Below are 144,179 nucleotides of genomic sequence, written 5' to 3'. Positions count from 1 at the left end.
GTTGGATCAATCAACATAAAATAGTATGGAGTATATGTGGTCGGGAATTCCCCCTTCTTTGAACACTCACACTGTCGGGTAAGTATTCCAGTATATCACAATATCATCAGATATGTTCTCTTAAATCTGTACAGGTATTCCAATAAATACGGGGATTCCCCCCTTTTAACGTACTCACTCTTAGATGGTGTAAATTCAGCGTGTCAGATATGGTCTTTCTCCTGTATATCAAAGCCGAAGGAAAAACTCCACAAATAAAATGAAAAGGGTCCTTTATTCACAATCAATATGGTTAAAAAGCAGGCTGTGTAACCCTTCCAGGGCTGACTGGCATCTCAGGGTTCCAGATGGTATCGATCACGGGGCCCCGTAAAAAGTCCCTCTGAGTGCTGTCAGGTTACCAAAAAGAGCTGGCGGAGCTCTCTTTCTGTTTTCTGTCTTTCATATCTTCCCAATGGTGTAAAAGGGGCCAACCTGGGAATGCATTTTCTGGTGTGAAAGGGGTATTATTTCAAATAGCCGGGACCTGCAGTGCTCTAAATACAGCCAGGCTCTGACACTGTCAGTGGCTATCACTTCTGCCTGGCGGCGGCTGTCCCCCATTTACCACGAGCATGTATTCCCCCTTGGCAATGAGCATGTAATCCCACAGGGCAACGAGCATGGAACCTCTGGCAATGAGCATGGAACCCTTGGCAATGAGCATGTAGAGAAGCAGCACTTATGTAGCAGAATTTTTAATAGGCATTATGGTGTTTGGCATAACACATAATGGACATAATGGCGTGTAACTTAACGTGTAATGGACATTATGGTGTAAAGGTTTAATGCGCCTTTGGTGGACAATGTCCCTGTTTATGAAGTGTATTGTGAATTTTGGCTTAATCTGTGTGGCATTATGTGAATTCTGGCTCCATCCATGTGGCATTATGTGAATTTTGTCTCAATCCGTGTGGCATTATGTGAATTTTGGCTCAATCCATGTGGCATTATGGGAATTTTGGCTCAATCCGTGTGGCATTATGTGAATTTTTTCCCAATCCGTGTGGCATTATGTGAATTTTGGCTCAATCCGTGTGGCATTATGTGAATTTTGGCTCAATCAGTATGGCATTTTATGCATTTGGCTCAATCCGTGTGGCATTATGTGAATTTTGACACAATCCATTTGGCATTATGTGAATTTTGGCTCAATCCGTGTGTGTTATTATGTAAATTTTGACACAATCCATGTTTCATTATTTGAATTTTGGCTCAATCCATGTGGCATTATGTCAATTTTGGCCCATTCCATTTGGCATCATGTGTAAGGGGAAAGTATAATGGGTTCTAGGATTTTGTTGCATAATGTGTAGAAGTTGTATATGGTGTTGACACGCCCCCTGTTGAGTGGCCACACACCCTTTTCTGGAGCGCGCCTTTGGCGCGCGCACAACTACATCCTTCACTTTTGTCGCCATGGTGGGACTGCGTACTTTAAATGCCAGGGCCTATTTTTAATTCCATTCCCACCCACTCCTGCCGCTCTCTTAGCATGTACACTGGCACCACTAACACCGCCCCTCCCCCACCCAAACTCTTTTTTATCATGGTGCCCCCCCTATCATTTTATCCTGGATCCACACCTGCATGCATAATTCACTGTACCCTCCTTATCTCCGCCCTCCCCCTGCCCACCCGAGCCCATCGACTCTATGATCCCTTCTCTCGAACTGAAGGCCTTACTGAGAGGACTCTCCCGGACCCGGGGAAACATTCCCACCCCCCCCCCCCTGTTTTACGGCGTCTCAAACGTTACTTAAGTTTAACGGGCAAGTTGCCTTAGGAGCTTGCTTCGTTCTGTTATGATGCACCAAGGTGTATACCTATGTTTACACTTCTTCGGAAGTCTACATGTTATTAGAATGAATCTAATGTTTTGTAAGTTTCACTACTTCTTCTTTCTCTCCCCCCCCCTACTATTATCTCCTCCCCACCTCCTCCCCCAACACGCGAATCTGAAAATGTATTACATCAAACTGCAATATGTGAGTATGCCACCTTGATTTTTCCTCATAGAATTCTGTTATGTCTGTTAAGATAGCATTCCCCTTGCAAGCACAAGAAGATCCTTATGTACCTACATAAACTTCATATAGACATAGTGTTTCTCCAGGAAACACACCTGACGGCTGCTGAAACCCTTAAGTTGTCTATCCTAGGGTGGAAAGTGCAGGCCTCAGCCCCCTATACTTCTAAGGCGAGAGGCCTGGTGATAATGTCTAGAAGCTCACTACCAGTCAAAATTGATAATGTGGCACCAGATGCAGAAGGACAATATTTATTATGTCAGTTAAGGATCTCAGACAAAGCATACATGTGTGTTAATGTATATGCACCAAATGTTTACTCAAAAGATTTTCTATGTAATCTTATCTCCATGATCTCCCCGCACTTACACTTGCCAATAATACTGTGTGGTGATCTCAATATGTTAGCACATCCATTACTAGATAGACAATGCCAACCCACCAGGAAGAGACGCCAGCCCAAATTCGGGGTGATGGCAATAGCATCCAAACTTAACCTATTGGATACATGGCGCACTCTACATCCCACAGACTCCGAATTTACCTGCCTGTCAGCCTCTACGGGAGGACTATCCCGAATAGACTACATTCTCACCTCCTCCGCCTTATTACCAAAAATAGCAGAAGCCACGATAGAGCCCATTACACTATCTGATCATGCTGTCACATGCTGTCACATGGTTTAAACTGTCCCTAACCACTGAACCCTCTACGTTCATATCGTGGAGATGTCCCGCTTCCCTATCATCCTCGGCTGCTCTAAGGAGCGAGGTGGTGAAGGCCTGGGAAAACTATCACACGGACAATGCTGAAACACTTCTCACTAACCCTACCTTATACTGGCAAACCTCTAAGGCTGTCCTTAGAGGTACCATTATATCCTTCTCATCCCACCAAAAACGCAAGCTCACTTCTGACTATGTCAAGGCCCAAACTAATCTTACCAACTCCTTCCAGCAGTATAAATCCTGCCCATCCTCACAAAACCGCATTCAATATAACACTGATAGAGCTCTCTTTGATAAACTACTAGCAAAACTTGAAGCACGATACACTTTTAAACAGGAATACAGATTCCACAAATTTGGCAACAAGTCAAGCAGACTCTTGACCAATCTATTACAGGGCCAGAGATCCCCTTCCTCGATACACCCCCTAGCTAAACCAGATGGCACCCGCACCTCCACGAACAGCCAAATAGCGGAAGTCCTCAATCAATTTTACACCAATCTATACTCACTCCCAGTCTATGACTGAACCCAAAGGAACCAATTCTGGGATGGTGTCACCCTGCCACTACTAGACAATGCCGCTTCCTCTTCCCTTACGGCAGACATCACACTAGAAGAGGTCACTTCAGCAATTTCCCATCTAAAACTAGGTAAAGCCCCAGGACCAGACGGCCTCACGGCCGACTACTACAAACTACTTATGCCCCATATTGCCCCATGTATGACCACTATGTACAACACCCTTCTTCAATCCAAGACGGCCCCGGAATTCTTTAATGCCGCAAACATTCGAATATTGCCCAAACCAGGCAGGGACCCCGGCTTCGTACAGACCTATATCCCTACTGAACATAGACTATAAGATATTAACGAAAATTCTTTCAGATAGGCTCAAACTAGTTGTACCCAGTCTAGTCCACCCTGACCAAACAGGCTTTGTCGTGGGCCGCCACCCTGTTACAAATATTAGAAAAGTACTAACAGTGATTTGTGAATCCCAGGGACCACTGTCAGGGGCCTCAAGGGCTATTTTATCTTTGGACACGGAGAAGGCCTTCGACATGGTCCACTGGGATCATTTATACTTCACCTTAAAGCGATTTGGCTTTCCAGACGTATTTGTGACATGGTTGCGGACCTTATATGAGGCCTCATCATCCAGAATCATTTGTAATGGAACCATCTCTGAACCCTTCAAAGTGCTTAGAGGTACGAGACAGGGATGCCCCCTGTCTCCTCTCTTGTTCGCATTAGCCTTAGAGCCACTGGCAGTTGCCCTGAGGTCATCGCCATTGTACGCGGGCATCATATTAGGCCACACTGATATACATCTATCCCTCTTCGCGGACAACATGTTGCTCTTCATGTCCCATCCCCAACATGCCATCCCTACAGCAATAGACATCATCTCCCAGTTTGGCAGCTTCTCAGGCTACAAGATAAACATAGGTAAATCGGAGCTTTTAACGATTTCAGGACAGCCCCCCAAATTTGAGGAAAACCCAGAAATAAACACCATCCGCTTACAATCCTCCCACAATAAATATTTTCGCATACAAATACCAAATAAAATATCAAACCTCTATAAACTAAATTTCACTCCCTCGCTCCTGAAAATCACCAACTCCCTGGAGGGATGGCAGGACCTACCCTTATCCCTCTTAGGGCGCACAGAACTAGTGAAATCAGTACTCCTCCCCAAACTTACCTACATCATGCAGCTTCTCCCCATAGGAATATCGAAAGCAGATGTTATCCGCATTACAAAAAAATGTAGCTCCTTTATCTGGCACCTGAAAAAACCTAGAATATCAATGCAAAAATTGCAACAACCAAAACAGTCAGGTGGCCTCGGGTTCCCAAATCTGTCACTTTACTCCAAAGCACTGCTAAACAGATATGCCCTTGACTGGATCCTAGGCCTAGACCACTATACCATCCCAGACCTTGACAACACAATTTTCTCCCCCTAATCTCCAGGCGTGCTACTTCACGCACCCAAAAAGCTAATTCCCACACCGATTTATGCACATACTTTCTTTAAAGACACTTACGAAGCATGGCAACACCTTTGTAAAATCCTCAAAAAGAACCCAACCAACTCACCTTGGCTGACAATTTGGGGCAACCCGATGTTCACCCCAGGTGTAAACTCCGCAGCTTTCAAATGTATCAAAACGAAGGGACTATGTCTCACCTCCCAGGTCTATGACCCTGGGGGGGGGGGGGGGAGTTTGCACATTCCCGCAGCTGCAAGAGACCTTCCGATTGCCCCACAGTGCCTTGTTCCCAATCATGCAATTGACACACTATATCAAATCCCTCCCTACCAACACCTTCACCCAATCCCCTCAGAACCCTATGCACAAGATTATCTCAAAATACTGCCAAAAAAAAATTCAAAACCAGACTAATATACATGGAGTTTTTAGCACCCCAAACTGATTCCTTATGGGCCAAGATCACTACTGCATGGTCCAAGGACCTTCCTGACATGCTATCTCAAGACACCCTATTCAAATACCATAAGGACACAATGAGTTCACTTAAGTCTTCTTTATTGCAGGAAACACACATCAGGACACTCAATAGGGCGTATATTTCCCAGGGCCAAAGGAGTCATTATGTCATTGAGGAAACGGGCCAGTGCCCGAAATGCAAAGCCAGCTCTGCAAATATCTTCCATAATTTGTGGACCTGTGGGTACATCAAATAATATTGGAATAAGATCATCAACTTTATTAAAACCCACTTCGACATATTCCCTCCCTTGCACCCTGTACCATTTTTATTTGCCAATTTTGACAACTGGCACCTGACTGGCCCACAATTGCATCATGTGCCCTTCCTCACCATACTAGTTACAGCAGCAAAAAAGCTAATACTTAAGAATTGGCTCTCTTCAAACCCCCCTTCCTTAACACAATTGATTTCGATGCTAACCAAGATGAGGCTTTTCGATAAATATGACTCCTCCCTCCCTTCAAATTCTTTGTCCGGGTATACAAAAAGATGGAAGCATTTCAAGGACATCTCAACGTGATACTCTGCACACCTTGATCGGGGAACGATCTCCCCCCCTCTGTATACATAAGCTAACGAGCTCAAGTTATTGACATTCATGTATTTACCTGTGCAAAGACATACCACAACCTCTGGCGCGTGACTCCAAGTTACCCCCCCCCTCCCCTCCCCCCCCCTTTTACCTACCCCAACCCATCTTTCTATACTTTCTCCCCCCTATATTCTTGCATAGATAAGAATTATTCAATTGTTTTAGTTCTAGAATGTATTGATGTTTAAGTCTTCACAAATGTCCGACCGGATACAACGCCATCCAGGCACTAGCTGAGAGGCCCACTTTCTGGCCTGATGGTCTAGCCCCATTAAAAATATGTGCTGTGATGAACACTCCTGTAAGACTCTGTCTCAACCAATCTGATCCACTAAATATCGTTTGGAGAGACACATCGACCGGTTTATATGCTTAATCTGTTCAATGCGTTCAATTTGTACATTGTGCACAGTATGTGCATTGTGCACATTTCCTACTGTAACCACCTATCGATATGCATTTATATCTGCACAAATGATGTTTTCTTATATTTGTGAAAATTTTAAATATAAAATAAAATTTGTTGAAAAAAAAAATGATTTATAAAGGTACTGAACAGAAAAAGGACTAACATTGATGTTGGAATCTAACCTGCCCGGAGTGCCAGAATAGACTCAGCAAAGGAGAACAGAAAGAAATCCTCAGCCACATCGGGGTTAATGTGTGTCTAATACCTTACAATTATTTTTACTAAATCTCAGGGCAACATCAAACAAGTCTTATTTCTAAAAGTTTAAATATTTATTGAAGTACAGAAAAAAAAAAGATTTGCTGTGCAAGAGGGGGAGAAGGGCCAATCAGCTTAAGGGCCAATCAGCTTAAAAGAAACAGAGTATAACAAGAGGTTATGACTATTGATAACCCCTGTGATCTTACTTCACCTCCACACATCTGTTATTTTCACCACTAGTACGGTACTTCCACATCTCACCTATTCTATCCCCCATGCTTTTCCTACTTTAGTGTTCTCCCCAATCCTTTCCTTTTACTTCCATACCTCTATCCTGTTCCCTCTACTCCACTTCGCTGTCTATATTGTTACCTCTATTGGTAAAATTTACTAAGATGGGAGTTCTATTTCACATAGGATGTTGCTATGGACAACCAATCAGATCCTGTCTATTATCTTCTAGAAGATGCTAAATAAATAAGTAGATTCTGATTGGTTACCCATAGCACCATCCTGTCTTAGTAAATCTGCTATATGGCGTTTTGACCCCAGGAGTCAAAGATTTAAGTGGTCCCTCAGAATGTATTTAATTGGGAAACTGAAGATCCTCCTTTCCCCTCATTGGGCCTTCTGGCTCTTAGGGGATGGGGATTAATGGGTCCCCTCTTTGGAAAGGGTCTAAAGTCACATGCCAGCATGGTTCTTTTACTGTACTGGGTGTTCTGGATCACGCACCTTAAGTTTCACAAAGAAAGATGGATATTAAATATAAATATTAATGAATTCCTGAATGTAAAATTTTATTTACAACACAATGGTAGAAGTTTATTATTTTAAGTTGGGATTATGGAACTGTTTATCACAGTTCCACTTATGCCATAAATGTCCTCAGTGCAGGAGGCCGGCGGCCATTTTCCTGTAGCCGCGGCACTGTGTGGGGCATATGTGTTTCTGGCACTGTGAGGGCATGTGTGTATTTGGCACTGTGGGGGAATATCTGCCACTGTGGGGGCATATGTGTCTCTGGCACTGTGGGGACATATCTGGCACTGTGGGGGCATATGTGTATTTGGCACTGTGGGGACATATCTGGCACTGTGGGGGCATATGTGTATCTGGCACTGTGGGGGCATATCTGGCACTGTGGGGGCATGTGTGTCTCTGGCACTGTGGGGGAATATCTGGCACTGTGGGGGCATATGTGTCTCTGGCACTGTGGGGGCATATGTGTCTTTGGCACTGTGGGGGAATATCTGGCATTGTGGGGGCATATGTGTCTCTGGCACTGTGGGGGCATATGTGTATTTGGCACTGTGGCGGAATATCTGGCACTGTGGGGAAAATCTGGCACTGTGGACATCACATTGTGCGGTGTAATGGGCATCATGGTATGGGGCGTAATGGGCATTACAGTGTGGGGAGCATTGGGTAATTGCCATCACAGTATGGAGTGTAATGGGCATCAAGGTGTGCGGCATAATGTGTAATTAGCATCACAATGTGCAATCTGCAGGTACACAATGCAATCATGGTACAGGCCACGCCCCCTTATGATAGGCCACATGCCTAATTATTCAGCGCGCCTCCGATGCGCACAAGCAATCCGTCTTCCAGAAAGTTGGGGGGGGGGGAATGGGCCAGTGCTCTGGACTTGCCCCCTAGGCTAAAAGTTGCCAGCCAGCCCCTGGGGAGGGGTGTAGTTGAGAGTCCCCCCTGCCTACCGCTGCTCAGCAGAGCAGCAGGGAATAGCTGCAGCATCTATTCAGTAAAACAAAGGGGCTGGGGGAATGGCCAGCAACACTCACAGTGCTGGCCATGGCGCACAGTGATGGAAACAGGGGCATTGCTTGCAGCTGCGGCATCCCCATGAAGCCACGCCCCATTTCAACAAGGCCACACGAGCCTCCTGATCATTACATTACAATGTTGGGAGGTATGAAAAACTGCTAAAATGTATAGTTATAAACAATCAGCCTATCAGCTTCTATCTTACATGTTACAGGTTGGGTTTGTTTATTACTCTCCCCTTCATCACTTTTAGAAGCTTCGAAAGGAGTGCCCAACTGTCCCAATGCCAAGGCATGACACACTCGCCATGTTTCAAAGGGGTAGTACCCCCCAACAAGCACTTATGCTACATGTGACCACTGGCCAGTGGCGCTGTATCGCCTGTAGTAATTGAGAATTATAATCTGGCCCAATATCTGATTATTACTAAATGTGAATTCTTTTAATTAGCTGTTTGGGCTTGCTGCTAGAAGAGGGCTTTTGGTAGCTGTTTATTAACTATTGTTTTTTTAATCCAAACAAGACCACAACTTTCTAGAAGAAGGCGCAAGGCTTACAACACCCGCATCAGCAGTCAGTCAAGCCTGCAAAAGCAGTTAGGAAAGAGCAGCAGTTTGCCAATTGTGCCAATATTGGGGAAATGCCCCAAACTGTCAGGACTTTGCTTCACTCCAGGATGTGTCCCCCTCCTTCATTCCATATTAGCCTCCCTGTGCATATGCATGCATACAAATAATGTGACTGAAGTACTCTCTCCTGGGAGCTAAGGATGTCAGAGTGACAAACTGCTGGTGGTTATTAAACCTTATGATAACATTGCTGCCAGCTCACAGCTTAGCACGCAGTCCAGCACATAGAAATTAGTTCAATATTTCCAGTGCATCAGATTTTAACACATGCTAAACTGTGAACAGACTTGAAAGGAGAAGAGAGTTGTCATATGGTGGTGCACCATTTATAATAATAACACGACATAAAATATACCTTTTAATGTTTATTAGTTTAAAACTCTGCGAGATATGACGAACAACATATAACATAAATACAAGTGAATACAGTGTGGGTTAAAATGGCCTGTGCGGGTTCTACAATCAGTTTGCCTTGTTGATCAGTATTAAATCTGACACAATTATTATTCCCTCTCTGAGGTTATCTCATTTATAGGGGAGGTAAGTGTCTATTGAGGATAAGGTTGTGGACTGTATATAGGGTCCTGCGGCTCCAAATGTGATTCCTTTCAAAACACCAATTTTTCTTAAGGTTTATTACATGAATACCCACTAGGGTTAACGATTGTCTTATGGTGTGGATGGATTAAATATATATGCACAGTTGGATGATTATCTGCAGGGTAAATTAGCACCACAGGTCGTATGTACTATTCATTCAAGTAGCAGTATGGCTAGTGCCTAACTAGTGCTACTGGTGTACTGTACACAAGTGGGCTGATACTATATGTTGTATCCGTGCTACAACGTTGCCATCGCTGTCGCTGCCTGATCAGCGTGCATCCGTTGGTACATTAAGCACCGCTGGTATGACGAATATTGGGTAAATTGGCATCACAGATCGTATGTACTTTTCACTCAGGTAGCAATATGGCTAATGCCTGACTAATGCTACCGGTGTACTGTACACAGATGGGCTGACGATATACGCTGTATCAGCGCTACCACGGTGCCGTCGCTGTCGCTACCCACAGACTCTCCCTATATGGGACGTGTTCTTGTGGTGCCGATCAGCGTGCACCCGTTGATACACTCAGCGCCGCTGGTCTAACACGCAGCGGTTTACTCCCAGTGTTATATGGCTATCTAGTACATTAGAGTCCTGAAAAGGACTAGAAATACAGTCACATACACACAAGCAAGGCAATACTGTGAGAACGTCCGCACGGCCAGGTCAGCCGGTGTACGCTTCGCAGTTCTTCTTCAGGGCAAAAAGAAGAAGAACTTCTTTGCCCTGAAGAAGAACTGAGAAGCGTACGCCGGCTGACCTGGCCGTGCGGACGTTCTCACAGTATTGCCTTGCTTGTGTGTATGTGACTGTATTTCTAGTCCTTTTCAGGACTCTAATGTACTAGATAGCCATATAACACTGGGAGTAAACCGCTGCGTGTTAGACCAGCGGCGCTGAGTGTATCAACGGGTGCACGCTGATCGGCACCACAAGAACACGTCCCATATAGGGAGAGTCTGTGGGTAGCGACAGCGACGGCACCGTGGTAGCGATGATACAGCGTATATCGTCAGCCCATCTGTGTACAGTACACCGGTAGCATTAGTCAGGCATTAGCCATATTGCTACCTGAGTGAAAAGTACATATGATCTGTGATGCCAATTTACCCAATATGTGTCATACCAGCGGCGCTTAATGTACCAACGAATGCACGCTGATCAGGCAGCGACAGCGATGGCAACGTTGTAGCACGGATACAACATATAGTATCAGCCCACTTGTGTACAGTACACCAGTAGCACTAGTTAGGCACTAGCCATACTGCTACTTGAATGAATAGTACATACGACCTGTGGCGCTAATTTACCCTGCAGATAATCATCCAACTGTGCATATATATTTAATCCATCCACACCATAAGACAATCGTTAACCCTAGTGGGTATTCATGTAATAAACCTTAGGAAAAATTGGTGTTTTGAAAGGAATCACATTTGGAGCCGCAGGACCCTATATACAGTCCACAACCTTATCCTCAATAGACACTTACCTCCCCTATAAATGAGATAACCTCAGAGAGGGAACAATAATTGTGTCAGATTTAATACTGATCAACAAGGCAAACTGATTGTAGAACCCGCACAGGCCATTTTAACCCACACTGTATTCACTTGTATTTATGTTATATGTTGTTCGTCATATCTCGCAGAGTTTTAAACTAATAAACATTAAAAGGTATATTTTATGTCGTGTTATTATTATAAATGGTGCACCACCATATGACAACTCTCTTCTCCTTTCAAGTCTGTATTCCTTTGTCCGTGGTAGCACACCCCTACAAATAATATTTAATGTATTAAATACATCATACTATTGACATAATAGGGGGCCTTTCTTTATGAAGTAATACCAAAACTCCTAGTCTTGTGCAACAGATCACCCTCCTTGACCTACTAAACTGTGAACAGACATGTGTGTTACCAAAGGGATCAATGATCAGTAAGACACCTGCATTTACAAGCTGATTTATTATATTTATAAACAGACTTTAATACAGAGCAGGGAGTTGGGGCCAAGAGTACCCTGTTTGCAGTCTTTCACTTCAGCATCAAAGTACTATGTTATTAAATAACAACATTTACAGCGGTGCTACGTTACGGTGTCCATATCAACTGTGCCAACATTCGGGCAAATTTTTTTAAAACCCCCATGTCGACCTAATGATTGTGTCGACCTAATGACCCTGTCGACCTAACCTCACATCAAACTAGACACGTCAACTTTCATGCATGTCAACCTTCAGTGGTCGTCCTAATCCTTGTAGACCTAATACTTGTCTATCCTTTGATCCATACCACCCGTCTATAATATAGCGACGACTTAAACGCCCAACTAAAAACATGATGGCGACCTACACATTCCATCTAGGCATAATCTGCATTGGGAATGTTTCACCACCCATTATCTGGCACAGTGCGGAGACTCCCAGAAAGGAGTGCCCAACTGTCCCACCGCCAAGGCAGGACACACTCGCCATGTTTCAAAGGGGTAGTGCCCCCCAACAAGCACTTATGCTACACGTGAACACTGGCCAGTGGGGCTGTATTGCCTGTAGTAATTGACAATTATAATTGAACCGAATTTGAAAATTGGAGCAAAATCGCAAAAGTGGGTGGGTGGGGCTTCCCTGTGTACACCACCTAAGCCTATGCATCTGAACTCCTTGATAGGCTGAACCCAAAACCCCACAAAGCTCAACCAAACTTGATTGCTGGGCAAATATCTTAAAACTACTGTCCAATCAAAAAAATAAATAATCACTGTCACTTAATCTGACTGACTAGTTACAGTTTTGTATTAGGAGTAGGTTTTGTTTTCTAGATGTAGTGCCTTGCAGTATGGTGCAAGCTAGCAACATAAATAATAATTTGATTTATGCTTTCAAATGCTGATTTTATTGGGAGAATCTGTGTGGATAATCCTGATTTTGCTGTTTTGGAAAGGCAGATTAATACCAAACCTGTGACCACAAAGTGTTTCTTGGTGGAGTTTAGCAAGAAACCAGACACACATCTCTTACTTTACAGTTCACTTTCCTGCTGTTTTAATAGAAAACACTTTTTTTGGCCAGTTTAGAATGTCAGTGTTATACCAAAACTATAGTTATCTTTGGAAATGACAAAGTCTTGTTTGTGGTTATACTGTAAGATGATTTATAAAGGTACTGAACAGAAAAAGGACTAACATTGATTTTGGAATCTAACCTGCCCGGAGTGCCAGAATAGGCGCAGCTAAGGAGAACAGAAAGAAATCCTCAGCAACATCGGGGTTAATGTGTGTCTAATACGTAACTATTTTTTTTCTAAGGGCAACATCAAACAAGTCTTATTTCTGAAAGTTTAAATATTTATTGAAGAACAAAAAAAAATGGGGGGAGGAGGGCCAATCAGCTTAAGGGCCAATCAGTTTAAAGGAAACAGAGTATAACAAGAGGTTATGACTATTGATAACCAACCCCTGTGATCTTACTTCACCTCCACACATCTGTTCTTTTCACTACTACCTTCTACGGTACTTCCACATCTCACCTATTCTATCCCCCATGCTTTTCCTACTTTAGTGTTCTCCCCAATCCTTTCCTTCTACTTCCACACCTCTAGCCTGTTCCCTCCACTTCACCGTCTTTATTGTTACCTCTATGGGTAAAATTTACTAAGATGGGAGTTCTATTTCACATAGGATGTTGCTATGTACAACCAATCAGATCCTGTCTATTATCTTCTAGAAGATGCTAAATAAATAAGTAAATTCTGATTGGTTACCCATAGCAACATCCCATTTTAGTACATTTCCCCCTGGTTCTGATAGCGCTAAAAGGCCTAGCCATTGTATTTTGTTATAATAATCAATAATGTTTCAATATAAGGAAACTAATTCTTAACATATTAGCTTGTAACTGCAAAGAGAAAGTATCTGCACTCTGGTTTTTCAGAAGAATCACATGTCAGCTATCTGCGCTCATCTCAGAGTCAGACTAGACAGCCAGAGACCACAAAGAGAGATGTGCAAAGAGATTGTAGCTCAACAGACGTGCAGATAGGAAACCAGAGCTGTATGAAACTATATGATTAGATTAGGGACGCTAGACATTGCACGTACTCTTATGTTTTATCATATGTACGGGGGGGATATTTTGTAGTCTGTAAGCCCTGTGTTGGGCAGGATATGTGTGGGCGGCCAGCTATGGCTGCATATAAATATGTGTTGTTCACAATTAAAAGCCAGAATACTCTGAAGACATAACTGGATGGTGGTGTCTCTCCTCATTGTGTTCTCACCAATGCATTGGTAAAAGATCTGAGAGGTGACCTGATTAATTGAAGGGATTTCTTAGTGCTTTAAACAGCGTTATCATAATGGGGGCTCGTTGCCGGATGACACGTGGAAGGATCGACATCTAATGGCAAACTTCTAAACTAGACGGCTCTCTGAGACTCTGACTGATACCCGGGTGAGTAGGAAAGATTGATTTCAGTCTATTTTACTCAAGTCAGACTCTTTGAGTTTCATCTGGTATTTTGTAGAAAACTATACATTTCCTGTCTTTCCTTGCTGTCATTATAGTAACCCAATTAACTGGTCACACAGCCTAGGTTATTTGTAGTTGTATTTGTATTGTTTCATTTTTAAGGTATAACACACTACATTGCTGCTATATATGTTTATGTTTTATATGGGTATGCAAGTTTTGGACCAGCCTTTATGGGGTTTGTTAGTTAACTGGACACTGAGGTATTGGTCCGCCTGCCTCCTCAGTCGACAGTTTGTTGTCTCGTGTCTGTGTCAAGTAAACGTTGAAAAAGTGTTTTAAAGTTTAAATCAAATGAGTGTAAAGTGTATAAGGGCTGTTAATTAGTCCATAGGTACTCAAAGACCACCCTTGGCACTTGCTACCATAGGCTTGACCTGTCTCTTGTCAACGGTGGCCCCTGGATGTTCCTAAGGGACCGTACCAGCTCAGCCTTTACAATTGATCGCATTATTGTCATGTCTGTATAAGTCAAACGTGGTTGAATGACTGTTTCAAGTACTTGCCTTTACCCTATAGGCACTTGCAGCCAGTGTACAACCAGCATTGTGTTGTGGTATAAACCAGTATATGGTTTCAGTTATTATGCAACTTTAACCAGTGTTTTACAAATAGAGCACCTTTTAAGATAACCATTTCAGAAAAGGAAAAGGTTTTAACAGAGTTTGTTGTTATTGTGGGATGTCATTTGAATGCAGAATTATTGTCAGGATATATAATTCTATCATATCTTTCATGTTTAGATGATTGGCCCATTAATCATTGCAATATACCAACAATTTGTCCAAAAAGTTTTCAAGAATTAGCAAAAATTAAATACGGTGTTAAGATTTCAAATATCATAGATGTAGGATATCTTCCTAATGTTAAACCCAGACGAATTAAGTGGGTTAACTTTCAAGATAAACAGAAGAGATTGAGAAAGTCAGTGTCTAAACAAAAGCCAGTGATACACAGTTTACTTCCCGCACAACTACACATCCCGCTTCACCGCAATTGGATACGGCCAATACCCATAGAGCTTAATTACCTCTATCGGAGGGAACGGGAGTAAGATATAGGAGTGCTCACCTACAGAAGTTGTTGCGGAACGGGAAGGTAGGAAAAGGTATTTAAATCATCAATACCATTTTTTAAGAAGACTAATTTTCCCAAGTAAGGGACATTAGATCCACAGCAGTCTTGGAAAAGATTCCAAGTCACAGACGGTCATTGGTTACAGAGGAAGAAGGGTTATTTAGACACTGTACAAATATGGCAAATTGTTTCACAAGAAATTGATGTAGGGAAAAAGGTCTGAACAGGAAGATTATATGACTGATATAATGCCACCACCGTATGTTCCAATAATACATAATACTGTTGACAATGTTGAAATTGTTGCGGTGGGGTCGTCACAATTAGTAATGTCCACAAATGTAGAACAAAAGACACCTGAAAAACGTTATTTAAAAACACTAAGCCTTAAAGATGTAATCCAAAAATGCCCTGTTTGTAGGGAATGTGTACCAGAGGGCAGTGAAAATGGTCGATTTTGTAATATTGACTTGATGCAAAGGAGATTATGGGATTACAATACTAGTCCCAATAGAAATGGTAGTCTAAAGTCAAGATTTAACATACCTGGTAATGAATACCAAATAATGCCTGTCAGGATGAATAGCCATCCTAACCCTAGACATACACCTAATGATGTTGGGTATGTAGAACAGGAAAAGTACATACCATGGTTTACCTCAGATATTATGCGCATTGTAAATGATTTACCAGATATCAGAAAGAGTCCAGCAGAATTTGAAAAGAGAATCAAACAAATGTGTACTATTTACACACCATGTTGGGTTGACTTAGAACAGATTCTTAAAGCCTCTATAGGAATAGGTGAATTCAATACTATTCAAGCCATAGGTGCCCAACAAGCACAAGGTGATAGAGGGGCAATTGAGGCAGCCCCCACTCCTCCTAATCGCTACACTACAGCTTCAGGCAAACAGTTGTTATATAGAGTGCAATACAGATGTGATCAGATTAGAGACACTGCAGCAGCCGAGCCTGATTTGGTAAATAGAACCTCACCATAAGACAATACTATAACAGATTGTCAGTCAGACATGAAAATGAAGGATTTTCCCCTTAACAGAGGCAATAATGTCAGACTGTTCCAACTTCTTTCCTTGTAAATGATGAATTTACACCTGTACCTAATGAATTTTTAACCTCACCTATATACCAGTTATATTCCAGCTGCCATGAAGCCCAACATTGAAGCGGCAATCGAAGTTTACCTATTACAAGAAACTGCCACAGGGGTAAAATGCATTTAAGTAGAGTTTTATACAAGGTTCTAGCTGAAAACAACATTCAAGGTTACACCTATTTTGCTATGTTATGTTTTAAGTAAAGGTAGATGTTTATTAAGAAACCATTATTTGGCCAACTGCATTGTTTTCTTCTTCCCAAATGGGGGATGAATATATATATATAGAATGGGAAGAAGAGAGATCAATGAGTTAAGTACACATGATGAGTTCATTAGCAACATTAATTAGAACATGTCTTATTTACAAAAATAAATTTTCTGGGTCAACATTAGCATTAGTGAGTTTGGTGTTGATTGGAAGCATAGAGGTTATTGCATAGCTTCAGGTACACCTAATGCACATTCACAAACTGTAATAACATTGATGAAACATAGGGGGTTTGCAGTTATTAAATGCCAAGATCATATTAGACAAATTGATCTTGTTTCTAGGGGTAACGAATGATTGGTTGGTTGACATTGTTACTAGGGAGGTCCCTCCCATGTCATGACACATATAACAATAATTGTTGTTTGGTTTTGGTTTTATATTAAGATTGATTTACTGAAAGAGTATCAAAAGGAATAGTAACTCTTCAAAAAAAAAAAAAAAAAAAAAAAAAACCTGACATTTATTAGATGTTATAACAGTGTATTTGGATAAAGTCAGAAAACAAAAGAGTAACATCAAAATAATTACCGAGAGTTATAAAAATGAATAAAGCCAAATGGCAAAGTAGTATTATTTGTTTAAGATATAATTAAGAGACAAGGGTGTTTATGAAATAAATTAAGATAAAGCATTTGTCACATTTGTAGAGGTTACAAATCGATATTATTGATTTTATTCAGTTACAGAAAAGTAGGTTTATGTACGTATATGAAAGTGTTTATATGTTAGAGGCAATCCTGAAGTGTCTGAAATTGAGCAGTTTACTGCCAGAAAAAAAGATTTTGCAAGAATTGGTATGTAGATATGGTTTATCAAGTGTCATAGAAAATGACCAAGGAACAAATACAGTATTATAGGGAAAGTTTTTCAAATAATGTGTGAAATGATGGGAATGGAATCAAAAATACATATGTCTTTATATCCAAAGGTGGTTAGGACGGTATCTTACAAGGGAGAAAGGAGTGGCATGACCAGAAGCACTGCACTAGCGCTTCATAGTATTTATACCACACCTGGGCCTCTGCTTAACCTCTCTCCACATAAATTCAGATGGCAGACCAGATACGATACGGTACTGATCCAAAGACTGACTTTGAAATTGCATCATCATTTGACTGTTCAATATGTTATCCACTTATTTAAGCAGTTACAAGACCTTCGTCGAGTTCAACAGGAGATCCAACGTCTTCTTCATTTGGTCCAGAGCACGATACACAGCCTGGAGACCATGTTATGGTGAGAAGTTTCTTGCATTCAGGTTCCCTTGCAGATTGATGGGACAGTCCTTAGCAAGTATTGCTGACAACAGATACAGCTATGAAAGATGCTGAGAAGGACATTTACCTGGATTCGCAGGTCGCATTGCAAAACGGTGAGATGTTCAAGTTTTAAAATCACCAAAGGCTAAGTTGTGTGCATACACAGAGACTTTAATAGAGTTCTTCAATCAAGATGGAAAGCATTGTTTATAACTGACTGTATACTTACGGGACAATGTTAAGGATAATATTCAAGTTGCGTGAGTGGAGTAATCATGGACATTGCAGTATTTGAAAGTATTGAAGATGTGAGTGTCCCCTCTAATGGTGCCAAAGCAATAGATACAGGAAATATAAGGAAGTACACCCCTCACAGATGGGAAACGATCCTCTTCTCCAAAGTACGACCACAAGTTTTAATGTTCACAATTTCTGCCAAAAGGTACCAATGGGGATTGCAGTATTTATAATTATCTACTTTGGAGAGGGGCCCAGTCGAGGTTCATGGTCTGAGTACAGTACCTGTCCATTAGTATGGATAGGGGTTATTTCACTAAGTCCAATTCCTTTGTCCCTTCTAAGCAGGTCAACAAGAACATTTAAGGATATTTATAAGGAACAGGGTACAACACCCTTTGAAAGATGAATTTGTGATTATTGTACTTCCACCAGAGGAGAAAGATATACTCTTTCCATATGATGTACGGATAACATGGTATATTATTCAAAAGAATATCTAAGTCGACGGTATCATTCACTGTATGGACAGGTAACAAATGCAACTGATTGTTAAGTATGCATTAACACATCATTGATGAGTAATCACATGCCAAATGTCACCATATGTCTCATATAAGGAAATACTAAATAGTTACTTTTGGAAATTTGTGGAAAAAAAAAAAAAAAGGATTGTGATTTATATAAGATATCATTATTTTGTTTCAGCAAAATTATAAGTGAGATGAAGCTAGATTTTTGGTAAATAGAGGAATGTACACACTTCCACTACCAGGAAATGCCATACAAGATAAAAGTTTATGTAGGATATTGCGACAAAATTGTTACAATGCATACGCCATATGTTCTGCTGAATCATGTGCAAATATTTTTTAAAGGTTTTCGGTTTATCGTATGCACCTTAGATTGAAATGATAAAGTATTTGAGTTTACACTACATATGAATGTTCCAGAGTTTAAAGTTATAAGTTAGGAATAATGGTTTGCACCATAGTTTTAGAGTTTGATGTTCTTTTTCTTTATGCTAAAACCAAAATTTATAATATTGGTTGAAAATATGGTTTGAAAAGATTACCAATAAAGTTTGAAAGATTTTGCTATTTGGGAATAAAGTCTTATACAATAACCCATGATGAGTTGAATGAAGTCTTTTCACAGGTCAATCAACATCTAAAAAGAGACATTAATCCGGTTATTAGGAAATATATTCCATTTATCGATTCTCCAGTAAAAATCATAAGGATACCACCTTGGAAAATATCTGTACATATATATGGAAATGGTGGTTATTTGGACAATCGACAAGAGATTATTGAGTTTGCACAAGTTATGGACAATGTTACTGGACTTTACAATGACATTTTTAAATATGATGGACATGATCTAAAAGCAAAAAAGCAATGAAATATTACAACAATTATTTCGGACTGCATCTCATTACTCAAAGTTAAGTTTGGATAGGAAAAATGTATAATTTACTAAGCCCCGAGCCAGACAAAGTAATTTACTGATGTTTTCTTTTAAAAAGCTCTTGGAATTGTAATCGTACTATATCTGTGTTTTAAGATACTGCTTTGCTGTTTTTCAGTTTGTCAAAATCGGATAAAGAAAGCTTGTGAATCCTCTAAATATAAATCATTGCAGAAGAGCCTGGTTAAAAAAGTCCAACAGCAGTCTACCTTAATGGAGATGCGCCAACAGTCCGCCAACTGGAAACAGCCAAGGACCAACTCACTTGATAGGGTGTAGCATCCTACTTGTGGAAGCAAAGCCATGTTTCTTTTTTATGCCATTAGAGTAGACTGTTATTGCTTAGACTTGTTGGGCAGAGAGATTGTAATATCAGATAATTCTGTAGTGTTTGATTATTATAAAGACGTGGGGAAATGATAGCGCTAAAAGGCCTAGCCATTGTATTTTGTTATAATAATCAATAATGTTTCAATATAAGGAAACTAATTCTTAACATATTAGCTTGTAACTGCAAAGAGAAAGTATCTGCACTCTGGTTTTTCAGAAGAATCACATGTCAGCTATCTGCGCTCATCTCAGAGTCAGACTAGACAGCCAGAGACCACAAAGAGAGATGTGCAAAGAGATTGTAGCTCAACAGACGTGCAGATAGGAAACCAGAGCTGTATGAAACTATATGATTAGATTAGGGACGCTAGACATTGCACGTACTCTTATGTTTTATCATATGTACGGGGGGGATATTTTGTAGTCTGTAAGCCCTGTGTTGGGCAGGATATGTGTGGGCGGCCAGCTATGGCTGCATATAAATATGTGTTGTTCACAATTAAAAGCCAGAATACTCTGAAGACATAACTGGATGGTGGTGTCTCTCCTCATTGTGTTCTCACCAATGCATTGGTAAAAGATCTGAGAGGTGACCTGATTAATTGAAGGGATTTCTTAGTGCTTTAAACAGCGTTATCAGTTCTCTCCTGCTATATTCTGATTCTCTATATCCCTTGTAGGTGTGCACTTAGAGGGGGGTTTCCAGTTGCTTAGAACCATCCCCTGTGTGTACAGTAGATCACTTTCTGGCTGCAAGGATATTATAGTATTTTTTGCTAAACATGGTCAGTCACTTTATTCTCCCCTTCTGTTATGACTTTGAAGGTGGGGGCTGCTAAGTATGTTCTAGCAGAGATCAGTTAGCAGGTTGCACAATGAGATTATCATTATGATACAGAAGAGCAATTTATTGATGGCGGTATTAGATTTATTTGTGATATTTCTATTACAATTCCTTATGCTGGGCATACAGACTATGATTATCTGGCCTATCTGCCTTATATCTGTGGAGACAGCAATAGAGTTGCAACTGGCATATAGTAATGGTAATGCCTGGTAAACGTGGGAATTTTTATTCATAGAACTGGCAGTGGACAGATATACAGTACACAGTTTACAAGCATGGCGGTAGCTTTTTACAGTACTGTATTCAGACTTGATCGCTGTTGTGTGAATTTGCAATCATTTTAATTGCAAGACGGACACTGTTTAAATGACAGTGGCCGGCGTTTGGGGTGGAAACCGCCCATTATCTGGGAGTGTCGGGGAAAATGTAGGCGCACCCAATCGTTATCAGGGAGGTTGTGTGATGTCTGTTCTGAGCTCAATCAGTCTGTTTCTATTACACAGGTAGAGTAGGTTCTGAGTTACTCACAGACCGCGCAGACTGGGAATATCAATAGATTGTTTCTGAGTTGCATTTGGATTTGCAGGTGGATGCCGACCGGTGATATTTTTGCAAGCCATATACAGGGCGGGATTTCACTCAGGTGGGGCGATGGTTATCAATAGATTATCAATAGAGACCCAATGAGCCGAGGAGCAGCGGTGTAGCTAGGTGCCATGGTGCCCGGAGCAAGGCCATATTTAGCCCCCCCCCCCCCCCCGGGAATGAATTGGGGGCGTGGCTAACATGTGTTGGCATGTTACATTTGAAATCTATAAGACGCTGTAACGGAATCTGCTGCGCTATGTAAAACACTGTAACGGAATCTGCTGCGCTATATAAGACGCTGTATCGGAATCTGCTGCGCTATATAAGACACTGTAACGGAATCTGTTGCATTACATAAGACACTGTAACGGAATCTGCTGCCGCTATATAAGACGCTGTATCGGAATCTGCTGCGCTATATAAGACACTGTAACGGAATCTGCTGCGCTATATAAGACACTGTATCGGAATCTGCTGCGCTATATAAGATACTGTAATGGAATCTGCTGCGCTATATAAGACACTGTAATGGAATCTGCTGCGCTATATAAGACGCTGTAATGGAATCTGCTGCCGCTATATAACACACTGTAACGGAATCTGCTGCGCTATATAAGACGCTGTAATGGAATCTGCTGCCGCTATATAAGACGCTGTATCGGAATCTGCTGCGCTATATAAGACACTGTAACGGAATCTGCTGCGCTATATAAGACACTGTATCGGAATCTGCTGCGCTATATAAGACACTGTAACGGAATCTGCTGCTATGATACATCTGCCCCATTGTTTGAAGCATTAGTAGTTTTGAGGTTGCCTGGCATATACTCAGCGAACAACGCTAAATGGATGAGATAAATTAGGCAAGGTCCGCTCCTGAAAAAGTTCAGTCTCAATTCTGATTTTCTGATAGATTAAATGATAAATAATGAATTCTCATTCCTGTGAGAATGATTATATGTGCTGAAGTGATGTTTTTGAATAAACGTTGGGCACATTAAATTTGCATGATAATTGCTCATCATATCCCCCCAAAATATTGTGCAGCAGGCCGGATCTCATGAGTACATTCCATTGGTGTTTAACTGATAATCAGCCCTGGGTGCTATGGTACAGTACTCACTGAGATTAACCGACTGAGCATCAGAAAATAGCCTGATTATTACATAGTGTGTTTGTACCTTGCTCGTGCGGCACTGTGTGTCACAGCGCTGGAGCCGGCATCTGAGCAGCAGCAGTCAGCAGAGAGAGAAGAGATGAGGAGCGGGGCGTGCTGCTAGTGTAACATCCAGCGCAGCAGACAGACACACGACCCGGCTATAGCTACTACAGTGGTGAGCTTGTTGGATTGGGGCACTGGGCTGGCGGCACATTGAGTCCGTTCCCTAAGCCACCCATCAGCCGGGATGTTCCGTCACTGGCGTCACCGACCAGAACACCTTCTAGCAGACTCAGGCAAGTGACTCTGGGAGGAGTCTGTAGAGCTACTACGCTGCGCTGCCCGGAAGCCGGACCGAGCAGCAGCAGCAAGGAGAGAGGACATAGGAGTGTCAGCCCGCCGCCCGGCCTCACCGTCTGTGACGCTTGGCGGCAGGGACCGGGCGAGCAGGGCAGGAGGCAGGCAGGAGGCAGGCGCCGAGGGCAGCTGCCGGCGCACGCTGCCCGTTAGTAGATACTTTAACTTACTAGTGCAGGGATCATTAGCGGAGGGGGGGCGGGCCAGCGGCGCCATTTGACCAATCTGCGCCCGGAGCATGAGCTCCGGTGGCTCCGCCCTCCCTACGCCTCTGCCGAGGAGTCTCATTAAACCCAGTATTAACCAAGAAAGGTAGGAAATGATGCTGTAAGAGACCAACCTAGAAGTCGGAAAAGCTGTGAAATCATCACGTGGACACTGAGATCTGTTGCTAATTGTCCAATGCTTGTTCAAAAATGCTACTTTTAACATTATTCCCCTGCAATAGTATTCAGCAACCAATCAGCATCTGATGAACTAAACATTGTAATACTATTATTTATGCTGACCCCTTTCTCTACCCCTACCTATATTTTACTGTCTATATCCCATCCTTTATTATTAGCAGGATTGAGAACATAATTACAAAAAAAACTGTAATTTGTGGTGGGCAAGTATGACCCTTTTAACCAAACTCGTTCATGTGTATAAACTTTAATTAAGCATTAAATATTTCGATCAAAAAAAGTACATGGCTTAGTTATCTTATGCTTACTTTAAATTAGGTATTTTTAACTACATATGTCATCTATATATATGTCTAGTGTGCGTGAGTCCACGATACACTGCCATCTGCTGGCAGAGAGTGAAAATACATCTCTTTCTCACACATGCACAAACACAGAAGGTAGCAGACTAGCTCTCAAAGCTTTTGCTTCGAGCGGGCTTACTAGTATATATCAGAATTTATTCCTTAGAATCCTGCCCTGATTATCTTGCAATTTTACACACATGGAAGGACTCCATCATTATAATTGTAAGTAATATTATTGCAGTAATGACATCATAATCTGAGGCCATTTCCATTGAGCATATTTTAGAGAGCGATGTTTGACTTTTAGAAGAAGATCTATTTTGAAATAACTTTGGTGTGTTTATTTTAAATTCAAATGATAAACAAACATCTTTTAATTATGACTTTAAATGAAATGATGTATTAAAATGACAGGTTTAAAACATAGATGCGCTGTTATTTCCATTCCATGCAGTCATTTACAATCTGTGCACAATTGTTCAAATGATTCAATTTGTTTACCAAAAAATGATGGTGCAGTTTTATAAACATACACAATTTTTATTTAAAGTCTTAAAGAAATATACTATAGATTACAGAGTCATATCAATAGACAAACAGGCCACAGTTATTTTATGAATGGTCTATCACATGCTTTATTTAATTACATTTTTTAACATAAAAGCTATATTTTATGCATAGTTGCCTACCCTCCTGCATTCTGCAGGAGACTCACTGAAATAGCAGCAAGCTCCCTCTCTCCCTCATTAGTCTAGCAATCTCCCTCATTTCACCTAGCCCACATTACACTGTTACAGTTTTCGGGGAAAAAGGAATGAGAGACAGATACATTTACATTGAATCATTAGCCCCATTTCCAGCACTTTACCAAGTATAGCAGCTCTTACCAACTGCTTTGGGGCTTATCTACATTTGTATATAAGTCATTTTAAAAGATTCCTCTCAGATGTAGCAGTAGACACCCACGCTTCTAGGTGCCACGTTCACAATCTCTGTTCACAATCTCTCCATATATGGAACTAGACATGCCGTTTGGGTGGAGCATAACACGCCCCCTCAATGGGGCACTGTGCAAAATTATATTTCCAACTATAATCTCCCTGAAACTACTGTAGTTTTCAAAAGTAGGCAAGTATGGTTTTATGTACATTAAACATTTTGTTTTTTGCTTAACTGAGCCTATTACAGTAGTATTAAAAGGGGATATGCTACATCTATTCCTATATACTGAAAAGGAACAAGCTGATTGGGAGGTTACACGCAGTAATAATCTAATATATAAAATTCATTGGTCTTTTTGTCTGTCCAATAATGCATTTGTTTGGTATGAAACCAATGTGAGATAGCCAGGTTTTAGTGGGGCTAGGGTTCTGGTCAGACCTCCTTTTGGTGTATGCTGGCCTGGGTAGAACTTTTCCCAGGGATCCTGTTCTGGGCCTTCCTTAGGATGGATTTAAACTAAAATTCAGAGTGGTAATATTGGATTCCAGAAGACATACTAGAGGGGCTGTGGTCCAGGTTGGACCTTCTGTTAGTGCTCATCAGGCAGAACTTTAACCTGGTGAGCCTGTTCTAGCCCTTCCACTGGATGGTTTTAGATGAAAACATTTGTGATTTCCATAATTTTGTGATATCTGTCAACTTAATTTTGTTAATTTGGAAAATTGGTGATTTAAATGTCAGTTTCTCTAATAGATGCAAAGATTAGGAATAATTGTGTTTTTTTTTGGGTAACAATAAATTTTTTTAGCCGTGATTAATCGCATGAAAGTTTCGCGATTAACCGCGATTAATCCCACTGATAGGCCGCTTGTTGCCAGGGATTCCATGCTCGTTGCCAGGGGGAGAACACATGCTTGTTGCCAGGGGGGATTGCATTCTCGTTGCCATAGTGGGTTTCATGCTTGTTGCCAGGGGAGGTTTATGTGCTCCATGCCAGGGGGGTTTACTTGCTCATTGACAGGGGGTTTATGTGCTCCATGCCATGGGAGTTTACTTGTTCGTTGCCAGGGGGAGTTTAATTGCTCATTGCTAGGGGGGTTTACTTGCTCGTGCCAGGGGGGGTTATGTGCTCCTTGCCAGGGGGGTTACTTGCTTGTTGTCAGGAATTGCAGGGCCACAGCTCTCCCAGAATCCACACTTCCGGGTAGCGCTGGGCACTCTGCACTCCCCTGATAGACGCTAGAGGTGAAGGAGCACCTCTAGCATCTGTCTCCTTCACATCGGCTACCATTTTTGGAGGGGTGCAGGGTCTCCATCTGCATGTGGACGGAGACTCTGCACCCCTACGGTGCGGTTTTCACCACCTCCCAGCTGTTTCCTGGTGCCCACCAGCCCTGTCTCCCATTCCTAGTCATCCACTACACCCACCGCTTGCACGAGTGCGCCCCTGCGTTAACTGCGTAAAAAAACGTAATCGCAGTTAAAATGCTGCCGCGATAACAGCACTAGTTTTTAATCATAACTACAAATCGACCTTTAATACATACATCCTTTAACTTCTTCCTAAATCCCATTTTCTCCACCTCTCAACTGAAGATTATTATATTCATGTCTCCTGAGCCAGCGGATGATGGCTTGAGGTGATGTCACAATCAGTTAGCTTGCACATAACATCAAACTCATGATATACACAGCTGCTGCCTTGGTAACATCAATTCTTTGAGTTGCATCCTGGAGGTAGGTTTTATTTGGGGCTCTAATCCTGCCCATTGCAAGTATGCCCAATATATGCATACTCATAGTACTCTAAGAAGATACTAGAATCCAAGAATAGAAATCAATATTGTGATGTAATGTTTCCCAACATAGGGCATGTGTATTATGGTTATTACATATGCCCCGTGGTCCTTAAAGTACTCCAACAGTACAGATTTTAGGGATATCCCTGCTTGTGCACAGATTGTATAATCAAGCTGACAGAGGTACTAATTAAGTCACTGTGCGTAAGCATGGATATCCTTAAAACTTGAACTGTTGCGGAGCCGCAATGACCACGTGTGGGAACCACTGTTGTGAAGAAAAGAGAATACAAAGATTAAAAGAAAAGCTGGCACTAAAATAAGTGTTATAATGTACTATAACTATGTCGCTAGGCATAATAGGCCAGATGCACTAAAGTGAAAATGCGTTAAGAACCCTGTTTTTTAGGGTTTTTACCACATTTTCATATGCACTAAACCCCCTTCGCCAGGGTACTACAGTTGGGGGTATCGCCAGAAAAAGCTGCCAATACCCTATAGAAGCCTATGGGCTTCTCTCTGCAGTGCTGTGTGAGGGATCCATCACAAATCCCTCTCAGCATGCCCCACACGGCTGGCCCCAACACTCTGTGCATGCTCAGAGGGACTCCCGGGTCTCAGACCCAGAGGTCCAGCACCAGAACCGCATGGCAAAAAATAGCTCTTATCGCAAGAGCTGTGCTGTGATTTACTAATCACATATGTTAGCAGGGCCGCCACTAGTAATGCTGGGGCCCGGGACTGACCCCCCCCCCCCCCTGCGTGCTGGCACCCCCCCCCCCTCACGCACCGGCACCCCCCTCGCACGCCGCCCCCCCCCCATTACTATTACTTACCAGCGGTGGCGGCGGCGCAGCATGTTCTCCCTCCGGGGCTCGGGACTGCACAGTGCAGCCTGCAGAGCGCCGAGCCCCTCTGTATCCTAGGCTCAGCTCTCTGCAGGCTGCACTGTGTATTGTGCGCACCTGGCCGCCGGCTCCGGGTGGGGGGATTTGTGCGGGTGGGGGGTGGGGTTTTGGTGGTGCCGTGTCCAGAGGCAGTGGCCTGGGACAGCTGTACCCCTAGCACCCCCCTGTCGGCGGACCTGTATGTTAGTGCATATGCAGCCGGCGGAGGGGGGCGATGTGGGGCGGCAGAAGAAAGAGTATATGTAATATATTGACCATTCCATGTGTTGGCCATTGCCATACCAACCTTTTGTTTGTGTCAGCTTTTTGTCAGTGTTTATCCTGCGCATGTTGACCTTTTGGCCTCGTCCAACTGACTACCGAGCTATCACCCGGATGGCCAAGCAAAGACATTGTTATGCGAGGTAACATCTAACACATTTAATTATTGGATTTTTTTATTTTTTTATACAGTGAATACGCATTTGCTTGTATACTAGAATGTATTCATTTCCCAAAATCCTTCCATTTAGACTATGCTGCAAGCTCTAGCACCACCTTCTTCAGTGTGTTATATAAGCTGCCCTATATGTATATTCCCTTACTCCATCCTGTGTGCTCATGGTGGGCAGGGTTTGAGCTGAGCTGCAACAAGTGACATCAGGCAGAGCCAGGCAGTCTGTATACATAGGATAGACGAAGAGCTCCTGCCATAGACTGGAGTAGAGTGGAGAACAGCAGCCTAGGCATCTAACATGTGTCAGTGGCTGTAGCTGTGCTCTCTCCATCACAGCACTGTGCCTCTCACACAGGTATGAAGCATAGAGACTCATCTACTCACACAGTGCATGCACAGTAGCAGAGGTAAGTGTTACTATTATATGGTTCTCCCCCTGTAATAACAGCTAAGAAATGACATAACTTCATTTATTCTGCAGTGCTAGCAAATCTAAAGGTGTTGCTTGTAGACTTTATTACTAATGTTTACACTTGTTATTATGCAAGGTAGCTGGAGATATTGGAAACTGGTTTGCTTTTTTTAATGTTTGTTTCTTTATTTGCATTTGTTGTTGCTTTTTTTAATTTAAGAGTTTATGGAGGAAATTTACTAAGATGGGAGTTCTATTTCACATGGGTTGTTGCTATGGGCAACCAATCAGAATCTACTTCATATTTATTTAGCACCCTCTAGAAGATAATAGCATCTGATTGTTTGCCCATAGAAACATCCCATGTGAAATAGAACTCCCAGCTCAGTAAATTTCCCACTTATGTTAGCTTCAGTATGATACAGATGGAGCCACTCTCAGAGCGGCTGCTGGTGATTCTATCGCCATGTGTCGCCCTCCGCACCTCCACCAGATTCCGACAGAATGGGGTGCTTACGCACAAGACGCTCACACGCCTCATTCTGTCAGAAGCCCTGCAGCCCCCTCCCGCTCGCTGCCAATCTCCCCTGATCGCTGCCCGCTCCCTGCCTGTCTCCTGGCACCCGGTCCCCGCTCCCTTGCTGAGTGGGACATGTGAGCGAGCGAGCCACTCGCACATCCCCGTCTGCCAGCCACGTCTGCTGGGGCAGCCTCCACCAGTGTTATGGATATGGCGGGCTGGCTGAGGCTGGCTCCATCTGTATGTGTATCTCTTAAATGACCTCTTTCCAGTGGACAGCAAAGATGGATGGACATGAAAGAGGATTCGGGCTGTTAATATATAGAAAAGTGTCGACATGGCTTAGGTCGACGTGGTTAAGGTTGAACGTGTCGGAAGGTCGACACAAGCATTAGGTCGACAATGGGATGGTCGACAGTCAAAAGGTCGACATGGTGTTTTCACTGTCTTTTTAGGCGAATTGTGCCAACAGGCGGTATTTCCTACCCAACCATCCACTTTGTCATGAAGGGAGAATATAATAGTGTGCCAAGCGCAACGTGGCACCTTGCCCGAAGCATGGCAAGTGCAGCGAGCCATATGAGGGGACGTAGTACTCTGTCCATGTCAATTACGTCTAAATTTGGGACAAAAGAAAACATGAAAAACGCATGTCGACCTTTTGACTTTCGAACTCCCCACCCTGTCAACCTTAGCCGTGTCGACTGTTAGTGGTCGACCTAATGCAGGGTTCACAGTGGTCCAGGAGAGGTGGCGGAACTCATCTGAGTACCAGGAGAGGTGGGATGCAGGTGGAGGAGAAGCAAGGAGCCACCATGGCTGCATTATTGACATGGGTGGTAGTTTTCTGTTGGAATTACTGTGCAGGGCCATGGTGAAGGTGAAACTCATTCCACCTATCCTTACAGGTGGTTCACCCTGTCCCCCCCCCCCCCCCACACACACACACACTTTAACCACTGACCTAATGTATGTTGATTTTCAGAGTGTTGACCCTATAACCCGTACCCCTGCTGGGGGTTGTGTCTTTGTGAATGCATTTTACCTGCTGGGGAATGTAGTACATGAAATAATCCCAGTACAGGTCGAGTATCCCGTATCCGAATATCCGTTATCCGAATTATTCCGAAATACGGACATTCCAGAAAGTGAAAAAAAATTTTTTTTTTGCTAAAAACTCACTGGAGACATATGTAACAGCATCACTGGGGACATGATATGTAACTGGCACTATATATGTGCAAGACAATGATTGCTTGGCATTCAAATTCAGTGCTGAGATAGTACACACATTTTGTTTCACGTTTTGAAACCTTGTTTTTTGAACAATTAAAATATGTTTGTGTGTATTTTATGTGGTAATAAAATATATTTGTGTGTATATTATGTGTTTATACAGCATAAATGCAAGATACTTCAAAATACATCTTTGAAATATTAAAATATTCCGAAATACGGAATAATCCGTTATCCAAAATTCTCCTGGTCCCGAGCATTTTGGATACGGGATACTCAACCTGTAGTACTTGAAAGCTTTTTTTACATTAATGATTGTTGCAATAGGCCATTCTCTAACAGTTTACATAGAATAGCACATACATTCATACATACATACATGCATGCATGCATACATACATACATACATACATACATACATACATACATACATACATACATACATACATACAATAGTTGCAGTGCTCCCATCTCTAAGAAGTTGGTATTTATAAAACCGGACATAATTTCAGGACTTCACATTTGGAGGGTGGATACTGTATCTAAGTCAGCTATATTAATGTAAAGGTACCACAGACTGGATTTGAGAGACAGATAATTAGCAACAAATCAAATGCTACCACCATCAAGGAGTTCCAGTGTATAGAAAGAAATGTATTTTTAGAGAAACAAAATAAATTTTTACCAGTTGAATGTTCTTACAGAAATTAACTGTACCTGTCTCACACAGTTGGAGAGCATGCAATAATGTTTTCCCCAAAAATATATAAGAATACGAAGCTCACCTCTTCTGGAAGTCCTGGGATAATCCAGCTCTCACATGTACTGCATTGATAGTGGGGGAGATGCTATAAATGGTCCTTCTTCAGATGTGGATCCACATCTGAAGAAGGACCATTGTTCCGAAACATGTTATGAGGATGCCAACACGCTGACGGGAGGACATTTGATCACATCTGGGTCTCCAATCTAAGCCTGTACGGTGGTGCGCACCTTTATGCTATATCCCGGGACTTACCATCCATAGCACCACAGCCCACCGTACCACCTTGGAATGGTGAGATTGAGCCTTGATTGTCCCCGTCGATTTTTATGGTTGTATAACATTATATTATTGTAACAACCTATTGCATTTGCACTTTATTGAAAAACTTTTTTTGTCTTTATGTGTCAAATGTTATGTGTCTATATGATTTGAGTGTCAAATAAATTATTTTCTGGTTTACTAAAAAATTCCCTGATTTGGGTCCAGAAAAATGTTTATCCACTGATCCAGTATAAGCGCCATTCAGGGTGACCACCATTTTCTCTTTGGCGATACCCTATAGCATTCCTCCCAACTTTCAGGGAGACGGAGGCAGGACAGAGGAATGCGCGCTGAAAAATGTCGGGAGGGGGTGGCCTAATTAAAGGGTGTGGCCTATACTCGCGGCTCTCCCGCGAGGCCACGCCCCGTTTTGACACTATGTGGCATGACCCAGAGGCTCTGTGAGCCTCTAGCCATACCCCAGCCCCCTGGGGGCATGGCTACTTTATTCACCGCTGCTCAGCAGCCAACAGGGGGGACTCCCAACAGCCCCCCCCTCACCGCAGGACACTGCCGGCCGCGGGAGAGATGCGAGAATGTCCCCGAAAACCGGGACATTCCCGCGGTTTTTGGGACTGTTGGGAGGTATGCTATAGAAACCTATGTGCTTCTCTCCGCAGTGCTGTGTGAGGGATCCGTTACGGATCCCTCCCAGCATGCCCCGCGGCCTGCTGCGTCACTCTGAACATGCGCAGAGGGGCTCCCGGGTCTCAGACCCAGAAGTCTAGGGATGGCGCTTCATCACAAAGTACAACTCTTATTGCAAGAGCTGTCCTTTGCTTTACTAATCACAAATGTTAGAGCCCATGCCACTAGTATTGATGCGTTAGCTGGCGGAGGGGGGGGGGGGGCAGCGGATGATACAACATCCCACCCAGTAACAGGTAGATGACCTGTAACAGATTGTAAACTTGCAAACGGGACCCTCCTACTGTACCTCTGTGTAGGTCTGTTACTACCCAGTTTGTTTTATCACTGTTGTTTCCAGTTGTAAAGCGCAACAGACTGTGCTGCACTATATAAGAAACTGTAAATTAATAAATACATAACAGAGAGAAGTTCTAATCTCTCATCTTCTCCATAAAACAGTCTAAAAACCAGGAAACATGGGCTTTTATATAAATTCCATATGCAATAAAATAATGAAAAGTTGACAGGTCTTCGGTGAACCTGGAAATTAAACTGAATTGATGGTTATATACATTTAATCAAATGTTTCACCTCAGGCAATCCTAGAAATCAGTGACATAGAAGACCATGAATCTTTATTCCTGAACAGTATTTATTAACTGGTAAAATTTGCTTATGAAGTGAAAACATTCCTTGGTAGCAGACAACCAAATGGTCCATGTCTATTTAACAAAAATACAGCAATAATAATGACATTCCTTGCTTTCTTGCACTTACAAGCTAGTCTGTACATGTGAGAGCCGGCAAATGAATGTATAGTACATTGTATAGGCTTCCAGTGATATCTATAAGGCTGGTAGTTTTATGCATGAGCTACAGTACAGTACAGTACAGTATAGAAGGCAAATGTGTATTATATTCTACAGAAACAATGTGAAGTAATATACTTTTTGTAAGCGCTAAGTAGACTGGTCCTGTAATCATAGATTGTACAGGATTTCTAGAGTGTTCCTGTATATGTGGTTCGTAAGGAAAGACAAAATATAACAATATTAACCCCTTCCCGACATTTGACGTATATATACGTCATGGCCGGGATGTACTTCCCGACACATGACGTATATATACGTCATGACTTTAAACTGTCGCCGCGTCTATAGACGCGGTGACAGTTTAAACATGTCTGCTGTCCCTGACAGCAGACATGTCCCTGCATGCCCAGGGGGGGCGGCGATGCCTCCCCCCCCCGTCGGCGATCGCTGTGATTGGCTGTTCAATGTGAACAGCCAATCTCAGCGTTTTCCTGTGTTAGCGGCGAATCAGACGCTCGGTAACACAGGGATCAATCACCGCCGGGTGTGAGGGGGCGTGAGGGGGTCACCGGTGATGACCACACCTCACCCCACCTGCCCCCAAGGCTGTGATTGGTCCGTCGGACCGACGGACCAATCACAGCCATGGCGCGTGATTTAAACTAACGGTGACTGCGCTGCAGACGCCATTCCGGTCTGGAATTGCGTGCAGAGCGGTCACCGTGCCAATCTGTCGTGATATACTGACCCGATCCTTGCCTGATACTTACCTGATCACCGCTGGTAGCGTGCTGCCAGCAGCTGGATGCTTCCTGGATCTTGTGACTTCCTGTGTGCTGCTGCTGCAGTGTCATAGAGTGACAGATAGTGAGAGATAGTGAGAGATAGTGAGAGATAGTGACAGAGAGTGATAGAGAGTGCTATATTTTGTGTCTGCTGCCCCCCCTTTTGTGCTGATCAGTATATCTGTGCTGATCAGCAACTTTTTGGGGGTGCAGGGTTTTTTTTTTTAATATATATACCTGTCAGTTGCACCAAAGGTTGTGCTGCCTGTGCAACTGACTGCTGCCCCCCCCTGCTGCCCCCCCTTTTGTGCTGATCAGTATAAACTAAGTGATCAGCACCTTTTTTGGGGTCCAGGGTTTTGTTTTTTTTATATATACCCTGTCAGGTTGCACCCACAGTTGTGTGCCTGCTGCCCCTCACTGCTAATCAGTGTTGCATCACTGCATCACTGATCTGCAGTTTTTTTTTTTGGAGAGTGCAGTGGGGTTTTGTTTTTACACCCACGTTGCTTTTGTGGGTGTCCTGTGGCCGCTGAGCGCTGATCAGTGACATACATCACTGAACAGCATTTTTGGCACAGGGTTGATATAATTTTATTTGCAGTTTTTTTAAATTGTTTTTTTTTTGGAGAGTGCTGTGGTTTATTTTTTTTAAATTGTTTTTACACCCACGTTGCTTTTGTGGGTGTCCTGTGGCCGCTGAGCGCTGATCAGTGACGTACATCACTGAACAGCATTTTTGGCACAGGGTTGATAGAATTTTTTTTCTGCAGTTTTTTTAAATTGTTTTTTTTTTGGAGAGTGTTGTGGTTTATTTTTTTTAAATTGTTTTTACACCCACGTTGCTTTTGTGGGTGTCCTGTGGCCGCTGAGCGCTGATCAGTGACGTACATCACTGATCAGCATTTTCGGCACAGGGTTGATCTATTTTTTTTTTTTTTTTTGGATCAAATTCCTGTTGCCTTTGAGCGCTGTTCAGTGACGGACGTTACTGACCAACATCTGTGCTCAATTTTTGGCGCAGGACCTTTTTTTTTTTTTTTTAACCCCTTCAAGGTTGTACCAAAAGCTGCCTTGAAGTTGCTGAGTGACGTACATCACAGATCAGCATTTTTGCCACAGGGTTGATCTAATTTTTTTTTTTTTTATTGGGATCAAATTCCTGTATAAAGTATTTTTTTTTCTGCACTACATACACACTACACACTACATACCCCCCGTGTTGAAATAAAGTTTGTACCCCCCCTACACTATAAACGTGTTGAAACATTACACTTACAGAAACACAAAAATAAAAATGGCATCCCAAATGTCATCCCAAATGTCATCCCAGTCATTCAGAAGAATGTATTCAGCGGAGGAGGCATATGCCATGCTTGCCTCTGACTCTGACACAGCCAGTGATGCAAGCGGGGAATTTGAAGGATTCGTCTTAACCTCATCTTCCTCCTCTAGTGATGAGGGACCCCCTCAAAGACGCCCCCGTAGAGCAGCTGAGACCCCCCCCCCAAATGATTGATCCCGTATGGACCCCACCACCAGACAATTTTGAGCCCCAGGTTCCTGAGTTTTTGGCCATCCCAGGAATCCAATTTGATTCAACAGGTCTCAGAGAAATTGACTTTTTCAAATTTTTTTTCTCTGATGATTTTATAAATTTAATGGTGGACCAAAGTAATTTATATGCCCAGCAGTTTATTGCTCAAAACCCCACGTCATAATTTGCTAGGTGGACCCCTGTAGATGCAGTAGAGATGATGACGTTTTGGGGTCTGGTGTTACATATGGGCATAGTAAAAAAGCCAGAAATTAGGCAATATTGGAGTACAGATGTTCTGTACAGCACCCCACTTTACCGTATGGCCATGACTCGGACTCGTTTTGAGACAATCCTTAAATTTTTACATTACACCGATAATGCACAGTGCCCACCCAGAGATGATCCCACCTTTGACCGGCTATTCAAAGTCAGGCCGGTCATTGATCATTTCAGTGCCAAATTTGCAGAGTTGTACATCCCTGAAAAATTTATTTGTATCGACGAGTCCCTTATACATTTTAAAGGAAGGGTTAAATTCCGCCAGTACCTTCCCAGTAAGAGGGCAAGGTATGGCATAAAAATGTATAAACTGTGTGAAAGCACCTCAGGGTATACCCACAGGTTTAGGGTATATGAAGGGAAGGATTCAAGAATTGAACCGCCAGAATGCCCCCCCCTCCCTCGTAGGTGTTAGTGGAAAAATTGTCTGGGATTTAGTGCACCCCTTCCTGGATAAAGGTTATCACCTCTATGTGGATAACTTTTACACTAGCATCCCCCTGTTTAAGGCCCTTGGTTCAAGAGGTACAGCAGCTTGCGGTACTGTGCGCAAGAACCAAAGAGGCCTCCCAAAAACGCACATTGCCCAAGTACTGAGAAGGGGTGAAAGGAGGGCACAATCCACCGAAAATATGTTGTTGGTCAAATATAAGGACAAGAGGGATGTCCTTATACTGACAACAATTCATGGAGACAGTACCACCTCCGTCCCTGTACGAGGTACCAGTACCCACACCTCAAAACCTAATTGTATCCTAGATTACAATAAGTACATGGGGGCGGAGTGGATCTTTCAGATCAGGTACTGAAGCCGTACAGTCCCCTGCGGAAAACAAAAATCTGGTACAAGAAGCTGGCCGTGTATATCATCCAGATGGCACTGTATAACGCTTACGTGCTATTCCGTTCTTCCAGCCAGAGGGGGACATTTATGCACTTTCAAGAGGAAGTCATAAAGGGCCTAATATTTGGGAACCAGCAGGCAGAGGGCCCCAGTACTTCTAGTACTGGCCCCCGTATTGTACCAGGGCAGCATTTTCCTAACGAAATCCCCTCCACTGCAAAAAAGGGCAGGACACAAAAAAGGTGCAAAGTTTGCTATAAAAAGGGAATAAGAAAGGATACTATTTTCCACTGTGAAACTTGCCCCGACAAACCCGGCCTATGTATAAAGGAGTGTTTTAAAATATACCACACATCTATGGATTATTAGGTTCATCATTTCACCGTGCTTCGGGGGTCTTGCTAATGCCACATAGCACCCACCATTCATTCCACCAGAATCTGAGCTGCAAAATCCAAAAATCACTCCTTCCCTTCTGAGTCCTGCCATGCACCCAACTGGTATTTTTTGGTCACATATGAGGCATTGCCATACTCGGGAGAAATTGGGGCACAGATTTTGGGGTGCTTTTTCTCCTTCATACCTTATGAAAATGAAAAATTTTGAGCCAGAACTGCATTTTTGTGTAAAAAAATGTAATTTTTCATTTGCACAGCCCAGTTGTATCAAAATTGGTGAAACCCCTGGGGGTTTGAAATGTACACTATACCCCTATATGAATTCCCTGATGGGGTGTAGTTTGCAAAATGGGGTCACTTGTGGGGGGGTTCCACTGTATTGGTGCTTTGGGGGTCTTGCTAATGCGACATAGCACCCACCAACATTCCACCAGAATCTGTGCTGCAAAATCCAAATATCAATCCTTCCCTTCTGAGTCCTGCCATTTTTTGGTCACACATGAGGCATTGCCGTACTCGGGAGAAATTGGGGCACAGATTTTGGGGTGCTTTGTCTCCTTCATTCCTTGTGAAAATGAAAAATTTTGAGCCAGAACTGCAATTTTGTGTAAAAAAGGTAATTTTTCATTTTCACAGCCCAGTTGTACCACAATTGGTGAAACCCCTGGGGGTTTGAAATGTACACTATACCCCTAGATGAATTCCCTGAGGGGTGTAGTTTGCAAAATGGGGTCACTTGTGGGGGGTTCCACTGTATTGGTGCTTCGGGGGTCTTGCTAATGCGACATAGCACCCACCAACATTCCACCAGAATCTGTGCTGCAAAATCCAAATATCACTCCTTCCCTTCTGAGTCCTGCCATGCACCCAAATGGTATTTTTTGGTCACATGTGAGGCATTGCCGTACTCGGGAGAAATTGGGGCACAGATTTTGGGGTGCTTTGTCTCCTTCATTCCTTGTGAAAATGAAAAATTTTGAGCCAGAACTGCATTTTTGTGTAAAAAATTTAATTTTTCATTTTCACTGCCCAGTTGTACCACAATTGGTGAAACCCCTGGGGGTTTGAAATGTACACTATACCCCTAGTTGAATTCCCTGAGGGGTGTAGTTTGCAAAATGGGGTCACTTGTGGGGGGGTTCCACTGTATTGGTGCTTCGGGGGTCTTGCTAATGCGACATAGCACCCACCAACATTCCACCAGAATCTGTGCTGCAAAATCCAAATATCACTCCTTCCCTTCTGAGTCCTGCCATGCACCCAAATGGTATTTTTTGGTCACATGTGAGGCATTGCCGTACTCGGGAGAAATTGGGGCACAGATTTTGGGGTGCTTTGTCTCCTTCATTCCTTGTGAAAATGAAAAATTTTGAGCCAGAACTGCATTTTTGTGTAAAAAATTTAATTTTTCATTTTCACTGCCCAGTTGTACCACAATTGGTGAAACCCCTGGGGGTTTGAAATGTACACTATACCCCTAGTTGAATTCCCTGAGGGGTGTAGTTTGCAAAATGGGGTCACTTGTGGGGGGGTTCCACTGTATTGGTGCTTCAGGGGTCTTGCTAATGCGACATAGCACCCACCAACATTCCACCAGAATCTGTGCTGCAAAATCCAAATATCACTCCTTCCCTTCTGAGTCCTGCCATGCACCCAAATGGTATTTTTTGGTCACATGTGAGGCATTGCCGTACTCGGGAGAAATTGGGGCACAGATTTTGGGGTGCTTTGTCTCCTTCATTCCTTGTGAAAATGAAAAATTTTGAGCCAGAACTGCATTTTTGTGTAAAAAATGTAATTTTTCATTTTCACAGCCCAGTTGTACCACAATTGGTGAAACCCCTGGGGGTTTGAAATGTACACTATACCCCTAGATAAATTCCCTGAGGGGTGTAGTTTGCAAAATGGGGTCACTTGTGGGGGGGTTCCTAACTTTTAGCATCTTATGGTGCCTAGAAACCTACATGGTGCCTAAAAAATAATCTCATAAAAAGGAGGCTCCAAAATCAAGTAGGTGCTCCTTCTATTATGAAGCCTGTGGTTTGGTCAACGTGCACACTAGGGCCACATATAGGATATTTATGAAAACAAAAGAATTGGGGGAATCAATTTTTAGTCACATTTCTCTAGTAAAATCTACTGTGTTCCTTAGAAAAATGTATTAAAATTGAAAATCTGCAAAAAAAATGAAATTTTGAAATTTCACCTACACTTTGTTTTAATTCCTGTGAAACACCTAAAGGGTTAACAAACTTCCAAAATGCTGTTTTGAATACTGTGAGGGGTGCAGTTTTTGAAATGGCATCATTTATGGGGGTGTCTCACATACAAGTCCCTCAAAGTCACATCAGAACTGAACTGGTCCCTAAAAAAATCAGTGTTTGAAATTTTCTTGAAAATTTGAGAATTTGCTATTCATATTTTAAGCCTCCTAGTGTCCAAAAAAATTAGAAGGAGGTTGAAATAATGATGGAAACATAAAGTAGACATATGGTCTATGTTAGTTATTAACTATTTTGAGTGGTATGATTATTTGTCTCACAAGCAGAAAATTTAACATTTTGAAAATTGCTAAATTTTCCATTTTTTTACGACATTTTGGTATTTTTCACAAAAAAACACAGACTGTATCGACCCAAATTTACCACTAACTTGAAGTACAATGTGTCACGAGAAAACAATCTCAAAATCACTGGGATAAGTAAAAGCAAAAAAAAGTTATCCCCACTTAAGTGATACATGTCAGATTTGAAAAAAAGGGCTCTGTCAGGAAGGCAAAAACAGGCTGCGGCGGGAAGGGGTTAAAGCCTATTCTATCTATCTTTCTATCTATCTATCTATCTATCTATACAGCAAGGATACATTTGCCAGTTTTAGAACTGAAAAATATCATTAATTAAGGCATGTAAGGCGCCTAACGAATTATTTTGCTTGACCTATACCTTTACTTAACTCTTAAGTGCCTATTAATAACTCACACGAGACACCTTAAACTATAATTAACGACTCGGACAACAACTGCATACGTTTAAACTGGTCATAATATTTATTGAAATGGTATGACTCTTATTTGTCTAAGGGATGGCCAAGAAAGCACTTGAGACCAGCACCAGTCAAAAGTGTTCATCAATGGTAGCGACTGACACGCCCCAATCCAACAAACGCCCCCTACGTAAGGTACAGCCCGCGTTGTGACGGACTGACACGCACCTTCTATGGCATGGCGAGGACACCTCCAGGAAGTGTCCAATGTCCCCCCACTGAGTCGGGACTCAACAGCCATCCTGGCAAAGGGGGGCAATACCGCACAGCGACCACCTGACCCCTCACCTGACTGCTGGTCAAGAGCGCTTTCTCACCGATTCGATAATTAAAGTTATTGAAGCCAATTGGGTGATGGCCCGAAGGTCAGGTAGCACAAGATGAAAGGGAAGGGATGGTGGGGATCCAGACTCAAAGAGGAAGTACTTCCTCCCAAGGTTCCCTAATATACCCCTCTCTAAGCTAACGCCCCCATGCTACCTGATTGGCTGATCTATCTGCCACTCACTACCTGAGGTTTTCCCCTGGCACCTGACTTCCTTCAATAGCTTTATTTAAACAACCAACAAATTCACAGGCTCTTAAATATACTTGAGCCTATGCAGCCCTCGTTCTATCTTAGCATTTAATAAATTCTAATGTTTCGTTCCCCAATGGCCCTTTGTAAAGACACACAAAACCACAAAAACCAGTGTAAGCCTAGAGTTTCAGGTATCGAAATTAGAGACTAAATAGCCTGGTTAACTGCCAAAGGCTTGAATAAAGCACTAGGATTACCTTGCTTTTTAATGAATTGCGCCCATGTTTATATGTCTTGTGTTACTGCTGTTTTCCAATTTCAGATATAGTAAAAGATATCGCTCAGGAAGGGCTTTCTGAGAGATATATGTTACTATATCTTCTAGTGCTCCCACGCATCGTTAATGACCCTCTCCCTCATTCACTGACAAAGGAGGGGGAAGTACAGTCTGTATGCACTTGCCAATGCCAGCGGGAATCATAAAGTATGTATGTGACTTTTTTATTGCGAATATACAGTTAGGCTTATGCTGCTTGCTAATACCAGCTATATTGTATAAATATAACACGAGTTAATACATACGATTTTAACAGGGGGTGGATGACTTTCCATAGTAGGACACTATAGAAAGCCATCAACCCCATTGCTCATCTGCCATACCTCCCAACAGTCCTGCTTCCCATGGGAACGTCCCGGTTTTCGGGGATGTTTCCGCATCCCATCCAGGGCTGGCAGTGTCCCGCGGTGGGGAGGGGGGGCATTTGGTAGTCTCCCCTGTCAGCTGATAAGCAGCTCTAAATAGACGCTCTATAGCATCTATTCCCACAGAAAGAGGAACTGGGGGCATGGCTAGAGGCTCTAGTAGGAGCGTCTGCGCCACGCCCGCACAGCATGAAAACGGAGCCGTGGCCTAGCGGGTAGATGCGATTATAGGCCAGTCCCCCTTTTTGGCAAGCCACGCCCCCTAATTTTGGGCACAGAAGCATAGAAGTTGGGAGGTATGCATCTGCTGGTAGTATCAGCAGGTGAACGGAGCTGCTTTCAGCTCACAATCACCCAGTGTGTATAGGCCTGTCTAATGTTTTCCTTTTGGTCCTCATTTAACACTAGAATCTTGCATTTTTGACCTTAATGTTTTATGTCCATGTGTGTTTGTACTTTGCATACAAGCATGTCTATGGTAAGCGGTGTTGCAATATTGTCGTGTTGCTTACTTATGGGCTGCACGTAACTGATGTCACTCCCTGCAGCAGCCCAGTGTGGCATTAAGTCGGGAACATGGTAAGGGATACTGAACCTGTTATACATATAATGATTATTTCATTTTGTTTTACTTTTTTCAGACCACTTGAGATAACAATTCCATCTGAAATGAAATCTTACTGGGCATTAGGAGTTTTTACAATATCAGTATTTTTAGACCTATTAAGAGGACAATATATAATAGAAGAAGATGATGAAGATACTCAAGCAGGTACAGTACAGAATATACCTCCATAAATGTACTGTATACAGTTGCAATAAAAAGTATGTGAACCCTAGAGAATTACCTGGATTTCTACATAAATTGGTCATAAAATCTTTTATATTGTGTACCTTGTACCTTGTATTTTTATATGTTCATTACAGCATGCTATTTGTATAATTAAAAATTATATATTTTTAAATCCTCAGTCTGTCATCAATGAGCGCAGTCTACCACCTTTTCTCTGTATATTTTCCATAGGGATTGACACCCCCTTTTTTTGACAGCCGCTAGCAGAAGCCACTCATACAGGCGCCCCTACAGTTACCTCGGTAACTGATACCCCAATTTTTTCTGGTCATAAAATGTGTTCTGATTTAAGTCAGAACAATAAACAAACACATTCTGCTTAAACTAATACCACACAAACAATTATATGTTCTCATGTTTTTATCGAACACACCATGTAAACATTCCTCCTTTCCTTTACTGATACCGCTAAATACAGTCTCTCTACTTGCTTCTTCATTATGGTTTCTCTACTCTACCAGTCTGCATGTTACATTTCTGCGAGTGTCTCATCTTGCCCAAGTAACCAATGTTACCTATGTATCCCAAGATGGCTGCCTAACCTGATATAGTTGTGTCAAGATGTTGGGGCAGGACTCATACAGCAACGGATCACTTAAAATGGCGCTGTCACCAGGCTCATCTGCTGGGTAGACACTAACTCTGTCTCGCACTTATGCCCCACAGTCTCTTTCCCTGACACTCACTATTTCACCAAATTACTTGTTTGCCCCGGGTGCCGGAAATCCTAGTTTCGGCCCTGTCTATGGTCACATACAGTTTTCCAAGAGCGGTACACAGTTTGCTTCTCCTGATGCCCCCTCCTTTTTTCCCTTTTTTCCCTTTATTGATATTCCCCCTGCGCGTAGAGTTATGCTAGTCCCTAAAGAATGGCTTCAAATTAAATCAGAACAAAAACTTCCATTGCAGTCTGTTTTAAAGAGAATTCCCTAAGCTGTAGTATTTTTCATATGTTCCTACCCAACTGTCCTCCATATTTGACACATCTTCTCACCTTTGTGGATGATCCTGTGGCCAGTGTGACTCCTTGCTGCATATTTGGTGGTCTCGTCTCAAAATTCAGCAAACCAAATAAAAAATTGTTCTCTTTATTGCAAGGCTAATATATTTTTTAAATAATCTATTTATTAACAATTATAAACAAACAATAGGTTACAAAGAATAGGAAAAAAAATAACAAAACTTTCCGTTAAGGCATATTAGCCCTAATGGAAAGATTTTGTTATTTTTTTTCTTCTTAACCTCTTGTTTGTTTATAATTGTTAATAAAAACATTATTTAAAAAAGTAAATATTTCACAATGTGGTAAACCATTTGAAGTTACAATAATATAATTAACTATTTATATGCAATTTATTGGGAAATATAGAAAATATTTTTTGAATATCAGATCTTTCCATATTTTGGAATATCTGCATACCATAATGAGATATCTTCGGAATGGGACCCGGGTATAAACATAAAATACATTTATGTTTCATATAGATCTTCTTGTACACACAGCCTAAAGGTCATTTTATATAATATTGCATGTGAGTTTCCTGCATTTCCTGTGAATGGATGTTTAGGCAAATAAAGTGTTAGTGTTATATTGGTGCACTCGGCACCTATCCCTGGAAAGCAGCAGCAGCATTAGCCCTATAGGTTATTTTGCCCCACTGCGCCTCCTGTTCCCTAGTGTAGGCCCTGGTTCCCCCCCGAATGCTGAGTCAGTTAGCCTGTCAGCGTGCCCTTTCATGTGAGGAGACAGCGCGCCCTAAGTTTCCGCACGCTAGTGTGTGTGACATCCTGCGTTGTGCTGAGGGAGATGGAGAGCCTGTCAATCACTGCCAGGAGATTTCCCTGTATAGCGCCTGCAGCGCTAGTCCAGCTGAGGCCATCACAGACTAGTTTAAATTCTGCATGACTGCGCAGTTTTCTTCATATCAGCCAGAGAGACCTCCATTACCCTTCAGTTCAAGCTACAGGATATGATAAGTACCGGCACTATACACCTGTGCATACTACAAAGTTAATCCTTTGATGACTTTTAACTCTGTGCTCACTGGAAATAAACCTAAACCCCTGGTTAAGCTAACAAGTGTGTTGTGTAACAACACCACAAGCACCGCTATATACTCTGCCAACAATCAGAACTCAGCCATCAGTGTCAGATAAAACACCAACCATAGCATGCAAACCATAGACATTCGCCAAACGTCAATGGTTAATATTCATCCCCTAAGCTTGAAAAGTGATAAAATGTAGAGTGATAAACCACCAGCCAATCAGCTACTACCTGCCATGTCACAGGCTGTGCTTGAAAATGACAGGTTTGAAGCTGATTGGTTGGTGGTTTATCACTCTCCATTTTATCACTTTTCAAGGTTTAGTACATCTGGGCCCCCCCAGTGTAAACATTGATGCTGCATATAGAATTTGTATATATGGTTGTGTATACACAACCATATATACAAACCGTCTTCTTTAAGCAGACAGTATTTAATGCTGCAGCCTATTAGGCAATATCTCAATGACTGTTTACATTTGTTTACAGGTTGTCGAACAGCTGTGAATGATTTAGTTTTCATTGTTGATGGGTCGTGGAGTGTAGGATATGTTGACTTTGACACTGCTAAGAACTGGTTGGTAAACGTAACCAGCAGCTTTGACATTGGACCGACTTACACACAGGTTGCTGTGGTTCAATACAGTGATCTACCAAGGCTGGAATTTCACCTTGGACAACATCGGACAAACCAGCAACTCATTAATGCCCTAAAAAGCATGAAATACTTGGGTGGGAATACCCAGACAGGACGTGCAATTAAATTTGCAACTGAGAATGTTTTTCCATCCTCTCAAAGGACTAACCTGGCCAAAAACAGAATTGCAATCGTAGTTACAGATGGCAAGTCCCAGGACGATGTGGTGGAGATTTCTGCCACAGCCCGGGAACAAAACATCATTATGTTTGCAGTGGGAGTTGGTTCTGAGATAACCAAGTCTGAATTAGTGGCAATTGCCAATACGCCTTCCACAGATTATGTGCTGTATGCTGAGGACTACACCACCATTGACCGGATAAAAGAGACTATGCAACAAAAGATATGTGAAGGTAATTCCTTACTGTTTCATCTTGTTACAGTTCATTATGTAATGTGCTTTTATAAGTTATACAGAAGTAGCATATGTAACTGAATGCAATGGTATAGCCTGGTTGCTAATTGCCTGGAGAGTATGTCCCAAGTGCTGATGTATTGGTTGGTTCCATCCAGTGCTGAAGCAAAGTTCAAAATTCAAATATGGGAGGAGCCACACAAAGTGCCCTCCCAAATGCGACCAAATATTGCTGGCTGGGACTCACTGGCAGTTGGTGTGGCTATCCTACTTGAATGTTGGGTCTTGCTGCAGCCCCATATCTGGCGTCACCACTGGATCCAATAGAATAACGTGACTGTTTTGCTGCTGTGATTGCACAAAAATCCATAAAACGTATATAGCATATGAGATATACTGTGTTTAGCCACAGAGGCACAGCTGCAATTTTATTACTCACTACATCAGACATGTTTATAAATCCACTAGGAGATGGCTATTCAGATGCAAGAAGATGGTCCATTGTATGGGAATGATATTGGAGTGTCGATGAACTAGTTTTAAACTCAGAAGATTAATCATTCACATTGGAGGCCAAACTGTAACAAACTGCATCTAGCATGAGTCTGTCATGTTTTATTGGTGGGACTGATAATAGTATCTAAAGACATATCAGGCCTGATTTAGAGAAGTACAAAAACCCGATGGTTTAGGTCACAGGTTCTCAAGACCCTACATAGTGCATGTTTCACAGGTCTCCTCACAGAATTAAGAGAAATGATTAGCTCCACCTGTGGATTTTTTAAAAAATATGTCAGTCAGTAATGAGTGCACCTGTCGGGTGACCTGGAAAACGTGAACTGTGTGGGGACCTGAGGACCGAGTTTGAGAACCACTGGTTTAGTGTGTCGTGTGGTATATCTCCCAGACAATGTGTAGTTCTACGGCAAAATGTTGATACACAAAAGATTAACACATGCAAAACATTCACATGTAAAAGGATTGACACGTGAAAATGTCAATATGAGTTTTTCACAGGTTTTTTTATGGCAATCTATACATTTTAGCGAGCGGATCATCAACTAGTGTACTGCATTACATTAAATCACTGCCATGCTTCAGAAAGGTGGCTTGCTCAGCTACCGATATACTTGACACACTTTCCGGTTACCAATCATAGTCCACGCAAATGGTAAAGTATGAAACATTTTTTAAAAATATATGGACAAAATCTTCAAAAACTTATGTCAACCTTTCCATGCATCAACCTTTTCCATGTAGGTGACCATTCTGAGTAAGCTCAGGTCTATGGATGATATGTGATCCGATGCTACATCTTTGGACCAGAGATGCTGGCAGCATACGTCTTTTTACTTCTAATGCCTACTGCAGGCATTAACTGTAGAGGGTCAGTCGGTATGTACGTCTAGTATGTCTGTAAGCGCCATTGTTCATAGACATATTGGGTTTTCCCTGCAGCACAGCCAATGCCAATATATCTTGCAGATACATGTCTGTGTGTATTGGCAAACCACGACCACCCTTACACTGGCTTCATTGACCACTGACTATGATGTGGCAGCTGTCTAGACCAACATATCGAGCAGTTTATTGGTATGTATCATATATACAGTATAACAATAGCAAATATAGGAATATATACCTGTAGCCGTCTGACAGTGTCACCTGTGTAAATGTCACCCACACTAAAAAAAAAATATAGAAACAGAAAGAAATCACCAATACTGTAAGTTGGCATATATTATAGGATCATAACATCTTGAACCACTTTTTCTCTCAACAATGAAGATGAAGCAATAATATAAGAAAAAACATTTCATAGTGTAAAACTGGAGTAAATGGAAGATATAATTCTCATTGAAATTCAAATTTATTACTTATTCAGAAGCCTGACAGTTGTGCTTGTTTTCTTTTTTTTTGTTTGTTTGTTTTGTAACAGGTATCTGTTCTGTGCTGATTTTTAAATGGCTTTTTATGTCCTAAAAGCAAACATCAAAGTAATGAAAGTTAGCAATGGTTCACTGGAAAATCTCAGTTTCAATTATCTATTACCAATCCAGTTCTGTTTTGTTTTCATGCACAATGCACCTTCAGCAGGGGTGTAGCCAGAACTTTGTTGGCCCCATAGCAACATTTTAAAGGGTCTCCTGTCCAAATGCTTCAAAAGAGATATCGCTCGGCAGCACTTGTTAATTGTACACCCCCCGGAGTACTATAGTGTGTAATGGGGGAAATTTACTAAGATGGGAGGTCTACTTTATATGGGATGTTGCTATGGGCAACCAATCAGAATCTACTTCTTATTTATTTAGCACCTTCTAGAACATAATAAATAGTATCTGATTGGTTGCCCATAGCAACATCCCATGTGAAGTAGAACTCCCATCTTAGTAAATATCCCCCATTATACACTATAGTACCTCCACTTCATATAGTGCCGCATTACAGAACCCCAATTGATATTACAGTATGTAACATTATACTGCCCTCTAGTTAATTTTATACAACATTGCAATGAGCAGGACCAGTGGCATAACTAGATAGATCGTAGGCCCTATGGCAAAAGATTGTAAGGGCCCTACCATTGCTGGAAATATATATTTAACTCATGAAACTAGGGTGGCCAATCCCAGGATGAGGACCCCGGGATTTGGCCCTATATTGCCAAACTTTGAATCCTGGGATTGGAGATTCAGATCCCATGATTCCGGGCGCTAGAAGGAAATGGCGCTTTGCTGTCCCGATGTTTGCTGTTTCTTTTTTTTTAAATAAGTTTTATTAAGTCAAGTAGAAAAGTGAACAGGATTCACATCGTAAAGTCACAATAATACAATATTCAGTAACAAGTAGTTACATATACATAAGATAGCCGCATCCGATGTCTAGGAAATCCCCAAAAAAACTCTATCGACTTAATTTTGGAGGGAAAAAATAAGAGGGAAAAGGAAAAGGATATGGACCAACAGAACCAGACAGACACACAAGGGTATCTAGACACAAGGACAAGGGGCAAGGAGATGGGGTGCGTTCCAGGTACGCAATACACATAGTAATAATCAGACATGGAAATTTTTTTACAAACGAAGATGGGAATATACAGTACATTTCACGCATTAATTGCTGTGAGCAGGGGAGAGCAATATAGATAGATCAATCTGGCCCTGGTCCCCAAGGGAAAGACTCTGTCTTTCTCTGAACTCACTCCATTTGAGCCATTTGAAATGGCTTGAGTTAGCAGAGGAAACGTGTTTCCAGTGAGCCATCTTAAAAAGTAATGCTTATGGACCTTACTAATAACATGGTGTATATCAGGGACCAAGGATGATTTCAGAGCAACCTTAGTAGAGGCCATGATATGTCCCATAACATAAATGTCATCCTGCGGAAGATTCGTAGTATAGTGGAACAGTGCAATAACACGATCACTAGGTACTTGTATTCCCAGGACATCTCCTATAAGAGAGAATGCTTCAGTCCACAGCGGGCACAACACCAGACATTCCCAGAATATGTGTAGCATCGAGCCAATACACCCGCAACCTCTCCAAAAAAATTTTGAGCCCGAAGGCCATTTCCTATGCTGCCACTAAGGAGTGAAGCAAGCCCTATGACATAACTTATAAAACATCTCGGAGTGATTGAGAAATTTAGAAAGCTTAATGTTTGCTGGTTCTGTTACTGTCAGGTGCCAGCTTCAGGGGCTTGCACAGGAATATATGCACTCTGCAGTGGCAGTGCCAGATTAAGGTCCGCATGTGCCTGGTGCGGAAATTTATTATGAGCCTATTGGTCACTTCCACAGAAGGTGTGACCATCAGGGACGGCAACAGAAACCATATATTGATAGTTTATGTTCCCTACTGGAACATACGTAAACTGGAAGTGCCCTGTACCCATTACTGGAGTGGTGCAGAGCAGGGAGGGTTGAAGTCAGGGGCGGACGGAGATGGAAAACCAGCTATTAAACTGAGTATCCTGTCAACGGTTCTAAAATGTCATGGTCAACCACGCTTAGTCAAATCCGTCTATTTACAGTCCTAAAGATAGTCAACCACATCTAGATCAACAGTAATCGAAGTTAGATACCAGCGTTAGAACGATGGGCGCATGGTCGACGGTCACCTGGTCAACATGAGTTTTTCACATTTTTTTTGTGCTAAATGTCACAAGTCGCTTTGGTTCACACCAAATATCCAATAGACATAGAGTGAAGCATGGTGAGTGTAGTGAGCCATGTGAGGGGACATTGTGAACATATACAGTGCCCACAGGGACCCCTGTGTCATTTGGCATAAAAAAAAACTTGAAAAACTTATGTGGATGATGTGACCATTGGCCATGCTCCCGCCACTCTAACACTGGCATCTAACTTCCGTTACTGTCGATCTAGATGCTATCTTTAGATTTCTAACTAGACGGCCATAACATGGTCGATCTAGACAGAGTCTATGTGCTATTCCATAACCACTAAGCTGACACCCTCCCTTACCCTGCGACATGCGCTCTTTCACACTGACACTCTCCCTCACCCCGCAGCCTGCACTCTTTCACACTGACGCTCTTCCTCACCCTGCAGCCGGCACTCCTTTACACTGATGCAATCCCTTATGCTGCAGCCTGTGCTCTATCACACTGGTGCACTTCCTTCCCCCATGGCCTGCACTCTATCACACTGGTGCACTTCCTTCCCCCATGGCCTGCACTCTATCACACTGGTGCACTTCCTCCCCCCATGGCCTGCTCTCTATCACACTGGTGCACTTCCTCCCCCCATGGCCTGCTCTCTATCACACTGACACAATCTCTCACTGTGCAGAGAGTCAGAGAGAGGGATTGTAGGTCCGGCACTCCTACCGATGGTGCAGATCGCCCTTGTGCCTTCTGTAACATTTAAGTACAGGCAATAAGAAGCAGACAGCGGCACTCATAGGACTTTTCAAACACTGGTTATGTCACTTTAAAAACCAACGTTTCGGGTTTTACCCCCTTTGTCAAGCTGGGTTTGTTTGCGGGGAACCTAAAAACCACTTTGCACCAGGCTCCCAAAATCCTAGTTTTGGCCCTGTCTTGACCTTTAGTTACTGGATTTTATATAACTGAAGTAGTATAGATTCTTGCGTGTCAAAACATTGTATTTATTTTACATATTTTTCTAGCTAAAGTAATGAGAGATCGGTGACATGATAGCAAAGATTCTTCACTTAATCCTTAACCAAGCTGCAACATTCACTCAATCACTGATACAGTTCTTCCACTTTGCAGATCTAGCAGTGCTGTCTATTAACTAAAATATGCTTTCACTATAATAATAATAATAATAATACAATTATTTGTTAAATTTAAAAACACATTGCAGTAATATTCACTATGTCAACTGTTTGGCAAAATATATTGTGTTGCGTTGTTACACCATACGCCATGCACTACTTCTAACATAAGTGCAGACAATGCATACTTAGCTATGGGAGAAAGGCAAGCAAGTCATGTATGTACATGTTACATATGTGTATATCTGTTCTACCTTCAATTGATGAATCTCCATGCCATCAGTTATGGAAGTTGCTTTGTGTATACGGATCGCCAACCACCAGCCCCGCCAGGGGACGCTCGCGGCGCTAACTGTCCTGCAGCAGGCTATTCTCCAGCCTACTCTTATAGGATGAGTGTCTTCCCAGTGAGAAAGATACAACTTAATAAAAGAGAATTGGTGATGAATAAATGTGTTCACCTATTCACCTTAGTTATAGGTTTATAACCTGTACCACACTGGCACCCCACTGATGAAGTGAAATGACGAAACGCGTAGTGGGTGACCTGATTGATGCGATTGGATACAGCTTTTGAAAGGGTGCTGTGAATCTTGCTGCACGCTGAGCCTGCTGTCTGTCAGAGACCCGTTGCACTAAAGGTGACCATACACATGCAGATTTATCTTCAGATCTGGCTGGTTGGAACAAAAACATGGTCATGGATGAGAGCAAATGACAGTTGACCATTTGCTTGGAAATGCTGGAAAACTGACAAACTGTCACTCATCCATAACCATGTTTTTGTTCCAACCAGCCAGATCTGAAGATAAATCTTACTAGTGTATGGGCACCTTTAAGGTTCCGTGAGTGCCCTAAGATGATTCCAGTTTTTGCTTTTGCCAGTGTGGTACATGTTATAAACCTTGTGGTATCCAGCCCACAACAGAGGATAACATACCCTCCAACATCACCCATTCCATTCGGTACACAATGCTCTGTTCCTGGACGTCCCTGGTAATGTATGATTGTCATCACCTGTGTTGAAACACCCTTCTCTTCAATTACCTAGTTCCACACAGGTGATGGTAATCCTACATTACCAGGGATGTCCAGGAACAGAGCATTGTGTACCGAATGCAATGGGTCATGTTGGAGAGTATGGGATAATGTTGGTATGGATGCCGTACAAGCCATATGTTTTTATATGACATTTTATTTTATTAAATTGATGATTCTGCACTATTAGGCACCCCTTTTATTTCTTATAGATTGCTATTATGGAGCCCGTGAAAATTTGGGAATCAGAGAGGGGAGCAGCAGTCCTAATAACCCCAAAGGACAAGTGCTTTACTGTGCTACTGTGGAACAGTGGGCCTTATTCTAGTTCACTCTTTCTGACAAAATCCTTCTTAGATAGACAAAACCATGTTCACTGCAGGGGGGCAGATGTTACTTGTGCAGAGAGAATTAGTTTTGGGTGGGGTTTTACTTCAAAGTGAAATCTATATTGCAGTGTAAAAATAAAGCAGTCAGTATTTACCCTGCACAGAAACAAAATAACTCACCCAAATCTAATTCTCTCTGCACATTTTACATCTGCCCCCCTGCAGTGCAAATGGTTTTGTCCATTTGAGAAGGATTTTGTCAGAAAGAGTGAACTAGAATAACCCCCAGTGTCTCAGATTGTTGATTGTGGTAATCCACACACAGGTGTCAGCGAACCTATAGGATATACAGTATATATATATATATATATAGAGAGAGAGAGAGAGATCTAACTACTCCTGACCTCTATGAGGTGAAGTACCACCAGTGGCCACTAGAGGCCTCTCGACGGACCAATTTAATCCTTTGTATGCTAAAGGATTTCGTTACAGACTGTTACAGCTTAAAGTGAATATACATTACAGAAGCCGTCATTTTGACTTTTAACTAGTAAGGATATAAAAAAAAGGTTAAAAAATGTTTTCTCCCATATCATAAAACACCATACAAATTCATATAATAAAAAGCTATTGTTGCTGGTGGTGAAGGTGTCCCCATAAGAGTTTAGCTTCAGGGCCACAAAAATGTAGGTCTGTCACTGGCCAGCTTTTGGATAGATTTAACGTTTTGTTTTCCTTAACCAATCCTGACCCAAGTAAAACATGTCTCCATTATCAAGCACATACAAATAAAGTTTGCAGTTTATTTATGCTGCTTTCCCACTGCAGACCAGTTTAAAGTACTGGTAATCTTAAATGGTATTTAAAACGGTATTAGCATTCCCACTGCAGCAGATTATCGTTTTAAATACCATTTAAGTACCATTCCCATTGCAGTGAACCGTGTAAAATGTAGAGTGCCTAACCCCCCCCAGTGTAAAGAGTGCCTAATCCCCCCCAGTGTAAAGAGTGGCTAACCCCCCCGTACCTGCCCTGTGCCCCCACCTCCCCTCCCCTTGTACTTACCTGCACGGGGATCCAGGCGAGGATGCAGGGCAGTGGAGAAGCAGCAGGGGTCCATGCGGGGTCCAGGCAGTCCCAGTGCCTGATGAGAACTCGTAGTTCTCACTTTGCGCATATGTAATGAGTGCATATGCATAATAATGAGCCGCTCATTACATATGCGCATATGTAATGAGCGGCTCTTTATTATGCACGTGCACTCATTACACATGCACAAAGTGAGAACTACTAGGTCTTATCAGGCACAGGGACTGCCTGGAGGCTAAATAACGTTTAAGAGGCATTCCCACTGCCTCTTAAATGTTATTTTAACGTGTAGGACTCTGCTTTAAAAACGGGTTGAAATACCATTTAACTTTAAACGGTATTTCAACTCTGGCACTTTCCCACTGCAGCCTTAAATGGTAAATTGCACTGAAAAACCGGCAATTTACCGTTTTTGAGCTGCAGTGGGAAAGGGGCATTAATGTATGCATTTGTATTTAATGTTCTGGTTCAGAACATTTTGAAAATAAACCACATTGGCCTATCCTTGTGTTTGTTGGTCCCACTTCAAGATGGCAATGCTCTCAATTTCCTTATTTCAAGAATTTAGTTTTTTTTTGTATAGATTTACCCTGATACTGGTGGCATCTATAAAACCAATAACTCTCAGAAAATCACTAATGGGTGTGGATTTAGGTGATTATGTAAACTGTTCACAGTTGGGTTAGATTTATTAAAGCTTGGATAGAGAGAGATAAGGTTGAGAATCAAATATCAACCAATCATCAACTACCTGCCTGTTTGTATGAGATTTATTAAACATTAGAGAGTGATAAAGTGGAGAGAGAGACAAATTACCAGCCATTCAGCTCCTAACTGCCATTTTGCATGCAGTGTTTGACAGAAGCTGGTAGGTTGGTACTTTATCTCTATCCACTTTTTCTCCTTAGTGCAGCAGTTGCCAATCTGGGGAACTCTGCAGACTGTTTGGGGGTACTTAAAAATTATATTGTGTGACAAGGAATCACATAGATTGGATAGAAGTAAAGTCTTGTTTTTTAATTGTTGCAGGTAGACAGCATACAAGGTAACAGTATGGCAATTCTTCAGTTATAGCATAGCAGCTTTACCACAGGTTTCACAGTAAGGCTACCCTCCAGAGAACACTTAACGTAATATCCACATTTCTGGCCTATCACCCAGCCTCTTTTAGGTATTGGGACACAATGACCCCCTGCTCTGGAGAAACATATTTGTGGAAGTAACAGGTAATATTAATCAGCAGAGTGATTCACAATACATTTAAAAAACCCTGGACTGGATCTCTCTTGCCCTGCTGCTGCTGTTCTAATTCCTGGACTGGATCTTCCACATGTGGAACTATGCTGTCCCTGCCACTCTCCTTCTCTCTTAGCTTAAACCACCCTGGTGAAGCTAAGAAAATGTGAGGTTGTCCTCTGCCTACCATGTTCCCCAAATAATTAAACGCCACTATACCAATGTCTCACAGTTTGTTGGTAAACCCATGTGCGGACAGAGACTTGAACACGGCTTCTACCTTCGGTAGATGTGAATCCCAGTCAAAGCTAAAGATGATGCTCTCCAGAACATTGTAACCAAATGGCAAAAAGCATCATCACTTGCCTTTTAGGTCAGCTTTTCTAAGCTATAGATAGAATCATGTAGATGTACATTATGTCTTCAAAACAATTTATTTGTGGGCTTATAAGTAGAGATGGGCGCCGGGGCCAGAGATTTGGATTTGGATTCGCCCCTGGGATTTGTATTTGGCTTTGTCAAGCAGCGGTGAAAGGCTTTGGATTTGGAGTTTTTTCAAAAATGGTCAAAAAATGCCCAAATCACGTAATCTTTGCTTTTTTTGTCCCTAGAGTAATATTAACCTCAATAACATTAATTTCCAACCCTTTCCAGACAATTGTTACCACTTTGCAGCTCGCAATGTTGTTTTCATTCAATTTAGGCTAAGGTCAGAACTTCTGACAGTATCAGTATGGTGTATTGGGGTGCAGCACACACAAACAATAAACTTTTTTTTTTTTTTAAAGCTGACTGACAACCGGCCTGTATACTGTACCCCACTACACTGACTGACCGCAAATGCCCTCTGCGCACTAACACAGCCTGCCTAACACACGACCAGTACAATAACCCAGCATAAACCCCTCTTCTGCACAAACCCGTCTGCACTGCACATCATCCCTCTGCACTGCACAACACCCCTCTGCACTGCACAACACCCCCCTGCACTGCACAAACCCTTCTGCACTGCACAACACTCCTCTGCACTGCACAACACCCCTCTGCACAGCACAACACCCCTCTGCACTGCACAACACCCCTCTACACTGCACAACACCCCATTTGCACAACACCCCTCTGCACTGTACAACATCCCTCTGCACAGCACAACACCCCTCTGTACAGCACAAATCCCTCTGCACTGCACAACACCCCTCTGCACTACACAACCCCCCTCTGCACAGCACAACACCCCTCTGCACTGCACAACACCCCTATGCACAGCACAACACCCCTCTGCACTGCACAACACACCTCTGCACTGCACAACACACCTCTGCACAGCACAACACCCCTCTGCACAACACCCCTCTGCTGCACAACACCTTTCTGCACAACACCCCTCAGACCCCTGCCAGTAACACCCCAGACTACACTGCAGGGCTGTGCGCGGCTTCAGAAAGTGTGTGACAAAAAAATGGCGCAGAATTTCCAGGATGGCCAGCTTTTAAAGACTCAGCGTCTCGCGAGAATCCGACGCGAGATTACCGTGTTTGGTCGCACTCGGGTATCCGAGCAAAGCCGGAAACTCGCAAGCGCAACTCGCGGCGGGCTCGGGGGGTGCTGTTCGGATTCCACGGAATCTGGACCACTCATCTCTACTTATAAGTCATATATTGATAATTAAAGCCCCGTACACACTGGGCGACTTTCATGTGAAAGCGCTCAGTTTTGTCGTCTGAGCGGCTTTCAGCATAAAAGCCGCCCAGTGTTTACAGGGCAGCAATGAGCAGTGAGTGCTGCTGCGCGCTCCCCCATCATCGCTGCCGGACGCCGCTCTTCTGCTGGCATTACGAGCAGATGAGTGACGGTGAGGATAGGGTCCTGCTATGGAAAGCCGTCCACCCCCAGGGAAAATGGCTGGGCAGGGGAAACCGCTCAGTGTGTGTGTGTGTATGCACTGAGTGTCTTTCAGCCCAGCTATTTTCCCCATCATCGTGCACCATACACATTGGGCATAATCACCTAGTGTGTATGGACAACTGCTGCATGTATGATCCAATGGCTTTGCTTGCGGTCGTAAGCAGATCGTAAAGCACACACAGTCGCTCATTCCATCGCTCTTAAAACCTGCATACGATCAGGTCGTATGCAGGACGTTCTCGTGTATGGCACAGCAAGATATAAGGCAGATAAAGTCATCTTATCATTCTTGTCAAAACTACCCTTTTCATGGCAGGGAAACATCAAGCATCAGCATAGAATTGGTGAAATCTGACTCCCTATGATGGTAACATTTTTAAATTTATAAGAGGCTCTCAACAAAGCCATCATCATCGTTACATAAACACCTCACAGACTTGGCCATGGCTCATGTTCAACAGCTGAGGTAATACAGTACACCTATTAAACTCATGAATGGTAATGTTAGAATACAGCATATGTTTGCTTTACATTCATAAGTCTCAGGCCTGGTATATGCGCAGTTACAGACCTGTCAAAGCCACACAATGAATATAACTGTGATGTTGCTATATTAATAAGTAAAACACCTTCCAAAGAAAATAAGCAGTGTGACAACATCTGCCCAATACATCAGTGTGTACTATATTAGTGTATTTCATTCTTGCAATTTCAGCTGTACGGTAAAGATAAGATCTGTAGCATAGATTGGGATACATTAGTGTTAAGGATGCCTGCTTAGACTTATATTAGGCCTAATGAAACCAAGTTAATCTGAGATTATGATTTTCTTATTATTGTTAAAAATTAGATCTTTTAACGATCTTTAAGAATTATAGACACCAGGAGAGCGACATCTTGCAAAGCACCTTTAAATGGCTTTCACATTGGAACTTCTGTGGTGGTCCTCCAACTGGGTCCACAAGGCCAACTGTTGATTTTTTCACTGGGTTTCATCTTTAAATCCAGTAGTCATCATGACGTTTTCACCACATGGGCTTCTTCATCTCAAAGGTTTTCACCACATGGGGTGATCAAGCCCATGAGGTGAAAACTCATTCCTAGCCCATGTGGTAAAAACACGTTCCTAGCTTCAGATGCGGTTCCCCGCTGTAGGGGGAACTGACACTCCGTGACAAATGTACAGTGCTCCCTGGCTATCAAGGAACCTTCTTTCAGTGTGCGGCAGCCAACTTGGCAGCACTTCTCGGCATGTGCAGAGAGAGGTAGATTTGAGTGAGTTATTTTGTTTCTGTGCAGGGTAAATACTGGCTGCATTATTTTTACACTGCAATTTTGGTTTCAACACACCCCACCCAAATCTAACTCTCTCTGTTACATCTGCCCCACCTGCAGTGCACATGGTTTTGCCCATTTTGAGAACAAATTTGTACTGCGATCAGATCTGAATAAAGGAGCCCACACACGCACCGATCCCGGCAGTGCGATGCTATACGATGGGGTGCGCGCTCCCGCGACACCTCATCGCACAGTACAAAAAGTATGTGCTGCACATACTTTTTGTACTAGCTTTTTATAGCATAGCATCGCATTGCATGCACATCGCATGCACAAGGCATACGATGCGATGCTATGTGTGCTAGTAAAGCCCACAACGCACGCCGGGATCGACGCGTGTGCAGGCACCTTAAGAGCCACAGTCTCTCCTTTCCATCAGTATGCCCGTATCCTCTCTCATCTTACACTGCTCCAGAAAGACGGGAGACAGTAGAGGGAAATGTGATCTTCCATGCTGTAATGTCTTTCCAGGTCTCTCCAAATAATGGGAGTCATACACTGTTTTTGTGCAGTTGCCTTTTTGGCTAATTAGCATAATTTGGCAGGAACTTTGGATTTGTTTTATTATTATTGTTATTATTATTTTAGTAGATAGCCACTATATTGAAGATGTCTATATGATACATTATTTGTGACATAAACTCTGTGGGTGCACAGATAGTCCTATTGAGGACATACTCATAGGATGATGAGCTATTTATGCTTTATGAATATTTGATATACAGTATGAACATGAGTATTACATTTATTCAGAAAATTCGTTTTATGTAAGCTACCTATATACAGGTTGAGTATCCCTTATCCAAAACGCTCGGGACCAGAAGAATTTTGGATAACGGATTATTCCGTATTTCAGAATATTTTCAATGAGGTATCCTGCATTTATGTTGTACAAACATATGAAACACATGAAATACACACAAATATATTTTCTTTGTGCATAAAACAAGGTTTCAAAACATGAAACAAAGTCTGTGTACTACCTCAGGCACTGAATTTGAATGCCAAGTAATCATTTTCTTGCACATATTAGTGCCAGTTACATATCATGTCCCCAGTAGCGCTGTTACAAATGTCCCCAGTAAGTTTTTAGCAAAAAATAAATAAATGTTAAGTTCTAACTTGGTAATATCACAATTTATAAATGTGTCTCCACAAAAGAAATACCCTTTTTGTACAGCTAATTGCACTTGGCAATTAAGTGTATATATATATTTTTGAGTACCTGATTATTCAATTTCTGGGGGCACCTCCAACGCATTCAGATTTAAATCCACTTAAGAGCATATACAAATCATGATTGCTGGTTTGAGATTCTACTTTTAATAAGTTTTTCTCCTGTGTGGGATACCCTTCTGACTTGTTTGACACTTACACTGGAACCTGCCTTGAGGAAATAGGTGAGGATACCGCAGGACTTCATTATTGAGGCATATTTCCTCATTAAGCCTTCCCCCACTGCAGAATGCCTCCATTCATGGGCCGGTGGGGATGGGGTGGAGCCAATATGACACAATTATATAAGAATAATGTCAAATTAGCTTTGTCCCATTAGCACCGACTTACAAATTGCAGCATTCAGCTGTGAGGGGGAAGGGCTCCAAATGCCAGCTGTAGGTCCACTCCAAGTTTAAAATACAAACAAAGATTTCATCTCTGTTGGTGTCTAGATTCTCAGAAACCCCCCTGCCTGCACTAGTGTAAAAACTTATTGCACACCCCTTGTAAACACCATCTTGTTTTCATCTGTGACCGCAGTTTAAGAGATTGTGCGCCTCTTGGCTCCTCCCTATGGCTAAATGGGACCGCCCATAAACAGAGGCCTTCCCTCCCCCCCTCACACACACACCCACACAGATGGCAGAAGACATCACATTTTAATTTGCATTAATATTAAATAGAAAATCTCATTTTTATTTTTGGTTACAGTTTAGCATAATTGAGATTACCATACATTTTTCAAATGTAATTTATGAGTACAGTAAAAGTGTTATGTGAGTGTGATATATAGTCTGTTAGTTCAATAATTAAAGACATTGAATTTCTTGTAGAATCTGTATGCCCAACGAGAATACCTGTAGCTTCTCGGGATGAGAAGGGTTTTGAGCTACTCGTGGGAATGAACATTCATAAGAAAGGTCAAAAGATAACAGGGTCTTTGGTTTCAGAAAAAGCCTATCTTCTTACCCCTGACGTGGATGTGACAGAAAACACAAGGTGCAATATCTATATATCTTTTCTATATATATAAGTAATCATAATATACTTAGAAAATCAAGTAAAGAATCTATTATACAACTATTATATAATTTGTCTTGATTTTTGGACCTAGAAGATCTGTCTATTTTATTGTGATTCGCTTGATAAAAAAAAAACTTTGGTACTTATGTAATATCTGGGCTCCCGTTTTTCTTATGAGACCACGTCCCCTCGCCACGCTTCGGGCACGGTGGCTCGCCGCGCTCGCCACACTATATAAAATCAACTCCATGCGTAGTTGGATAGTAGGGGTATGAAAAAATGGGGTGCATTTAACATGGGAGCCCAGATAATACATAAGTACCAAAACCTTTTAGCCTAGGGGTGACGTGAAAATTGTTCTAATATATCTATCTATCTATCTATCTATATATCGATCGATCGATAGATAGAGATATATAGAAAGAGAAAGTTGTGTTGCACTTGGCACTCCCAATGTATAATTGTAGACATCTTTTGCCGGGTGCCTTCCAATGGCTAGAATAAAGTATAGAAGAAGAAAGGCGTCACTCTCAGGCTTTTCAGTAAAGTCAGACCTTCACAGGCAACTTGATTTTGGTTTATTTAGAACCTTTGTCCTGATGAAAATTCTAAATAAACCGAAACGTTGCATGATAGCATGTCAATCTCACACAATATGGGGCAGACCACTATGGGTGACCTCTATCTTTAGCCCATAAACAGGATAAACTTGAAAGTTTAAGTACTGAATGGGGCAGCATTTTGGGAGGCCAGCCAAGGTGTCAAGTATTATAAAAAGATGCACCACTCTACACAGTGGGAGAGCTGCAGTGCATAATAATATTTTTAATATTTTTCAACCACCATCCCGAGTGGGACGATGAAGTAATTGTTATCTGACCTACGGGTGTTTTTGGTTCCATATGAAGTGAGAAGTTTGGTGCTGGAGGAATTTAAAACCATAAAAAGGGGTATATATCAGCAGAGTTGTGAATAAATACAAGAGCCGACGAAGATTGCTCATCTTGTTCAAATGTATTCATTAGTGCGATTTGGGCCCTTTTCATCTGATTCCAACCAGCATTAAAAATGCATAGTGATGTTAGCGGAACGCACTTAATGTATGGTACACAAGCACAAGCTGATAGACTGTCAATCTCACACAATATGGGGCCGACCATTCCAAGCAATAGGTATAGCCAATGCTATTTTTCAGCAGGAACGAGCAGGAACTCAATTCCTGAACCTCTAATTAAATATGACATCATCAGGAACTGAAAATTTACTTTTCAGAAGATAAGTGTTATTTTAAAGTCACCTGTGAGTGCCTTTGTTTCTAAATACAATATATACATCTATCTCTCCCTCCCTCTCTCTATTATATATGTTTTTTTTTATTTAATTGATCCATCCCCAGACCTGGAGTTCCTGAACCTATTTTTCCAGAAAAATAGTACTGGGTATAGCTATCACTTTAGCACCTAAAAATAGAGGCATGATTACCTTAGACATCTTTCTGTCCCTATAATATAGTTTCTAATTATTCTATTGGTAATCTTACTCCTCTACATAGTCTTTACATTACAGCATTTGTTTTATAGAGACATTTTTCCTGAAGGCCTTCCACCCTCCTATGTGTTTGTGGCAACCATACGTCTAAATGCTCCTGAGACACAGGAGGTTGTTAACCTGTGGAGAATACTATCAAAGGCTGGAGAGATCCAGGCGGCAGTGACTCTAAATGGTACAGACAATTCAGTCATCTTTACTGTCACACAGATCAATGAAAATCATCAAGTGATTAAGTTTAATGATACAAGATTAAAGGTAAGAAAGAGCGCCTACTTCATGTTTGCACACAATTGTTGATGTTCACACAGGTGAGCAATCACACTGAGCATGTGTCAAGGTGCTTCTACGATCACCCATGCAGATTTTTATTGTTGAGTTATTGAGAGAAAGGGACCGTTGGGTAGGTATGGTAATGAGTAGTGGCAGTAATAACAAATAACAAAGTCATGTCATAGATGTTCCACTTTCTTGATTATGGGCTGTCTATGTGTACGGGGTTGTGAATGGGCCTGCGATGGCTCCGCACATCTTCCAAGGTTCTGGTCTGTCAAATAAATCTCTGCTGGAGAGTAGACGGAGCATCATGATCAGTACAGAATTATAATAGAAAATGATAAAATATAACTCTTGCCCAGGCACTGTATGATGAGAAGTGGCACCAGCTGAAAATCCTAGTGAGAAGTAAAAGTGCAGTTCTGTATCTGGATGACGCTCTCATTCAAAGTCACGCGCTTGGAGAAATTGGACCGATATTCATCAATGGCAAAACTCAAGTTGTAAAAAGAGAAACGTCTGATCAATCTGTAACTGTGAGTAACCTTTCATGTAGAAGAGGAGTATATTGTATTTTTCATTACATCTACAAAATAATAACAATCTTTCTTAAGAAATAATTTGTTTTTAACAAGGCTCTAAAATAAAGACAGAAAATTTGGAGTGAAACACACACATTTTACTAAACTAACCAAGACATATCTGTGCATTACCCATTTACTGTACTATACACGCACCAGGTGTTATAACATATAATATACAACATACATATAATATATTAACTTATACACTGCAGTAAGATACCGCTTTCACATCAATAAAGCTGGATCGGACCCAGGATATTGATCCTGGGACTGACCCGGGACTGACCCTTTCACACAATGGGCCTTATTCTGGTTGGAGCGGCCGGGCCGTATGCGTACGTCCCGGGATTTTTTATGATCTGCGCATGCGTACATTCGCTAATGCGCAGGCGCGAACACTCCACAACGCTTACGGCCGGGTCTCTACGTGCGAAAAAACCTATACGCGAGTGTACGGGCAATGGGGGCGGCATAGGGGCGTGATGAGGGGAGCGGCCGAAATAATGAGGGAAAATGGGCGTAAATATGGGCGTACACGGGGGTGTGCACCAAAAATGAGCGGTGCTACTACCGCACGATCGACTAAAGCACCGTTCATTTCGGACACAAAACAGGCGGCCGCCAACCGACATCTCAAACCACCCCTACAGATACCGCATGCCAGCGTGCGCCTGGGTTAGCTAATTTACGCGGATTACTACCAAACACATACACCTGAATGTAATAACCAATGCTGCAGTCTATTAAGTCCAAACCATGATTTCACTACCTGCAAGCCACACACAGCACTCTAACACATTGGAAGCTTATCTTTCTATACTTCTCTACATTTAAAGGTTTGTTTAATTTAAGGTAAGAATCTTTTTAAGACCTGCTTATATATGCTAAGGTAGGTATTTGTTAAACAGTTATACACATTCACTACGTGCTTTCATAGACTTTACACAGTAGCACACTCAATCTACACAAGTCGACATGTGTCAACGTGTTCACTCTAATACAAACATAGGTTTTGTATTTATGATACAAGAACATAAACCACATCTAACACCTACAAAGGATGTTTCAGCAATGTTTTAAGCCCATGGCCACTATTTTGCACATTAATTAATTCAATCAATTAATTAATTTTCATAATTATAGTTGAAAGGCACGATTTGCAGGTCCATATATATGAAGGGTATGCCAGCGTACACAGACGTACGCTCACTCTCACGAGCGGTGACATAAGCTGACTTTTCTATTGAAAACAATAGGGACCCGTCCGTGCAAGCTGGCGTACGCTCAGATAGCCGTAAGAAGTCGGTGGGAAGACGGCCGAGAGACGTCCGTAAACGGTGGTGTACGCTCATTTGTACGCCAGTTGTCGGAGTGTAAGGGCTGGCCCGTCCGTGTACGTTGGCGTACGCTCAATTGTACGCCACTCCCCTTTGCCGATGTTTCTGGCCTTACGAATGCGGCTGAGTTGTGGGTGGACCTAACCCCAACGGCCGCGTACGGATAGCGTACGTTAATAGCGAACGTAGGCACGTTTGGCTGCTACGATCAGAATAAGCTCCTAAGACCCTGCTTCTGTTTGACTTGATAAGCAGTGGTATTTTGCTGCTTAGAGAGCCACCCACCAGGCGTGCGAAGTCCGAACCTTGCCGCCCTGCAAAAATGATTTGTACAGTGCTCAAAAATCTAAGTCAGTCTTTGCCGACTTAGACTTGCAGCATCCTGCTCCGAGAACTGGGCGAATATGCGCATGCCTTCACAATCAGTCCCTCATGCAAACATACGGTAGACGTTTGCTGAAGAAAATAAAGGCCTAAACCCGGGTCGCCCATTATACACAGGGCAACCCGGGTTTATCCCTTCTGACCCACATTGAAATGCTGGGTTAATCGTCCCGGGTTATTACGTTTGAGGCTTTCACCAGGCAATATCCCAGGTTATACTGTAGGTTGAAAGGGGTAAGAGCTTAAAAAAACATGTGACAGATAAATAGTTCTATCCGTTGTTACTGTAAGTGTGTCTGTACAGTGCTAGCCCCAACACACTGAAATCACACAATTAATGCTTCCTGCATCCAAACTGACATAGGACCTGTATTACATTATATGATAACAATTTTTAAATTCAAAATAGAAAAATAGTCATACAATTTTTTTAAGTATCTTGTATTAAATTTACCATAGAGGATGTATTACCAGCCTTGTATTAACAGTCTGTCAGGAAGTAGTGTATGAACCAGGGGGTTATCAGGAAATTAGAAGCATGGTTATTCATTTTTTACTAATATGGAAGGATGTTGGCAAATGAAATGATTAGTACAGTGAAAATACATATTTTACTGTGTGTTCAGATGGAGATACAGAAACTAAGGTTGTACTGTGACCCGGAGCAGAGTGAAAGAGAGACGGCCTGTGAAATCTATTCTGTGGTGAGTAATGGGATTTCTCCTGTGGACACCTGTTACACAGAAATGCAGCAGAATACATGCATTGCCATACCTCCCAACTGTCACGATTACAGCGGGACAGTCCCGATTTTCGGGTCCTGTCCCGCTGTCCCACCCGTGGCAGGCATTGTCCCGCTGCGGGGGGTGGCAGTTGGGAGACCCCCCAATCTAATAGAATAGACGCTGTGCGCATGCGCACAGCGTCTATTCTCGTATGAAAATGAGGTTGCGGCTAATTAGCAAAAGTCGCGCCCTCATTTGCATACGCCCCGCCCCCTTTTCGGGCGCTTCTCCACGCGAGTGTCCCTATTTCCCCAACACAGAAGTTGGGAGGTATGCATTGCTACTACTGCTCATTGATATTGTGAGGTATCCTTTTCACTAATATTCCATTTTCTTTTATACTTTTAAATTTACCTTACCCTTCTTTTACACATGGTGACCCTATAGTAACATGAGTTTGTTATGGAATTCCTAAACAAACTATAGGTACATTATTTTCTTCAGTGCTGTTTGGCTTTAATATCAATTACCATATATATTCGAGTATAAGCCTACTTTTTCAGAAAAAAATTTATGCTGAAAAAGCCCCCCTCGGCTTATACTCGAGTGAGGGTCCCACTTGAGTCAATAAGTTTTTCCCCAGTTTTTTTTGTTGTAAAATTAGGAGCCTCGGCTTATATTCAGGTCGCCTTATACTCGAGTATATACAGTAATATAAAAGGAGTAGAATGTCAATAATATGGGGGGGGGGGGTATATTTTAGGCATGGTGCTTTACTGTAGCTTATCTCACTTGGTAAATCATAATCCACATAATGAAACCTTTTAGATGTTGTATATTACTGGGTAACAGTTTTTCCAGAATTATAATTATCAGACGAATAACTTTCAAAAATATTTTTTTTTCTCCTAACAGAATGACACCAGGGTAAGTACACTGCATATATATATATATATATATATATATATATATATATATATATATATATATATATATATATAAACATGCATGCAATATCTCTATATATAGTATGCTGGGTGTGGTACATTTTATTGACATTGAGAATGTCGACATGGTTGAGAGGTCAACATGCTAAGCACGTTAAGCATATTAACCCTAACCCTTACTCTAACCCTGACTTTCAGCCCAGCCTAACCCTAAATGGGTACACATTATTTTTTTATTTATTATTATTTATTAGTTATTTATTTATATAGCGCACACATATTCATATTCCACTGCGCTTTGATAGAGAATATTTGAACATTCACATCAGTCCCTGCCCCAGTGGAGCTTACAATCTATGTTCCCTACCACATGTGCAGGCACACACAGACATTCTAGGGTTAATTTTTGTTGGGAGCCAATTAACCTACCAGTATATTTTTGGATTGTGGGAGGAAACCGGAGTACCCGGAGGAAACCCACACAAGCTCAGGGAGAATATACAAACTCTGCACAGTTAGGACCATGGTGGGAATTGAACCCATGATTTCAGTGCTGTGAGGCAGTAATGCTAACCATTACACCAGGCATTCCCAACCACGGTCCTCAAGGCACACCAACAGTGCAGGTTTTGTAGATATCCAGACTTGAGCACAGGTGAGGGGGTTATTCTAGTTCATTCTTTCTGACAAAATCCTTCTTAGATGGACAAAACCATGTGCACTGCAGGGGGGGCAGATGTAACATGTGCAGAGAGAATTAGATTTGGGTGGGGTTTTTCTTCAAAGTGAGATCTATATTGCAGTGTAAAATAAAGCAGTCAGTATTTTCCCTGCACAGAAACAAAATAACTCACCCAAATCTAATTCTATCTGCACATGTTACATCTGCCCCCCCTGCAGTGCACATGGTTTTGTCCATCTAAAGGCCCATACACACTTGAAGATTTTCATTTCAAAAGACTTTGCCAAAGTCTGTGATAGATATAGCTATCACCAAAGTAGTGCGTACACACTGAGCTATTTTCCCCAAAGAGCGAGAGATTTTCAGGAGGCGAAAGACTTTGCTGAAAATCTTTCATTATAAGGCTATTTACATAATGGGCTGGGTTTGAATTCCAAGGGTGGGAGCAGGGGCCATTTTATTCCTGTTCTTGGTGCCTGATTCAGAACTAATTGCTGGGCTGCATATATTCAGAGCCCAGCACAAGTAAACTCCACCCCGCGCCGCCCTGACCAGGCAAAATCCCACCCATGTGCACGGAAAACATTTAATTTCAATGAACAATTGAACAATTCAATGATGCGCCAGCTCACAACTCGCTAGTGAATCGGAACTCGCGTCCTGGCAGCCAATCAGGCATCAGTGGCTCTTGATTGGCTGCTGGGCCCCAAGCTCCGATTGGCTCATGAGTCGCAAACCGGGGCATCATTTGAAATAGTCACGCCACAGACGGATGGACCTGCTCTGAGATAGCCGGTTTTCCCACCGTTCTGCCCGGCTGTCTCCTTTAGCGATGTAGGCAGGGCCAGACAACAGGGCAAAGTGAGCTGACGGAATGCAGTTCCACCCCAGTCCGGCTCACTTTAACCCCAGGTGGTAGTGGTGTAACTAGGGCTCAGCAGCCCTAGCAGTGTCGGGGGGGGGGGGGGGAGCAGGCGCCGCAGGGACACGGCGCTCACAGAGGCTCGCCCTTACACACTGGCCGCCGTTCGCCCTTACACACTGGCTGCTGCTTCCCTGTCCTCACTCCCGGGCCCTGATGGATCAAAGCAGCAGAGGTACTGTTCTGTGTACCTGCGCTGTCAGCGCATTTTGGGGGGGCTGTTTGGTGGAGATGGCTAGGGGGGGGGGCTGTTTGGCGGCAGTGGCGAGGGGTGGCAGAATTTTTATGCCGGGGGGGGAGCTGTAATTGTACTACTGCCTGGTGGGCAGTGGTGTCAATAATATAGACATTGCTGGCCCGTGGCAGCAATGCATATATTACTGGTATATGAGTAACATTGGTGGGCAGTGATGACAATAATATATACATTGTTGGCCTGTTGCCAGCAATGTATATATTACTGGCTAATTAATCATCATTGGTGCCAGTAATATACATTGCTGACCTTTGCCAGCAATGTATATATTACTGGCAAATTAATAATCATTGGTGCATAGTGGTTCCAGTAATATATACATTGCTGACTTGTGCCAGCAATGTACTGTATATATTACTGGCTAATTAATAATCATTGGTGCACAGTGGTGCCAGTAATATATACATTGCTGACCTGTGCCAGCAATGTATATATTACTGACTTAACATTGGTGGCCAGCGGTGTGCTCCGTTTTGAGCAGGGCGGGGCCAGCAGCGCTTTGTATTCTGCCCGGGATGGGAGAGCCGGGTGATCAGCGGGGGAGCAGGGCTGCAGGGCTTTGCAGCAGCAGCAGCCAGCCGGTCCGGAGATGATGAGCGGGGCTGTGCGGTGTGGATTAGGACCATCAACAGGGTGAGTATATATGACACTGGCGAGGGGGCGGGGGGAGGCAGCGGGGCGGGCCGCCGGGCTGAAAGTGGTTAATCTTTCAGCCCGGGGCAGCGTACACACATGGCGATGATGGATGAAAAACCATCCATCATCGCCACATCTGCTGGTAAAACCAGCAGATGAACCACTTAACTAGCGATGATGCGGGAGCGCGCATAATCGCTAGTCGGCAATCTGGGGGGCATACACACTGGGCGATTTTCATCTGAAAATCGATCAAAACTGCTGTTTTGACCGATTTTCAGCTGAAAATCGTTAAGTGTGTATGGGCCTTAAGAAGGATTTTGTCAGAAAGAATGAACTAGAATAAACCCCTTAATTAGTATCTGAGGGATTCTGATTAAACCATCTGTGCTGAAGCCTGGATATCACTAAAACCTGCACTGTTGGTGTGCCTTGAGGACCGTAGTTGGGAATGCCTGCATTAGACCGTCCATGCTGCCCACACTATGCAATGGGCCAACATATCGGAACCTGGGCACACATCAGAAAGCGTAATGAAGGGCAGAGTAATATCCCTCTGCCCTTCATTTACATATACTAGGCTGCTACCGTTATTGCCTGGTTGTCCATGCAGCAGGGCACTTTCTTGTAGGGCATTTACACTGAATAATATGCCCGATTCATCCTTAACCCTTTAAGTGCCAATTGAATTTGTCGAAATAAGTGTGGAAATTGCCAAGCAGACATTTTTATTCATCTTATTCATACTGACCTGTAATGTTTACCATATATTGGAAATATCATATTTTTTTACAGAACATTTTATATTTGAATTTATATAACAAATGTGTGTGACGCTGGCATTTGTACCATATATTTTGCGCATCTCTCATAGAGATGTAGGCACTCAAAAGGTTAAATGACAAACAGCCAATATTTTCTTAGTGTGTGCAACATTCATATCACCAACATTCAATATCAACTTCCTTATGTCAACATTCGACCCATGTTGACATTTTTGTATTGACATTCTGAATGTCGACTTTATAAACATACTGTATAACAGCATGCTTTGTGTATTTGTTTACAGTGAATATGTTATGTCGCACAGAAGTTAAACCCTTTATCATTAGAATGAGACTATTTGATTTGGTCAATATGGACAGAACATCACCACCGTACAAAAAGAGCTGACAGCACCCTCTTATAATTCATTTCATTTACAGTAGTAACTTTTATATGACGTTTAGGATCAGAGTTAAATTTTGCTTTGCAGACAAAATGACACATCATTTACTTTTACTAAATATCCATACAAAGTAATTTTCTCTTCTATTTATATTTACTTTATTCAGATTTGTAATTATTTGCAATTTATAGTGCCCTCTTGTGCGAGTGCCTTCACCTGCTTGCCAGTGTCCTGAAAGCCAGCCGGGGTCTCCAGGAGAACCAGGACTAGAGGTTAGTACTGTATTATTATTAGAGATGAGCGGGTCCGGATCCCCGAGATCCGGCAGATCCGAATATCGGGGATCCGGGTCAGATCCGAGTCGGCTCGGGAGTTCCCGCCTGAATTCCGGACCAATAACGAGGCCGAACGTCATCATCGCGCTGTCGGATTCTCGCGGGAGCGGGATCTTATAAAAGACCCCGCCATCTTCACTCCAATCTTGGAGAGGGAAGAGGGTGGTTGGGAAGCTCCGTGTGCCCTGTGCTGTGCTCTGTGCCATGTGCTCCGTGCTGTGCTGTGCTCCGTGACCTGCCCTGTGCCCTCACTGCCCTGTGCTGTGCTCCGTGCCATGTGCTCCGTGCTGTGCTCTGTGACCTGCCCTGTGCCCTCACTGCCCTGTGCTGTGCTGTGCTCCATGACCTGCCATGTGCCCTCACTGCCCTGTGTTGTAGACTTGTATTGAGAGTCAGTGACTGTTTATAGGCCTGAGCCCTGTAGTGTGATTTAACTAACTAGGTGCTGCAGTGCTCACACGCAGGGGCTGCAGTGTCCACTGTCCAGGGGCTGTCCTGTGGCCCGTGCCCTGTTGTGATTTATTTAGCCCTAAGCCCTGTGTTGTGATTTATTTAGCCCTGAACCCTGTGTTTTTTGTGATTTAACTAACTAACTCAGTGCTGCAGTGCTCACACGCAGGGGCTGCAGTGCTGCTGAGTAGTACACTGTGTACAGGGGCTGCAGTAATACAAGGGGCTGTGTCCACTGTGACAGCCTATATCTTATCCATTGTCCAGTGTCACGAGTCACTCACGACATATATCCTGTGTCCTGTCCTGTGTGACGACATATCCTGTGTCCAGTGTGACGACATATATTCTGTGTCCAGTGTGACGACATCTACCCAGTGTCCAGTGTGACGACAATATATCCTGTGTCCAGTGTCACAAGTCACAACATATATCCTGTGTCCAGTGTGACATGTAATGTGTGCCGGCATATATCCTGTGTCCAGCGTGACATATATCCATTGTCCAGTGTGACGACATATATCCAGTGTCCAGTGTGACGACATATATCCGGTGTCCAGTGTGACGACATATATCCAGTGTCCAGTGTGACGACATATATCCAGTGTCCAGTGTGACGACATATATCCTGTGTCCAGTGTGACGACATATATCCTGTGTTCACTGTGACGACATATATCCAGTGTCCAGTGTGACGACATATATCCTGTGTCCAGTGTGACGACATATATCCTGTGTCCAGTGTGACGACATATATCCAGTGGCCAGTGTGACATCTAACCATTGTGTGACGGCATATATCCAGTGTCCAGCGTGACATATATCCATTGTCCAGTGTACAGGAGCTATGTCCAGGGGCGGTGTCCAGAGGCTGTGTCCAGTGTGATGGCTGTGTCCATTGTCCAGGGGCTGTGTCCAGTGTGACGGCTGTGTCCAGTGTACAGGAGCTGTGTCCAGAGGCTGTGTCCATTGTCCAGGGGCTGTGTCCAGGGTGACGGGCTGTGTCCAGTGTACAAGAGCTGTATCCAGAGGCTGTGTCCATTGTCCAGGGGCTGTGTCCAGGGTGACAGTCTGTGTCCAGTGTCCAGGGGCTGTGTCCAGGGGCAGTGTCCAGTGTCCAAGGGGCTGTGTCCAGTGTGACAGGCTGTGTCCAGTGTAAAGTAAGAAAAAGAAATAAAAGCAATAAATAAAATAAAAACACATTTTTTGGAGGATGATGGAGGAGGAAATAGTGGAAGTGCTGAAGCTGCTACCACCAGTCATGACAAGGCCGATACCTCTTTGTATTTGCTGTTTGGAGCATTTCTCTTTTTTTGGGATAGTTTATTAAACTGCCACCCTGTCTGCCCCTGCAGTGCCGCTCTGCCAGGTTGGAAGTGTAAGGTCCACATGTATGTGATGCCGACTGCTGTCGCTTAGCTTAGTCATCCAGCTACCTCGGTATACCCTTTTGGCCTAACTACAGTAAATAAAAACAATTTTGTAAGCTGTGAAGTGATCAAAATTGACTAGAAATGAGTGGAAACTAATGTTATTGAGGTTAATAATACTTTAGGGGCAAAAACAGGCCCAAATTCTGTTATTTTAGCCATTTTTAGCCAAAACCCACAAGGGTGGTTTTGCCAAAACCAATCCAGATCCAAAACACGAAGGGAGATCCAGATCCAAAACCAAAACCCGAAAGTGGCCGCCGCACATCTCTAATTATTATATATATATATGTTTGTTGTTCTTATTTTTTTTACTATAGATTTTATCCTATTTTAAGGATCCTCTTACTGTCCCTATCTGTCTAAAATCTGTGTGTCCTAATGTATAGGGGCTCTTTGCTGCTTTACCACAAGTTATAGGGTTTTCTGTCTGTCTCTTTGCTATTACCTGGGGGGAGGAGGGGCTGCAGCTGCTCCCTGCAGCCTTACACCCACCGTCAGGTACCCACTGCTGGCCAGTGCCCAAATTCTATGCAATGTACAGTATGTGCCTATGCACATCCTTGCTGGCGGGTCGCCAGAACGTACGCGCTGGCGACCCGCCAGCAGCCTCGCCAGCGAGGAGACTGAGACGCGCGTGCGTCTCACGCGCACGCGCGTCTCAGTCTCCGTCGCTAGCGTGGCGGAAACCCTGTCCGTCTCCGCCTCAGAGAGACGGACGGGGTTAGGGGGGGTTAGGGGGGGTGCGGGCAGGCGACGGGGACCCGGGGTTACCGCCGGCAAGCCGGCGGGGACCCGGGGAAACGTTTGGAAGCGCCGTCGGAAGGGGGCGCGCGCGCCTCTCGTGCGCGCGCGTCCCCTTCTCACGATCGCCATGGCGCTGGCGGGGGATGGGGGCTGGCGACGCCAGCGCCATCCCCTGCAAGGATGGGAACAGACCCATCTGTAATTGACAAGTGCAGTGTCCCCTGCACATGTGCAACCCCCCCAACTGCTATGGATTGCATTTGCTACAGCCCAAAGAAGCCAGTTAGGGCTGACAGTAAGGCAAGGAGTGGCTTCCTCTGATTATCGCAGCCTGGTCTGGTCACCACCTCCCACTGACATGAGCTGAGGTGGGGGATTTTACTTGGAGGACTGCAGGTCATTATCCAGCCTCAACAAAATTAGTTTTTGTTCTCAAGTGTAAAGCTCAATGAAATACACTGAAGCTTTATAAATTACTGTTACTGAATAGAAAAAAGATATATGTGTTATTATTATTATTTATTACCAGTTATTTATATATTTATATTCCCTATGACATGTACACGCACATACAGGCATTCTTTTACAGGAGTCCTTTTTTATTTGGGGGGGGGGGGGCAATTAAACCCACGCAAGAGGAGAATATACAAACTCCGCACAGTTAGAGCAATGGTAAGAATTGAACCCATGACCTCAGTGCTGTGAGGCAGTAATGCTAACCATTAATTAGTCATTCAATTATTCACTGTAATGTACTGTTAGCACTGGGCGTTCTTACAGTGCATTCATTCATTACAGTACATTCATACAGTATAGGTCTGGCAACTTATCCCACATTGTATGACAGAAAAAAAGACCCGGTAATTTCCCTGCTCTTGCCGTGTCGACACGGGTTTTTCTTCTGTCTGAAAGGGTCAACACGGGTCTAAAGTTCCGGGACTTCGACCCAGTAATTTACCTGGGTTTTTCCCGTGTCAGACACGTGTCTGCGGCTGTGTGAAAGGTCCCGACCCGTGTTTTTCTCCCGACTATTGAAAAATCATGTTCATTGGCTGTGCAGCATGGTGCTGCGTGATTGGCTGATCTTTACAGCTTCCCTGATTGGCTGAGCGCACGTGGCAGAGGACATGGCGCACTGGAAAGATGAGGAGATCCGTGAGCTGCTCAGTGTCAGAGGGGAGGAAGAAATCCGTAAACAGATTACTGGCACAGTGAAGGACGCTGTAGTCTACACCAATATTGCCAAGGTCCTCACTTCAAGGGGCATTGTGCGCACCCAGCAGCAGGTGGTCAACAAACTAAAAGCTCTGCGCAGGTATTACAACAAAGTTTGTGACAACAACAGGAGGAAAAGTGGTGCTGGGAGGATGGAATGGGTTTACTTCGACCAATGTAACGAGGTCTTTGGCAATTCTGCCCTGGTGAACCCTGTTGCCATATCATCATCCAGTGCAGCTTCATCACGGAGCATAACTCCAGAATGCAGCCCATCTTGCCCACCTATAATGGAGTTGGAAGACAGCATAGACAACAGCATCCCTGATCCTATTGCTGCCATGGAGGACACAATTGATCCAATAGAGGCTGAGGTTGACGACAGTGGAGCCAGCACCATTACCCCATCTGGGACACCCGCTCCTGCACAGACTGAGACCCCAACGTTGCGTCGTAACAGTAAGTTTTTCAAGTATTGTTTGTGTATCTATTTTAATAGATGTACAGGGGGCTATAGGTATCAGCAGGCCTTTAATGCCCCACATGCTAGTACCTGTGGTTCTCCCAAGTATCAGCATGTGTTGCAGGCTTGCTGGGACCTGTAGTCCCACAGTAACACAGGTAACAACCACGCACCCACTACTACAGCACACATGTGGTGTGCCCTGGAGAGGGGTATTGTGGGAACCAGTAGTAGTAGTGTATATATATATATATATATATATATATATATATATATATATATATATACTGGCATGGCGCTATTGGATTGTAATGATTTTTCCTTTTTTTTAGTATTTGATGTACCTGCAAGGAAGAAAAAACCGTCAAAGATGGAGCTTGCTACGCGCTCAATGTCAAGAATCCTGGTAGATCATCTCCGAGAGTCCGATCTTGAATTTCAAACTCAAGAGGATGCCCGACTACAGCGCTTCTTTGACAACGAGAGACAGTTGCAAGATTCCTTTCTCACACAGTTGGTGGGTCTGCACGAACGCATAGCGCGTGAAAATCGTGATGCACAGATGACCTTCCTTTCCAATATGGTGTCTACATTACAGAATCCGCACCCTTACAAGCTGTGTAGTCCGTACGCTGAGGGTGATTATTGTAATCCACCACACAGAGGCCATACATTTATGCCTTCAAATTCAAGCCAAACTACTGTGCAGGGCCAAGGGCGTAGTTATACTGAAAACATGGGCAATAATTTTTCACATGCCACACAGCCAAGTAGGCCACATGCCAATACCAGTCCACAGGAGACAGTGCATGATACTGTCAATGGCACAGGATGTAGTAGGCAATATGGCAATGTGAAAAATTATGCTGATGATTCAGTGAATGCTAGTAATCATAACACTCCTGTTAGCACTGTAATCAGCACTGCCTACAGGCATTTGTAGTAATGTTGCTATATGGTTGTTCTATTTCTATTTTTTCTGGCCTCGTTCAATTTTTCTTGGTTAAAAAGTGGCACTTACAAGGGCCTTTAAATGCTGTGTTCCATTTTGATGCACACAGTAGAGTATTATGGTTCTTTAGTTTATGAGCCTCAAAAAAGCTCATTTGGTTCTTCAGTTTGGAGCTGAATCAAAGTTCTCAAACTTTTTTTTATTTAAATGTGTACAAATAGAGTATACTCTAGATATGTGGCTGAACATAATCTATAATGTGTACACAGTGTGCCTTCTTCTTTATCTTTAAGGCAATAAAAAAATTCCCTGTTTGGGGCTTATATTTATATATTTATATTTTTTTTGGGTGTACTAAGGGCTATTTCACACACTCCGACTCCTGTCGGATGGCGAAACCCCGCACGGCCAGGAAGCCGTGACACACACCGTAGTTAATAATGGGCACAGATGTGACCATTCACCCAGCCCGCCTGGTTTCAGCCGGATCCCATCATTGTAAACTGCTGTGTGCGGCACAGATTCCTGGCCGTGCGGGTTTTCACTGCCCGGCAGGAGCCAGAGTGTTTAGAATTGCCCTACAGCACAGGTCTTCAACCTGTGGCCCTCCAGATGTTGTGAAACTACATGTCCCACCATGCATTGCCACATTTTTTCCTATAGTTGGATGGCAAAAAAACTCAGGGCATGCGGGGACATGTAGTTCCACAACATCTGAAGGGCCACAGGTTGAAGACCTGTGCCCTACAGGTACCAAAAATTGCAAATACAAGTGTTTATCTATATATACAGTGCCGGATGAAAATGTGTGGCTGCTGGACAGTCGGACTAGGTGTGTTTCTCCCCTATACTATACCAGCTTGGATGGCAGCACAACCTATTCACCCACCACTGATAGTATACCTATGCTAAATACATATTGTACCTCGTGTTGCAATAGTTCAATGTCGTTTCAGTGTTGTAAGGATATTTATGACCACTAAAGATTTATATTTGAAAACATTTTATATTTAAAGTGAACTGCATAAAACACATTTTGTGAAAAATAAAACCAGTTCTTTCAAACATACAACCAATGTGTCCTTGTTTTTCTACTGTGTCATAGTATTTAGGTTAATAGTGAGGGTGTTCTGCAACTTGTCAGCCATGTTTAATGCAATCCAGTGAGCAGACACCTCCCACTTTTGATGACCTCATCTCTGTGTGCCTTTAAAACTGTCCTTTTCTTATGACACACAGAGTTTTGCAGGAAAAATCCGGCTTCTGTGTGAAAGGGGTCGACACGGGAAATACCCGGGTTTTTGCTCCTGTGTGAAAGGGGGTCAGCCCCTTGCTGCCTAGTTGTACCCGGGTTTTTGTATCCGGGAAATACCTGGGTTTTTGGGATTTTTCTGTGTGAAAGGGGTATTAATGTCTGAAAAAACGTTAAGTGGTATTATTTACAAGGGGTGTTTCCAAAGAGGGCGTGGCAGCAAGGAGGGGATGGGGGGACGGACTGTGGTTCTCACTTGTAATGCATTCTATGACCTGCTGTGCTGCCTTATTATAGTAATGTAATATGCAGTACAGAAATGGTGGCAGTCACTGACTTTCCGGCACCAAAAAATGAAGACTCAGCCTACTCCAACATTTTGGTTTATAAATTGAAAAAGATGTTTATAAATTGAAACATTGGATAAGTCATTTGGGGAGGCTTCAGTGACATTTAGTACAAAGCACTTGCTTTCAAAAACACTTTAGGTAATGTATAAATCTTCTACTTTGCCTAACACGTTCAGGCATTGCCTAAGCACAGTGCACAATGCATGTACCATATCCATATATACTTTAGATGTATAGATGGTACACATACAGAAATTGCACACAATTTCGGGTCCTGCTGCTGCCTGCCACCAACGGCTAGCCCAGTGTAAGTAACACTACAGGGTGGCCAGTTTGGGGGCATTACAGTTTATCATTACATTGACCAAATGAAAAAAATGCCCCCGTGATTGGCCACTCTACATAGAGGTAATTCTCCTAGCAACTCCTGCATTTGCCCCTGCCACTGTAGTGCTGCTCTTTGAAATGCAATACGCCCACATAGATCCCGGTGACTCTGAATACAGATGGCAATACACAGGTATTTTACAAGTGTACAATGAACCTTATTCTGAGATGAGGGTAAACCCCAAAAAAGCAGGTACCTGAACAACCCATGGTACAATGCAAGGGGTGCAAACATAATTATTATTTTTGTATGTTGTGTAAATACTGCCTGCTTTTGCATGTAGGCCACAAATAATGGCCAGGTTTATTTTTATACAGGAATTTTAGATTTTAGTAAACCTCTCTGCACATTTAAAATCTCTGTACTGTTAAATGTGCTTAGACCAAATCATCTTGGTTCTAGGTACACTTTGCCCATCTAGTAAAGACTGTCGTAAAGTGCCTTGATGACGATTGATTCTAGCCATAAATTAGGAACTTTGGTGTGATACTACTGACATGTTTGCACAGTGTGCCACTGCCTGTCCCCACACCTAGTTACTGTACATGCCTAGCATCAATGTCTATCTATAGAGCAGGTTGGCATGAAGATTGATGTGTGGACCTGCCAGGAGGACCGATGCCATAATAAAACATTGTGCTTTTGGCATTGAGTGTAAATAAGGTCCTCTATTTCATTCAAAGGGTAACAAGGGGCTTGTAGGAGAGCGTGGAGCCCCGGGAGCTGATGGGAATCCTGTGAGTAATCTTCATGTGTGTCCTGTCCTATAGGTATACTGATATAAATAAATAATCAGATTGGTCAGACCATGGTCTGATGGTATGTACATAGAAAATGTCTTAATATAATTACAGTAGTGGCCAGGTCACTCCCTATAAGACGTGATATACTTGAAGTGAATGTAAACATTACAATGACCTAGTTAGCCACTTCTGAAGGATGGATTATGTAATATGATACAAGGAGATAAAGTTCAAGTACATCCATGGGTGCATGGTGGTACTCCTGGTTAGGTCCCGGAGCTGAGGGCAGTCTGTCCATGTGGTTGCCCCCTCAGCAACAGCAGCACTGATTCCCTTCTGGTTGTGTCCCTAGTAAAAAAAAATGTTTTTCATAAAATTACATTTTTTTTATTAATTTATCTTTAAATGTAGATGTGTTGACATTATTCAGTCAACACTATTTAAAATACTGTTAACACCATGACTTAATATGGGTAATACCATTTACTCTTACACAACAGGCACCATTGTTGCTTCCCTCACATCATATCACTACTCAGACAAACTATTCTAGGATGATAATTTAAACAATTCCATGTCTGCATGCTGTTCTCTGAGTTTAAGAAAAAGTGTTCTAGACTTTCTAAAAGGTATATTTGATTTTCAGGGGCAACCAGGGCTTCAAGGTCCACCTGGAAAAGTTGGTGCCCCTGGAGAAAAGGTATGTCTTATTCAATATCTCCATGACAAAGAATAAGCAGGGTACCCTGGTAATAGAAGGAAAAGAGAACAGAATTATTCAATACATTTTTTGCTTTGGTATTTACAAGGGAAGAATCTTCAGAAGATCTCCCACAGATTAAATGCTCGGCTCTTGATTGCTCCCAAACTGTATGTTTGAGAGGGGAAATAGTCAAAAATAGATTACAGAGCCTAAATAGTAACAAATCTCCTGACCAGGACGAAATACACCCTAGGATACTAAAATACTTGAGTTCTGTCATAGCACTACCATTATATCTGATATTTGAGGAATCAATAAACTCAGGGACAGTACCAAGGAACTGGCACATAGCTAACATAGTACCAATATGGTAGAAAGGTAGCAAAACTAACCCTGAAAATTATAGACCGGTCAGCCTTACATCCATTGTGGGGAAAATATTAAAAGGAATAATAAGAGATAGGATCCAAAAAATTTTAGAACGGGAGAAAGTGATAATTAAGGCTCAGCATGGGTTTGTCAAAAATAGATCATGTCAGACTAATTTAATTAGCTTCTATGAGGAAGTCAGTAGGGGGCTGGACTTCTGTTGATGTAATACTGCTTGATTTCACTAAAGCTTTTGACACGGTGCCTCATAAAAGGTTATTAATGAAACTAGGTAATTTAGGGTTAGAAGATACAATTTGTAATTGGATTAAAAACTGGTTGCACAATGGGGGACAGAGAGTGGTGGTAAATGGCATACATTCCAGCTGGGGTATGGTCCAAAGTGGAGTCCTGCAAGGTTCAATATTGGGACCCACCTTGTTTAATATATTCATTAATGATATTGGAAGTGACATAGTGAGTAAAATTGCAATATTTGCGGATGACACGAAATTGAGTAAGGAAATAATCTCAGGAGAGGATGTGGAAACACTACAAAGTATCTTAAATAAATTGGAAAGGTGGGCGGAAAGGTGGAAAATGCAGTTTAACGTTGAAAAATGTAAAGTAATACATTATGGGAACAAAAATAAACAAGCTACTTATAGGCTAAATGGAGTTATTATAGGGAATTCTGCTGTAGAGAAGGACTTGGGGGTCATCATAGATGAAAAATTGGGTAATAGTGCACACTGCTTAAGTGCAGCAGCAAATGCAAACATGACACTGGCATGCATTAAAGGGGAAATGTATTCAAGGCATGCTAATGTGATAGTGCCTCTTTACAAGGCATTGGTGAGACCACACTTGGAATACTGTGTTCAGTTCTGGGCACCGCACCTTAAAAGGACATAGATGAATTGGAACAGGTACAGAGAAGTGCGACTAAGCTAGTAGAAGGTCTCAAATCACTAGAATACAAAGATAAACCAGGCTGAATATGTTTTCAATGGAGAAAAGGAGGTTGAGAGGTGATATGATTAGCAAATACAGGATTGGGAATCATATGGAACTGAGACATGATTTGTTCACTAACAGGCCTATACTTAGGACACGTGGGCATGTACTGAGGCTTGAGGAAAATAAATTCCGTACTGAATTAAGAAGAGGATTCTTCACCATTATAGCAGTAACATTATGGAACTCATTGCCGGTGGGGGTGGTTACAGCAACTACTGTTAATGAATTTAAATCAAAACTGGATGCATTTTTGATATGACGTACTCAAGTCAGTATTTCAAGTTAGATACAGTAGGTTTACCTCAATGGACTAACGTCTTTTTTCAGCCTTAATGGTACTATGTTACTAAGTAAACAAATGTTTATTGTTGTTTTATATCCACCTCTCTTATTAACATAAATAGCCAATGAATTGGGCCTTCTATTTCTATCTGTATTAAGCCCGGTCTTATCTAAATAAATGTTGTTTATATTATGGACTAATGCATAATAGAATGTTTCAAGGAATTGACAATTTCAGACCCAGACAAATGTTCTCCTTCTCCAGCGTAACCGGTAACCGCTTAATACGGAAAAGATAAAACAGTTCTGTTTTAAAAAGTGAGGGTTTCAGGATGTATCCACAACTGTAAAATTGATTATCGAGCATCATGCCCCAAGTAATGGGCCTTTGGAAAGGGGTCATAGCCTTCATATCACATTTGATAAATACTCTATTCCACATGACACCAAATATATTTTGCTTCCTCTAAACCTTACTTCATTATCCAGACACCAAATGATTTGATAATGCATGTGATTTCAGCCTCTGCTTGCCAAATAGCAGTGGACTGGAAACAAACTGACCCACCTTCACTGCAGTCTATAATATCCCACCATATGTGGCATGTTTACCACATGGAATTTATCACTAGCATTATCAACTAATCCTCTAAAATCCTCCTTTCCTAAAATCTGGGACCAGTGGTTGACCACCCAGCTATTTCCTTCTCCCTTCCATATATAATGGATAATGACAGGAGCCAAGCCCTTCTCCCTCTCTTTTTCTATATTCCTTCTTTCCTTTTTTTTCTGTTTTTGTAGTTCTCTTCCTCTTGCTTTTCTCTGCCTTTACTTTTCTACTGGTTTATTTGTCTGACAGCAAATCAGACCCTCTTGGTTCTTAAACTTTTCTTCATTTCTATATTTATATGTTTAAACCTCGGATACTTCTGTATGTTTAATCACATTAGGATTCCTGTCTACTGATGTCATCATTTTGATATGCTACTATGTTTTGAGTGTATGGATCTCTATTTATGCTACCATATCCAATAAATATATCTTTAAAAAATATGTGATTATCGATCTTCACTAATGCCAATAGCAGTTCTATGCCTCCTTTGGAAATCCTAAGATTTTGTGGGAGAATGCTAGTATTAAGGATGCTGGATATAAAGGCAATTATGGGGCCTAAATACGGGACAGTTCCAGGGCATTTTCTAAATGATCTCACTAGATTGCTTAGAAACTGTTCCTACATTGCTCCGTGTGTAGGGGCTATAGTGATAGCTATATGCGGCCCCGCGCGTCGCTATCACCCGGCGGTTAAGATCCATCATGCTGGATAAATCTAGTTAATTATCACTCACTGGAGAACACTGGCCCTGACAGATCGCTCAGCACACATCACTGACACATTGCTGTGCAGCGCTGTGTGCTGAGCGATTTTGCTGAGCGATCTACAGATGTAGCGCCTCTCAATATTGCCGGCAGCTCGCCATGGCGGAGGTTCTGGCGTTCCGATTTTCTTTTTGCACTGGCGTTCGCCAAGGGGCGTGGGTGCACGCCATGCCATACAATCCGCCACCACCGAGTGGCTAATGCTCCATCAAGCTAGCGTTGGAGTGATATACTGTAATCAGGGCCGGTGCAAGGCACCGGAGCGCCCCAGGCGAGTCGGGGTGGGGGCGCCCCGGTGCCGGGCGGGGGGGGGGGTCTTGGTTGGTACCTGCGTAAAAAAAACTTCTGTCCCCGGCGTCCCTGCTGAGTGCTGGTGTAGGGGTGTCCGTGCCGCCGGGGGAGCCTGCGGCGCTGTTATCGTGTATACGCTTGTCGCGCCCGGCGGGGTCCCTACAGAGCATAGAAAATAACTAGCGCTATGCGCGCGGCGTTATTTTCTATGCTCTGTAGGGACCCCGCCGGGCGCGACAAGCGTATACACGATAACAGCGCCGCAGGCTCCCCCGGCGGCACGGACACCCCTACACCAGCACTCAGCAGGGACGCCGGGGACAGAAGTTTTTTTTACGCAGGTACCACAGTGCAGGGGGTGAGGGGCGAACTGCCGCCCTCCAGGTGCCGGCGCCCTAGGCAAATGCCTAGAGCTGCCTAGTGGTGGCGCCGGCCCTGACTGTAATGTGCCAATGGAATCCCGCCATTCGCTGTACGGAGCGCGGTCACAGTATGAGACCCGCGTGCGAAATGAGACGCGCGTGAACATCGCTGCAAACAAATGGGAGAGTACACTATCTACAGAACAGTACAGCTTGCTGGACACAGTACAATAGTAGCAAAGTACTGTACTGTAGTACCCTACCGTAATAACAACTCAGACGCAGAAAGCGTCTCATTCCTGGAGCGTCTCCGCAACTCAGCCGCAAGAGCGTCTCATTCCCGGAACGTCAGAGACGCTCCTGCCTGTCAAACAAACGGAGTGCCTCTCCGCTCGCGTCAGCATGATCCACTCTCCGCCAAAGAGACGGGATCATGCTCGTGCCGGCGGTGTGAGAGAGGAGCTGACTAGGCTTGCCAGGGACAATAAAGTACTTTACTGTAGTTCCTGCGCTTCAAGCACACACTGCACACACATATTTCACGCATGCGCAATGAGGTTTTCAAAAGTGACATCTGGTGGATGATCACTGGTATTGCACTCATCCGCAGACGCCACAGCGAATCGCCAAGCTTTTAAAATGTATTGCGATGCCGCGCACCGTGGCCCGCCATGGCCAGCTGGCGGTACAATCACCATAGGTAGAAAGGATGAGAGACGCTCCATCTGTACATTGCTCAGATGGCTCAGCAACATCTCACCGTGTGTAGGCCCCTTTAGTTAACTAATTGTTCCTAAAAGTAATTATAAACAAAGTCTGCAAACTAATGGGCAAGGCCATAAACAATGGAGTAGGTCAGATCTGTGCGTGTAGAATATGAGAGTAGTTGACAGGTCTTTTTTTTTAACATTCCCTTCTTTTCCTCCACACTGCCCATATGGGCCCGATTCATACCTGATCACTGCTGTGCGAATTCTGTTCTCAAGGTGATTGACAGCAAGCCGGTGTTTGGGGGTGATAACCAGCAGTTTCATGGGAGTGACTACAGGCATACTGTAACTAATCAAACGCAGGTGTGCCTATGGAAGATGCAGGCATGCCCAAGCATTTTAGGGGAGGGTGTGTGACGTCAGCTCTGGCCTCGCTCAAACTGATTTCATCGCAGCCACCGAGGAAGTCCCTGGCTATGGGGCGCTTGGGATAAGTGGTGACCAGTGGAAAAATCATTAGATGCTGAGAGTCTTATGAATGGTTTTGGACATTTTCGATCGGCTGCGAATTCTTCGATATGTCTGTTGTATAGCAGTGCTGCTACCACTGAGCCGCTCTGTGATCATGTCACCATGACTTATGTTTGTCCTGCTTTTGCTTGTTGGTTTAGGGTTCTCAGGGGCCACGAGGACTGAAAGGTGATCCTGGGCCACCAGGACTACAGGTAGGATGCCATAGTGTATTTTGTACACAGTAAACAGAACTGATTTGTACACCGGACATGTTTTCAAATGTCATACAGTGACAGGCTTACAGCTCACTGTGTTTTCTAAAATTAAATAAAACTGTGGAAAGAGGAAGCGTGAAGTAAATATACTTGGAAGTGCAGTATATTTAATAATACAAATTGTATGCTTATAGACAAAGCCTGACAAACATTCATTAACTGCCTGACATTTCCCAATGACCTATGACATCTACCTGTACTTTAATGAATAGCAACTTTGACCAGACATAGGGGCAGTGGCGTAACTATAAATTTTGCTCCCCCCTGCCAAAAAATATGTGGCGCCCTCCCAGACTCCTCTCCAGCGTGTTTCCCCAGCGTGTGACATGATGACATCACATGGATAACGGAGAGGCTGAAGCAGGATAGAGAAAGAGAGACCAGCAGATACTGCTGCTTCCCTTGTCTCCGACACATCCCAGGCCGCCCTAGCACGTCCATCCGCCAGCCCATCCTGTACACAGTAGCCAATAGCTGGCTCTGTGTACAGTCAATTGAATCAGTGGAGGGATTTGTCATCTCTGCAATGGCCGCACCCGCGCTGCGGCTGACTCGCCTCCGGTGCTCAGCCAGTGGGCAGCGGCAGGCAGCAGCATATCAGTGCGTCGAGCGGGTGCCGGCGCCCGCACAGACCCCACTGTGGCTTGCTCCCCCAAGCAACAGCTGGGGCTGCCTTACAGTAGTTACGCCACTGCAATTGGCCTGTATATGTTTTAGGAGACAATAATGGGCTTAGCTTTTGGCAATGCAATTAATATCTTTTTTTTTTTTTCTCCTGAAAAATGTTACATTTTTGCATGTTTGCAAGGAAAAAAAATATGCCTGATAGGATATGGCTGGCTATAGGGGTTTATTGGGTTGGCTCAGCCTTGCAGAAAACAATCCCTGATGACTACTGGCATTGGGTACAGTTGAATATCCCTGGGGGTGTCAAATATAATACTTCAGCCAATCAGCTCCTGTCATGTACTTGAAAAAGAGCTCAATACACATGCATCACAGAGTCAGGTCAGAGTATGGGCATGCACAGAAATGACTGTGGCTAACGAGGGCCTTGGCCATCACCTATGATAGTGTCCTCTTTGTACCTGTACCCTAAAGTTGCCTAATGGTAGCATTTGCACTGTGTTACTTACTTACTTACTGCATGTAGACAATAGCAGCATATGTGTCTAGAGAGTGAAGTAGTATAGTATATGAGCCAATGCAAGGAGGTGTGATGTAACAGTGCTAGTAGTAAATGCTAATATAAAAATGATTATACAATATTGTACATACTAGGACCATGTTATCAATAACCAATAAAGTCACATTCACCTAATCTAAGTCACATTCACCTCAAAATTATACCAAGATATAAAGACAGAACTAAAGTTTTTATTTAATTCAGTGCGCACATGATTTATTTTCTACTTAAAAGATGAAATAGATTTTTTTTTACTGTGAGCAGATTGTTAGTATCACTGAAATACAGTAATGTGAATAGATTTTGGCATCAACACCTGAGGGATCATTTACCAAATTGACTCCCTCATCCCATTGTTGATGAGCAATGCAAAAGTAGAGTGGCTTCACGGGAGGGCGTGGCTTCATAGGAGGAGGTGTGGCTTTATGTCCGAACACCTGTTTTCATCACTCCGGGGGTCAGGGAGATCTGGGCTGCCCCCGGATAGTGCTGTGGCTGCAGTACAAGTAATGTTACACACAAGTGATGTGCCGCCAAACAAAGGTGTGAACACACCCATACTGTCCTTTGGTTGTACTTATGTGCCCCTGCCAAACCCAGTCCCATCATTCTTAAATAATGAATTTGTAAGCACAAGCTTTATCGGCATTATTATTGGATGCATTCACATTTTTTGTGCACATGCACTGTAAAAAGAAAGTGAAATGTAAATTTAAGGAGCATTTGTGCCCAACTCTAATGAGCCCCATAGTGCTATATTCTGTGCTAGCTGTCAGGTATTTCTTCTGTACACTAGTTCTAGGGACAAATAGAATGGATGTTATGATTTTTAAAATGGTCATTGGTATTTAGTATCACAAAAGACTAAGGGGGGTATTCAATGTCGTACTCAGTTTTTGACAGGGGATTGCTGCCGTTTCCAACAGCATTGAAGGCAGATTTCAACAAAATAGATCCAACTTTAAAACAAGTTGGATCTGTTTTGTCAGAAACGGCAGTGGATTGTCGAATTTGTGTCCATTTCTCAACAATCCGCGGCCGTTTTCACCGACATGCCTACTTTTTGCCACTCGACAGGCAGAACATTGAATTCTTACTGTCAAGTTGCAGATGAACTGACTGAAAACGGGATGTGGGATGTCGACTGTTGGGATGTTCAGACAGTCGGAATCCCACATTAAATACCCCCCCTTAGATGTAAATTTATGAATGGTCATTCTTAATCTGTTTTTAAATATTTTAATTTCGCCTTTATCTTCATTTCTCTAGGGGCCACCTGGAAACCGTGGAGTACCAGGCCCTGTGGGACCTAAGGTATAAACATTATAGGGGAGCAATCCCTCTTGTTACTTATCTGGGGATAAGCTATAACTTTCTGCCATTCTGAGTATTTCTGAGATGCGTATACAATAGCAAACAAAAATAGGTACATGCATAGCATTTATAATTTTTTACTATGTGATACCCCTTTCCCACTGCAGCTCTTAAACGGTAAATTGCCGTTTTTCCCCCACAATTTACCGTTTAAGGCTGCAGTGGGAAAGCGCCAGAGTTGAAATACCGGTTAAAGTTAACCGGTATTTCAACCCTTTTAAAAAGCAGAGTCCTACACGTTTAAATACCCTTTTTAAGGCAGTGGGAATGCCTTTTAAACGGTATTTAAAATACCACACTTCTTCCCCCTCCCCTGGTACCTGCCCTGTGCCCACCCTCCCCTGATACTTACCTGCGTGGGGGATCCGGGCAGCGGGGTTCACGCACTGCTGGAGAGGCATCGGGTCCGGCATGGGCACAGTACTTCGGGTCCCTCTGGATGCTGGGCAGTGGGGACGCTCCGGGGTCCATCCCACATGGGCACTGTGCTGTGGGTGCTGGTGGTGCAGCAGGGTCCATTCAGGGTCCATTCGGGGTCCATACGGCGTCGGGGCAGTCCCTGCAGCTGATGGGAACTAATAGTTCCCACTGTGCGCATATCTAATGAGCGCCGTGCATATCAATGAGCTGCTAATTACATATGCGCATATGTAATGAGCGGCTCATTGATATCGGGATGGACCCCGGAGCGTCCCCACTACATAGCATCCAGAGGCACCCGAAGTACTGTGCTCATGCCGGACCCGATGCCTCCCCAGCAGTGCGTGAACCCCGCTGCCCGGATCCCCCACGCAGGTAAGTATCAGGGGAGGGTGGGCACAGGGCAGGTACCAGGGGAAGGGGGGTATATTACTGGTTAATTACCGTTTTGTAGCTTTCACAAGGGGTTCAATGTGAAAGGTACAAAAACGGTAATTAACCAGTAATATACCGTTTACTACATGCAGTGGGAAAGGGGTTAAAACCTGCTTTGACCCGTTTAAAGAACCGTTTAAAAAAACGGGTCAAAGCAGGTTTGGCAGTGGGAAAGCAGCATAAGGCAGTTTACTGGTATTAGGCAATGTTTATTTTTTATTATTATTATTATTATTATTCCTCCTATCTAAAGCTCTTAAATAATTTATTTAAATACACATGATTTGCAAAAAAACAATATTACCTGATATTTACCAATTTCCTTAAAAAAAAAAGACATGGAGTGACAGAGATAGATTATTAACAGTATTACATTTTAGATATTTTGGCACCTGCCTCTGAGTAATAAATTAATAGATTCTATGTTTCTATAATGGTTTATTTATTTATTATTATTATTAGTAGTAGTAGTATTGATTTGCACATGCAAGCCACCCGACATGCATGCCATTTTGACTATATAGCGCAAATCTGCACTATATAGTAACTGCTGCCCTGTCTATTTGGGTTTTGATTTGGGCTGTCCCGGGAGCGTGTATCGGGATCACAAGGTTAAAAACCTGTGCGATCTACATGCGATCCCGATGCGATTTTGACTATATAGTCAAAATTGTATGCTGGATTGTACTGTGTGTACACACTATTAGCTATACCATATAAAGAACATACTTTACAGCAAACTAGTTTGCAGAACATTACTCAATAGCATCCAGCTAAGAATAGCAGAACAAACTGTAACTAGGAATAGGTGTTGTTGTAGAGCAGTGATGGCTAAACTTGACACTGCATCAGTTTTAGCATGGCCAAATAGTAAAACTGTAGCAGGGCATGTTCGGATGGGTATCCGGACTATTTGTCTACAACAAGAAGATAGACAGCCATTAGGTCGACACCATTAGTTCGACAACTCAATAGGTCGACATGCTTTTAGGTCGACATACCATTAGGTCGACATGTCATTAGGTCGACATGCCATTAGGTCGACACTGCCATTAGGTCGACAGTGTCTAGGTCGGCAGTCAAAAGGTCGACATGGTTTTTTTCACTGTTTTTTTAGCCGACATGTGCCGACAGGCGGTATTTCATGCCCTACCATCCACTAGGGCGTGGAGTTAGATTATAATAGTGTGCTGAGCGCAGCGAGGCACCATGCCCGAAGCATCGTGAGCGAAGCGAGCGATGCGAGGGGCTGCGGTTCACTTCAAACTGTGTCCATGTCGACTGTGTCGACATTTGGGTCAAAAAAACTGTGAAAAACCCATGTCGACCTTTTGACTGTCGACCTAGACACTGTCGACCTAATGGCAGTGTCGACCTAATGGCATGTCGACCTAATGACGTGTCGACCTAATGGCGTGTCGACCTAATGGTATGTCGACCTAAAAGCATGTCGACCTATTGAGTTGTCGAACTAATGGTGTCGACCTAATGGCTGTCTATCTTCTTGTTGTAGACAAATGGTCCCGCATCCGTTGGGATGTGTAGTTCAACAACAGCTGGAGTGTCAAAGTTAGCCATCCCTGTTGTAGAGCATCTTATTCTGGGGAAAATAAACAAACAGCGCATTTATATTTATATAATATAATTTCTACAAATAGTTGTAATTACATTTATCCCCATATATTGAATGGACAGGTAAGTTAGGGTTTAGAACAGACTGGTTTCTGTGCCCAGGAGCTTGAGTGGAGCAAAGACAACAAGAGTATCTGAAGAAGGTAGGACAATGGAGTTATAGAGATAAAGGCCAAGAGCCCAAGGAGGAGAAGCAAGAAATACAGTACTTGTAACATGGATAGAGAGAGGTGGGGGACACGATGAAGGAGGACCCTGCTCGTGAGAGTTTAAAACCTACTGTAGGTCATTACTGGAGTAAAAAAAATATATATATATTTTTTACCATTTTTGGATAAATGTGCGATCAAAGACAAAATGTTATGTTTAAATTTGTGATTTAAATAAAAATAAATGAGGATACCCCTGCAATCATGCATGTATTTATTTATCTTTTCTTTATGAATGTCATTTGTATTGTAAATGCATTTTATGGACATATGTGCAAACATTGGTTAAACCTATTTACTAATCTAGACCTGATCAATCTGCGACTCTCCAGCTGTTGTGAAACTTGTAGTTACACAACAGCTAAAGAGCCACAGTTTAGCAAGGCCTGTACGAATCCATCTTTCTTCATATGGTATCTACTCATCAAATGGAACACATCTATTTATATTAAACTATGCACTCCATTCATAGTCCACCTATTTCTGCTTTATTTATTTGTATGCCTGTATATGAATTATCATCACACATATAATAAGGGCCCAATACGCAGGGCGATATTAAGCCATTTTCTGAGCGATTTTACCTAATTTCAGTAAATCTCTCCGAAAATGGCCGAGAATCACACACAGCGATTCAAAAGCGCGTCTCCGAATCTGGCCGCGATTAAAAATGGCCCCGCTGGTAAATTCAGAGAACTTGCTCAGAACATTGCCCGCATAGCAGGCGGTGAGCAGGGCAGGGCCGGTGCAATGTCCCTAAACACCCTAGGCAATTTTCAGTGTATGTCCTACCTTCCGCCCCCCCCCCCCCATACCTGGCACCTCATGAGAAGAAAATGCTGAAGCCGCCACTGACGCCCATGCTGTGGGGGGAGTGCTGCAGGCGGCCACCAATGACCTGCTCCTGCTGGGGGGGGGGGGGGGGAGGTGCGGGAGCTACCCGAAGTCACTGCTGAGCCGGACAATCATGCGGGGGGAGTGCTGCAAGTGGGGGGGGGGAGGTGCGGGAGCTACCAGCAGGAACCGCGGCGCTGAACCCGACATACATGGAGGGGCGGGGGGAGTGCTGCAGGCGGCCACCGCCGACCTGCTCCAAGTGGGGGGAGGGATGCGGGAGCTACCCGCAGCACCCGCTATGCTGAGCCTGACATCCATGCTGGGTGGGGCGGGGGGAGTGCTGCAGGTGGCCGCCACCGACCTGCTACACACAGGGGCGTAGGCTACTCGTGGCTGGTATCGGGAGACATACCTGGAGATAGTGTGGCATGCCCCGCCCGGCTGAGATGATAAATGGGCTGGCGGTGGCTGTATTAGTGCTCCTTGCATGGAGTGCGGCTTCTTTCCAGCAACTCAGTGCCGCCCTCCAGTGGCCGGCGCCCTAGGCAAATGCCTAAAGCTGCCTAGTGGTGGCGCCGGCCCTGGAGCAGGGCCTTCTGAGCGAGTGCTCTGAATCTGCCCTGCATCTCTGCCCGCCTGCCATCTTCACTTTTTTTTGGGGGGACACTATACCACCAACGCTTAGGATGTGGGGATGGGAAGCGCCCATGGGAATGGGCAGCATTTCATGGGCATCCCCATGAGAACCCTGGGCATTCCCATGGTAATGCAGTCATGCTGCGGGTGCGGGGGGTGGGCAGCTGACGTCACCGGATGCCAGCTGCCTGCCCTCTTCTCATACAGTGGTGCTGCAGATCTAAGACACCAGAGACTGGCTGGTCAGTGACCATCAAATGATTTCTGCCGTGCATGCAAGCTGTGAATTGATGCAAGCTCCATTCGTATACATGCGGGTGAAATCTGTGTGCGGGTGGCGTTTAGATGACCCGCAATGCTGTGAATTTTGCATGGCAAGGCAATTTGGATTAGATCACAGATTTTCATAGTGAACATAATCACCGGCGCATATAGTCAAAATTGCTTAGTCAAAATTGGCCATTAGTCAATATGTCACCGTATGTACATGGCTTAACTCTATCCATTTATAGTCATTTGATGATTGCTGATTATCTTACTCTCCAATATGGTATTGCTACTGTTATTTTTATTGTCTCATTTCTGTATTACACACATTTGTTGTGTTAAAAAAAACGAAAAGATGTAAATGTTGTCTTATCAATCTTTATATTGGAAGAGGGAACAGGATAACGCAGAATTTTTGTAGAACTACCACTTTTTGAATCTGAAAATGTGATATATGGCTTCAGTTTTTTTTATTTGCATCTCTGACTCTCTGTCTGACCCTATCTCTTTTATTTATGTATTTCATTTGCATTTTATTAGGGTTCTATTGGACCAGGCGGTCAGCCTGGAAGCCCTGGGATTCCAGGAAAAAAGGTAATTGTAAAGCAATGGTTATTTTTACAGGGTCAGTACAAATTTCAGTGCTGAAGGTTTGTGCGCCCATCGGAATATATGGGCGGCGTACTATGTTGCAGCTCAGCACACTGTTGCAGCCACACATGTGTCCTCGGGGCCGTCTTGCAAGATGGATAAGTGTGGCTACATCTGTACATACCAGGTTTCTTGTTTTAGAAATGGATTATTTCTTAGAAATTGTTATTGTAAAACAAGAGTAAAGGCCCATACACACTAGTAAATTTTGAGTTGAAAGCAGCTCACTTTGTGCCGTCTGAGCTGCTTCCAGTTCAAAACCAGCAATTGTATACTGCAGATACACGCTCCCGCATCATTGCTGGCTGCCGCTAGCCACCATCCTATTTGACAGGTCAAGTAAATGGATTTCTATACTCTGGAAAGTCCTTCATCCATGTAAAAATCGCTCAGTGTGTATGCACTGATCAATTTTCAGGCCAGTGATAGGATCATCATTGATGGCTGTACACGCTGAGCAAATATGCCCAGTGTGTATGGTCCTTTAGAGTACAGTAAAAAGGAAAGAAAATGGCAACAGGTAAATATAATAGCGTGAAACATTGATGCCACATCTAGTGTTCCAAATAAAACATTACAATGGACAACAAGTACACCCAAAGAAATTAACAGAAAATAAAATACGGGACAACAGAAAATAACTGTGAGGGAGGAACAAATATCCATACCATACAGAACATACAATTTTTCAGTGGCATAGATCTTTATTATACATTAGCTGGAGTACCCGGCGTTGCCCAGCGATTTTAGGAATGTTTGTTTACAAAAATCAATTAACCCCTTCCCGACGAGGCCTTTTTTGTTAATTTTTTTTTTTTCCTCCTCGCGTTCAAATAAGCGTAACTTTTTTAATTTTCCGGCTATATAGACACATGAGGGCTTTTTTTTTGTGGGACAAGTTGTACTTTTTAATGGTACCATTTACTATACCGTATAATATTCTGGGGAATCAGGAAATAATTCAATGTGGGGTAAAAAAGAAAAAAAACGCAATTCCACAATTTTGCGCTGGTTACGGTTTTGTTGGAGTTCATAGTTCGTTTAAAATGATGGGTTATCTTTATTTTATGGGTCGTTACGATTCCGGTGATACCAAACTTATATAGTTTACGTTACGTTTTACCACTAAAAAAAAAAATAGAAAATTTTACGGTTTTTCTAATTTGCGTCGCGTCGCCATGTTCTGCGGCTTATAACTTTTTTATTTTTCCACCTACGGACCTGGGTGAGGGCTCATTTTTTGCGGGCTGAAGTGTACTTTTTAATTAATACCATTATGGGATATGGGCGACTTTCTGATCTCTTTTAGTTATTTTTTTTTTGGGTAGGCGATGCGACCAAAAAACGTAGTTTTGGCGTTGGGAATTATTTTCCGTTTACGCCTTTAACCGTGCGGGATAACTAATGTTATATTTTAATAGATCGGACTTTTAGGAACGCGGCGATACCAAATATGTTTATTTTTTTATTTTTTATTTATTTTTATTTGTGAAATGGGGAAAGGGGGGTGATTTGAACTTTTAATATTTTTTTTTTTTTTTTTTTTTTAAACTTATTTTTTTTTTTTACTTTTACTACAAGGCCCCCTAGTGTACTTGACCACTAGGGGGCGCGATCGCCTGTACTAGGTTCAGCCATAGAGCTCTATGGCTGAACATAGTGATTTTCAGCACTTCCTATTACATCCTGCCTCAGGCAGGATGTAATAGGAATGCTGACACGGCCAGCACAGGGGTCTACATTAGACCCCTGGCTGCCATGGCAACCGATCGGCACCCTCCGATCTCGCCGCGGGGGGCCCCGATCGGCGCCGGAGGGGGGCGCCCCCCCTCCGATCAGCTATTTAAGCACTGCGGGCGCTTTGCCCGCGGTGCTTAAAGGGTTAAACGGCCACGATCGGCGAACTCGCCGCTCGTGGCCGTGAGAGCAGGTACCTGGCTGTAATATACAGCCATTACCTGCTCTCTTTCAAGCCAGCTCACTCCGTGAGCTGGCTTGATTCCCCCGCAACCGACATATGACGTAAATGTACGTCATATGTCGGGAAGGGGTTAAGCACACAGTATAAATAACATTAGTTGTTTCATAAATTTACGTGAAAGAATAGCACACTATGCATCTCCTGAAATACTCTGTGCTGCTGGGGGACCCTGCTACTGGCACTATATAACTCTCAGTGTGTGGGTTTGTGCTATCTCCATTCCCCTCCTTACATCACATCATGTCACTGTCCCTGTCACATGCAGCCCTGTCACCACTGACATACAGTATCATACATGTCCTGATCTAGTCTGTGCTACTTCCCCACCCTTAGGGGTGCTAGGGGTTTTATAGCCACACAGTGTTTGTTCACATATTGTAAGTCATATGTGTACCAGGTTTTGTGTCAATTTCTCCAGTCATTCTGGAGTAATGCTGTATGCTGAAATAATCTGTGCTGCTGCATCACCCCTAGGGGTGTGTTACCCCTACCGTATTTGTTCCCTGATTGCAAGTCATATGTGAACCAAGTTTGGTGTAAATTGCTCCAGTCATTCCGGAGTTATGCTGAAACATACATATGGGCATACAGCAAAAATTGTGGTTTATAGTTAATAAAAAATTAACCGTAATTAATTTTGATTTGGAATTTTTGCTCAGTTCAGAGATTATCAGCAATCAGTGCATCGGTGTGAGTCGCATACATATGATCGCAGTACCAAGCATATGTTGTGATGGGCTTGTATCAGTGGGTGTGATCGACGATCTTGGTAATCAGAATATGCGTAAAACAAAATTTTTAAATAAAAATGAACCGTAATTAATTTAGATTTCAAATTTGTTTAGTTGCTTCGGCCATATTTTAATACGCTCGTATGTGAAATTTCAATATACTGTATAGCAGATTGTCTGTATGGCTTGGACAATACATATAGGGTATGAAGTGATATTTCATTTATTTATCTGAAGATATTCATTATATTTACATTTTTTTAGGGGATGAAAGGGGAAAAGGGCCCAGCAGGCACTCCTGGACTTAAGGGACAAAGAGTAAGTATTTTCTGTTTTATATATCTGCCAAAATATTCAGATGAGGCTTTCCAGAAATGTATGACTTCTATAATTGTTACCCATATTGGAAAATTGAATAAGACTACAGCTGCCACATACAGACACACACACTATATACACAGACATATGCAGTGTATATTGTATGCTGTATGTGATTTATAGATGTGGCCATCTTTAGGCAGCTGACACCTCTCAGGCACTAGAAAGGTGCAGCTGCTGAAGAAAAAAACTTTTGCAGGGGGACTCCGTGACCAAAACATATCCTACCTTCAACACATAGCTGCCCGGGACATCAACATTGCCACCAGCAACCCTCCCATTTCTGAACACTGCCACTACAGACACTACTGATAGCACACACCACGTTCCTACTAAGGCCCCTGCAGACATCCCTACCAGCACACCCTTCCCCCAAACACCGCTCCTACCAATAGCACCCCTGCCTGGACAATTGGACATCACCGCAGACAGCACCGCCGACAGACAGCATAGTACAGCTAACTAATTATTTTGATTCCCCCAGGCAAAAAGTTTCTGTCAAACACCGTTATGCCCATTACAGAATGTTACACACCTTAATGTCCATAGCACAACATGCCACACTCAGTATAATGCACCATTGCACATTATACCACACACCGCAATGCCAATTACACATTATGTTACACATGGTAATGCCCAGTATATAGGGGCTGGTGTTCATTATGCCGACGCTGGCATTCTGACTGCTGTCAGAACACTGTTAATAATACAAGAAGGGAAGGTTGGACCTGTGGATGGAGAAATAACAGGAGAGAGTAACCTGTGTGGGGGAGGGGGGTGAACTGTTGGTGCCACAAATGGGGGAGGGGATGGTTTGGTGTTTGGAGGGGAGAGAGAGCATGAGGGGGTAACCTGCGGCGGGGCTGTGGGAGGTGGGCGTGGGTGCCATGAATGGGGGAGTTTGGAGCTGTAAGGGGAGAAAAGACAGTAGAGGGTAGCCTGTGTGTGTGTGTGGGGGGGGGGGGGTGGTTGCAGGTGCTGCAAATGGGGGAGGGGGTTGGGAGGGGAGTGAGGGCATGAGGGGGGTAGCTTGTGTGGGGAAGGGGGTAAACTGCCACGAATGGGAGGATGTATCTTAGATAGGGGGGGGGGGGCGTCCGCCAGAGATTGACGAGGATTGCTGCCAGGGCCTGGTGGCTGATGACCAGCCAGGGATAGGGGCAGCAAGTTTAACACGGGCAGGCTTGAGGAGGTGGAGGGCACAAATCACTCACCGAATAGCTGAGTAAGTGCTTGAAGTTGGCTCTCCTCTGCTGTAGCTTTCCTGCTGCTGGCCTGCTGCTCCTCCTGCAGCTCACTACTTCCCTCCAGTGGCAAATGCCTAAACCAGCCTAGTGGTGGCGCTGACCCTGCCTGGAGCACGTGAGGGTAAAATGCATAGGGGTAAAATGTTGAGTGTCACAAATCTTTGCCTGGTTGCAACTGGGTGCGTGAGCTAATAAATTATCATTTGGAGAATGTATTGCTAAGTACAGAATTTAAAGAGCATAACATCACCAACGGACAGCAATTTGGGTACTTCCTCATCTTTGCGGCCACCGCTTACACTACAGAACTTACATTGAGCTGCAAGGGTTATTTTCGGGGTCCACACCATCCTCCTGTGTCCACGCCACTATCGATTACCTTTAGTAAAGTTGTGGTGAGCGAAGCAAACCACCAAGCCCGAAGCGTGGCAAGTGAAGCGAGCCCATGAGGGGACAATAGAATTCACTTAGCAGCTAACGTAACTGGCATAAGCGGTGGCCGCAAAGATGAGGTACCGCAATTTGTTATTTTACCTGTAAATTAATATTTCCTGGGAATAAATTCAGTAACTGCTGTATTTCTGTTTTTTTTAGGGTGAACCAGGGTTATCAGGAAGAGATGGAGCCCCTGGGCCTGTGGGCCTAAAGGTAAATCATTTCTTATAGCATATATGTTTTTAATTATTATCCAATACTTAGAAAATATGAACATTCTTGATATGTACTGATATTGAAATGGATTTTAGAAACAGAAAGATATTTCCATTTGAAAATCTCCAGATCGTAGAAAGAGAGTGGAAGAGAAGATTACTTTTAAACAGAGGGAGTTAATTCATCTATCAATATTATTGAACATAAGAGACATCTAATGGATTCTCTAATAAAGCTATTTATATTGTGCCAGGGTCCTTGTCTCTGGAGAAAAGTGCACTATTCCCGTTCCCTGCTTACTAACTCTGTTGTATTAAACATTTACAAATGGCGCTACAGCGATTCACACCAAACTACCATCCAGCTATCAGATGCTACAATGCTACCAACAACTGTATACCAAGGGATCTGTTGCCTCTCACTCTTATTAATGTTGGGTTACTGTCGAACATGAAATCAGATATGATAGAATTACATACTGTAATTTGTGCCTGACTTGTGGCTGGGAAGCAAACACGTTTATTTGCCATATGTTTCTGCTGGCATTAGGAAGAGACATAAAGATGACCACGAGCAGGCTCACATTATAGCTGTGACATTGTAGCACTGAGCATGCCAAAAAGAACACAGCGCAAGCAGAATAAAATACTCAAGGTGATAGGTCAATTGCTCAATAAAAGCAAGAAAAGAGCCACTCTGAGGGCGAGATGTACTAAGCTTGAAAAGTGATAAAATGGAAAGTGATAAAGTATTAGCCAATCAGCTCCTAACTGTCATGCCACAGATCCTGTTTAAAAATGACAGTTATTATTCACTGACGGTTTATCACTCCATTTTTATCACTTTTCAAGGCTTAGTACATCTGGCACTGATAGAGGCCAATGGGTGCACCGTATAGGAAAGGAATAAGAATGTCCTGTCATTAGAGAGCTACATGCTGTACAGCTAGAATTACTGGATCAGGGAGAGCCTGTTTTGGAGCCTAACAATTTGGTTAATTTTTTTACTCATGACTCATTTTTATACTGTTCAAAGTTTTCTTTGCCACAATACCATGTTACATGGTTACAATGAGTTTGAGCTTGTATAGGCAAGTTATGTGCAGTTTAGTTAGCCAGTCGTGACAACGCACAGGTGTAATCCTTAGAAGGTGGCTCTATCATTCATTTAGCAGTATTTAATGCTGGGGGCGAGCTGTCACAGCTCGCAGGGTCAGTATTCAACTGACCCCCTGCCGTTTCCCCCTCGCTCCGTTTTTGGAGCGAGGGGGAAAGGGTGTATGCAGCCGCTAAAGCAGCAAGACTTACAGGTAAATGCAGCGGGCTCCCTACATTAGCCGCGAGCCTCGCTGTTTGGGGGAATCCTTGCCATCCTCTGACAGCGAGGATTCCCCAGGAACGGTGAATAGGGTGAGCAGCTGGCACGGGGGTTAAATGGCTAGTATTGCTTGTTTTCGGCGTTCCCCGTCGTTTATCCCCCTCGCCGGCCGCATTCAATACACCCCATAGTGTATTCACTGTATCCTGTATTTAATGGCCTCAGAGACAGTAAATAGTATTATATATACTATAGGCTCCATGCTCCCCTCCTGTATGAGTAAGTAGAGCTGTAGCTATAATGTGGCTAATTAAGTAAATTGCATCAGATGTTACTTTTGAGGAAAAGCAAAGGTAATTATTAGTCTATTTATAAAGCATTGAGGTCTGAAATCTGGTAAAAACAGCTTGTAAACAGAGAGATAACCTTAGTTAGAGAGATGTGTTCTACCAGGGCACCCAGAAGAGTGCCAGCACTGCAAACTGTTGCTGTTCATCATTGTAGCAATAACAACAAGGCATACGTTCATTCTCCACTAGACTATGGGGGACATTTACTAAAGGGCAAGGTAAAACCACTACAAAACACATTGCCGTCACCATGTTTTTAACAGGTGTAACTCAAAATCTGTATGAGCTAAAGATGCAGAGTCATTATACATTTATTATGTAACATTTCCACATTTTCCATTCATATCTATATTGTCAGTAAATTGCTTAAGATCTGTATTTGTGTTCTAATGTTTCCATTACACATATAAAATGTTGACTGTTGACATTGGGCTGTGTAAGAGATAAGTTACGCAGCAGAACCAGATGGATAACTGCGCACTTCAGTGGAGGCTAGCGGCCTTATCTTTTTTTTTTTAGTTAATATTTTTTTTTATTATTTATATAACATTTAAAAAACAGCTTGCATTTATCTCCAAAGTCAAATAGCTTATAAACAGATTATATCATTTTGCAGCTGGACGACACATATAACATTACATACATTACATACCTATAACAGTGTACCAACATTACAAGTGATGCACTTAGTATACAAAAAAGGAATAGAAAAAACTAAAACAAAAAAGAAGACACAATAACCCAACCCTTTTGGGTGTTACCAGAGGACAGCAAGATGACATACTGCAGGATGACATTAATCTAGTTAAAGGGATATATAGGAGGCTTTTTTACATGTGTGCTTTATACATATAACTTTAATTTGCATCCAGTTTATTATTTCTACACATTGCCCCAATGATGATTTTACGTATCTGTTCATTACTCCATAATATTGAACGCTAACTGATCTTGTCCATTTTTCATACCCATCGTGTATATCTACCAAATTTTACAACCTATGTGACATTGTGATTAACAATTTTCTTAATGTTTTTTTTTTTTTTTTTTTAATAATTATTTCATTGTGGTGTTTTTTGTTGTTTTTTTAAACAAAGTGATTAATCAAGCTTTTCAACCTACTATCTAATATTGTGATTCTACTATGTTACATAGCTGGATTCCAACCATCTGTGCCATATACTATTATATAAATGTACATTATTTCTGCTTAAATATATATATTTCTCCTGTACTATTGTATAGTTAACCAGTGCTATCCATACTGTGTGTTCTGGGCCATCCTTGGCTAACCAAGTTCTAGCGATCAACATTTTAGCAAGTGCACACATATTGAATATGTATGTCTTATCGTTCTTATTTATTGTTCTATCTATACAGATACTCAGTATACAACTTTTGGGGTTTAGTATAGTTTCAGGGATGCCGGTCTGGACCAGGGTATGTATCACTTTGCCCCAAAATATTTTCAACACTCTACAATCCCAAATCAGGTGCCAGAATGACCCTATCTCACTACCGCACTTGGGACATACAGAGGATGTCCTGGCCCTCATATGTACCAACCTCGTCATAGACAAATAAGATCTATGCAGGATGTATAGTTGCACCTGTTGCATTTTTATCGAGTTTGTCGCACGTTGTGCTGAGGCTTTAGCCATTACCCATTCTTCTGCCGAGAGTGAACCAACATCGACTTCCCATTTTTGACTGAGTTTATCCAGTACGTCTGCACCCGTTGTTTCCATTAACATCCCGTACATCCTGGAGACACCTTTCTTTTTTTCCCCTTTATTAGTTCCTTCTTGATTGGGGATACCGAAAAGTTTGGGGTTCTATTTTTAAATTGTGCGTCTAAGGCACTTCTTAATTGCAAGAACCGAAAAAAAAAAAGATTTTGGTATTACAAACTCCTCGGCCAATTGCATAAAAGACTTCATCCCCGAAGGGGTGTAGAGCTGACTAACCGCTATAACTCCGTAGGGTTCCCATACTACATCTGGCTGGAGGGCCCTTAGCTCCCCAAAGTTTTTATAATCTGATAAGGGGTGGTCCATTTCAATCTCAGTAAATTTAACCAAATTATTGGCCTCGCGCCAGACTTTTACCGCCTGCACCACTAATGGTGGATCACTGCTGGTTATCCCTCCTTTCAGTAAATATTGAAGTGGCGTACACTTTACATCCCCTTGAGCTATCAGGGCCTTCACCAGACTGTTACCATTTGCTTCTATTACCCACTCTTTTAAATGCATCAGTTGACCTGCTAGGTAATATAATCTAAAGTTGGGAACTGCAATTCCACCTTGCTCCTTCTTCTGCATTAAGGTATTCAATTGTATTTTAACCATTTTATTATTCCAAATAAACGATGATATTTGACTATTTAATTTTTGGAATAGTGATACTGGCAAATATACTGGAGACTGCTGCAAGACATACAGAACTTTAGGCAAACCGATCATCTTTATTAGATTTACCCGGCCTGTAACTGTAAGCATTAATTTACTCCAGGATTTGAACTTCAATGCGATAAAATCCAACAATGGTTGCACATTCAATTGGCTGAATTCAAATGGATCTCTTGAGATCCAAATCCCCAGATACTTAAAGGATTCAGTCCACTTGACTGTTAGTTTCTCATACACTTTGTTCTCATCTTGTTGCTTCAGAGCCATTATACTGGACTTACTTGCATTGATTCCGAATCCTGAGTATTCACCATGTGTTTTAATCAGCTCCAGCACCTTAGGCGCTGAGTTTACAAAATCACGTAAAAAAGCGGCCTTATCTTTTACATTTGGATTATTTTTGGCCTTATGATATCTGTTGCACTTTGGCCAAATGAGGACTTGGAACCAGAAATGCTTTAATGCCAAAGTGAAATACATAACATTGTAATTATTCATTCAAAGATGACAAGGGATAACTTATAATAGGGTGCAATGAACTGTCCAGATAACCAATTACCATATATAACTCTTCTGCATAGGTATGCATCAGTACACTTTCGGTGATTTTTATATCAGTATTGTTTTCATTGGTTAATTTGGCTAACACTATACATTTACTATATGGAGCACTACATAAGAGGGTTTATTTTATTCTAGGGTTATCACGGTGATCCAGGTTTCCCTGGCATAATGGGATTAAAGGTAACTCTAGCGACTTGTTAGTAAAGTAACTTGATAATAGAAAAGCCCCTTTGTCAGTTACCAAGCTGACGAAGAGATGGAGAAATGCCTTGTACAGTATATAAACATTAGTAATATGTCACAAAAAATGTGCAGATTGTAAAGAAAACAAAAAGTATTACATTGATGATACAGGTTTTAACTTAAAATTCACTGACAAATGCTTATATAGTGAAAGAATTAGACCTTGGGGTACATTCATCAGTCCAGTTTTATGTGCAGGTACATTGCAATGCAAGACCATATGGAAAACTATACTGTGCTTTTGATATGGCCCCTGCACATAAGAGTTATAGGCCTTGAGCCCCATGTTATGAGTACCAGGGCATTACTATATTATAATAGAATGCAGGAGATGTATTAAGCCTTAAAAAGAGATAAGTGCAAGGGTGATAAACATACAGCCAATCCGCTACTAACTGACTTTCTAAACACAGTCTATAACATGACAGTTAGGATCTAATTGGCTAGAAGTTAATCACTCTTTATCAACCTCTCGTTTATCTCTTGTTAACGCTTGAAACACCTGCCCCAGTGTCCGTTACTGTTATACACCAAAATTAATATAATTACTATAATTATAATCTATGGGCAGTATTCAATGAGCATTTTGGCGATGTGCAGCGAATCCTGTTTAGGATTCGATGCACATTCGCCACTGCTCGCCGCGTTGCGGAGCCTCGCCGGCTCCAGTATTCAACGAGTCAGGGGCTCGCTGCCCCTGACCGGCGAATTTTAACTCCTGCGGCGGATGCCGCAGGGAGCTTGAGGACGGCGGCAGGCAGGGAGATGGAAGTCTCCCTGCCTGCCCCAGAACGTTTGTGGGGGGGAGGTGGGCTCCCCGGGTGCCAGGCAGCACAGGCTGCCCCCCGGGGGTGGCAGCAGGGGACCGGGTATATTCACTACACCCGATCATGCATATGTAATGATCGGGTGAAGTGAATATATGAATATCTAATGAGCGGCTCGGCTCCGGCCCCCTGCTGGTTGGTCTGTGTAAAAAAAAAATATATATATATTTTTTTAAATTAAATATATATTCATGTGCTTACAGCACATGAATAAAAATAGCATGCCCCTCCTCAGAATAAAATTCCTGCTTTTTTTACACCAAATGTAAAAAACAAAACACTTTATTTTAAAAGTTCACATTCCACTTCACCATAAAAAGATAGCGATTGAATCATGGCAAAAAAAACCTTGAAATGTATTCGCCATCTGGTCATTGAATAGGGTGATTCACCGTTTTAGTCAAAAATTCGCCTTACAGCACAAAATCGTCATAAAAACATGGCAAATCAGCCTCATTGAATACCGCCCTATATCTGAATAACCTTTGTTTGTTTCTTCATCCCCTATTAACAGTTATCTGTAAAATGTGAATGGTTATATAATAAATTGTTTATAAACTGGCTGTTGCAGGGAGAAAGAGGAATGGCGGGACAAAAAGGAAACAGTGGGCCTCCTGGCATAAAGGTAATTGCCAAAGGATGGAATTATTTACAATAGTAACATTTTATGCAATTGTCATCATAAGCTAAAATAAGTTATCAGGACAGGCAAGACGTGCAGTTCACACCATTGGGTTAGATACTCTTATACAGGGTTGCCTACCCTCCCAGAATGGCCGGGAGGCTCCCCCCCCCCCCCCTCCAAGGCTTTTCGGGGGGATTTGTTGGGCCCCGGGGCTAAACTAAAGATGCAAATTGCGTCATTAGCCTCCCCCCTCCTTGAAGACCCGCAAAATTGCAAGATTTGCAGTACTGGGGTGTGCGGCTAGGTGACATGTACATCAGGCCCTGCCCCATGAAGTGCTGCGACAGTCTTCTCTCCGGCCTTCTCCTGGAGAGGAGACTTTCAAAGTAGGCAACCCTGGTGTTATAGTGTTAAACCTTGAGTATGTACTGTAATATGATTAATTGTATTAACAGACAATCCATATTGTGTTGGTAAAATCACAGTACATGGGATATGTGCTAAAAGTGAGTGTTTGGCTTCATGTGTTTTTATGTAGGTGAGGATCCCTATCACATAACCTCTTATCGGATCCATAGAGCTTTCTGTATAATGTGAAATCCTCATACATGCTAATGCATTAGTTATAGAATTTACAGTGTAAACAGAGAAAAAGATAAGTATATAAAAGCAATGATCACAGATGTGTTATTGTTTTACACTGGACAGCACTACTGGCCTGTGGATTAGGTCACAGACAATGTCTAGATAGTCAATAGCACAAGCTGTTGGGCTCGTTCTGCCGAGAACGGCCGGGAAGTGACGAGCTGCCAGCTGCAGCTCACCTCTTCCCGGCCGCAACTCACGGCCACGCCCCCTTCTCGCTCCCCGGCAGGCGGGACATTGAATCTCTCCTGCATGTTTTCGGTCGAGCTGACCGAGAACGGGACTGGGTCACGGTGGTCGAGCAAGCTCGACCGCCATGACCCTCACATTCAAGCAAGCTCGACCACCATGACCCTCACATTGAATACCCCCCTAAGACTGTCATAAATTGTCATGAAAATGCATTTGGGTAGTGAAGGCAGCCAAGTGAATGCTTGGAGATGGGCTATCTTATGGGCATGTTGTTGGATTGTCATGGGCGCATTGTTGAAGTGGTTGTGAACCCAGAGCAATAATCGTTCACATGCGGCCATAAGCTGATGAAGACTGTTGACTGAGCATGGTGCTGGGGCAAGTTTCCACGGTGCAACCAATGATGGCCACGAGAGATGCCCCAAATTTGAATAATCTGACAATGGTTGTGCTTTGCGGTATAACAGGACATCGTTGTACAGTTTTCATTTGCTACTCTGAGCTTGCAGTGCCTGGTGGTTACTGCCACCATGTGGTTAAAGTGAAAAGTTCAACCTGTGTAATTTATTTTTGAAATTGTAGGGATTGCTGCTGTCTAAAAATATTTGTGTAAACAAAACCTTGCACTTTTACATTACTTTAACAGCATTAATGATTCCATGCATTATACAGTAGGCTATTATTCATACTGAAATATTGGGTATCTGTAAGGCTGACAATGTGTAGGTCCACAGTCATTAGGTCAACAAAAAAAGGTTGACATTTATTTATTTATTATTTATTAACAGTTTCTTAGGTACTTGTGTATTATCACGGCGCCCCCGATTTCCATCGCAGGGCATTGTACGATGTGCGATACGATGCGACGCGATTTCACCCGATTTTTAATTGTACAGGCACCCAGATGCCGTATTACCATGTTAAATGCCCTCCAGACCCGATTTTTAATTGTATACCCACCCTCATTGGTCATGACTCGAGTATGTGAAATGCCCCCCATTGTTAACGCCACCCCACTATGAACGCCAACCCGAAGCATGGCGAGCGCAGCGAGCCCACGAGGGGCGGCGGTACGCATCCTCCGACCTTTTCATACCCCCACTATCCACATCGGCGTGGAGTTGATCTTATAAAGTGTGGCGAGCGCAGTGAGCCACCGAGCCCGAAGTGTGGCGAGCGCAGCGAGCACTGCGAGGGGACGCGTATACGCGCATTACGTGTGAAGTTATGCGCGTCCCCTCGCAGGGCTCGCTGCGCTCGCCACGCTTCGGGCTCGGTGGCGCACACATATTCCGCAGCGCTTTACAGAGAATATTTGAACATTCACATCAGTCCGTGCCATAGTGGAGCTTACAATCTATATTCCCTACCACATGTGCACACACCCACACACACAGACATTCTAAGGTTAATTTTGTTGGGAGCCAATTAACCTACCAGTATATTTTTGAATTGTGGGAGAAAACCGGAGTACCCGGAGGAAACCCACGCAAGTACGGGGAGAATATACAAACTCAGAGGCATCCTCAGAGAAGACATTACTACAACTAACAAAATATCAATCAATGAGTCGGCCTATTAATTGTTTTTTATGTATTAATTATTTTATGTTGTTCTGTAATAGTATTATTGTTGTTTTATATGATTGATTAATACAGGTTGAGTACCCCTTATCCAAATATCCATTATCCAAATTATTCCAAAAAGCATACATTCCAGAAAGTGAAAAAAAAAAATTCTTGATAAAAAACTACTTGGGACATCTGTAACAGCACTACTGAGGACATGATATGTAACTGGCACTACTGAGGACATGATATATAACTGGCACTAAATATGTGCAAGACAATGATTGCCGAGCATTCAAATTCAGTACCTGAGATAGGACACACACTTTGTTTCAAGTTTTGAAACCTTGCTTTATGCACAGATAAAATATATTTGTGTGTATTTCATGTGTCTGATGTGTCTGTACAACACAAATGCAGGATACCTTAAGATACATAACTGAAATATAAAAATATTCCGAAATACAGAATAATCCATTATCCAAATTTCTTCTGGTCCCGAGCATTTTGGATGAGGGATACTCAACCTGTATATATTCTATATACCTTTTCAAGTTTAACTGCAAAAGGACAAATAAGTTCTTACTGTTGCAAAGTGCTAAAGAAAAGATCCTGAAAGAATTGAATTCTGTCTCCATTAAATTCTATATCTTCTAGTCCCTTTGCCCATTTGAGGACCTGAAGTCTTTCGGATGGTCAGCGTCAAAAACATAGGGTTCTGTTTTCTCTATCAAATGCTATTTGGGGGTCTCAGTGATTTTCCTACAGTTTATTGAATAGTTTAGAAAATCAATGAATTTTTTAAGGGAAAAATATTGAATAATACCCATGATTCTGTGATTTTCTACATCCTTTGTTTCATTTGAGGGTTGAGAGATTCTTCTGAACTGTGCAGGACGCTATTAGGTACTGTATCACCCTCAAGAGAGACAACACTCAGCAGCTTTCAGATCTAACAGAATGGTGCAGATATGTATCTGGACCATGCCCTGAAATCTCTGGTTCAAAACCTGAAGATCTTGCTGAATTTTATGTCATATACAGTAGGTAACAGTATCAGAAACAGTATAGTGTCCCCAAAATCACCAATGCAGGACTGCAACAATACAAGGTTCATCGCCTGATGAGAATGGTCAGCATGACCTGGGGAAAGCATCACAAGTGTTTTGTGAGATTCTATCCGGTATAATCAATGAAAATTATTGACCAAACAGAGTTTGCTATTTGCGAAGAGGAAATGTGAGATTTGAGAGATATCTATTGAGGATCCTTCTGATCTCTTCCCATTTGTAAAAGATGTACATTGTTTACAATGGTGTCATTTAAAAATCACTTACGGAAGCTGCCAGACTATACATTCTTGCATAATGATGCATAGCACATATTAGTCTAGCTAAGGAGGGAGGTGGGGAGGTCCTTCAGGATGATACAAAAGATGAAAAGGGAGTGGGTTTGGGTGGCATGTATTAATAGCCACTGTTCACCACAGGGTGAGCTGTCTTAATCACTTAGATGGACAGAGTAGATGGTGGTGTGCTATAGGGTACCGACAGTCAGGATCCCAACAGTCATTAGCCCGATGTCGGGATCCTGACTGCCCGGACTCAGACAGCATGGTGAGCGCAACAAAGCCCCTTGTGGGCTCGCTGCGCTCGCCACTCTGCGGGCACGGTGGCAAGCTGCGCTCGCCACCTATTCTATTGTCCCTCTATGGGGGTCGTGGACCCCCACGAGGCAGAATAGCGGGTGGCCGTCGGGCACCCGTCTGTCGGAGTTTTGACGGTCGGGATCCCGGCGTCGGGTAAATGACTGTCGGGATCCCGACTGTCGGGACCGCGTCCAGCACTTGTAGATGGAGGTACTCCAAGGCAGTTGGGGCAGACAAGATGATTCTGCAGTTGCCACTAAGAACTCTGAGGAATTTTGAGGCCTAGACACAAATCTAGTGCTTGTATCAATTTCTGCTGAAGGTCAACCTGAGTGCCAGCCGCACAAGATCTATCTATCTATCTATCTATCTATCTACATACATATATATATCAAGGTATTCTGAGCTCTACCGTTATGTGCTGCAGGGTGAAACTGGTGCAAATGGACTTCCAGGAGCAGAAGGCCTACAGGGACCAAAGGTAAATACAATATTCCTATGGATTGCTCTTTCATAAGCTCCCATCAATTAAATAATTTTACTGTTATTAATCCCAGGGCATGCAAGGTGACCATGGAATTCCGGGACCGCCAGGACTTTCCGGGCTGAAAGTAGGTGTAATTCCTCTCAAGTAGCTACTACTGCTCCTGGGGCTTCTCCTGTGTACAGATCATTGGGTTACAGGGTTCTTGTAAAAAACCTGCTTTGATTGGACTTTTTATCTGAAAGGGATATATTACTTAAAGTACAGTACTGAGCTGAAGTTACAGCATTGAGGAGAAACACCTGGGCTTCATACAATGGTCAATGCAAAAGACAAAGGGGCTGATTCAGGATTGCTCATTGCCATCTGAATTTGGCCCCAGCCCCAATGGTTGGGGTTTGCGCATGCACATATCTGTGCATGTGCACACCCCTGCTGTGAAGGGCTATGGGGAGTTACACACTCACCGAGCCGTCCGCTGTGGGGAGGGAGGGCCGGGGCATGCAGGGGGTGGCTGCAGGGGAACTAGATTTAATGTGTACGTTTAATGTGATATATGCCTAGTTATTAAAAATTGTCATATTTTAATACCATCTTGCAATTTATTCAGCCAGCGCTGGCACATTACAAAAATTATTTCTTGGCTGCAGGGGAATGCCCAGCATTTTAGGGGTATCCCTCCTTTAGAAGCAGCCGTGGTGATGCCTGCTTGGGGTGGGCGGCCTATGTCACATCACGTCAGCACCCACCCTGTCTTCGGCGAACCGCGACAGTAATAAAAGTCAGAATATACTGACTTTTAGCACCTAAGGGGAGAGAAATCATTCGATGGTCAGCGACCATCAAAAGATTTCTCTCCCCTTTGGCCGGTTGGGCAGTGGCGTATATGGGCACGCTAGGCAGCGAATTTACACTGCCTATTGAGCCAACCTGAATCAGACCCAAAGTGTGATGTGTAAGATACATTACAGTTGTCTTTTTAGCTAAAAATTGGATTCATTTATTAGCCTTATCTCAAAATGAAAATCCCCTACATGACAGTGGTGGAACTTTTGAGTGGTTGGCCTCTTTCACCCCACCCTAAGTTCGCAATAACTACACAGCAGTGGATGACAGGGGGAGGCAGAGTGTGACAAGGGAAAACAGTGGGTGACAGGGGCAGCATTGGGCCCCTTAGTCCTTAGCACTGCACCTGCTGCACCAATGGTAGTTCTGCCTCTGCTATATGATGCCTCTGACAGATGTTCCACTGTAAAACAAAGGAAGCCAAATTGTTCCCATCAAACTGCAAACTTGCAATGTGTATTTTTTTTTATTGAGATGGGTGAATAACACAATTGATGTGCTTTAACTACTTTTTGAAATGTTACACAGTAGAAGCATATACAACCAGAACACATATGAAATATAAGAAAAGAGGGCGAATATGTCATGAACAATGTCCAATAAAGCAAACAATGTTATGTGATGATGAGATTATATATATATATATATATATATATATATATATATATATATATCTTTGTGGGTAGGTGGCACTCCCGCAATCCAAAGTAGCCATAAATTGGCTTGTACAAATGTATCCTGGTGCCCTCCGAGGCGCAGCAATGTGCTGCTGTAATACACGCTGTATGAAGGGTTGGCGGCACTCAGAAAGAATAGACCATTCTTTCTATTCAGTCTATTCTTTCTGAGTGCCGCCAACCCCCCATACAGCGTATATATATATATATATATATATATATATATATAAAAAGCCTATGTTTGTTTCTCTGCACCTTACTCTGTAGGACTGTAGGAGACCTCATGGTCCCAGTGCTGCCTCTGATTAAAAACCCTCCCATGACTAGGCTGCTGCTGCTGTCTTCCACGGGCCTGAGAAGCATGTAATGAGCTCCACCAATCAGAGATCAGCACAAACCTCTCAGCCTCTACCCTCTTGTGCAAAGTGTCATGGGACTTAGTCAACTCCCAGTAATGCACTGCACACTTGTGCAGTCAGTGTGCCTTGGCACCCCATGCTCAGCACCATTAATCATTGTCACATAGGCAGATAGATGAAGCTGCAGCACTACCCCACTCCCATGCACAAAACCTTTAGCTAGGAAAATATATATATATATATATATATATATATATATATATATATATATTTAAAATAAATGCCAACCACAGGGGGCCCCTAGATAGAGGGGGACCCAGTGGTACTGACCCCTTTTGCCCCTGTTATAATCCGGCCCTGATGAGATCACAAACAGGAAAATACTCCTGGCACTACAACAACCTGCTTCTTCAAAGAAAAGGAAGCCAGTGTGGTTTTGTGAAAGAAGTAGCTAGTATTGTGAAAGCAAAAAAAGTTGTCAATAGGAAATATAAGCAGATGCAGAAGACAAAGAGGTGTATCTTGTTAGACAGAGGCTAAGAAGGTAAAAAGATGTGAAAAAAGCACAGGCTGAGGAGAAAATTGTCCAGTCAGTGGGTAAAGGGGGGAAAACATTTTTAAAGTACAGTATATAAGTGAAAGGAGAAAAACAAAAAGTGGAGTAGTAAGACTAAAGACACTTGAGGGGGACAATGTAATAGCAGATCATATTGATAATATTTTTTGCTCAGTATTCGCTACTGAAAGAGAGGGGAAGAAGCCACAGTTAAGTTGCAAGTCTATTCAGAAAAATATGGGAGAAACAAGTAAGTTTACAGAGGAAAAAGTCCTAACAGAGCTCTCAAAACTAAAAGTGGATACAGTAAATCAATGGGGCCAGATGGGATACATCCAAGGATACTAAAAGAGCTTAAAGGGGAGCTGGTAAAATCATTAACAGAATTATTTAACCAATCACTAGCTACTGGAGTAATACCAGAGGACTGGAAAATAGCTAATGTAGTCCCACTGCACAAAAGTGGAAGCAAGTAGGAGGTAAGCAACTATCAACCAGTGAGCCTTACAGCAGTAGTAGGAAACAGTTGTAGAATATCTCCAAATCAGTAACTTACAGGATCCTAAACATCATGGTTTTACTGGGGGAGATCATGTCAAACAAATCTTATTGACTTTTTGGACTGCATGACTAAAGTAATAGATCAAGGAGGGGGGAGGTGTGCCTTAGATGTAGCTTATCTAGACTTTAGTAAGGCTTTTGACACTGTCCCACACCGCAGACTGTTAAATAAACTTGAAATCTTGGGATTTGATTCTAAAATGGCTGAATGGATAAGATCTTGGTTGCAGCATAGAAAACAGAGAGTTGTAGTAAGTTCAGTCACAGGAGGGAAAGGTTACCAGTGGAGTACCCCAGGCAGTACCTAAGGCATCTGGGGCCCCCACATCCGCCACCCCACTGATGCGGTGGCAGGTGGGTGGCAGGTAGCAGGGTCTGCTGCACAAGGTCGGGTACTGCTGGTGGGCAGTGGGTCCCTGTGGCAAATGTTAAGTCAGCGGCAGGGTCCCTGCGACACAAGGGAACTACTAGTAGATAATGCCTCTGTCTGTCCGGGGTGGGGGGTGGGGTGATGATGATGCCTCCGTCCAGGGGGGTGGGGGTGATGCCTTCATCTGTGGGGGGAGTGATGATGCCTCAGGGGGAGCACAGGCCTTTTTTGTCCAGGGCCCCCACAGACCTTAATCTGGCCAGTACTTGGGCCAGTGCTTTCTGATATCTTTATTGGTGACATTGCAAGTGGAATTGAGGATAAAATATGCATTTTTGCAGATGACACAAAGGTATGCAACAGGGTAGACACCAGGAGGGGTAAAACAAATGTTTGATGATCTTGGTAGATTAGAAGAATGGTCAAGAGCATGGCAACTACAGTTTATTTCCAAAAACTGCTAAATCATGCACTTGGGTCTTTAAAACCTAAAGAATAAATATAGTATATATGGCACTATAATGTACACTACTGAGGAGGAGAGGGATCTATTGCAGGTGACTTAAAGGCAGGTAGGCAATGTAACAAAGCAATGAGGAAGGCAAGTCAGATGCTTGGTTGCATAGGGAGAGGAATCAGCAGTAGAAAAAATAAGTAATAATGCCACTGTATAGGTCATTGGTACGACCTCATCTAGAGTACTGTGTTCAGTTCTGCAGAAGGATATAAATACATTAGAGACTGTACAAAGAAGGGAAACTAACATGGTGCATGGCCTACATCACAAAACGTTCCAGGAAAGACTAAAAGATCTTAATATGTATAGTTTAGAGTAGAGATGAGCGGGTCCGGATTCCCGAGATCCGACAGATCCGAATATCGGGGATCCGGGCCAGATCCGAGCCGGCTCGGGAGTTCCCGCCTGAATTCCGGACCAATAACGAGGCCGAACGTCATCATCGCGCTGTCGGATTCTCGCGGGAGCGGGATCTTATAAAAGACGCACGCGCACCCCGCCATCTTCACTCCAATCTTGGAGAGGGAAGAGGGTGGTTGGGAAGCTCCGTGTGCTCCGTGCTGTGCTCTGTGCCATGTGCTCCGTGACCTGACCTGTGCCCTCACTGCCCTGTGCTGTGCTCCGTGCCATGTGCTCCGTGCTGTGCTCCGTGACCTGCCCTCACTGCCCTGTGCTGTGCTCCGTGCCATGTGCTCCGTGCTGTGCTCCGTGACCTGCCCTCACTGCCCTGTGTTGTAGACTTGAGAGTCAGTGACTGTTTATAGGCCTGAGCCCTACAGTGTGATTTAACTAACTACCGTGTTTCCCCGATAATAAGACCTACCCCGAAAATAAGCCCTAACCTTGATTTTGGACACTGGTCCTAAATAAGCCCTACCCCGAAAATAAGCCCTAGTAAAATTTCATTATCTGGCATTCAGACAATAGATTCTACACCTGCTAAACCCCTCTGATCCCCCACTCACCACCCCTAACCCCCCTCAACTCCATTGTGTAGGTAAAAGCACAGGCTTCTTCTGAAGCCGCTTCTATTCCCATGGATGCATTGCGGTGCGGTACGTCACCGCGCACATAACGCGGCTGCAGAACAGAGCTGTGTCACAGCAAAGAAGAGCTGGACATTATTAAGACTTAAAGGAGTACTGGGGTATGTTTACCTTTATCACGGAGGACTGGAGACATGTTTATTACTGTAAGGAGGACTGGGGGCATGTTTACCGGTATAATGGAGGACTGGGGCATGTTTATTAAGGAGGACTGGGGGCATGGACATTTGCTGTCAATGTTCATTAAAATAAGCCCTACCCCTAAAATAAGCCCTATGGAGTTTTTTGTTCAAGAAAAAAAAAATAAGACAGTGTCTTATTATCGGGGAAACACAGTAGGTGCTGCAGTGCTCACACGCAGGGGCTGCAGTGTCCACTGTCCAGGGGCTGTCCTGTGGCCCGTGCCCTGTTGTGATTTATTTAGCCCTGAACCCTGTGTTTTTTGTGATTTAACTAACTAACTCAGTGCTGCAGTGCTCACACGCAGGGGCTTCAGTGCTGCTGAGTAGTACACTGTGTACAGGGGCTGCAGTAATACAAGGGGCTGTGTCCAGTGTGACGGCCTATATCTTATCCATTGTCCAGTGTCACGAGTCACTCACGACATATATCCTGTGTCCTGTCCTAAGTGACGACTGACGACATATCCTGTGTCCAGTGTGACGACATATATCCTGTGTCCAGTGTGACGACATCTATCCAGTGTCCAGTGTGACGACATATATCCTGTGTCCAGTGTGACGACATCTATCCAGTGTCCAGTGTGACGACAATATATCCAGTGTCCAGTGTCACAAGTCACAACATATATCCTGTGTCCAGTGTGACGTGTAATGTGTGCCGGCATATATCCTGTGTCCAGCGTGACATATATCCAGTGTCCAGTGTGACGACATATATCCTGTGTCCAGTGTGACGACATATATCCTGTGTCCAGTGTGACGACATATACAGTATCCTGTGTCCAGTGTGACGACATATATCCTGTGTCCAGTGTGACGACATATATCCAGTGTCCAGTGTGACATATATCCATTGTCCAGTGTGACTACATATATCCAGTGTCCAGTGTGACAGGGGCTGTGTCCAGTGTACAGGGGCTGTGTCCAGGGGTTGTGTCCAGTGTACAGGGGTTGTGTCCAGTATACAGGAGCTGTGTACAGGAGCTGTGTCCTGTGTCCAGGGGCAGTGTCCAGTGTGACGGCTGTGTCCAGTGTACAGGAGCTGTGTCCCGGGTGGTGTCCAGAGGCTGTGTCCATTGTCCAGGGGCCGTGTCCAGGGGCTGTGTCCAGGGTAACGGGCTGTGTCCATTGTCATGGGGCTGTGTCCAGGGTAACGGGCTGTGTCCATTGTCCAGGGCAGTGTCCAGGGTGACAGGCTGTGTCCAGTGTCCAGGGGCAGTGTCCAGTGTGAAGGCTATGTCCAGTGTACAGGAGCTGTGTCCAGAGGCTGTGTCCAGTGTGACTGCTGTGTCCATTGTCCAGGGGCTGTGTCCAGTGTGATGGCTGTGTCCAGTGTACAAGAGCTGTGTCCAGAGGCTGTGTCCATTGTCCAGGGGCTGTGTCCAGGGTGACGGGCTGTGTCCAGTGTATAAGAGCTGTATCCAGAGGCTGTGTCCATTGTCCAGGGGCTGTGTCCAGGGTGACGGGCTGTGTCCAGTGTCCAGGGGCAGTGTCCAGGGGCTGTGTCCAGGGGCAGTGTCCAGTGTCCAAGGGGCCGTGTCCAGTGTGACAGGCTGTGTCCAGTGTAAAGTAAGAAAAATAAATAAAAGTAATAAATAAAATAAAAACACATTTTTGGAGGATGATGGAGGAGGAAATAATGGGAGATCAGCAACCTGATAGAAGTGCTGAAGCTGCTACCACCAGTCATGACAAGGCCGATACCTCTTTGTATTTGCTCTTTGGAGCATTTCTCTTTTTTTGGGATAGTTTATTAAACTGCCACCCTGTCTGCCCCTGCAGTGCCACTCTGCCAGGTTGGAAGTGTAAGGTCCACATGTATGTGATGCCGACTGCTGTCGCTTAGCTTAGTCATCCAGCTACCTCGGTATACCCTTTTGGCCCAACTACAGTAAATGAAAACAATTTTGTAAGCTGTTAAGTGATCAAAATTGACTAGAAATAAGTGGAAACTAATGTTATTGAGGTTAATAATACTTTAGGGGCAAAAACAGGCCCAAATTCTGTTATTTTAGCCATTTTTAGCATTTTTTCATAAAAATCCAGATCCAAAACCAAAACCAAAACCCACAAGGGTGGTTTTGCCAAAACCAATCCAGATCCAAAACACGAAGGGAGATCCAGATCCAAAACCAAAACCCGAAAAAGTGGCCGCCGCACATCTCTAGTTTAGAGCAGATATATTAAGGGTTTTAACAAGGTACAGGTGGGAGACATTCTTCACAGAAAGAGGAGCAACAGAACATGAGGCCATGCACTGAAACTAGAGGGAGGCCTGACCACACCACATTCTTTGCATGATAATATGCAGAAATTGGCCTGATTTGCAGTTCCATAATGTTGTAAGTTATGATTTACCTGTATCACTTATAGTGATGTGTATACTAATAAATTACACCACAATATATTTGTATCATCATCTTCAATGTTTATTTGACATTATAGGGTCAAAGAGGAGACCCAGGATTGCCTGGTCTGGAGGGTTCAATGGGAATCCAAGGGCCAAAGGGACATAAGGTAAGTACCTCAGATAAGTTAAACACATTTGTACCACTTACTAATAAAATAATGTATTGATTCATATTTGATAACCAAATACATAGTTTAAATCTCATGTTGCTTTCCCATCTCATGTTTTGATTAAATAAGAGTTACTGTACATATAATTATGTTCACTTTATGCAATCTTCCCCACCCCATATAACTTTCCCCAAGAGCTATAGCATACATTCCAACATTGCTTCCGCATAAGTCAGCATCCTGGGAAGGGGGTGGAGCCTTGTGGGGAAGGGGGGTTGGCATTTAAGCACACCACCATTTGCATCACTGTGGGGTGTAACTAGCACTCTCTGAGATGCTGGGCTACCCTGAGGCTCTCCCTGCACTGTAATTAGATGCTATGCAGAGCAGCAGTTACAGCCCTCCCCAACTTTTACCCCCTGTGGGACACTGCAGCTCGCGGGTGGGATGGCTGGACAATCACAGAAAATGGGACTGAGGGCCTAATTCAGCATAGATCGCTGATCAAAGGATTTTGAAATTGAGTGATTGTTTTATGACTACGCATTGCACATGCACAGGCCCAAATAGCAAAAAAAATCTGTACGCATAGATGTTGCAGAGTAGCTGCAGTTTGATAGAAAGCTGGCAGTTAGGGGCATTTTCTGGGTGTGTTTAATCCCAGGCGGTTTTCAGGTCTGTCTCTGATCTTAGCGATGATCACTTCCAGCCTGATTCTTGAGCAGATTAGTGGAAGCCCTAGAATGTCGCAGATGGAAAAAACAGCTTAATGGTTACATTTTTGCAAATGGATCAGCAAAAATATCGCTATTTGCAATGCATTCCCAATTTTGCTAGGGGCGTCTTTTCTTTCTGTCTAGGCCAGGGCTGGGCAATTGCGGCCCTCCAGATGTTGGTGAACTACACATCCCAGCATGCCTTGCATCAGTTTCAGCATGGCCACATAGCAAAACTAATGAAAAGCATCCTGGGATGTGTAGTTCATCAACATCTGGAGGGCCGCAATTGCCCAGCCCTGGTCTAGGCAGAGGCTTTCTGCTCACAGTTCACTGCAAATTCTCTAATTAGCGATCCATAATGAATTAAGCCCTGAAAGCGGGATAGCTGTGAGGTATGGATATAGGCCCTTATTCAGATCTGATTGCAATACAAATTTGTTCTCAAAATGGGCAAAACCATGTGCACTGCAGGTGGGGCAGATGTAACATGTGCAGAGAGAGTTAGGTTTGTGTCAGTTATTTTGTTTCTGTGCAGGATAAATACTCGCTGAATCATTTTTACACTGCAATTTAGATTTCAGTTTCAACACACCCCACCCAAATTTAATGCTCTCTGAAGATGTTACATCTGCCCCACCTGCAGTGCACATGGTTTTGCCCATTTTGAGAACAAATTTGTACTGCGATCAGATCTGAATTAGGGCCATAAGTGACCTACTACAGTTACTATTCAATCTTTCAATTTCTTTGTACAGAATGACAGCATCATTACTATTCATTTCTAGTGCAAAACAAGAAAACTGTAGAGAAACAGATACACATTGGGAGCTTATGGAGCAAACATATATGTAGAGGTTTATCACATCTTGAAGAGAGATAATGGTTTTTTTTCTGGTTGACGCACTCGGATGCAAATTCACACCCTTGTGAGTCCTCCAGAACCTGCCCTACAAATGGCAGGCCGCCCACCCCCTATTAGCACGCCATGCACGTTCGCGCGGCCTGCAAATGGATGCATTTTATTACTACACAAAGTAAAAGCAATTGTACTAAATGAGAAGTGAAACTGTTTTGTAGGGGGACATTGGTGAGGAAGGATATAAAGGAGACCAGGTATGTTATTTATATCCACCATTGTTTGGCGAACTTTGTACTACCCAATTACACATAAGGCCACACATGATGCCCATTACACATTTGTCACATAAGTGCCACTTCCCACATGCTCATTGCTAGAAACTTCCTGCTCGTTGCCAAGGGGGACTGACCTTGCTCATTGCCAAGGGGGACTGACCTTGCTCATTGCCAAGCTCGCTCATCTCTCCATCTCCCCGCTGTGCCCGCCTGAGCCAGAGCTCAAGTCTCCCACTGAAGGAGCGCTGTGGAAAAATGGGCGTGGTCATGGGCATGGCCATATGACACTAGTGGGAGTGGCTACATGACAAAGGGTCAGGCTGCTCCCTCTGTATAATAAAAGGACACCACAGGCTGCTCCCCCCGTATAATAATAGTAACAGGACCCCACAGATTGCTCCCCCTGTATAATAATAATAAATGGACGGTCCCCCACAGCCGCTCCCCACTGTACCCGGCATCAGTACCCCGTACCGCCATAAAAACCCGGTGAGCGCTTTCACTGTGCATGTGCCGGCTAGGGATGCCGGTGCCATGGATGCGGCGCCATGACGTGGCATCATGGCGCCGCATCCCAAACCGGCGCATGCGCAGTGAGAGCGCTCGCCGGGTTTTTATGGCGGTACGGGGTACTGATGCCGGGTACAGCGGGGAGCGGCTGTGGGGGACCGTCAGGGTATTTCATGCTGCATGTACTGTAATATAGTCATCATAATAATGCAGCTGCTTATGGTGCTGATTCCAACATAAACTGGCTGTAGATGCGCACAGCAGTGGAAGTTCAAACATTGCAGGGGATCGTGCATGTCCAAGCAAAAACCCATACCACCCATTAATCTGATACCAGCCAGTGCATTCATCATCATTAGTATATGCTATTGCACAGCCAGTGTAGGAGCCATCCCCATAGTTTTGTATAGAGACCATATGTTACAAGATCATCTAAGCACAGTTGTAATATGCACAAGAACAGGGACTTACAATATAAGACAAGTACATTGGATATAAACTTAAGCTACATAAGCAAATTACATAAACATAAATACCAGGGTGGCAGAAACCTGAGGGATTAGATGCTGTAGAAGGGAGTATGGCGGAGGCGGTGGGGACGGCGAACAGTGAGGCAGCAGACGATAGCGGGGAGCTCCATTGGACTTGCCGAAGAGCCCTGTGCGCCCCCTGCCCGAGGGGAGGCAGAGAAACAGATGCGGAGCCACTCACCGGGGCACAGGAGAAGACGAGGACGCAACGCAGGCTGCAGGAATCAGCGCAGATGGAGCCCTCCAAGATGGCGCCGCCGAGAGCCAGGGCAGGAGAAACAGGCCGCACACCCCACCACCACGTCCACACCCGTCGCTCCACACTTCCCGCTGACCAGAGTACTCTAGGCGGCTGGTATATGAAGGCAAGCCAGGGCAGTCAGCGCCTCTCCAAAGGGAACAGGATTTTTACGTGGCCGCACACACGCTCGGACAGGCTACGCCCCCCTCGCCGGGTTTTTATGGAGGTACTGATGACAGGCACAGCGGGGAGCGGGCGAGCAGGTATGGGGAGCCGGCGACAGAGTGCACGGCTCCGGCGCCAGGTGACATTTCGGCGCCTGGAGCGTGTGCTCTGCCCTAGCTATGCCTCTGGCCCTTCCCCACCATAAACAGGGGAAAAAGTTTGTGTGCACCTGAGTTGTGCACACTCCAGAAAGAGTTCATGGCCTAGCAGGAAGGGCATGGCCTTGTAACAGGGGTGTGGCCTTGCCCAAAATGACTACCTTGAAAACCTGCTCCCGACTCAGGAGGAGCCAAGCGGGATCCACCACTACCACAAAAGAAATTGCAGACCCGGAGTTAGCCTGTGTAGCCAGGAGTCCAGGACAGAAAAAATGTCTGGGGGGTGTAACAGCGCATGCGATGGGGCCTGCCGCCGGGAGGAGTACATTTACCACATGCCGTAATCCCCAGTACACATTATGCCAAACACCATAATCCATATTAAATATTATATGCTTAAAATGTAGTAATATGCTTAAAATGTAATAATTTATCTGTTGGCTGTTACCCCTCACAGAGGGAAGTAATCTGAAATGGAAAATTCCCTCATTCATAAGTCATCCTCATGGAGGGGAGTTAAACTGAGCCTAAATGGTCTCGTTCATTTGCCTTAACAGGCCTGAGACCGTTGATCGGACATTATCACCTCAGTAGAATGGGACGGAGCGGGAGACACTGCTGGCCCTGGATGAGAGAGTATAGAAAGGGCAGTGCAGCTACAGTTGTTGAGGTTAGACTTTGCTGAGGTGAAGGGCTAGAGCAGGCATTCCCAACCACGGTCCTCAAAGCACACCAACAGTGCAGGTTTTAGTGATATCCAGGCTTCAGCACAGATGGATTAATCAGAATCACTCAGGTACTAATTAAGTCACCTGTGCTCAAGCCTGGATATCACTAAAACATGAACTGTTGGTGTGCCTTGAGGACCGTGGTTTGGAATGCCTGGCCTAGAGAGACGGAGCAGCGCAGAGGGACTGGGCATTGCTGACAAGCTCCATTACCTGACAGAGCCAGGCTGTGACTAGGGATGGCCATCGATGCTATCGCCATCAATGGTGGCATAATATGTGATGTATGACCTTTGATGTTTTTGTCTATCGATGGCCATTACTTTTATTTGACTTCTTGGGTTTCAGCCCAGTGTGTATGGGCCTTTACAGTAATTTATTCGCATTTGCTTTAAGCATCACATTACATCAAAGAGAGCCAAGGATTACTAGAATGCCTGATGCTGTACAACTGGAAAGATGCATTTAAATACCACATGCTACTCCTGAACCGCAGATGCTGCACATAGATGGAGTGGGAGCAGCATGGCAGGAACCAGTGGCATAAAAATGCCACCGCAGGCCAAGCTGCAGCATGGGGAAGCAGGCTCCGCAGATTCCATGTGGACGGCATATAATCTGCAAAAAAGGGCTGCTGCCTTCTAGGAGACAGATGCAAGACATCATACTAGACCTCTAGCATCTGTCAGGGGAAGGCAGTGCATACAGCGCTACCCAGAAGTGCGGATTCGTGGAGCATTATTAGCATGTAAGCCCTTGGAAAAGAGCAAGAAAATCCCCTACTCTATCTGAGTCAAGTCAAAAGCAGGGCCCACTGGCCTCATGGGATTTGTAGGTTATCGTTAACTGCTCAAAGTCTGCCTAGTAAAAAATAAACTACAATTTCCATTGTGCAGTTCCTGCTTCTCTAGCTTGCTGGCTGGCTGCCTTTCACATTCACACTGATAACTGAAGCTACATCCTGGTGGCACCCTTCACACTGTAGCGCTCTAAGTGGCCGTGTAACCTGCATAATGGTCGGGCCGGGCTTTTCTGGAGGCAACAGTGAGACGAGCCCGGACGGGTGGGCAATCCTCCCGCATTCAGCAGGCCCTTACATTCTCCCTGCATCAAATTACTTTTTCCAGTTAAATACCGGCATTTGCGGGTGGGGCAAAAATTATGCAATTGTTGTTATTTAGCCCTGCCCCCTACGCACACCTGCGAATCGCGCTACTTCCTGCAATGATGCAAAGCTCTGTCCCCCTAAGCGCAGCTGAAAGTCTGCCCACTGTGCTCTCATTCACTACCTGCATTTTTCATTCTACACCAGAACACTCTACATTACAACAGCTGATGCATCTTCCTACTGCAATCATTCAGATATTTGAAACCTTTTGTCAAATATCACTTCCAAGTGTAGCAATCTTTTATTTCTACATAGTTTTAATTGTCCTTTTACTGTATTGCAGGGAGAAAAAGGGGAAGCAGGTCTGCCTGGAATTGCCGGAATAAGGGTAAACCTTGTAATGTTGCTCTACTGTATATAAAACTTGAAAGTAAATTTAAATGTACAGTATTATCTTAATAATTTTCTTTTGCTTACAAAATCCACAAAGGGTGAAGAAGGCAACAAAGGGGCCAAAGGAGAGGTAAAATGTGTGACTGTGTGACATCATCCTAACGCATCATTCAGTTTGATGGTATTGCTTTAAAATGCATTTACATTCCTCAGAGCTAAGAAATACCCACTCACATTAGACCAATTCAAGTTCCAATACCTGTGAAATCATGTGTCAGATACATTTCCCATTCGGTTGTTTACACTATATTATATGCTCATTCAGGAGGTCAGTGAAGTTCTATTCATAGGCTTTATGACTTTATGCACATGCAGATTTAAACTATTTCTCTTGTCAGTGGCATCCTTACCTTTGCCGACACCTGGTGCCAGCAAAAAGGGTTATGACCTCACGGGTGTCCAGCATGTAACCTGTAGAATGTCTCCTACAAAATTTTTTTTTTAAATAAATGGAACAATAAAAGGCAATGCCAGTGGGTGTACAGGGATCATCGGTGTCTGCACAGGGGAACTTATGCAGTGCTGTTTCTAGACTATTTGGCTCCCATTGCAAACAGTTAAAAATGCGCTTCTCTCCCGAATATACATGTAGAAAACCATTTGCACGTGTGCTCCAGAAAGGCGGTGTGCGGCAGCACAGGCAGGGTCATGTCCTTGCGGCAGGGGTGTGTTCTTGCAAAAAGAGACTACCTGGCACGGAACTCACTGTGACTTATCAATGTGACTGCCTACTATCTAGAGTCGGACCTAGTACTCTGCTCAGTATGAGCGGAGTTACTCTAAATGATGCTGCTGCATCCTAACACAGGAATCCTGTGTTAGGGTGTATGCAGCAGTGTAACTCATAGTTGCCTACCCTCCTGCATTCTGCAGAAGACTCCCTGATTAGTCTAGCAATCTCCCTCATTTCACCTAGCCCAAATTACACTGTTACATTTTTGGGGAAAAAAAGGAATGAGAGACAGATACATTTACATTGAATCATCAGCGCCATTTCCCAGCACTTTACCAAGTATAGTAACTCTTACTAACTGCTCTGGAGCTCATCTACATTTAGATATGTCATTTTAAAAGATTCCTCCTAGATGTAGCAGTACACACCCACGCTTCTAGGTGCCACGTTCACAATCTCTTTTTACATTCTCTCCATATATGGAACGAGACACGCCCTTTGGGAGGAACATGACAGGCCCCCTCAATGGGGCGCTGTCCAAAATTCTACTACCAACTATAATCTCCCTGAAACTAGCATTAGTAGTCAGCAGTCAGTGCACTAGCTTTGGGATCGCACTGGGTGAGGCGCAGCCCCTGTGCGATTGCACTGCTTGTCCCCCCTGTAGAAACAGTGTGTCACCCACAGTCACGCCTTCTAGCAAGCACAGGTTGTGTAATTAGTAGTAACTCCCCCTCCACCCCTCATAGTCACCATTGCTTTCCTGACTCTTAGGAGTCACACTGTAAATCAATTCAATGACAAGAACAGCAACTGGTAATAGACTAAAGTCTCAAAGCCTCAAATAAGAAACTTTTCTGAATGCATCCCAGTTCTGTTCCAATAAATCAACTACAATTCCTAATAAACTTGTCTGATTGGATGCATTGATGTCATTCCCAGGGGCTGGCTGGCAGTTTTAGCCTGGGATGCTACACAAGCAAGTGGCCCGCGACCATTGCCATCGTTTCACCACCCTACCCTCTACCCTCTAGTATGCAGCAAGGATTAAACAATCATTTTCCCCCACACACATACACCAGAAATGAGGACAGAGCACGCCGAAGGCGCATTGCAAAGATTTACACTGTAATGCCCATTAAATATAATGCCACACAGTAAAGCCCATTACACATAATGCGAACACCGTGATGCTCATTAAACATAATGCCTATTACATATTATACTATATAACTACATGTTCATTATCAGAGGAATATTGCTCATTGCCGGGGGTTACATGCTTCTTGCCAGGGGTTTCATTCTTGTTGCCATGGGGGATTTACATGCTTATTGCTAGGGGAAATGACATGCTGTTACTATGGAGTGCTACATGCTCATTGCTGGAGGAAGGGACATGTAGCACTCCATAGGGGGGAGTGCTGTTGCCAGGGGGAGTGATATTTTTTGTCAGGTGGGAGACAGGGTACTTGCTCGTCGCTAAGGGGTTCCATACTTCCATTTAAATAGCGCACCAGCACTACCCGAATCCACACTTCCGGGTAACGCTGGCCACGCTGTTCTCTTCTGACAGACACTAGAGGTATGGCAGTGCCTCTAGTGTCTGTCTCCTCCAAGGCAGCAGACATTTTTGCAGGGGCCGTCGCCTTACATTCGGGCGGCCAGGAAGCCAGTGTGAGGCAGTCCGGCTGGACATGGAGCTTGGAGGCGGCGGCTGCGGCAGCTGGGGACAGCTGGTCCAGCCAGTACATACCGAACTGGGGGGCAAGTGGCACCCTGCCCCCCCCCGGCCCAGCCCGCCCCTGGTCATTTCCCACACTTGACATAACTGCCGGTATGTGAAACCATTATTTTCTGTACTGTGCCTCTGATTACATTAACAACATTGTTTTGGATTTCAGAAAGGTGAAACTGGTGACTTTGGTGACAAAGGGATAGAGGGTAAGAAAGGTGAAGTTGGCATGCCAGGACCACTAGGGCCTCGAGGATTTCCAGGTGAAGGTGGACCGCAAGGAAGATCCGGAATACCTGGCATTCCTGGAAAACCAGTATGTGCTAGTTATCATAACCTAAGCGGGGATGAATTGGGTAATTCAGTACTCGAAAAGGATCTAGGAGTCCAAATAGACAACAAACTAGGGTGTAGTTCTCAATGTAATGTAGCAACCAGGGGCATAACTAGACCTGTCTGGGCCCCATAGCAAGATTTTGAAAGACCCACCCCCCTCCACTTCTCCAGAATGAGGGACTGGTGTCACAATAGTAGATAGAGAGGGGTATAACAGAGTAGAAGGCTGGATCAGACAGGCTGGAGAATGGTTAAGGTTACGGGGTGGGGGCATAGGGGAAAGTAAGTATACTTACTGGACTCTGTAGGGATGGGTTGGGCACAGGGAATGGTTAGCCAGATGGGGGGCACTGAGTTGAGGACAGGGTATGGTTGGGTAGATGTGCACTGGGCTGGGGACAGGGTATGGTTGGATAGATGTGCACTGGGCTGGGGACAGGGTATGGCAGCACTTACCTTTGGATTGCTTGTCTGCCCATGCATTGCACACTGCAGCACCTAAGCTCTGGAGCCACTGAGTTCAATGAAGAGCACCGGAGGAGGAAGGGGGAGCCGCTGGGTTCAATGAAGAGCATCGGGGGAGGGGGAGCCTTGGCACCGGGGGGGAGGAAGCGGGGGTCACTGGGATGGGTTATGGGTTTCACAAACTGCGCCGGGGGAGCCTCCAATAGTGGGGGAGCCAGCACCGGGGGGAGCAGATGGGTTCCGCAAACAGCACCAGGGGAGGGGAGCCTCCAATGGCAGTCTCCCCCTTCCAGTTCTCCCAATCAGTGCGGAAGCCAGCACAGGGTAGGAAGGGGAAAGCCGCCAAGTTCAGTCGCCCCTGCCGGGTCCCTTGTACAGTGCTGGAGCCGGCAACAGGGGAGGCACAACGATCAGCTCTGGGTGAGGGGAGCCACCAATTCCAGTCTCCCCCTGCCAGGTCTCTCAGTCAGTGCTGGAGCCAGCAAGGGGGGAGAAATGGGGGAGCCACTGGGTCTCACGATCAGCGCCAGAGGACAGGGAGCCGACAAGTTCAGTCATGTGTCGTGGTCCCCCGCTGGGTCTCTTGAAGAGGGTGCAGTGGACTATCTGCTTGGCTTTGGGGCCCCCCAAGCCCCCGGGCCCCATAGCAGTTGCATCCCCTGCTCCCTCTATAGTTACGCCACTGATAGCAACAAAAAAGGCCAACAAAACTCTAGCATGTATTAAAAGGGGCATGGAAACTAGGGACTCAAAAGTAATTATGCCTCTGTACAAATCATTGGTTAGACCTCACCTACAATTCTGGGCCCCACACTATAAAAAGGACATCATAGAATTAATAAAAATCCAAAGAAGAGCAACAAAGCTTATCAGGGGAATGGAGAATTTAAGCTACGAGGAAAGATTAAGCAATCTGGGACTATTTAAACTAGAGAAGAGATGTTTAAGGGGGGACATGCTCAATATGTATAAATACATTAGGGGCCAATATAAGGAACTGTCAAACACACTTTGTTCTGCTAGACAGGAATCTTGGACGCGAGGGCACGAGTTTAGATTAGAAGAAAAAAGATTTTGTTCATCTAGAAGAAAAAAGTTCTTTACAGTCAGACAAAACAGTCCTACTTTGGAACTCTCTTCTTGAAGAAGTGGTGTTGGCTGACTCAATAAATACGTTTAAAATAAGGTTGGATAAACATTTATTGGTTAAAAACATCCACGGGTACGAATTAGTAACATAGGGGCAAATTTATTAAGCTTGGAGAAGAGATAAACTGGAGATAAAGGTAAAAGGAGATAAAGCACCAGCCAATCAACTCCCAACTGTCCTATTTCAAACACAGTTGATTGGCTGGTGCGTTATCTCCTTCCACTTTATCTCCAGTTTATTTCTTCCCCAGGCTTAATACATCTGCCCTATAGGCCCTTATTCAGATCTGATTGCAGTACAAATTTGTTCTCAAAATGGGCAAAACCATGTGCACTGCAGGAGGGGCTGATGTAATGTATAGAGAGAGTTAGATGTGTGTGAGTTAATTTGTTTCTGTGCAGGCTATATACTGGCTGCATTATTTTTACACTGCAATTTAGATTTCAGTTTTAACACACCTGACCCAACTTTAACTCTCTCTGTACACGTTACATCTGCCCCACCTGCAGTGCACATGGTTTCGCCCATTTTGAGAACAAATTTGTACAACGATCAGATCTGAATAAGGGCCATAATCTGTCCTTAAAATATTGGAACATACTATACAACAAGGCATAAAATATTATAAACATAGGTTTAACTAGATGGACGCAAGTCTTTATTCAGCCTCAAAATAAAATACCAAGAAACAAATCGGGCGCTATAACTGTGTGTCCGCTCAATCAATAAATGACTAAAATAATCAAATTAATTTAATTAATTATGTATATAATATAGCTAAAGGCTGCTCCCAATGGCAATCTGAAGGTTGCCCAGATAAAACTGTAATAAAATAATTATATACACTTTGTGGTTATAGAATAAATTTGTATATGTATATAAATATGAGAGAGCGCCACACGATTAGAGTCAAAAATTATGATACAATTTAATGCAAGAAAACATTCTTTATATTAATAAAAAATTTGACTAATTAGAGTACATAACACAATAAAATCAATCAATCAAATATAATCAGCTCCTCAGAGAGAAATATACATTTTTATAAATAGCGTTCAGTTTGGGCGAGCTCCGGGGGAGTGTTTATAGTGTCCACCTTTGAGAGATGTATTAAAGGATCCCAGCAATAATAGAAATTGTATACTCTGAAAAGAGGTAGATGAAGTTCTCTTTATGACAGAAGATATTAGGATGTCTAGAAATAAATGAGGTGGCCGTTCTAGATAGTAACAGATGTTTAAAAGATACAGGCAGTTCCAGCACACAGCAATTTCCCAATACTACTGTTGGTATCTGGTCCTCAAAAGTTCTTGTGCCCGCCGAGAGCAGAGAGTGTCCGGGTTTTATTCACCCTGCTCATGCACTCCTGCAGCAACGGACACGGACAGTGTCCTCTGCGGCTCAAGCTTCACCCGCCCGGTGGGATTCCTCCGTACTCGGTCCACCGGAAAGGATTTATTGAGGGGAGCGAGCTGCACTTTGAAGGTCTGGTACAATGCGGGAGCTGCAGTGATGTTGAATCAGCTGTTAAGAGCCTGTAGCCGTCGCCGAAAGAGGTGAATAATGCTGGATATTGCTGGATCTAATAGAGTCTAATTGAAAGGTGGCACTTGTTCTGGATGGCCAATATAACAGGGGTATACACCCCAGAAACCCTTGACGCGTTTCTCCGCTTAAAAGCAATGCGGTTTCATCAGAAGGAAGTGTGACACTTTCTCTCTGAGGAGCTGATTATATTTGATTGATTGATTTTATTGTGTTATGTACTGTAATTACTCTAATTTTTTAATAATATAAAGAATGTTTTCTTGCATTAAATTGTATCATAGTTTTTGACTCTAATCGTGTGGCCCTCTCTCATATTTATATACATACACAAATTTATTCTATAACCACAAAGTGTATATAATTCTTTTATTACAGTTTATTCAGCCTCACCTACTATGCAACTATGTAACTATGGGGCAGATTTATTAAACTCGGTGAAGTGATAATGTGCCTGGTGCTCTATCACCAGCCAATCAGCTCCTTACTGTGAAGTTAGAGGCTTGGTTTAAAAAATAACAGGTAGGAGCTGATTGGCCGGTGATAAAGAACAGGCACTTTATCACTTCACCAAGCTTAATAAATCTACCCCATGTAACATTAATTCATACTGAAAAGAAATCTATTTTTGCATCAATTGAGTTTCACTTCTGCTGTAGAAGTAGTTTGTGTGTTGGAAGGAATTTGGGGAAACTACTGGGAATAAATATTTGAATCAAAATCGGCATTCACTAGTTCTTTCTGCTTTAATAAAACATATTGGTTAACAGGTAAAATGTTAATTCTTACACTATGGACATTGCTCACATGTTAGCAAAACATATTGGTTAGCCAGTCTCAAGGTAACCCTGTGGTCAATAGAAGTCCGAAGCAAATAAAGTCTGGTACTTATGTAATATCTGGGCTCCCGTTTTTCTTATGAGACCGCGTCCCCTCGCGGGGCACGCTGCGCTCGCCACGCTTCGGGCACGGTGGCTCGCTGCGCTCGCCACACTATATAAAATCATCTCCATGCGTAGTTGGATAGTAGGGGTATGAAAAAATGGGGTGCATTTAACATGGGAGCCCAGATAATACATAAGTACCTAAAGTCTAAATTGAAGTTTTACCAGGGCCTGTTTGAAAGTTCCAGGTGCCCTAGCTAATACATATGTAGCTCCCCTTGTAATCCCCATGTGCATGTATCATAGGTTATACAGCTTGCATGTAGGATCTAATGCTTGTGGCATGTACAGGAGGCTTTGGCTTTAGGCTGCCCAGCTGGTGCTGTAGCACAATGTACATATAGTAATCTTTCCATCAATAACTTACATTGGCAAAGCCATCTGGCAGTCACCTTAAGAATCCCCCCTCCCCCCCACAGTACATCAGGACGGGTGATAGCTAACAGGCATGGAATAAATTAGGCCTTCATTTTATTCCATGGATTTCACATGCAGGACGCCTCCCAGTCCCAGTCCTGGTGCCCTAGGCTGCAGCCTAATCAGCCTGTTGGTTACCCAGGCACTGTTTTACCATCAAAATAGAGCAGCACCACCCACCAAGCTACAGTACACAGCCCCATGGCGCTGTCAAAGTCCTTTCAGAATGTAAACTCCTCCCTCGTGTACTCTTTGGGGTTTTGTTTTGTACTTTCTGTTCCTATGTACTTTGGGGGTTATTCAGAGTTGATCGCTGTTGTGCGAATTCACAATCCTATCAATTATCGAACAACTGCACATGCGCACAGACAAAACAGCAAAAAATCATTTGACTGATTGCTAAAACATTATAAAGTTAAACAATATTTTAGAAAGAAATGTAGAGAGCTGTAGTCTCTCTCTCCCCCCTCTCTCTCTATTCCTCTCTCTCCCTCTCTCTCTCTCTCCCTCTCTCACTCTCCCCCTCTCTCTCTATTCCTCTCTCTCCCTCTCCGTCTCTCTCTCTCTGCTATAAAGCAGCTCTGATCAGGATGAATTAGTCAATGTCATTGATCATTTAAGAGCTGTATAATGTGTAAGGCAACTGTGTATACCATTGAAATAAAACTTACAATTAATATGGCTGATTACATATCATATTTTCTAAACGTATACCTTATTTTTCTGCTACAGGGCAAATCCATGTCAGAAGACCATATTATGAAGCTATGTAGCAATGTGTTGCGTGGTAAGTTGGACAGTATGTGCTTGTGATGAAAAGATATGTAATATTATTCCATATGATAAATGGCTAGCACTACTCCTCACCTCCATAAGGGTGGTATCCAAGTGTGTTGCATGCTGGTAGCCACTAGATGGCGCCCGACAGAGGTATTTAGGTCTTGCTTACTTTCTAGCACAGTTACCATCCTTGCTTCAGAACATGAGCCCTACCTGCCCACCATGTGAAGGAAAACAAGGCATACCGGGGTTACCTGGTATCCAAGGAAGACCTGGTGAGAGAGGACCACAAGGATACCAGGGAAGAGGAGGCAGGCCTGGCTATCCAGGGATTCAGGGATTACTGGGACCCCAGGGGATGAAAGGTGATGTTTTGCGGCATTTTTTGCATGTACTCTACTATATAATATATTTATTTATTACAAGTTATTTATATAGCGCACACATATTCCGCAGCGCTTTACAGAGAACATTTGATTATTCACATCAGTCCCTGCCCCAGTGGAGCTTACAATCTATATAACCTACCACATGTACACGCACACACACATTCATTCTAGGGTTATTTTTGTTGGTAGCCAATTAACCTACCAGTATATTTTTGGATTGTAAGAGGAAACCGGAGTACTTAGTAAACCCACTCAAGCACAGTGAGAATATGAGAAAATAATGACAATAGACACGGTGCACATTTGAGAAGTTCTTCCAAGAGCGTCCATAATATACACATTGTCCATTTTCTCCTTAATATACTCTATTAGCACCTTTACATGGTTCTTAGTATAATTACTACATCATTTAATTATAATTACTTTTTTTTAAAGGACACCAATTGATTCATAAATAAGAAAACCCATCAATTATATGGGGCATCCAAATGTCACTCAGTTGTGAGTATAGCAGGTCACAGCTGACTGGAACCATAAAAAGATTTTGGTTTAGCTATCATCTATAAATGGAAACACATCAGGAAATACTGTAGGTTTATCATGCTGAAGGCTGTTGCTTTTTCTTGCAGGAGATACAGGACAAAAAGGGAACAAAGGTTCCAAAGGTGAACGGAGCATAGGACACCCTGGACCAGCTGGACCGCCAGGTATTTGATCTAAAGAAATAACAAAATGCTATTGGCGTTACTTGGCTTAACCCCTTGGGTGGTATGCTCGTAAATTTTCCGGGCTCAGCTGCGCTGCCGCAGCGGGCTGTCCCGGAAAATTTCCGGGCATACCACTTTACATTAGGTGCGTGCCAGTGGTGCCTCCAGCTTAGCACCACTGGCGCACTACCTTTAGGGATCCCCCCCTGTCACCTTCCTGTTGGCTCCCACCCCCTCCGCTCCGGCGATCGTACCCGGAGCGCTCCTGCCGCCAGATGCCATTCACTGTGACAGGCTCGGGGAAGGTCTACGCGGCTCGGGGGGACTCGGGAGAGTTCAGGCACCCGAGTCCTCCCGAGCTGCCGCAAAACGTCCCTGAGCCTGCCGCCTGTGTGATGACTGACAGGCGGCAGGGGGAAGTGGCGGCAGGAGAGCTCCGGCGTACTAACGCCGGAGCGGAGGTGAAGGGGGGGCGGAGATGAGGGGGGGGGGGGAGTGGCGGCTTCCTAGATTCTGTGGTGGGTTTTGCTGGGGCAGGACAAACACCTGCCCTAGTAGGTTTGTCCTGCCCCAGCAAATCCCACCACTCAAGGAGTTAATGCTGTATTGGGCATAGCAGTGTAACCCCCCGAAATGTAATAAGAAAGTGTTTACTGTGCCAATGTGCCTTTTCAGGGCTGCCAGTAAAGGCCCCCAATACACTATGCCACTTCTCCGAGGGAAGACATCGCATTCGAACCCCCTTGAGCTACCCGGGACCTTCCTGGGCAGCATGATCGCATGCGATAAATGCTGTGATGTGATGTATCATATGCAACTTCGTCCTCGCCGCCAAGAGGGGGTCCGACTCGGAGGTTTGAGATTTGATCTAAGGTCCCCTTTCTCTTTGGGCCAGATGTACCAAGTGTTTAAAAGTGATAAAGTGGAGAGTGATAAAGTACCAGCCAATCAGATTCTAACTGCTATGCTACAGCCTGTGTTTGAAAAATGACAGGAGCATACACACAGTGCAATATGAACTACTGATATGGACTATATAGTCCATATCCATAGAAAACATAGTATATATTGCACCATATGTTTAGAGCTTGCGATGCCAGTGTGCACCCCCTGCGGGGTCGGTATCACAAGAAAAAAATAGACTGTGCAACATACTTAGAGGGGAGGGAGACAAGGCTGAATTTCAAAGCGCCGCCCCCAAGTCACACAAACTGCGCAATTCAAGTAGCCGCTAGGAGGAGGCGGGGCTAAAATGACACGAAATTAAGTGATTTGCCTCATTTTTGGCCCTCCCGCGGACCGCACAAATTCTGGCATTGCTGTGGGGCTTTGCCGGGGAGGGGGGCCCGATTCCGGGAGAGTAGGCAAATATTCTGTGCAACAGTGCAAGCAGCATAGTTTTGTCTAGAAATTGTACAATTGATAGTGCAGTATAGTCAAAAAACGTGCATAGCCAAAATTGTACATACAGTAGGTGCAGATTCCGAACTGATTGCAGGGCTGCAACTTTTTGCAGCCTTGCGATCAGTTAGCCCCCTCCCCGCCAGAAAAAGGGGGGAGTTAAACAACATGCGCTGCTGAGTACACCTCTATACCATTATTTACTAACCATACAGTACGTATTGTATATTGCTGTGACTAAGCACTAATTGGCCCTCAGACTTTACTTATGCGTGGACTTCTTACAGAGCCAGATTAAGGTCTAAATGGGCCTGGAGCTGAAAATGATCAAGGGCCTATTATGCGCAATAATAGGGGTCGCGGCCAGCACCTAATAATGTGGGGGACGTGACCAGTGTTCTGTTTGGGTGGTCTGCTCATGGGTGTGTCTCTATTTATGTAAATACTTTCAACTAATTATATATGCCTGGAAAAGGCAGGGGGCTGACTTAGGAAAAATGCAGGGAGATATATTGGCGGGTGCACCCGCAGGACGCCGATGTGCTAAGATACTTGCGGGGTGAGACGGCACTCCAGTCATAAAAAAATACTGAAAACCGAAACTTGGTAGACAATATGTCAGCACCTTTTATGTGGTAACCTAAGTTTACTACACCATATACCCCTTATACAAATCATGCAACACAATAGTAACCCCCTTATACTGTACTTGCCTCTCACACATTATGCCACATGGAATGAGCCAAAATTCACACCGATTGAGCAAAAATTCACACTATGGCACACAGATTGAGTCACAATTCACGTTATGCCACACAGATTAAGGCAAAATTCACATTTTGCCACATGGATTGAGCCAAAATACACACTATACCAGGCATGGCCAAACAGTGGCCCTCCAGCTGTTGTGAATCTACACGTCCCAGCATGCCTTGACATAGTTTTAGCATTCCCTAATTGCAAAACTGTGGCAATGCATGATGAGACTTGTAGTTTCACAGCTGGAGGGCCATAGTTTGGACATGCCTGCACTATACCAAACAGATTGAGCAATAATGCACTATATGCTTCATAAACAGGGGCACTGCGCGCCAAAGGCGCACATTAAAAATTGACACCATAATGCCCATTTCATGTTAAGCCTCATACCATAATCTCTATTACGTATTATGCCAAACACCATAATGCCTATTAAAAATTATGCTACATAAGTGTTGCTTACCTACATGTTCATTGCCAGGGGTTCCATGTTCATTGCCAGGGGTTCCATGCTCGTTGCCATGTGGGATTACATGCTCATTGCCAAGGGGGAATACATGCTCGCGGTAACTGAGGGACAGTCGCCGCCGGGCAGAAATGACAGCCATTAACAGCTGGGCAGAGAGCAGGGGGCTGTATTCAGAGCACTGCATGTCCCGGCTATTTGACACAATACCCCTTTCATACCAGAAAATGCAGGGAATATGGTCCCAGGATCATGCAGGGACATTCTCGGACTGGCCCCTTTTACACCAGCCTAGTCCCTGCATTTTCTGGTGTGAGGGGGAGAGAAAACAACCCCCGCCTACCTTTAAACAACCAGCTATATCTTCGGAACCAACTGACCCATTTACATGTAGCCTTCGAATGATTTTGGTCCCGTGAAACTGGGCCGTTTGGTTCCAGAGAAATCTGTCCTCAAACAACATGAACAGCCATGAAATTACATTTCAGAAATGAAAAAAAAAATTAGTTTTACCTGCAATATCTCTAGAACCAATGAACCCATATGGACCAGGTATCAGATTGAAGGCCCAGCGATTTGGGTTTGACTGAGATCAACTTTGAGTTTCTGTGATGCTGTAGGGCGAACTGGCAGCCGTTGGAACCGAGTGGAGGTCGGAATTAGCGGGTCCCATGTTATCCTATGGGGAAAACGTTCCAGGTTTGCCTGGCGGTATCTCCGGTTCCCAGGGGGCTAGCGACGCGGGGCTGGTCTCGTTAGAAAGCCCTAACCCTCAGCTACAAAATGGGCCTATTTGGAGAGTGGGCCTGGAGCTATAGCTCCATCAGGCCCATTGTTAATCCGGCTCTGACTTCTTACATGCTAATTGGCCTGGTGCTTCACCAACTTACTGCTTCTATTAGCCTAAGCTTGCTTGCCTCCTCATTTCTAACCAGCCTGACAATTAACCACACCATTAACCCATGACCAGCCATCGGATACAATCCTTTATCGATTATATATCATGGACTATACAAGGTTGACTAATCAATGGAGTACTCTTGCAGACGTGCTACTTTAATAGATTAATTCCTATGCTATATTTGTATTTTATATGTATTGTAATTTTATATGCTTACATTTTTTTTTCTTTATGCTACTTTCTATATTACAACGTAAATATTTACAGTGTGTCCAGTGCACATTTTATTCAGCAAGGTGTACTCTAAATTTTATATTCACACAGCAGCGAATGGTGTTTAACTCCCCCCTTTTTTTTGTTCTAAATTTGTGTGAGTTCCAGCCAACTCATATCAACACTTGCAGCATCAGTGGATACATATATAATATTTTTTATACCTAAAATATATATATTTTTTTATATGAAAGTGCTGTGTTTGGTAGTTTTGAAAGGTGGTGCTTTTTTACCACCACCCCCATCCTACCTACCATCCCCCTTCCCTCCCCGCCAGAGTCAAATCCCTCCCCCATGCATGGCCACAAATGGCTTTGTAGCCATGTGAAGATGGGGAAATTCATTCACCATCGAATGGGTCCTCCTCCCCCCCGTGTGCAGTGCTTCATAAGTCTAGACTCACTAAACGATGCGTGGCCGCGGGGAGATTGGGGTCACTGATGATGTCAGTGTCTCTCCCTCCTGCGTTTTTTGGCTGCACTACCACAAAAATGGGGTGCCCCCTGCAAATGCCAGCAGGCTGTCAATCATCTTTCAAATGGCCAGCGATGACTAGGGGAAGAGGACCTCACCCACAGCGTTCTATGACCATTACTCTGGTTCATTTCCAGTGGCCGCTCATTCATATGGGGACCGATGTTTTGTGTATGCGCATGTGCAGCACCATTTCTGCGCATGTGTATATGCTGGGTGCGTGCGAAAGTCTGTCCACTGGACGCATGCACCCAGCCTTGCTAGCAGTGGGTGGAGAGGGGCATGGGGTGCCGGCCTGGTCCATTAGCATATGTGAACGCCCAGTATTTTATGGGGGTTCCCATGAAACCGCTTGGTGTACACATGCTAATGCGTCCGTGATGCATGTGCGGGGGGGGGGGGGGGGGCGGGCAGCTGACATAATCAAATGTCATCTGCCCGCCTAATTCCTTGCAATTCTACACGCATATGTAAGGGTGGTCTGGGCCACCCTTACATATGCATGTGCCTTTGCCATCATTTGATGGTCGGCGACCATCGAAATATGAGGGAGGTTCCCACTGGCATGCGAATGGATGCTCATGTAAATGGTAAAACATCAATTCGCAAGCATTGGGTGGCGCCAGGTAACCATTTGCAAGATGGGGTTAGGGTGACTCACAAGGATGCAAAATTGTATCTAAACGAGCCATCCAGAATAAGGGCCCATGTGCAAATTTGCAGCCCTGCGATGAAGTCTGAATCGGCCCCAGAGTGTGTAGTCAATATCGGTGGTTCTGTCCTCCGGGGAGTTCAATGGAAATCACATAGTCAGAATCTCACTGAGTGTATGCATCTTTACAGTATATTTCTGTATAACAGGGTTTCCCAAACTCCATCATTTCAGGGCATGTTTTATGAATATCCATGGTTATTCAGTCCAGATAAATTAGGTACCTATTAAGTCACCTGTGCTTAAGCATGGATATCCTTAAAGCCTGGACTGTAATGGCGGAGTTTGGGAAACTCTTGTGTATTGTGTATACTATATGCTGCATATATTTCAACATCTATATAGGAAACATTTTCCAAAACTAGATATTTAAGGAAAGTATAGGAACACTTTGAAATGAAATGTGGCAATGACCAACTTGTATTATTGTCTGCCAGGATCACCTGGAAGAAATGGAAGCAATGGAGAAGGAATTTCAGGCCCTCCGGGGAACCCAGGGAAAAATGGAGTACCTGGTTCTCCAGGAAAACATGGATCACCTGGACCTGCTGGAGCTTGTGACATCTCATTGTGTCTCTCAGCCTATGGAATAAGGGACGACCCTTTCAGAAAAGGACCTAACTTCTAAAGCAGCGACAGTTTGCTGCCTACAGACCCTTACCATGTCAGGAATTATTTGCCATCCTATGTTATGTACAGCAGAGGAAATACAGATTACATCTTGGCACTGGGACCATTATGACTGACATTTTCCTTCTTTTTGGAGCATCATTGTTCAAAAGTCTTCCACGTCCCAAGTGAAAGCAGGCTTGTGTATGCTTAGTTTATTGTGGTAGTTTGTGCCACTCAAACATAGGTGTAAATGACATACTGTACAATCTGCCCCGTAAGCCTCAGTTAATATATGCAAAGATTTGGTTGATGTTTTGTTTAATTTAACCAAAAGTATTAAGATAGCACATTGCTCTTCTAAACCTTAAGAGAGTTCAAAAACAGCAGTGGAATTCAATCAGTTGTGAGTTTGGTCCTGCGAGCCAAATTCATGGCAAATTTTTAGTGTAAAGGGCCCTACATACGCAGAGATTTGTGTCAGAGATTCATAATGGGAGATTCAGCACTAGAGATTTCACTCTCTCAGATAATGAGCCACATACAGAGAGATTTGTGTCAGAGATTCATAATGGGAGATTCAGCATGGGAGATTTCAACTCTGTCACAACTGTCAACTGCATCAGAAAAATAATGTTATATGGTATATACAGTGATTTCCTAAATCAACTCATAAATAAATAAAATACATTTCCTTTAATAAATAAACTTTGGTGGCATAGTGCCCCCCCCCCTCCCCCAACCAAACATTGGTGGCTAGTGGCTCCCCCACCCCCCCAAAAAAGGTTTAACCATTGGTGGCTAGTGGTAACCCCCCCCCCCCCCAGTGGGTATGAGGGCATAGGGCAGATTGTGGGGATGGTGGCAGTGGGGATGGTGGCAAAGGGCATTCTTACACGGCGCTGCCTCTGCTCATCAGAGATGGGGTGCAGAGGAAGTCTGTGTGTGTGAGGTCAGCGGGTGCTGCGGCAGGGCTGTGTAGATGGTGCAGGAGAGGCGGCGGCAGAGGTCCCCGCTCCGGGCAGGTAGGAGGGATGTCACAGGCACAACGGGGCTTCTCTGCAGCGGAGGTCTTCTCGGCGGCGGTCTTCTCTGAGGCGGTTTTCTCGGCAGCGGCAGCAGTGGTTTTCTCGGCGGCAGCGGGGCTTCAGTGGGGCTTCAGTGACAGTCGCTCACAGGGCCCTGCTCATCCCCACGCCACACATGCGGGAGATGAGCGGGAGCTTCTGAGCGACTGCACTGCATTATCCGGCGTGGCCGTTCTGAATCTTGGGCAGGTTCAGAACGGCGGGGCTGCGCATTTAAATCGCTGTGTGGTCTACACACACAGTGATTTACATGCGTTTTCAGGGATTTTCTGAGTGATTTGTTGAAATCGCTCAGAAAATGCCTGAAAATTGTGCTGTGTGGGGCCCATAAATTATACGGGCAATTCAATTCCAAGCGTGCATGTTTTTCAGAGTAAATTCAGTTGTTATTGTTCGCACCCTCCTGAGCAGGTGAAAAGGTAAGAATAATCTTTAATTTAAGGTATAAATGTCAGGACATTCTTCAGAACCCCTTGGACACCCTCCACCCAATGACTAATGTGCTACAATCGCTATGTGCGCATGCAAAGGTGTCTCTGTGAACCTCAGGTTTACATCACAAAATGATTGAAAAGAAGTGACTGGAGGGAGTCTACTTGGAGTTTACGGGGAGTAGTTGGCGGCTGCAAGCTTGTACATACAAATTGATGGTTCCTGCATCACTATTGCTGTGCACTCTCTGTGTAGCAATAGACCTACCCTTAGGCTCAATGTTCCTTGTTCTTGCGTATAGCCCACAAATCTGCAGTAGGTAACAGCATAGAAACACAGAATTTGTCAGCAGATAAGAACCACTTGGCCCATCTAGTCTGCCCTTTTTTTATCCTTTAGGTAACTTAATCCCATTTTAATCCATAGTTCTATGTAAGGATATTCATATGCCTATCCCAAGCATGTGCTCTACTATCTTGACCTTCACCACCTCTGATGGGAGGCTATTTCAAGTATCCAATAGCCTTTCTGTGAAGTAATTTTTCCTTAAATTACCCCTGAATCTACCTCCCTCCAGTTTCAGTGAATGTCCTTGTGTTCTAATACTTCCCTTCTTTTAAAGAATGTTTCCCAGCTGTATTTTTTAAAATCCTTCTCCGCCCTGCCCCACCCCCTTTTCTCTGCTCCAAACTATGGGCCAGATTCTCTAAGCTTCAAAAGTGATAAAATGGAGAGTGATAAACAGCCAGCCAATGAGCTCCTGTCTGACATTTTTCAAACACAGTCTGTGACATGGCAGGTAGGAGCTGATTGGGTGGCTGTTTATCACTCTCTATTTGATCACTTTTGAAGCTTAGAGAATCTAGCCCTATATATGTTAAGATCTTTAGTCTTTCAAGGGTAAGTTTTGTGATGTAGACCATGCACCACTTTAGATGCTCTTTCTTTGTACACTAATTTATTTATTCCCTGGACACAGTATTGCAGAGCCTGTACCAATACCTATACAGTGGCATTATCACTTTTTTCTTGTTACTGTTTCCTCACCCTATGCAACCAGGGTTCTGACTTTCCTCTCTCATTGTTTTGTTTCATTGCTTCCATGCCTTTTAGTCATGTGAAATAGGTACCCCTAAGTCACTTTCCTCTTTGGTAGTTTCCATTATAGTACCCTTGATGCTATATTTAGCCTTTGGGTTTTTGAGACCCAAGTGCATGATTTTGCATTTTTTGTCATTGAACTGTAGTTGACCATTCTTCTAGTCTACCGAGATCCTCAACTAACAATTTAGAGAATTAGATACATAATGAATTCCATGAAAAAGTATACATGAACTATAAGTTATCAGTATTAAATTAGGTTTTATATACTGTAAGCTTTATGTTATAGCTTTGTTTAAACCAAATGATGTATTCAATATCTGTAATACATGCTATTTTCTATTCTTGTTTTATTTCAATAAAATATTATATTTCTCATTATATTTTTAATAACAATTTGTATAGGTTCTGAATGGTGAACTACAGTTAAATATACCACTTGCCATTCTAATTTTAGTTTTTGTTTGTTAAAATTTTAGCGAATTACACAAAAGTGCACAGATCCAATGAAAACTACAGTACAACCGGAAAAATGAGGCAAACTTAAAATGTAAGCTTTGTTGGCATGCGCACAGCGTCTATTCCCGGCCGAAAACGGGGATGCGGCTCATTTGCATAAGTCACACCCCTCATTTGCATAAACCACACCCCCTTTTGGGTGTCCCTATTTCTGCAGCTATAAAGTTGGGAGGTATGATGGTGGATAGGAAATATTGTGTTCATATTTGCAGACTAAACCTTTTAATGTATCAAGACAATGCAGGATATTAAACCATTGAGTTACATCTAAAGGTGCCCATACATGATGCGACAGGGCAGTGTGATGAGATGCGCGCTCCTGTGCACATCCCATCGCACAGCACAAAAAGTATGTGCAGCCTGTGCTTTTAGTACTATATTGCATTGTATATGGTACAAAAAGCATGATGCTGTAGCACGTTGCATGCTTTTTGTACTAGATACAATGCAATCTAGTACTAAAAGTTCATTGCACTGTGTACGGGCACCTTAAAGGAAGAAATGTGCAAAATATTTGCTATAAACGCCAGCTTCACTCACATTTGTTGTATAAATTCAAATATAATCTTTTTTACACAACATTTTTTATTTCCTTTATAAGGTCATTATGATGAATAAAAATGTTTGCTTGTTAATTTTCCCACCTATTTTGACAAATTCACTTGGCACTCATAGGGTTAAGGAGGTCATACTGATTTGCGAATGTACCCTTCGATGTTAAAGCTTTGCGCATGCTCATATTCCCTTATGCGCATGTGCACCCGCGGGCGGGTACCTGCCCTCCGGGGGCGGGCGGCTGATGTAACCGGACGTCAACTGTCTGCCCAGTTCTAAGATTTACGGCGTCCTGCTCCAAGTCAGCAGAGACTGACTTAGATTTAGATTAGATTAGAGTAATAGTGTGTACACACGGTTCGATATGGCTTCCGATGTTGACGATATCGTCAACATCGGAAGCCATATCGCATACATATCGCATACTGATTGTATGCATTGTAAGGGCTTCCTAGCCCGATGCGCGCTCCCGTTTAAGGAGAGATCGGAGGGGAGATAGAGTGTGCTGCCCACTCTATCTAGCACAAATCGCAAGCATATCGCATGCATCGTATGTGCCTTGCGATATGCTTAAGATGCGATGTGCTATACGATTTCCAGGGCCCTGTCAGTCATCCTGTTGTTAAGTCAAAATCACTTAGTCAAAATCTTAAGCAAATCTTAAGGCACATAGGAAATCGTATAGTAAATCAAATAGGAAATCGCATAGCAAATTGTATGGTAAAAAGTCAAAATCTTAAGCATATCTTAAGGCATATCTTAAGGAGTAGAGAAAAAAAGGGAAAAGTAAAAATCGGACAAAACATCGAATCGTACATCGGAACGCACAGAACATCGAACCGTGTGTACACACTCTAAGCGAACTAACGCTGCTTAGTGAGCCAACCAGAATGACCTCCTAAGTTCCTATAAAAACACTGGTGATCAATGGCGAATAGGGCAGAGAGATACTAACTTAGGTTTAAAGTAGAAAAGCATAAATTAATGAATAAAGGCTTTGATAATTATGAAACCTGCACATTAAATGGCCTACTGTACAACTGAGTGATCTGGATTGGAAAAGATAAGATATTGGGGTGAGTGCCATAAATTATATAAAATCATAGGATACATAATATGAGGGGAAACGGTCATCTGTCAGACCACACTTAGGTCGACTGGCCCCAAGGTCGACAGGGTTAAAGGTCAACATGGGTCAAGGTCGACATGACTTAAGGTCAACATGGGCCAAGGTCGACATGGGTTTAGGTCGACAGTCATTAGGTCGACATGAGTTTTTCACTGTTTTTTAGCCGACATGTGCCGACAGGCGGTATTTCATGCCCTACCATCCACTAGGGCGTGGTGGGAGAATAAAATAGTGTACCGAGCGCAGCGAGGCACCGTGCCTGAAGCATTGCGAGCGAAGCGAGCGATGCGAGGGGCTACGGTTCAACTCCAACTGTGTCCATGTCGACTGTGTCGGCATTCGGGTAAAAAAACTGTGAAAAACTCATGTCGACCTAATGACTGTCGACCTAAACCAATGTCGACCTTGGCCCATGTCGACCTTAAGTCATGTTGTCATTGAGCCATGTCGACCTTTAACCCTGTCGACCTTGGGGCCATTCGACCTTCTGGGGTCGATCTAATGACCTAAGTCTGGTCTGACAGATGTACCGATTCCAATATGAGGCACATAAACACCATATGGTCTGTTTTTGGGCCCTATTCTCCCGTATATTTAATTTTTTTATTACGGTGTATCACAGGTATTAAAACAAAATCCATCAATTCCACAGTTGACGGAAAGAAGTTGGATTACATTTTTTACAAGGTTTGTACTTACAGTATGTAAGAACTAGCACGTGCATTATAATTTATAGACAACGTTTTTTTTAATTTAAATATTTAAAAACACAAACATAAAAAAAAGGTGAGGAAGAGGGAGGATCTAGGGTTGCACAGGTGCTAAATCTAAAAACACTCTATAAAATGTTAGGTGACAAATGTGCAAAAAATAACCACAAGGAAACTGCTACACCTTTACGCAAACACATCCCCTAGCATGCATCCAATGGGAGAGGAGTCATTTGATGGTCGCTAACCATCGAATGATTCTCTCCCCTTCAGAAATAAAAGTCAGTTACTAACTTTTATTTCCTTCTATGTCCACCGAAGAAGGGGCGGGCCCCAACAGGCATCGGCCCGCCTCCATTCCCAGAGAAACGCCCAGCGTCTTGTTGGGGATGCCCATAAAAACAATTGGCGTTCTCCTCCAGATGCCCCCTGCTGGCACCTCTCTTTTAGCACTCATATGAAGGCCTCAGCGACTGTGATAGTTGTTTGTACAGTGGGCCAGCACATGCACAAATACGCGTATTTGAGCCGCACACATCGGTTCCCAGCGCGAATACGCTGAGGACCATCACTATTGAATCCGGCCCTATGTTATATTTATGGTTTTATCTTTCATGAATCATTCATGTGTTGTCTTAGGAACGAAGATACCTATTTCTGATAAATTGTGTTATATACCCCCTTTGCTTCAACTTGGTGTGTTATAACACCTCTAGCACACTAGTAGGCGCTCCCCTCTTCCTTTATTTCATTAAAAAAAGATTTTTAAAGTAAATACATTTTTTATGGATTTTCATAAATTATCACCATCTCGATGGTGGTAACAGAACAAGCATTTCAGTGATACAAAGCTTAACGTGCAACTATCACAAATACTGTAGTAATCCTTTGTTGTACTGGAGTAAATGATGAAGGCTCTTTGATAAAAATGTTCCCAAAGATCTTGAATGTATGGTACATCTTGGAGACCTCCGAATAAACAAGACTTCCGATGGTTCAAAAATGGGCTGCATTATTTTGATCAAATATGAAAAAATGTTAATAAAAACTATGGTCCATAACGGAGATGGGCAGGCGGGGGAGCGGGCTAGCGGGCACAGCTTCAGCGCCATGTAATCTTTCGGTGCCCGGAGCTCGTGCTCCGCCCTCGCTATGCCTCTGGCTACAAATGACAGATATATGGTGTAAGGAGAGGAAAAGATGTAGGATGTGACCCAAATAGTGGAAAGAGCAAGTTCCTCCATCTACCCAGTGTAGTGATGAGGGGTCCTATAAAACAGATACAGAAAGATGGGGTGGAACATAAAGTACATACATCTGTTTTGTTTATATTGTACACAGACTAGCTTGTAAAGTTAAATGTATCTGTAAAGGAAGATGAAGACTTATTTTGCAGTATGCATTCACAGATTACACAACCAAGACAAAGATGAAATATATATTAAAGGGCTCAAATAATACACTATAACAAACTGTACTTGTGTATTAGCTTGGCACCAATACACCACTATGCTGGCTACATAAACTACGTAAGTTACATAAACTACGTAACTTACGCAACTTGTTCAGGAGCTGTGCTAATACACAATGGTTCATATCCCCACTATCCACGTCATACCCCCAGTATCCACGTGGGCGTGGAGTTCATTTTTTTTCATCGAGCCCACGCTTCAGGCTCGATGGCTCGCTCCACTTGCCACATTTTATAGAATTAACTCCACGCCCACGTGGACACTGGGGGTATGACTTGGATAGTGGGGATATGATTGTGTTTGTGGGGGAAATGTGTGTTGATAGTGTGTGTGTATGTGTGTGTAGTGCTTTATACTTACCCTCCTCCGGGCCGGTATTTGTCCATCACGATCCCCGCACCGATGTCCCCGGCACCAGCGTTCCCTTCCTCCGGCACTCGCCTCCTCCATGACACTCCCAGTTAACGGTGTCCCCAGCGCCAGCGCTCCCCTCCTCCGGCACTCGCAGTGGACAATGTACACAATTAGCATAGTGCCACTGGGGAGCATGGAAACCATGTGATGCTCCCCCAGCGGCAGTACACTGAATTACGTACATTGCTGGCGCCGGGGACACCGTTAACTGGGAGTGTCATGGAGGATGCTAGTGCCAGAGGAGGCGAGTGCCGGAGGAGGGGAACGCTGGCGCCGGGGACATCGGTGAAGCACTACACACATACAGTATTAGCAGGGCACCTGGCTACGCTACGCTGACAACGTAGCCTAAGGTACGTTGTCAGCGTAGCGTAGCCGGGCGCCCTGCTAATACACAAGTACCTAACAAACTTACTTTGCCATTGATTTTGTTTTTCACATTTCTTTTTATTATATGCTCTCTTACTAGATTCATTATAAGCCTTTCAGGCTATCAGCAGTGGTAAATATCATTCTCTAATATTTATTACGCAAAATTATTGCTTTGCTTTACAATTAAACATTTCTACTGTATATAAATAACCACAAACTAGATGTCAAATAAAGATCTCTCCTATTTTACCTCCCATCTGATAAAAACATCGCAAAATACACAATTATTCTGTGTATTTTCTACAAAACACATGGCTTCTAAATGCAATGTTTTGGAGATTCTGACATGTAAATCTGTGTAATATGGCACATTAATGTACACAACTGGACTTGTTCAGCTGAGGCGACTTTTCTAGTGTGAGAGATTTAAATATAAAGGAGAATATAATGTCTTAAGTATGTGTAAAACTATTACATACGTATCTTATGCACACAGTGGGTAAAATTTACTTAGATGTGAAATACACTTCATGGGTCATGTTGCTATGGGCAACCGATCACTTTCTGTCTCCTATCTTCTAGAGCAGGGGTGGGGAACCTTTTTTCTACCAAGGGCCATTTGGATATTTATAAAATCCTTCGGGGGCCATATAAAAATTATCAATATATTCATGCGTGTATTATACACACGGGCAGCGGTATATACACATGTGGGCATTATACACATGGGCAGCGGTATATACATGTGGGCAATATACACATGGGCAGTGGCATATACATGTGGGCATTATACACACAGGCAGTGATATATACATGCGGGCATTATACAAATGGGCAGTGGCACATACATGTGGGCATTATACAAATGGGCAGCGGCACATACATGTGGGCATTATCCATACGGACACACGGGCAGCAGCATATACATGTGGGCATTATACACAAAGGCAGCGATATATACATGTGGGCATTATACACACGGGCAGCGGTATATACATGCGGGCATTATACACATGGGCAGTGGCATATACATGCGGGCCTTATACACATGGGCAGCGGCACATACATGTGGGCATTATACACATGGGCAGTGGCACATACATGTGGGCATTGTACACACGGGCAGCGGCATATACATGTGGACATTATACACACAGACACACGGGCAGCAGCATATGCATGTGGGCATTATACATATGGACACACGGGCAGCGGCATATACATGTGGGCATTATACATATGGGCAGCGGCACATACATGTGGGCATTGTACACACGGGCAGCGGCATATACATGTGGGCATTATACATACGGACACACGGGCAGCAGCATATGCATGTGGGCATTATACATATGGACACATGGGCAGCGGCATATTCATGTGGGCATTATACATATGGGCAGCGGCACATACATGTTGGCATTGTACACACGGGCAGCGGCATATACATGTGGGCATTATACATACGGACACACGGGAAGCAGCATATGCATGTTGGCATTATACATATGGACACACGGGCAGCGGCATATACATGTGGGCATTATACATACGGGCAGCGGCATATACATGTGGGCATTATACACACGGACACATGGGCAGCAGCAGTGTGGAGAAAGTGACAGTGTCACCCCCAAACAGGTTTATGTGATTATGTCTGATTATGATAATCAGACATAATCACATAAACCTGTTTGGGGGTGAATCCAGGGGTAAATGGCAACTCCTTGATGTCTCAGTCACTGGGGAAGGGAGTAGTTGGGTGAGAGGAGCGGCACAAGAGCAGCAGCATTTGCTTTTTTTTACCCTGTTTTGTCTCCGGCAGAGTCCGGCTGATGGAGGCTGCTGCTGCTGGGGCTGATGCTCCCGCCCATGCAGTGCATGGCGGGCGCATCACAATAATCGCAAGAGTCCCGACTCCCTACCGCCCGCAGGGATTGGCTGGCGCATCACCTCCCACGGCCGCAGTGATTGGCCGGCCGGCGCGTCTGCATTGCTCTCCTCGTATCCGGGCGGGCGGCTTGCGCATCACCTCAAACTGGAGGGTAGGCGGGCATTCATGTCGGCGAGCGGGCCGGAGGTTCACAACCCCTGTTCTAGAGCATGGGTCCTCAAACTGCGGCCCTCCAGATGTTGTGAAACTACAAATCCCAGCATGCCTTGCCACA

General features: G+C 43.6%; 1 protein-coding gene across 1 annotated transcript; it reads left to right on the top strand.

The window, feature by feature from the left end:
- Positions 1–41,157: 41,157 nt before the first annotated feature.
- LOC146005728 (uncharacterized) lies at positions 41,158–134,937 on the top strand. The gene is made up of 27 exons (XM_083145155.1): positions 41,158–41,276; positions 43,894–44,454; positions 58,710–58,875; positions 60,480–60,705; positions 61,086–61,259; positions 63,655–63,732; positions 64,669–64,680; positions 68,556–68,636; positions 77,336–77,389; positions 82,478–82,531; positions 85,050–85,094; positions 90,131–90,184; positions 93,218–93,271; positions 95,176–95,229; positions 100,010–100,054; positions 101,516–101,569; positions 106,050–106,103; positions 106,180–106,233; positions 113,666–113,737; positions 115,537–115,572; positions 119,377–119,421; positions 119,524–119,556; positions 122,061–122,207; positions 127,481–127,535; positions 127,705–127,893; positions 128,547–128,624; positions 134,048–134,937. Exons 1-27 carry the CDS (start codon positions 41,174–41,176, stop codon positions 134,236–134,238), a joined length of 2,769 nt encoding a protein of 922 aa, XP_083001281.1. The 5' UTR covers positions 41,158–41,173; the 3' UTR covers positions 134,239–134,937.
- The last annotated feature ends 9,242 nt before the right edge of the window (positions 134,938–144,179 follow it).

Source organism: Crinia signifera, chromosome 5 (assembly GCF_055691185.1).
Source record: "Crinia signifera chromosome 5, ASM5569118v1, whole genome shotgun sequence".
NCBI classification, from domain to species: Eukaryota; Metazoa; Chordata; class Amphibia; order Anura; family Myobatrachidae; genus Crinia; species Crinia signifera.
This window is presented reverse-complemented; position numbering and strand designations above follow the sequence as displayed.

Coding starts and splice junctions, on each gene's coding strand:
- LOC146005728 (XM_083145155.1), top strand. CDS start 41,174: ATGAAATCTTACTGGGCATTAGGAGTTTTTACAATATCAGTATTTTTA. Junction 60,706..61,085: donor TTAATGATACAAGATTAAAG/GTAAGAAAGAGC, acceptor ACTCTTGCCCAG/GCACTGTATGATGAGAAGTG. Junction 93,272..95,175: donor CTGGACTTAAGGGACAAAGA/GTAAGTATTTTC, acceptor TGTTTTTTTTAG/GGTGAACCAGGGTTATCAGG.